This window comes from Amphiprion ocellaris, chromosome 10 (genome assembly GCF_022539595.1).
Source record: "Amphiprion ocellaris isolate individual 3 ecotype Okinawa chromosome 10, ASM2253959v1, whole genome shotgun sequence".
In the NCBI taxonomy this organism is placed as follows: domain Eukaryota; kingdom Metazoa; phylum Chordata; class Actinopteri; family Pomacentridae; genus Amphiprion; species Amphiprion ocellaris.
Genome location: NC_072775.1, coordinates 35820758 through 35964936, shown reverse-complemented (window position 1 = coordinate 35964936; position 144179 = coordinate 35820758). Strand labels below are relative to the sequence as shown.

At 40.6% G+C, this 144179-nt stretch overlaps 4 protein-coding genes across 14 annotated transcripts in view; 1 reads left to right on the top strand and 3 right to left on the bottom strand.

Moving 5' to 3' along the window:
• LOC111564482 (disco-interacting protein 2 homolog C) overlaps positions 1 to 28547 on the bottom strand; it is a 125553-nt gene extending 97006 nt beyond the window's left edge. The window contains exon 1 of the mRNA XM_055014708.1: positions 28328 to 28547. Within this exon, the coding sequence (XP_054870683.1) occupies positions 28328 to 28406 (79 nt within the window). The 5' untranslated portion in view covers positions 28407 to 28547. The remainder of the gene's footprint in view (positions 1 to 28327) is intronic.
• Positions 28548 to 34248: 5701 nt separating this feature from the next.
• LOC111567786 (La ribonucleoprotein 4B) lies at positions 34249 to 82889 on the bottom strand. 9 transcript variants are annotated; one of them, XM_035947613.2, is made up of 18 exons: positions 82346 to 82889; positions 76674 to 76743; positions 76434 to 76567; positions 62846 to 62999; positions 58750 to 58965; positions 56653 to 56734; positions 54689 to 54825; positions 53576 to 53679; positions 48041 to 48151; positions 47229 to 47282; positions 46879 to 47085; positions 46134 to 46237; positions 45163 to 45426; positions 43197 to 43242; positions 42888 to 43058; positions 42219 to 42403; positions 39878 to 39989; positions 34249 to 39263 (listed from the first exon to the last, which is right to left on the bottom strand). In XM_035947613.2, exons 3-18 carry the CDS (start codon positions 76512 to 76514, stop codon positions 38940 to 38942), a joined length of 2352 nt encoding a protein of 783 aa, XP_035803506.2. In that variant the 5' UTR covers positions 76515 to 76567; positions 76674 to 76743; positions 82346 to 82889; the 3' UTR covers positions 34249 to 38939. The 9 variants fall into 9 exon arrangements, with proteins under 9 accessions (XP_035803506.2, XP_023124857.2, XP_035803507.2 ...); XM_023269089.3 differs by having other exon boundaries at positions 56653 to 56731; XM_035947614.2 differs by lacking the exon at positions 76674 to 76743.
• A 2928-nt stretch (positions 82890 to 85817) lies between these two features.
• Positions 85818 to 103089, top strand: gtpbp4 (GTP binding protein 4). Its single transcript, XM_023269094.3, has 17 exons — positions 85818 to 85973; positions 87582 to 87752; positions 87823 to 87926; positions 89997 to 90133; positions 90202 to 90302; positions 91147 to 91239; positions 93395 to 93586; positions 94938 to 95003; positions 95079 to 95168; positions 96482 to 96592; positions 96669 to 96746; positions 96979 to 97030; positions 97109 to 97209; positions 100111 to 100308; positions 101671 to 101736; positions 101961 to 102104; positions 102592 to 103089. Exons 1-17 carry the CDS (start codon positions 85926 to 85928, stop codon positions 102742 to 102744), a joined length of 1905 nt encoding a protein of 634 aa, XP_023124862.1. The 5' UTR covers positions 85818 to 85925; the 3' UTR covers positions 102745 to 103089.
• An 8294-nt stretch (positions 103090 to 111383) lies between these two features.
• Positions 111384 to 144111, bottom strand: retreg1 (reticulophagy regulator 1). 3 transcript variants are annotated; one of them, XM_055014755.1, is made up of 9 exons: positions 143863 to 144111; positions 142813 to 142919; positions 141753 to 141783; positions 121271 to 121388; positions 119459 to 119597; positions 119067 to 119189; positions 118724 to 118794; positions 117805 to 117928; positions 111384 to 117116 (listed from the first exon to the last, which is right to left on the bottom strand). In XM_055014755.1, exons 1-9 carry the CDS (start codon positions 144057 to 144059, stop codon positions 116614 to 116616), a joined length of 1413 nt encoding a protein of 470 aa, XP_054870730.1. In that variant the 5' UTR covers positions 144060 to 144111; the 3' UTR covers positions 111384 to 116613. The 3 variants fall into 3 exon arrangements, with proteins under 3 accessions (XP_054870730.1, XP_023124863.2, XP_054870731.1); XM_023269095.3 differs by having other exon boundaries at positions 119459 to 119543; positions 143863 to 144108; XM_055014756.1 differs by lacking the exons at positions 141753 to 141783; positions 142813 to 142919; positions 143863 to 144111 and adding an exon at positions 132120 to 132291.
• Positions 144112 to 144179: the final 68 nt, after the last annotated feature.

The following is a 144179-nucleotide window of genomic DNA, read 5'->3' as shown; positions in this document are numbered from 1 at the left end:
ACAAATAACGCAAAACACAAAATGACACAAATAAGACAAAAAACACAAGCGAGACAAAAAGGAAACGCAAAACGACAAAACATGAGACAAACGACAAAAATCTGACAAAAAAAGACAAAATACTACAAAAATAAGACACAAAATGACAAAAAATGAGACAAACAACATGAAACAAAACAAAAAAGAGAAAAAAATGGACAAACAACACAGGCAAGACAAAAAACACAAAAGGACACAAACGACGATCAAAACAACAAAACAAAACACAAAATGACAAAAATGAGACAAAAAATTGCACAAATGAGACACAAAACAACAAAAGAAAAAAGAACAATCTAGTATTTTACTTTATGATCTAAACAACTTGTCATGGTCTAGAAATGATTTTAAATTTCTAGTTTTACTAATTTACAATCTGCAGTTAATGTCTTCTCTGGAATTTTTACACTTTGAGGACCAGATTGGACCCTCTGGAGGACCGCTTTTGGCCCGTGGGCCTCATGTTGGACACCCCTGGTCTAACACTAAGCCTGATCTGTTGGACCTGATCTCAGTTCGGATCTCTGGAGGAGATGTCGTTTCATTAAACACCAGAAAACGTTCTCGAAGTCGACGAGGCTGCAGCATAACAGACATAAAAAGAACAATTCCAGCTTTCATGGATTAGAACCGACATCAGAAATCCACCGTTTGGAGAAATTCAGCCAAATCTTTAAACGATGACCTCAGTGATGACCTCAGCGGCTGCTTCCTGCAGAGCAACACCTGGCCAACAGCAGAGACCAGGATGGAGCCTCGGTGTGGAAATAATCCACAGAAACGGGAGAAACTGGTGGAATAAACCGGAACACAAACATCAGAACGGTTCACAGGCACACGATGGAAGAGGAAAAACACAAGAATTAAAGGTTCTCTGGTTCTTTAGAGCTCCACCTCCCACTGAAGAACCTCCTGATTGATATTCTTCATGTTTACTGGAATCATCAGAGCTGCAGCTGGACGTTCCTCTCCTTCTGCTCCATAAAACAGGAAACAGTCCGAAAGGTTCCACTGATCCACATCCTGGAAGACGTTCTTCTGTCCGACCAGAACCCAAAATATAAAGTCCAGCTTCAACAAAGATCATCAGCGAGTCAGAAGTTTAACGCTAAAAAATGCAGGAAACCACCAGACACCTCTCAGGGCACTTTTATTTTGTAAAGTCTGATGTAAACTTCCTGTGTTACTTTATGTTTTGTTGTCTTTTTTTCCTTTTAACCTTGAAATTCTGCTGCACTTTGCTTCAACTTGTCTGGAAAGTTGTGTTTATTTATTTCGGTTGATTCATTTCATGTTATTCTGCTGGATTTATTTCTATTTTATCTTCTGCATGTTTTCATTTTCCAGCCACTTCCTGTGAAGAACTTTAAATAACGTATGGTTCTGTAGACATAAACTTTGGTGATTTTTTAGAAAGATTATTGAAAAGCAACACGAGTGCCGTCGTCCGGGAAAAACTCTGAAAACTTCAACGAGTGAAACCTTTTCTTAATTAAATTAACACTTATTAAGTATAAAACCACAAACAGCTGAAATGTTTTCACACGTCTGAGTGTAAAATCACAAAAATGAGACAAAACGACACAAAGAGACTCAAAGCAACAGAAAGGAGACAAAACTTTGCAAAACACAAATGAAAATCAAACACAAAAAAACACAAAATATGACGAAAAATGAGGCGAATGAGACAAAATAAGTCAAAAGAGAGACACAAACAAGACACAAAGCAACAAAGTAAGACTCAGAATGACATAAAAGAGACAAAAAATGGCAAAAATCTGACACAAAATGACTAAAATGAAACATAAAACAATGAAAACAAAAATCAGTTTTACATCCATTCAGGAATCAGTCTGAACATCTGGTTTAGTTTAACTCTCCTGTTGTCCTCATTTACGGGCACCAGAAAATATTGTTTCCTTGTCTGAAAAAATACAAAAATACTGGAAAAAATTCCCAAAATTTCTGAAAATTTGCAAAACCTTCAGAAAATTCCAATAATTCCTTAAAAGTTTCCCTTAAAAGTTTAATTTAAAAAAAATCCTCCAAATTTGGCAAGAAAATTCTTGTAAATATTTTCAAAAAATGAGTAAAAATCTTCCAAAAAATCCTAAAAATATCTAAAGTGATTCCATATATATCAGTAAAACTTTAATATTTTCTTTAAGAACGTTCACATAAAAATCAACCAAAATCCAGCGAAATTTGCTGGATTTTGGTTTTCTTGCCAAATTTGTGGAATTTTTTATAATAATAATTTCCTTCCTGAAGGTTTTGCAAATTTTCAGAAATTTGGGGATTTTTTTTGCTGAATTTTTGGATATTTTTCAGACAAGGAAACAGTATTTTTTGGTGCCTGTAAATGAAGACAGCAGGAGGGTTAAAGAAACACTTTTTTTTTTTAACATTTCTTTTTTCCACCAAAAAAATGTTCAAAGATTTCCCAAAAATGTGTAAAATGCGGACATCAGAAGTTTCACTCTGAAAATATATATTTTCCACATTTTCAAACTTTAATTCGGATCGATTTTGACCCACAGGATGACATGAGGGTTAACTAGAAGCAAAATCCCCACAAAAAGCTGCAAAATCCCAACAGAAAAGCACAAAAACCACCAAACAATACATCCCAAATCAGCAGACTCAGACTCAGAAGCAGACTCCAGGAGGAGTCCTCTCTGAGTGGAAGTGCTGGGTTGTGAGAGCTGATATCAGACAGGAGGAATGCCTCGGCCACGTGGACCTCAGTGTCACCCTCACACGTCTATTAATACCCCGTCTGTCCGTCCGTCCATCCATCCATCCATCCATCCATCCGTCCATCCGTCCATCCGTCCATCCATCCATCCATCCATCCATCCATCCATCCATCCATCCATCCATCCATCCATCCATCCATCCATCCAGTGGCTCTCCACACAGACCTGCTGCTGGATTCCACATCTGGACTCTCCAACCTCTGGAATCTCCAGAGCACTGAAGCCGAGTGAAGCATAAAACCTGCAGTTCCTCTGAATGAAGCAGCTGGAAACGAGCTGGATTCTTTTCCTCGTGACCGACCGACCGCTGCAAAGTCACCCTGGAGCATCGAGGCGATCCGATTCACCTCGGCTCAGACCGCAAAGTCAGACGGAGGGAAAATCTACAGCTCAGTGCAGAGATAACGGCGTAGAGACGAGAGAAAGAAGAACTAAAGCTCAGCCTCCACACGGTTACTATACAACTAGACGGAATATTAGTGGGAAATGGTGTTTTTATTAAATCTATTCAAACATAAAACCATGATTTTAACTAAACTGAACCAGAAAGTGACTCAAAACAGAAAATAAAAGACAGAAAAAGCAGTTTAGGTTCCTGGAACTCTTCTAGAAGATTTGTTTAGAAACTAGTTTAGAAACAGATTCATGTCTCCAGATGATCCTGGTTTGTTCTTCCATCGTCTCTAATAGTTGTGACCAACCACCTAACAACATTAAAGTTTGTCCACAACAACTTTTTTAGAGTTTTCTCCATATTTAGATAGAATTATTCAATAATTGTTGAAAGTTATCTAAAAACTTGTTCCAAATGACATTAAAGTTGTCCAAAATCACAAAAAAATTTCCTCAGTATTGTTCAAAATAACATTTAATCATCCAATACTACTGAAAAAATTTAAAAACAACTAAAAAAATTCAAAAGTCCTTAAAACTTCTTCAAATTATACAAAAAAAAATTTATTTTTTTTAAAAATCCAAAACTTCAGCAAAAAAATTCCCCAAATTTCTGAAAATTTGCATAACCTTCAGGAACAAAACTCCAATAATTCCCTAAAAGTTCAGCGAAATTCGCTGGATTTTGGTTGAAGTTTTTGTGAATATTCTTAAAGAAACATTTTTTAAAAAACATTTCTTTTCTTATACCAAAAAAATGTTCAAAAATGTTGAAAATGTGGACATAAAAATATATTCTTTTCCACATTTTCAAACTTTAAAACGGGTCAATTTGACCCACAGGATGACACAAGGGTTAAATAGATCTAATAAACAAACGCACTTTTATTCAAAACAACTTTAGTGACTTTATGGTCCAAATTAGACAGAGTTTAGAAACCGACGAGCTGAAACGGGGATCATTTCAGAACGATAACTCCACTCTGCTGCTGGACATTTTCCGTCCTGCCTTTTTGGACTTTTCAGACTGAAGGGAAAAGACTGTCGTTCCTCCTCGGCTTTTACGGGCTGCAGCTCCCACGCATCCCAGAATTCCTTGTGGGCCTGAAGTCGACACACAAAGAGTCTTTCTGGAGGTGTCCAGCCTCACAAACAATCGCACACAATCGCACACATTCATGCACACTCATGCACACAGATGTTGCCGGTCGCCTGCAGCATCTGTCGCCGGTCGTCACAGCAACACATTCCTGCCGCAGCAACAGAAACACACACACAGAAACACACACAAACACACACACCAAACCACACATCTGCAGCTGCGACACACATTCCTGGTCTGAGAGACGAGCTGCAGAAAATTGAAACCAGCCTGAGAGCTTTCAGCTTCAGAGGAGCAAAACAAAGAGTTTATCTTCTGCTGAGGCGAGCTTCTGACAACAGCACGAGTTCAAGACGATAAAATGAAGAAACAAACACAGATCTGAGGTTTAGTTTGTCTTAAAAACACGTTTCTAAGTCTTTAACTCGTGTTCCAGTGAGTTTCTTCTGACGTTAAAACCAGTTTGACTTCATAAACAGCAGGAGGAACATCTGAAGCAGGAACGGGAGCGTTTTGAACAACTGCAGCTTTAATTAGTGTCTTTTTTAACAGCAGCAGCTTTAATTAGCACCACAGCTAACGGATTTCTGGACATTAAAGCCAACGATAATCCAGATTCCAGCCTCGTGTTTCTTTAAAACAGCTGCTGGACTCAAACGTCGGGAGTTTCCATTTTTCCTGCTCAGAGACTGACTGACCTCCAGAGTTCAATCCTTTCTTTCTGTTTCCTCCACAGATCAGAAATGTGTGAAACTCTCTGTTCTCTTTAAACACCAACGGTTGGAACAAAAAAAGCATGTCGGTTTAGAAAGAGAAGAAAAGTTAAACAAAGAAAACTTTATTTAATCTGAAACTGAGAACTGAACGTAAAATAAAGTTTTACGAAATTATTTAAAACTGATTTTCACTTTCATGTTGGATGACAAATCTAAAAAAATTTTAATAAAGAACGATTAATTTCTGTCTTTTAAATGTTTATTGACAGGTTTATTCACCTCCTAATGAACTGTCCTCTTTGGAAAGTTTTTCTGTATTCTTTTATTTAAAATATTTTACTCTATTCTATTTCTGCATAATTTATATATATAATTTTATCATTTTAGAATTTTTATTTTAGAATTTTATATACATAATTCTAAAGATAATTCTACAATTTATATAATATTTTATCAATACGTTAATAAAGCATTTCTATTCTATTCTATTTATTTGCTTTTGTTTGTTTTCTCTGGACTCGTGTTCTTTGGTCTGATTTTATCTGCTGAGTTTGGTTTCATTTAGATTTTTGGAACATTGTTCAGTTTAATATTCTGAATATTATTATTATTATTATTATTACTGCTGAGATAAAGTCTACATGTACCTGTCAGTGAGTTTCCATTTTGAAAAAGTCCTTTAATTTAACAATAAACTCAACAAAAGTCATTTATCCAAAAATAAATTCAACAAAAGTCCTTTAACCTCACAATAAACTCAATAAAGGTCCATTTTTTTATCCTCCTTTGTTCTGATTTCTTACTTAGAATCTAGAATAAACTCAGTTAAACTGTGAAGGAAATGAAGGACAGAGGAAACGGAAAACCTCCACTCATCGACACACAGCTAAGCGAAGGTCCAGAGTTTTTATCATCTTTAAGCGTCCAGTAGCTCACTGGTCTGTTAGTGTTTCATTTAAACGTTCACATTTAAAGTTAAGGGAGAATTTTCACCAGAATTCAGTTCGAGGTTTGTCTACGACTTTTTCACTCCTTTACTGTTTTTTTCCTTTTTTAAAAGTGAAAGTTTGGTTTAAAAACCGTCCAGTTTAATGATAAAGCTCCTTTCTGTCTTCTGTAAAAAGAAGAAACAGATAAATAACAGTAAAATTAGGAAATTATGTCCAAACATTTGATTTAAATCTCATTAAAAATGAGGAATTTTACAGTCAAATGTTGTAAAAACATTTTTAAAAAGGGCTGGAGGACGAATCCGTTTAAAACCGATCAACCTTTTATAAAGTTCCTGACAAACATCACTTTATTTTTGAAATCTGAAATAAAATTAATATTTTCTGCTGATTTAGACGCAGTAAAAACGGAGTGAATTTTCAGTAAAACAGAAAAAAAAAATTTGTGAAATTAATTTCTAAACATGCTGAGGTTGAAGCAGTGAAAATAATTTACCATTTTTTGGTTCTTATTATACAGAATAGTTCTTTCAAATGACCGAAAATATCTGTTCTAATCTGTTTCTGGGATTTGATTTTATTATGAGGAACAGATTCGCGTTTTTACTGGAAGCAGACGATGAAGTTAAAAAACCGACGGAACAACGAGAACCTCCGTCCTTCTGGAGAAAATTGGACGGAACAACAGACGATCTGCTCTTCTGGTTCTAGAAGAAAGTTCAGATTCAGAAAACCTCAGAGTGGAGGAAGAAAAAGAACTGAAGGAATGTTTGAAATGAAAAAAAGAAAGAAAGAAAGAGGTGAAGAAGAGGAGACTGGAGTGGACTACAAACATGGAGGTTAAAGGACTACAGCTCCCAGATGTTCAGTTTTTCAGAAGAACCGAATCAAACTCTGACCTGAACCTGAACTGAGCAGAAAAATAGAAACGAAACAGAAAAGTTATTTAAGATTCTGAACGTTCATTTTTATTGTTATTAACAATAGTTATTTTGTAAAAACAGGATTTTTGTAAAATAAAGAAAGAAATTTAACACATTTTGAGTCATTTTGTTCAGGTTTCGATTCATTTTAATCAAGTTTTGAGTCATTTTACTTAAGTTTTACACCATTTAGGACAAATTTTGAGTTATTTTGTTCAGATTTTAGGTCATTTTATGGAAGTTTCCAGACATTTTGTTTAAGGTTGTTTAAGTTTTGATTCATTTTGGAAAAGATTCAAGTCATTTAATTCAGGTTTTGATTTATTTTAGTCAGGTTTTGAGCCACTTTGCACAAACTTCGATTCATTTTAACAGATTTTGAGTTATTTTGTTGAAGTTTTCATTCATTTTGTTTAGTTTTCAGGTCATTTTATTTAAGTTTCATGTCATTCTGTTTCAGCTTTAAACTATTTTGGACAAACTTTAAGATGTTTTGGACAAAATTTAAATAATTTTGGACAAGTTTCAAAATATTTTATTTATGTTTCCAGTTATTCTGGAAATTCTGGACAAACTTGAGTCATTTTGTTCACGTTTGAAGCTATTTTGTTAAAGTTTCCAGTCATTTCGTTTAGCTTTCAGGTCATTTTATTGAAGTTTTGTGTCATTTTGTTCAAGTTTTCATCTATTTTGGACATATTTTAAGTCGTTTTGTTCTCGTTTGTGTCTCTGGTCAGGATTCAGGAGATCTTTGTGTCTGAACACAGAAGCAGCCTGACCTCCACCTGGCTTCACCTCGGCAGGACAACAATAAGCATCTTCTCATCATCCAATCAGACGGAGCCGCCGGTTGTGTAACGGCGCTTTAATCCCTCCTGGAGATCAGCTGGTCTCTGGGCTGCAGCCAATAAGAAGCTCTAAGTGGGTTTCTGGACCAATCCCTGAGCATTATGCAACCTGTACTTCCTCCTCAGGTTGATCTAGACCAGGTTCCTCCAGCAGGTTCCTCAGCAGGTTTTTCCAGCAGGTTTTTCCAGCAGGTTTTTCCAGCAGGTTCCTCCAGCAGGTTCCTCCACGTTCTTCTGTCTTCATCAACATTTATTATTACATTTAACTCCTGGAGGTCTGAACAGTTTCTGGGTGTTTTTCTGCTCCCGCCTCAGAAAACCATCTAACTGTCCATGACTACAACCTGTAGGAGTCGTTAAAGACAAAAAGAAAACACTAAGATCTGTTCAACAAAACCCTAAATAAAGATGTTTCTGTCTCATTGTTCCTCCCTGGATCATTTTTCTCTACAACATAAAGTCCTGCACGTCTAACAGAACAACCAGCTTCGACTAACTCAACGAAAGCTGTCAAAATCACTGAGAAATTCTCCAGAATGAAAGAAAAATTAGGCAAAAATCATTCAAAGCTTGTCCAAAATAGTTTGAAATGTGTCCACAATGACTGGACAGTTGTTCAAAATGACTAAAAATCTGAATAAAATGGAACTGAAACTTGAAGAAATCTATTTTAGCGTATTTAACATCATTATTTTACAGACATATGCTTTTATTTTAATGTGTTTAATGTCATTATTTTACATAAGGCATCTTTCAGCTTCCCTCCAGGAAACTGCAAGAGAAAAACAAGACGTGATCCAGTTTTTCTGTCATGTGAATAAAATCCCCATCGGCTACAGAACAGAGCAGCTTTATTTAAACCAGCAATAAGTTTTATTTAAACCAGCAATAAGTTTTATTTTAACCAGCAATACGTTTTATTTTAACCAGCAATAAGTCTTTATTTAAACCAGCAATAAGTTTTATTTTAACCAGCAATAAGTTTTATTTTAACCAGCAATAAGTTTTATTTAAACCAGCAATAAGTTTTATTTTAACCAGCAATAAGTTTTATTTAAACCAGCAATAAGTTTTATTTAAACCAGCAATAAGTTTTATTTAAACCAGCAATAAGTTTTATTTTAACCAGCAATAAGTTTTATTTAAACCAGCAATAAGTTTTATTTAAACCAGCAATAAGTTTTATTTAAACCAGCAATAAGTTTTATTTTAACCAGCAATAAGTTTTATTTTAACCAGCAATAAGTTTTATTTTAACCAGCAATAAGTTTTATTTAAACCAGCAATAAGTCTTTATTTAAACCAGCAATAAGTTTTATTTTAACCAGCAATAAGTTTTATTTTAACCAGCAATAAGTTTTATTTTAACCAGCAATAAGTTTTATTTAAACCAGCAATAAGTTTTATTTAAACCAGCAATAAGTTTTATTTAAACCAGCAATAAGTTTTATTTAAACCAGCAATAAGTTTTATTTTAACCAGCAATAAGTTTTATTTAAACCAGCAATAAGTTTTATTTAAACCAGCAATAAGTTTTATTTAAACCAGCAATAAGTTTTATTTAAACCAGCAATAAGTTTTATTTTAACCAGCAATAAGTTTTATTTAAACCAGCAATAAGTTTTATTTAAACCAGCAATAAGTTTTATTTAAACCAGCAATAAGTTTTATTTTAACCAGCAATAAGTTTTATTTTAACCAGCAATAAGTTTTATTTTAACCAGCAATAAGTTTTATTTTAACCAGCAATAAGTTTTATTTAAACCAGCAATAAGTTTTATTTTAACCAGCAATAAGTTTTATTTTAACCAGCAATAAGTTTTATTTTAACCAGCAATACGTTTTATTTTAACCAGCAATAAGTCTTTATTTAAACCAGCAATAAGTTTTATTTTAACCAGCAATAAGTTTTATTTAAACCAGCAATAAGTTTTATTTTAACCAGCAATACGTTTTATTTTAACCAGCAATAAGTCTTTATTTAAACCAGCAATAAGTCTTTATTTAAACCAGCAATAAGTTTTATTTAAACCAGCAATAAGTTTTATTTAAACCAGCAATAAGTTTTATTTAAACCAGCAATAAGTTTTATTTTAACCAGCAATAAGTTTTATTTAAACCAGCAATAAGTTTTATTTAAACCAGCAATAAGTTTTATTTAAACCAGCAATAAGTTTTATTTTAACCAGCAATAAGTTTTATTTTAACCAGCAATAAGTTTTATTTTAACCAGCAATAAGTTTTATTTAAACCAGCAATAAGTTTTATTTTAACCAGCAATAAGTTTTATTTTAACCAGCAATAAGTTTTATTTTAACCAGCAATAAGTTTTATTTAAACCAGCAATAAGTTTTATTTTAACCAGCAATAAGTCTTTATTTAAACCAGCAATAAGTCTTTATTTAAACCAGCAATAAGTTTTATTTTAACCAGCAATAAGTTTTATTTTAACCAGCAATAAGTTTTATTTAAACCAGCAATAAGTTTTATTTTAACCAGCAATAAGTCTTTATTTAAACCAGCAATAAGTCTTTATTTAAACCAGCAATAAGTTTTATTTTAACCAGCAATAAGTCTCCAAACATTAAACACGTTTTATTTCAGATTTAACTCTCGTGTCGTCCTGCGGGTCAAATTGTTGCGTTTTAAAGTTTGATAATGTTGGAAAAAATATATTTTCACAGTGAAACTTCTGATGTCCACATTTTCAACATTTTTGGGAAATTTCTAAAAAAAATTTGGTGGAAAAAAAATGTTAAAAAGTTTCTTTAAGAACATTCACAAAAAATTTAATTTTATGTGAATGTTCTTAAAGAAACTATAAGTTTTACTGATATATATGCAATCACTGGATATTTTTAAGGTTTTTTGATAGATTTTTACTCAGTTTTTGAAAATATTTACAAGAATTTTCTTGCTACATTTGGTTGATTTGTTTAAAATAAAACTTTTCAGGGAAATTTTTAAGGAATTATTGGAACTTTCTGAAAGTTTTGCAAATTTTCAGAAATTTGGGGATTTTTTTTGCTGAATTTTAGTATTTTTTCAGACAAGGAAACAATATTTTCTGGCGCCCGTAAATGAGGACAACAGGAGAGTTAAACTAAACCGAACATTCACTGTAAGAAATATACAGCAGATACCTAAAAATACTGTAAAACAACATTTAAAATACACTGGATGAAAATGTGGAAATAAGCCTTCACATCGGGTTTCTGTCTCCTGTTGAAAAGGATAACAGCCTGAGCTCTGATCAGATGGAGGTTCTAGCATGGTGGAGGCAGCAGGAACCAGCAGGAACCAGCAGGAACCAGCAGGAACCCGCAGGAACCAGCAGGAACCAGCAGGAACCCGCAGGAACCAGCAGGAACCAGCAGGAACCAGCAGGAACCAGCAGGAACCCGCAGGAACCAGCAGGAACCCGCAGGAACCAGCAGGAACCAGCAGGAACCAGCAGGAACCAGCCAGAGGAACCATCTGCTGCTCCTGATTCAACGTCGCCTCACTGACCTCCAGCAGGAAAACAACAAATATGAAACCAAAGCGGAAGTTATGAATAATTCTAAACCTCTCAGAGAAACGTGGAGCAGAAATCTGCAGCTGCTGGTTTATAATCAGAAAAACAACAGATGAATTAAAGAGTTTAGAGGAGAAACAAGGTTTAATAATTAAAGCAGAACATGAAGGTTTATCTGTTAATGAGACTCAAACATCCAAACAGAAACTCACTGACAAGAAAATATTTGACAGTTTTACCGAAAAAATACATAAAGACACATTTTTTATAAATACTGTGAACATTTTGTGTTGTTTTCAGCTAAATTAAATCCATAAAAGTGTTATTTTACAGTTAAATGATGTAAAGGAAGACATCTATTAATAAAAATACTGATTTTTGTTGTAAATTTCTGTGATTTTATCTGAGAATAAACCAGTTCAGTTACTTGGAGTTTATTTACTTAAGCAAAGTTTTTGTTCATCAAATGGTTGAAATTACAGGAAAATGCAGAAACTTCTGGAAAATAAACTCAGACTCACTTCCTTTAATGAGTAGAAAAATATTACAGTAACATTCATCCTGAATGGATCTACAACAACGTCATAATTTAGTCATTTCACGTGACTTTGGTCATTTTTTGTCTTGTTTTTGTTGTTTTTTTTCTGACATCTCAGGTCTTTCTGGAACAGCTTCGTCTCCTTTCTGTTGTTTCACGTCTCATTTTTGTCATTCTTTGTCTCGTTTTTCTTGTTTTGAGGCAGTTTTGTTTTGTTTTTTTGTCATTCTGTGTCTCGTTTTTCTTGTTTCGAGGCGGTTTTGTTTTGTTTTTTGGCATTCTGAGTCTCGTTTGTGTCTTGTGGGTTGTTTTGTGTCTATTTTTTGTTGTTTTCTGTCTCATTTGTGTTGTTTCATCTTGTTTTATTGCATTCTGTCTCATTTTTGTTGTTTCGTGTCTATTTTTTGTTGCTTTGTGGCTAATTTGTGTTGTTTTATTTCTTGCTTCTGTCACTTTGTTGTGCTTTTTTGCCTTTTTGGGTCATTTTTTTGGTCGTTTTTGTCATTTTGTGTCGTTTCATGATGTTTTTTTGTTGTTTCATCTCATTTTTTACATTTTGTGTCTTGCTAGTGGTTGTTTTATCTCCTCATCCTGTAGATGTTCTTCTATCTCCATGTTTCCTCTCTACTCTGCTCATCATCTCTAGATGTTTCTCCATCCTGGATGGATCTCCAACTATCTGCTCCTCTGGTCTGTTTCTGCTGCATTTATTTATTCATCCAGTAGCTTCGGTTTTTCTCTGACATTGATTTTTAACAAGTTTTGGAACATTTAGAATATTTTTTTCAACCATTCTGCACAGATTTCTGACATTTTAGACAGTTTTTGAGTCATTTCTGACCATTTTTACACAGATATTGCACAAGTTTATGTCATTTTTGACAAATTTTGATCTATTTTAAATGTGACTATTTACAGCTGTAGTAGATGTTTCTCCATGCTGGATGGATCTCCAACAACTCGTTCCTCTGTTCACTGTTTCTGAGCCATGCTGACTTTATTTTATTGTGATATTTTTGCATTCTCTGACATTTTTCTTCACTTTATCGTCCTTTTCTATCTACTTGTTGATATTTAGCATCCAGTTTTTGTTGTTTTACGTCTGGTTTTTGTCCTTTTCTGTTATTTTCTGTCACATTGGTGTCATTTTGTCTTGTTTTATTTGGCGTTCTGAGTCTCGTTTGTGGCAATTTGTGTGTCTTTTGTGTCGTTTTGTGTCTATTTTTTGTCCTTTTCAGTCGTTTTCTGTCCCTTTTGTGTCGTTTTATTGTGTTCCATCTCATTTTTGTTGCGTTGTGTCCAATTTGTGTCATTTCCTAAAAAGTTTCAAGAGATTAAGAAATCATTTTTTGTAACTTTGGACAGTTTCAGACCACCAGCACTGATGTTGTGGTTTCCTGTTTGTTTCACCGTGCTGAATGGATCTCCACAACGCAACTTAGTCGTTTCACCTGATTTTTGTCGTGTTTTTGTTGCTGAATGGATCCTCCAACAGCTTCACCATCTGCTTTCTTTAATCCTCCTATTGTCCTCATTTACGGGCAGCAAAAAACATTGTTTCCCTGTCTGAAAAAAATCCAAAAATTCTGCAAAAAAATTCTACAAATTTCTGAAAATTTACAAAACCTTCAGGAAGAAAATTCCAATAATTCTTTAAAAGTTTCCCTTAAAAGTTTTATTTTTAAAAAAATCCCCCAAATTTAACAAGAAAATTCTTGTAAATATTTTCAAAAAATGAATAAAAATCTTCCAAAAAATCCTAAAAATATCTAAAGTGATTCCATATATATCAGTAAAACTTCTAATATTTTCTAAAGAACATTCACATAAAAATCCACCAAAATCCAGTGGATTTTGGTGGATTTTTATGTGAATGTTCCTAAGAAACATTTTTAACATTTCTTTTTTTCCACCAAAAAATGTTCACAGATTTCCCAAAAATGTTGAAAATGTGGACATCAGAAGTTTCACTGTGGAAATACACTGCTCAAAAAAATTAAAGGAACACTTTTTAATCTAAGTATTGCATCAAGTCAGTCAAACTTCTGGGATACTGATCTGGTCAAGTAAGTAACAGAGGTGGTTTTTAGTCAGTTTCAGCTGCTTTGGTGTTCATTAAATGAACAACAGGCGCAGTAGAGGGCTAACAATGAGACAACCCTCAAAACAGGAATGAGTTTACAGGTGAAGGCCACTGACATTTTTTCCCTCCTCGTGTTTTCTGACTGTTTTTCACTAGTTTTGCATTTGGCTAGAGTCAGTGTCACTGCTGGTAGCATGAGGTGATACCTGGACCCTACAGAGGTTGCATAGACAGTCCAACTCCTCCAGGATACCAGAAGGTTTGCTGTGTCTCCCAGCACAGTCTGAAGAACATGAAGGAGGTTCCAGGAGACAGGCAGTTAGTCTAGGAGAGCTGTACAGGACTGTAGAAGGTCCTCAACCCATCAGCAGGACAGATATCTGCTCCTTTATGCAAGGAGGAACAGGATGAGCTCTGCAGTAGCTCTAGAAAATGACCTCCAGCAGAACACTGGTGTGAATGTCTCTGACCAAACAATCAGAAAGAGATGCAATGAGGAAGGTCTGAGGACCTGATGTCCTCTAGTGGATCCTGTGTTCACTGACCAGCACCGTGGAGCTCGGTTGGTATTTGCCATAGAACACAGGAACTGGCAGGTCCATCACTGGTGCTCTGTGCTTTTCACACATGAGAGCAGGTTCATCATGAGCACATGTGACAGACATGAAAGGGTCTGGAGAAGCTGTGCAGATCGTTCTGCTGCCTGTAGTATTGTTCAGCATGACTGGTTTGTCCTTGGACCCACTGTCAGACCCTACACTGGTGCAGTGTTCCTGGATTCCTCCTGGTGCATGACAATGCCTGTCCTCATGTGGTAAGAGAATTCATGCAGTTCCTGGAGGATGAAGGAAGTGATACCATTAACTGGTCCCCACGCTCACCTGACCTGAACCCAATAGAACACCTTTGGAACATTATGTTTTGGTCCATCCAACACCACCAGGTTGCTCCTCAGACTGTCCAGGAGCTCAGTGATGCCCTGGTCCAGATCTAGGAGGAGATACCTCAAGACACCATCCATCGTCTCATTCAGAGCCCTGACATCGTCAGGCTGCATACAAGCACATGGAGGCCATACAAACTACTGGGTACCATTCTGAGTTGCTGTAGAGGAATTTCAGAAAGATGGACCAGCCTGCACCATCAGTTCTTCACTTTGAGTTTTGGGGTGTCTTGAATTCAGCAAGAAATGATCATTTTCATTTCCATCAAGCGATGTGGCATCTTTTCATTCCCAACACATTATCCAGTCCATATCAATGTAAATATCCAGTTTGTTTTGTCCTCGCATTGAAATATGATGTGTTTTCAAAGTGTTCCTTCAACTTTTTTGAGCAGTGTACATTTCTTCTCCACATTTTCAAACTTTTAAACGGGTTAATTTTGACCCGCAGCACGACACGAGGGTTAACTGAATATGTGGAACAAAACGAGGTGTCGCTTTGGGATTTTCCAGCAGACAGATGAACGAACATTTGAAGAGCTGCTCAGTTTTTACACGTTTGTTTGGATTTTGTGGCATCAGATTGCAGGTCGCTGTGATCTGATAAGAGTTCCGTCTGACAGCGGAGAGCAGAACAACCAGACTCACCGTTTTTACTGCTGCTGTTTGGTCTGGAGATAAAACCAGAAAACTAAACAACAGGTTCAGATCTGATTAGCACATCTTCAGCCGACCAATCACACGTCAGATGGACCCGTCACCGTGGAAACCCAGAAAATGGAGGAGAAGCTTCGAACACGTAGTAAATAAAAACTAAACTTTCTGACATTAAACGTCCAACAGAGCATCTAAACGGAATCAAAAAATCAAACGTAACGCTCTTAAATTCTGCTTTTATGGTTTTTGGGTTTAAAGGTAGATTTTTGGAATAATTTATTATTTCATAGATTGTTCCTGTTTTCTTAAATTATAAATAACAAGTAAAATCACAGATAAAAGGAAAAGTTTACACATTAACTGTAAAATAAAAAGAACAAACTGTGAAGAACGTCCACATTTCAATCTGGACTTCATACTAATTATTTAAAAAAACTTTTACGTGTAAAATTAGACTATTTTGTTGTATTTATTATTTTACATCAGACAAACTTGTCATTGCTTTAAAGAACAATATGTTTACTAAGGAATAAAAACTGTTAAATCACTTTAGTAACTTTACAGATTTACTCAGTTTTGTTAAATTACAGACAAAATAGAGAAAAAGTGTGAATTTAGATGTTGAATGTATAAAAAAACTGGACAAAATAATGGACATAATTTCAGTATAGTTAGTTACTATATAGTTATTTAGTCATTTAGTTTTTTACAGCATTTGACCATAAAATTTGACAATTTCAACCGTATTTAAATCAGTTAGAAGTCCAATTATTTTACACATATTTGCTGTTGTTTTAAAGAATTAGTGAAAACTGGAAAATACTTTCAGTTGTTTTACAAATTATTGGATAAACTGGATAAAGTTAGCCGTTACCCTCGGTACCTTCCGTTAGATTTATCTGTATAAAGTTAGCTGGATAAAGTTAGCCGTTCTATTTATCTGTATAAAGTTAGCTGGATAAAGTTAGCCATTCTATTTATCTGGATAAAGTTAGCTGGATAAAGTTAGCTGTTAGATTTATCTGGATAAAGTTAGCCATTATATTTATCTGTATAAAGTTAGCTGGACAAAGTTAGCCGTTAGATTTAGCTGGATAAAGTTAGCCATTATATTTATCTGTATAAAGTTAGCTGGATAAAGTTAGCCATTATATTTATCTGTATAAAGTTAGCTGGATAAAGTTAGCCGTTAGATTTAGCTGGATAAAGTTAGCCATTATATTAATCTGTATAAAGTTAGCTGGATAAAGTTAGCCATTAGATTTAGCTGGATAAAGTTAGCCGTCAGATTTAGCTGGATAAAGTTAGCTGTTAGATTTTTCTGGATAAAGTTAGCTGTTAGATTTATCTGGAAAAAGTTAGCCGTTATATTTATCTGTATAAAGTTAGCTGGATAAAGTTAGCTGTTAGATTTAGCTGGATAAAGTTAGCTGGATAAAACTAGCCATTGGATTTAGCTGGATAAAGCTATCCGTTAGATTTAGCTGGATAAAGCTAGCCGTTAGATTTAGCTGGATAAAGCTAGCCGTTAGATTTAGCTGGATAAAGTTAGCTGGATAAAGCTAGCCATTGGATTTAGCTGGATAAAGCTAGCCATTAGATTTAGCTGGATAAAGCTAGCCATTAGATTTAGCTGGATAAAGTTAGCTGGATAAAGCTAGCCGTTGGATTTAGCTGGATAAAGCTAGCCGTTAGATTTTGCTGGATAAAGCTAGCCGTTAGATTTAGCTGGATAAAGCTAGCCGTTAGATTTAGCTGGATAAAGTTAGCTGGATAAAGCTAGCCGTTAGATTTAGCTGGATAAAGTTAGCTGGATAAAGCTAGCCGTTGGATTTAGCTGGATAAAGCTAGCCGTTAGATTTAGCTGGATAAAGCTAGCCGTTAGATTTAGCTGGATAAAGCTAGCCGTTAGATTTAGCTGGATAAAGCTAGCTGTCTATTTAGCTGGATAAAGCTAGCTGTTAGATTTAGCTGGATAAAGCTAGCTGATAAAGTACTTTTAAGTACTAGTAAGGCATCCATAAAGTTTATCTGTTTTAAAGCTCGGCAGTTTGTCCTTTTTCCAGCTAACAGTCCTCCTGGTTTATTGTTGTGCTGCTTTTAGCCTGCAGCTGCTGCAGATGAAGGGCTGCAGCAGATGGATCAGCTGGATCCTCTCAGCTGACCTCATACCTCAGAGTTCATCCAAACGGGGCGGCGTTGTGTAACCGATCCACCATCTGAGCTCACATTAAACCTGGAAACGCTGCTTCCTGCTGCTGCTTCTGAGGAAACAAACCCAAACACCAAACTCTGCAAAAGCTGCAGATGATCCGAGTTTCACACAAAGAACTGAATCTGAGCTGATGGGATTTTGTCTCCTTTCTCGTTTTTTGTCTCGTTTTTGTCGTTTTGTGTTTTGTTTTTGATGATTTTGTGTTTCGTTTTTGTGAGTTTGTTTTGTTTTTGTGATTTTGTTTCTCATTTTTGTCATTTTGTGTCTTGTTTTGATGATTTTGTCTCGTTTAAGTGATTGTGTCTCGTTTTTGTGATTTTGTGTCTTGTTTTGATGATTTTGTCTAATTTTGATGATTTTGTGTTTCATTTTTATGATTTTGTGTCTCGTTTTTGTGATTTTGCGTCTCGTTTATGTGATTTTGCGTCTCGTTTTTGTAATTTTGCATCTTGTTTATGTGATTTTGTGTGAGGTCAGCTGGAGGGATAACGGAGAAACTTTTAGTTTTAGCCTGAAAGGAACATCTGAATACATCGACTCTGAAGGTTCCTCTTCCTTCATTTCAGGGTCAGAATCTAGATCTGGTCTCATCTAACAGCAGAACTGAGTCGGTGGGAGAGCAGCAGGAACCAGGAGGAGGTTTTTCTACTTTTCTATTAAATGTCTCGTTTAAAAATGTTTCAAAAATAAACCGTTAACTTCAACCAGATTCTGTAAAAAATAAAAAATTCTGGACTTCTTCGTACAACCGTGAAGCGAAGATCGACTCAGCTGCAGCCAACGTTCTGGTAAATAAAATTCAGGATGTTTGTGGATGCAGGCAGCATTTCCTCAGAGCAGAGAGATGACGACTCATTTAAGATTTAGAAGAAGAAAAACATCAGAAAGTCGCGTTTTTAACACGTGTTGATCTGACGAGGCTTCGTTCCTCTGGTTATCCTGCAGATCAGTTTCAAACCAGGACACAATAATTAATCTGTAGCCTAAAAACACAAGAAATAATAATAAAAACCTTCATGAGATGCTCTCTGTTGACTAAACAGTCAGATATTTTATGCTCAAAAATCACCAAAAATTAACCGTTGGCTGGAACCAGATTCTACAAAAAAATAAAACGTCCGGGACTTTTGGTCTGGATTCATTTTCCCACCTTGAACTAGTCGTTTGATGTTTGGATCACCTTCAACCTCTGCTGTTCTTCTAGACCAGCAGTTTTTCCACACGAGTCGTTTCCATCCACATTCTGCTGCTCTTTGTTCATTAGTCCTCCTCCTGGTCCTGGAGTTCAGCAGCAGCTCAGACCTTCAGACCTTCACACCTCCAGACCTCCAGACATTCAGACCTTCAGAACTTCACACCTCCAGACCTTCAGACCTCCAGACCTCCAGACATTCAGACCTTCAGACCTTCAGACCTCCAGACCTCCAGACATTCAGACCTTCAGACCTTCAGACCTCCAGACCTTCAGACCTTCAGACCTCCACACCTCCAGACCTTCAGACCTCCAGACCTTCAGACCTTCAGACCTCCAGACCTTCAGACCTTCAGACCTCCAGACCTTCACACCTCCAGACCTCCAGACCTTCACACCTTCAGACCTCCAGACCTTCAGACCTCCAGACCTTCAGACCTTCAGACCTCCAGACCTCCAGACCTTCACACCTTCAGACCTCCAGACCTCCAGACCTTCAGACCTCCAGACCTTCAGACCTTCACACCTCCAGACCTCCAGACCTTCAGACCTTCACACCTCCAGACCTCCAGACCTTCACACCTTCAGACCTCCAGACCTCCAGACCTTCAGACCTTCACACCTCCAGACCTCCAGACCTTCACACCTCCAGACCTCCAGACATTCAGACCTTCAGAACTTCACACCTCCAGACCTTCAGACCTCCAGACCTTCAGCTTCACCCTCCAACGCTCAGAGCTTCTCTGACCAGAAGGTCACACCGAGGAGGAAGAGCCGAGACAGACGTCATTAACCAGAATTATAACGATCGTCTCAGACTCAGCCCTCCAATCATCAGGGTTCAGATCACAGCAAAGATCAGAATCTTCAAACAAACTCAGGAACTTGAAGCTGAGAAAGCCAAAGTCCTTTTAGCTCCAGTTTGGTCTCCTCCACCAATAATAGCCAATAAATTACAGATGTGGTTTCATTTAATAGCAGAAATGAGTAAAAACCCAGATAACAGGCTGCAGACGCCCAATAAAGACCTGAAACAGCTTCATGAAGGTCTTCATGAGGAAGATTTCCACCACTGGAGCTGAAAATCTGAGTTTAAAATCATATTTCTCTTCATTCCACATCTCAGTTAAAATTATCCAAAAATAAAGTGTTAGCTTTAAAGAGATTCAGTAGAAACTAAACATTCTGAATGTCTTGATGAAACCGTGACTCCTGGACCAACAGAAACATTACAAAAACATATGAGGTTGAACTGCAGGCAGTGTTTCAGGGAAAACCACAGCTACTGGATGAGTAAATCAATAAATCAGCAGAAACAGAGAACAGACGAGCAGGTAGTTGGAGATCCATCCAGCATGGAGAAACATCTACAGATGATGAGCAGAGGAGAGAGGAAACGTCTGGAGATAGAACAACATCTACAGGATGAGGAGACAACACAACCACAAACACAAAACAACAAAAAAACGTCATGAAACGAATCAAATGACACAAAATGACAAAAATGAGACCAAAAAATGACACAAAAGGGCAAAAAAACAAGACAAGGTGACAGAAGCAAGACATAAAACGAAACAAATTAGACAGAAAATTACAAAAATGAGACAGAACGCTGTAAAACAAGATGAAACGACACAAACGGGACACAAAACAACAAAAAACAAGACAAAACGACACAAAAGTGACAAACGAGACACAAAACTGGACAGAAAACAACAAAAAATGACAGAAACAAGACACTGAATGCCAAAAAAACAACACAAAATGACACAAAACAAGACAAACGAGACACAAAATGACAAAACAAGACAGAAAACAACAGAAAGGAGACAATAAAAACGAAAGATGAGACACGAAACGACAAAATAAAACCCCAAAACAACACAAAATAAGAAAAGACGTAAAATGACAAAAATGTGACATGAAACAAGAAACGAGTCACAAAATGAAAGACAGGAGACAACTGTAGAAAAAGACGACAGAAAACGACTGAAAGGAAACAAAACCACAGAGTTTGTAGAGGATCCATGGAGATTAATATCTGAGGGAGACAGAAGCTCCAGAAAGAGACAAAAAAACACCAAAAACGAGCACAAAACAAGAAAAACAACACAAACTGACAAAAACGGCGTTAAACTACAGAAAACTGATTATATAGAGTCTGAAAAATACTAATAATTAAATATCTAGAATGAGTGGAGCCGTTTTAGTAAAATATTATCAATAGTTTTATTTTTACCGACGAGACGTTCAAGGTCCAGCTGAAAGTAGGAAATCTGGAGATGTTTTCTGTTTTTACTGTTTATAAATGAGGTCATTTTGGGGATTTTTTTTGATGATTGTTTTCTTTTAATAATAAATCTGAGTGTGTAGAGGTTTGCAGAGGTTTGTAGCAGAAACCCTCCTGCCTGTTTGTCGTTTCTGATCTCCGGCTGCAGGACTTTGTGTTGCAGTGAAACCTGAGAAGCTGCAGCTCTGAGCTTCGTTTAATGTTTCAGGAATAAAACCCTCAGCAGGAGAACGGTTCACGATAAAAGCAGCTCAGAATGTTTCTGCAGCAGCTGCATTAAAGCATGCGACGGCTGAAAGCGCGTCTGAGCGGCTTAATGATGCAATCTGCCAGAACCCCCCCCCCCCCCCCCCCCCCCCAGCGATGACATCACCAGCAGCAGTTGCAGAGCTGCATGCGGTCGCAGGAAATTCTTCAGAACCGCCTTAATAATACCGCCTTAAGAAAACCACCTTAAGAAAACCACCTTAAGAAAACCGCCGAAAAAACATTTATTTACATGTTGACTAAAAATACTATAAATAATGTGTTTTTATAAATATTTTGTTCTTTTACCATTTTTCTTGCTTTATTTTAATCAACTAAAAAATATTATTTTACAGATATTTTCCACTATTTGAAATAAAACATTATGTATATTAAACAGTGAAAAATGTTTAAAAAAATAAAATAAATAGAGGCCAAAATTATAAACAATGTCTGCATCAAAAATCTGTATTTTTTATCAAAATTAATTATTAATTAGTTATTTTGTAATTTTTTTTACTTTATGACAATCAGCTAAAAAATTTTATTTTACAGATATTTTCCACTATTTGAAATAAAAAAATATGTATATTAAGGAGTGAAAAAATGGTAATAAATAAATAAAATATTAAAGAGTGAAAAATGTAACTGTTATTTTAATAAATGTTCTGGTTTGTAAAAATATAAATAATATATAATAAACACAGAAAATCAAATTAAATGTTGACTGTAAAAAAAATCATTTTAAAAGAGGCTAAAACTGTAAATTAGTTCACATGAAATATACACTTTTACTGTATTTAAATCAGTAAAAATACTGTTATTTTACAGATATTTGGTGTTATTTTAATTAAAAACTAGAATGAGGATGTCAGACTGTAAATGATTCTTTAAATGTTGTTTTATAGATTGTCTGTTTTGTTAAATTATAGATGAAAAAAATGTAAAATCACAGAAAAAAAATGATTAAATTCTGTGTATAGACCAAAACTTTAATAGCTCCACATCAATAATCAACATTTTTATTAAATTATTATTATTAATTATAAATTATTAATTCAATTATACAAATATTTGCTGAAAAATTCTGCATAATAAGGATTAAAAAATGGGGAAATCATTTTATTTACTGTTATTTTACAGTTAATGTCTAAAAAGATTACAGAAAAAATATTAATCAACACTTTAATCATGGAAAAAAAATGGACAAAACTGTAGGTTATATATAAGTTGTCATTTTGGACAATCTGCAAGCAAATTTATACAAGTATTCAGTAATTTTAAACAAAGTTTAAGATGTTTTGGACACATTTTTCTCATTATGGACCATTTCTGAATCATTTTGGACAATTTTGATTAGTATTTTGGACCATTTATTAGTAATTTTATCTAAGTTTTGAGTCATTAAGCACCACTTTTGAGTAATTTTGATCAAGTTTAAGATGTTTTGGACTCATTTTTCTCAATCTGGATAATTTCTGAATCATTTTTTAACCATTTTTAAGTCTTTTTGGACAATTTTTGAGTCATTTTGGATCATTTTAAGTAATTTTAGAAAAGTTTTGCGTCATTAAATACCATTTTTCAGAAGGTTTAAGATGTTTTGGATAGGTTTTTGTCATTGTGGACATCTTTCGTCCCATTGGAACATTTCTGAATAATTTTGATTGGCATTTTGGACCTCAGACTACAGTTCACGTTAAAGCAGAGAGCATTGTGGGAGTTTAGCAGCAACGGGCACCATGACAAAGACTCAACCAGAGCTCATGTTGAAGATGAACTGGATTTGACTAAACCAGTGTTTATAAATCTGAGCAGCTTCATGTGTGGACGTGTGATCAGACATCAGTAAATAATCCAGTAATAATAATCAATCAGCTCCATGTCTCCAGTCAGACTCTTCACTGAGATAAACAAAGACTGCTGGAGGACAGATGGACAGTTTAAGTCCACCATCGCATCCCAGACTGAACTCTGATTAAAACCATCTTAACGTCGGATTATTGCAGATTCAGACTCCAATGGACCAGGAAGTGCAGAAGGTTTGAAGACCTGAAGCCTTTTATTGAACTTTCATCTCTTCCAATCATTGATCAGATCCAATCAGCTGTTCTAAGTGCTCCTGTCTTTAATTATTGATCACTGATAGCTGGAACCTCCCAGCAGGTTCAATAATGTCTTTTATTCTTCTGGTATCTGAGAACCAGCTGGAGGCTCCGTGAAGTAAAATAATCCTGAAGTTCATTTTAAAAAAATCTAAATCTTAGTCAGAAACGTAGTTTATTGACTTTTTAAACCATAAATCTTCCATCTAGGACTGATCTTACTGTTTCTTTTCTAGTGAAGGCGACAGAAATAAATCTTAAACTTTCTGAATAATGGTGTTTAATAATGCATTCTAAAATGAATTGAAATTTGTCCCCAGTGATTCCAACATGATTCGAAATGAGTCTAAAGTGACATTAAACATCTAAAAATGACTTTAAAAAAGCCCAGAATTACTAAAGCATGTCTTAAACGATTTTATAAACTTGAAATGATTCAAACGTCTAAAATGACTTTAAAAATGACAAAGAAATGTCCTAAATGATTGAAGACGTGTCCAGAGAGACGAATGAAGGAGTCCAACCAGGTTTATCTGAGGAAAGTTCAGGTTCTGCTGATTCTCCTGCAGCTGGAGTTGAGTTTCCATCCAGCTGTGACGCAGCAGAGGAAACAGTGTCTCCATGGCGACGGTGTGAAGGTGAGGCCGTTATTCGGATCAATACAAAAAGTGATTTCAGCTCTGGGAGGCTTCATCATAACTCATCTGCTTCCTGAGTCCACAGCTCTACTGCTCAACTCCATCGCAAAGACCTTCAACAACATCCAGATCTACAGGTACTATAAAACATCTAAAACCACCAAACGGGCCCCGAAGGACTTCAGATTCCTACAGAATGGCAACAATTATGGAACAAATAACTCAAAAATGGTTCAACATTTTTCAAATGTGGTTAAAAATAATTCAGTATAAAAATGGAAACTGAGTCGGTGTTACGGAACTTCAATTAATTAATTTTAAAAAGATAAAGACACCTACTGACACCTAGAGACACCTAGAGACGCCTACAGACACCTAGAGACGCCTACAGATGCCTACAGACGCCTACAGACACCTAGAGACGCCTACAGATGCCTACAGACGCCTACAAACACCTAGAGACGCCTACAGACACCTACAGATGCCTACTGACACCTAGAGACACCTAGAGACGCCTACAGACACCTACAGACGCCTACAGATGCCTACTGACACCTAGAGACACCTAGAGACGTCTACAGACACATACAGACACCTACAGATGCCTACTGACACCTAGAGACACCTAGAGACGTCTACAGACACATACAGACACCTACAGATGCCTACTGACACCTAGAGACACCTAGAGACGCCTACAGACACCTACAGACGCCTACAGATGCCTACAGATGCCTACTGACACCTAGAGACACCTAGAGACGTCTACAGACACATACAGACACCTAGAGACGCCTACAGACACATGCAGACACCTAGAGACGCCTACAGACACCTACAGACGCCTACAGACACCTAGAGACACCTAGAGACGCCTACTGACACCTAGAGACACCTAGAGACGTCTACAGACACATACAGACACCTAGAGACGCCTACAGACATCTACAGACGCCTACAGACACCGAGAGACACCTAGAGACACCTACAGACACCTAGAGACACCTACAGACGCCTACAGACGCCTACAGACATCTACAGACGCCTAGAGACACCTACAGACACCTAGAGACGCCTACAGACACCTAGAGACACCTAGAGACGCCTACAGACACCTAGGGAGGCCTACAGACACCTACAGATGCCTACAGACACCTACAGACACCTACAGATGCCTACAGACACCTACAGACGCCTACAGACACCTAGAGACACCTAGAGACGCCTACAGACATCTACAGATGCCTACAGACACCTACAGATGCCTACAGACATCTGCAGACACCTACAGACGCCTACAGACACCTAGAGATGCCTACAGATGCCTACAGACACCTACAGACGTCTACAGACACCTAGAGACGCCTACAGACACCTACAGACATCTACAGACGCCTACAGATGCCTACAGACGCCTACAGACATCTACAGACACCTACAGACGCTACAGACATCTACAGATGCCTACAGATGCCTACAGACACCTACAGACGCCTACAGGCGCCTACAGACGCCTACAGACAGCTACAGATGCCTACAGACGCCTACAGACAGCTACAGATGCCTACAGACATTTCCAGATGCCTACAGACAGCTACAGATGCCTACAGACATCTCCAGACGCCTACAGACATCTCCAGATGCCTACAGACGCCTACAGACATCTCCAGATGCCTACAGACAGCTACAGACGCCTACAGACATCTACAGAATAAAAGCCGTAACATAAACTCAGGTTTGCAGCTCTGTGAAGCCGTTGGCTTGTTGTCAATCCTTGGAGGTGAACGACTCATTATCTGAGATCAACTGCAGATTAATATTCAGCAGCAGCCAGATTATCTGAAGACAGACGGACGGAGGGAGAGATGGACAGAGGGACAGATGGACGGAGGGATGGAGGGACAGATGGACAGAGGGACAGACGGACACCTATATTCTTGACTCCAACGTTTGGATAAAAGTCTCAGAAATCAGAGAAACTCTGAGTTTGTTCAAAACTTTGAACAATGATCTAAAATAATCTGATAATCGTCAACAAAGACTCAAAATGTTCAAACATGTTGAAAATGACTCAAATCTAAAACGACTTTAAGTAGAAAAATAACATGAAATATTCTAAAATAAGCCCAGACTTGGTGCAGTCACAGACTAAATGATGTAAATTCACCTAAAATGATTTTAACTAAATAACTGATGAGTCAACAGCAGTCCAAATTCCAGAACCTTCTAAAACCAAAATTAATCAAAATGTCTTCAAAATTACTCGAAATTCGTCCAAAATAAACCAGAAACTCTGGAAATGACTCAGACTCTGTCCCTGATTGGTCAGTTTCTCCACAAAAACACTAAAAAAAAAAACTCCAAAAAGAACTGAAAGCATCTAAAAGACCTCAGAGACTAAAAGAAGCTCCAGAACCCAAGTTAGTTGTTTCACTAACTTCCTGTTAGAGAAACAAAACCACAGACCAACCAGAAAGCAGCTGGATGGGATCTTCATCATCATCATCACCATCACCTTTATCACCCTCATCATCATCACCTTCATCATCACCTTTATGACCCTCATCATCATCATCATCATCATCATCACCTTCATCATCATCATCTTCATCATCACCTTCGTCATCACCATCATCACCAACTTCATCATCACCTTCATCATCATCATCATCACCATCATCATCATCGCCTTCAACATCATCATCACCATCATCACCTCATCATCACCTTCATCATCACCTTCATCATCATCATCTTCATCATCACCTTCGTCATCATCATCATCATCACCAACTTCATCATCACCTTCATCATCATCATCTTCATCATCACCTTCGTCATCATCATCATCACCAACTTCATCATCACCTTCATCATCATCATCACCTTCATCATCATCATCACCATCATCATCATCACCTTCAACATCATCATCACCATCATCATCATCACCTCATCATCACCTTCATCATCATCATCACCACCTTCATCATCATCACCTTCATCATCATCACCAATTTCATCATCACCTTCATCATCATCACCAACTTCATCATCACCTTCATCATCATCATCATCATCATCATCACCTTCATCATCACCTTCATCATCATCATCATCACCACCACCATCTTCATCATCAAACTGCAGCAGAAATTTATTTTTTCTCCAAAACAGAAAACGATCAAATCTGAGACGTCTGATGAGAAAATCCATCCATCATCTACACACCTGGACAGCTAACAGTCTATCACAGGTTCACCTGGACAGGTAACAGTCTATCACAGGTTCACCTGGACAGGTAACAGTCTATCACAGGTTCACCTGGACAGGTAACAGTCTATCACAGGTTCACCTGGACAGGTAACAGTCTATCACAGGTTCACCTGGACAGGTAACAGTCTATCACAGAGCTACACATAGAGACTCACATTCACACCTACAGATAATTTAGAATCACTGATGAACCTCAGCATGATGTTGAACTGTGGGAGAACCTGGAGAACCCAGCAGGGAGAACATGGAGACTCCATTCAGAAAGATCCCAGAACCAGAACCAAAACCAAAACCAGAACTGGGGATCTTCCAGCTGTGAGTTGACGTTCTAACCACTGATCCACTCCATGTTCTGACTAGTTTCTGATGAACCTAAAACTAGAGCAAAAACTGGAGGATTCACAGCTCAGATAAAATCAGAAGAACATCTGAAGAACTTTTCTTTTTCTTTAAACCAGAACTGTTGAACAGCTGATCTGATTATTGATCTGATTATTGATCAGGAACATCTGATCGCTTCAGTCTGTCAGGAACCTGAACATCTGGACCAGAACTAAACTCTGAACCCTGGAGGACCTTCATCTGCTGGAGGACCTTCATCTGCTGGAGGGCCTTCATCTGCTGGAGGGCCTTCATCAGAGTTCATCAGATTGATCAGAATCACTGGAAACTGAACATCTGGACACTTTATGGATCAGTAATCAAGAAATTCAGAGAAGATGATCAATAATGAAACAATAAAGATCTGCAGATCTACAAGTTTCTACCAGATTAGAAAACATCAGCTGAGTGTAAGTGTGTGTTAATATCAGGACTTGAACTTGTGACTTTCCAAACTCTACCCTCCAGCAGCAGCAGCGACCTGCCGCTGAAGCTCCACCGCGGATCGAGACTCACCCTCGGACAACTCGAGCTCCAGCTCGGCCAGTTTGGCCCGAACCTCCGCAGGCAGCGGCCCCGGGTCGCGGTCCGCCATTCCGCCGATCCAAGCCGCCCGAGAGCTCGGCTGTCCGGCTCCTCCTGCCGCGGATCTCCTCTAAACCCCAAAAATCCAAAGTGAGACACTGAGTCCGAGTCGCTCCGTGAAGCAGCAGCTGCGCCGCTCCGCAGACCGTCAAGCTGCCGCCGACGGGGCTTCCGCTTCCTGCCGCTGCGCCTTCACAATAAGAGCCTAACAGCCGCTAATGGTTAAGAAATGTGACTTTAACTTGAAACGAAGACTTTTAAACCTGAGTCTAAATAATAATAATATTTACTTTGAAAACCTACATCTTAAGACATTTAGACTAATTACATATCGATGTTATTTTGTCATTGTAACTTTAATATTTTTAATAAACTTGACTCCAAAACAGGGCTGCACAGTGGTGTAGTGGTTAGCACTTTCACCTTGCAGCTAGAAGATCCCTGGTTCACGTCCCGGCTTTCCCGGGATCTTTCTGCATGGAGTTTGCATGTTCTCCCTGTGCATGCGTGGGTTTTCTCCGGGTACTCCGGCTTCCTCCCACAGTCCAAAAATATGCTGAGGTTAATTGATTACTCTAAATTGCCCGTAGGTGTGAATGTGAGAGTGATTGTTTGTCTCTGTATGTAGCCCTGTGACAGACTGGTGACCTGTCTAGGGTGTCCCCTGCCTTCACCTGAGTCAGCTGGGATAGACTCCACCCCCCCATGACCCTAGTGAGGATTAAGTGGTGTATAGATAATGGATGGATGGATGGATGGATGGATGGATGGATGGATGGATGACTCCAAATCGGATTTATTTAAAATGACAAAATTCACTTTACACATTTTCATATTTAGCTTTATTTATCCAGCATTTTTGCCATAAGTCAATTTTTATACCTTTAGCTTCAAACAATCTGAGCAACATTAATACCCTCAGTTTTTCTGTTCCACAAAAAATCTGTGCAATGATGTTTTGGTTTTTAGAACTTGTGTATATTTTTGATTTATTCTTCTTTTTATACTACATATCTTAAATGTTTTCACCAGCTTTGCCACTTTAACGCTAAAAATGTCCCACTGAGAGATTATAAAGGCTCATCTTACAATTTTTTATGTAAATAAATGTAAAATATGAGTAAACATAATGTTGTGAAAGTTATGATTAAATATAACTTCAGCTGAGAATTATAACGTTTCTATTTATACATATAAAAGCAATAATATCAGATTTTTTTTACATTTAAACTTTAGGATATTATGACTTATTATTTTTAGATATTTCTGCCTTAGATATTCTGCTTTGGTTGTATTTTTAATGAATGTTTTCATGTATCTAGATTTAGATTTTTCTATAAAATCTGTGTGGATTTCATTTAATTTGTCTGTATTGTTTGTTTTTATGATTAAATTTGACTCGGCTGGATTTAGTCATTTTCCTCTTTTGCCTCCAAAACATTCATTTTGTTCCAGACTCTTATTCCGGAGATCTGATGTATTTCTGTGTTGTACAGAACATTAAATATTATATTTTAGGGTTTCAAACAGAAACAAAGACATTTAGAGGCACATCTGGCATTAAACCGACATTTATCACTATTTTCTACATTTTTTCTAAAAAAATGTCTCCTCAAGGGAATAGTTAAAGAACAAACATTAATGAAAATCCTCTTCAGCTGCAGCTCTGTTCAGGTTTTCATGCAGAATCTAGAAGTGACACGAGAAATAGATCCATAGTCCTAGAAAGGATTTTACGTTTCACTGAAGAAAATGTTGTTTTAAAGATGATCCTTTAAAAAATGTATATATTTTCTGGTCTGCATTTTAGATTCCTTTCCACACGCCAGTCACTTGAATGAAAAATAATGAATCAGATTTAAATTTTAAAAAGAAAAAAAAGTGCTGTAAAAAAAAAAAAAAAAATCCCACCAGATTTTATTTTGAAAGTCAGACGTTGCGTGTTCCTGTGTGTGTGTCTGTCTAATTGCTGCTGACTTCACGAAGCTCGCAGCTAAAAACAGACTGCAGGAAATTAAAAGATCCAGAAATGAAGTCAGAGACTGAAAAGCTGTCAGAGTCATCGAGAGAATAAAGTTTCACCTTTTAGAGAGAAAATTAGAAGAAAACAAACAGAAATGAGACAGAATTTAATAAACTGACAAACAAACCAACAGAGGGCGCCAGATAGCAGAATAATTATCTATCTATCTATCTATCTATCTATCTATCTATCTATCTATCTATCTATCTATCTATCTATCTATCTATCTATCTGCAGTTAAGAATAAAAGAAAACAGAGATCAATAAATAAATAATCAATACAAAAGGAGGAAATTAATCCATCATTCTGGTGTTTTGTGTTTTTTTTTTAAAATAAACTTTCGTGTTTTAAAAATAAAATATTTAAGATAAAAACTCTGCAGAACTAGCTAGCCTCTGAGCAAACTAACCAATAGGGATCCAGCTCTGTGTAGCCCCGCCCCCTCCATGCCTCCAGGTGAGCCAATCAGAATGAATCTCTCTGTCTTCCAGGTTTATTTACTTCTGGCAGCTAAACTCTGAAATATCGGAACCACAAATAAACTCACCAAATGTTCTGCTGTTAGAGTGAACATAAGAGTCTCCATACACTGATAACACCCAGATTACTGCTGGGACAGTCCTTAGTGTTAGCATGCTATGTGGCTAATGTGGTTAATATGGCTAACATTAGCATTAGCCACAGCAAAAGGAGAATCTTTAGTAGTAGCATGTTGTGTGGCTAATAAGGCTAACATTAGCATTTGACACAACAATAGGGGAATCCTTAGTGTTAACATGCTATGCAGCTAATGTTGCTAATGTGGCTAACATTAGCATTAGCCACAACAATAGGAGAATCCTTAGTGTTAGCATGCTATATGGCTAATGTGGCTAGCATTAGCATTTGACACAACAATAGGGGAATCCTTAGTGTTAGCATGTTGTGCAGATAATGTGGCTAATGTTCGCTTTGATGGTACTAGTAGGGACGCTAACATCAGCTTTGATGGTGGTTGTTGGTCCTTCAAAATAAAAAAAAGAAATTCAAACTTTAGTGGTCTAGTGTCTCCATAAATACAATAACTTTATTAATCCCCGAAGGGAAATTCAATACTACTAATATTAAATATAATAATAATAATAATAATAATAATAATAATAATAATAATAATAATAACAGTAATAATAATAATAATAATAATAATAATAATAATAATAATAATAATAAAGGTCCTGTTAGTGTCTATATCTATGGATGGATCCATATTTCTACTAAAATCCAGTCTTTGGTCCACATTTCTCCAACTGTTGAGGCTCTAATATCAGTAGAATCTGATGTGTTAAAGTTTGACCAGACAAGGTTCCAGTTTTTAGATATTTAGACTTTAAATGTTGACATGGACTCATTGGTAGGAACCAGAACCTGGAGTTCATAGAGGTCTAGATGTTCATAGAGGTCTAGGTGTTCATGGGGGTCTAGGTGTTCATAGAGGTCTAGATGATCATAGAGGTCTAGATGTTCGAGGTAGATGAGCAGGGTTGTAGGTTTGTGGTTCTACATGTGTTTGTGTGATGTTCGTCTTCCTCGTCTCTTGTCTCTGGTTTTTTAGTTTAGTGTTGGTTTGTATGCTTTTCGTTGTTTCTGGTCTCTTTGGGATGGTTTCGTGAAACAGGAGATTAGTGCTGCTCTAAAAGATCATCGATGGATTCACATTTCATTCATAAAGTAAATTCTCTAAATCTGTTGGTCTGAATGTCCAGTTTGTTTCTTCTTCTTCTGGACGGAAACATCAGGAACTTTATAATCTGCCATGACCTGGATGACTGAGAACCTTGATGTTTGACCAGAAACAGCCGTTTAGAAAATATAATCCCGTTTCTTATATTAAATATTGTGTTCAACGTCCTCGTCATGTGAACACGCTGCCCTCTGGTGGCCACAGCAGGTCGGTTTTATGTTTAAACTCCATTAAATGAAGACTTTTACTTTAAAAACAGTTTGAATGTTGTTGTTAGAGGACATCAGGAACAAACTTTCATTTTAGATCAATTCCAGGAAAAAACAGTTCCTCAGAACATCTGGTTCTTCATCTCCAGTAACTTTGTCAATGATCAGAGTTCTACCTTCATCCTGGGAATATTTTCAGAGTTCCAGGTCCTTGAAGTCCATAGAGGAGAACGTCCCCTGTAGAAAGTTCTAAAGTAGACCTACCGACAACTTGAGAAAGTACAACTTTCTCCAGGGGACGTTCTCCTTTCCTGCTTCCAGTCTTTCAGTTTAGTCTCACTTAGAACATTCCAGGTCCTTGAACTCCATAGAGGTGGATCCAGATTTATCACTTTTTAATGGACTTTTTCCATCATTTCTGATCCTCAGAACTTCATCAGTCCAGCAGATAGAACCATGACATTTAGGAGGAGAAACACATCTGAGTTCTGGGAAAAACTGACACCAGATCAGTTTAAATCCATCCAGGTGTCACAGTCATGATGTAATAACCCTAACCCTCATTTTGGACAATTTCTGAGTTATTTTAAACTATTATGAAGTGATTTTGTGTCATTTTTGTATAGTTTTTAGGTAATTTGGGGCGATTTTGTTAATTTTACATCCATCCAGGCATCACAATCTAAATCTGTTTTCTGTTCAGTATTTTCTCTATAATTAATGACTGTATTAGAAGCAGAGTGAACAGTGTCTCCAGATGATCCTGGTTTCTTCTTCCATCATCTCTGATAGTTGTGATCAACCACCTACCAAGATTAAAGTTCACCCACAATCACCTTTTAAAGTTTTCTCTGGTGGATTATCAGAAACCAGAAACACATCCAGGAACCAATGATTGTTTCTAGGACTCTGAACTGTTCACACTAGGATACATCCCATAATACTGATGATCACTAGGATACATCCCATAATACTGATGATCACTAGGATACATCCCATAATACTGATGATCACAGCTGGTTCTAACATGGACTGGAAAGGTTTGGAGACATTTTGAACCATTTTATTGTAACTTCAGTAAATGTTTAACTGATCTAAGGCAGGTTTGGAATCATCTGGACACATTAGGAGTCATTCTGGGAAGGATCTGGTGCAGTTTGAAGAAGATTCAACCATTTTAGTAACTTTGGACAAACTGAAACAGATTCCTACGTCATAGATATTAAACTGTTCACACTAGGATACATCCCATAATACTGATGACCACAGCTGGTTATAGAGGAAATGAACAGAAACCAGATTCAGTGTTCAGACTGTGACACCTGGATGGATGTAAAAAAAAGATTATATTTACTGGAGGTTTTTCTCATTTTTATGTCCAGCTTTTATCGCTTTGTGTCTCATTTTTTTGTCTCATGTCTTAGACATTTCTCCTTTCTGTTGTTTTGAGTCTCTTTTGTCTCATTTTAGAACAGAAACCAGATTTATTCTTCAGACTGTGACTCCTGATGGATGTAAAACTGATCTGGTGTCAGTTTTTTACCAGAAATTAACAACAAAGAGACAGAAACAAAGACAGACTTGGTTGCCATGTTATCACTTCTCTTTGAAACACCTTCAACTCTCCCATCATCCTTTGCTCTACTGCTAGCTCACTACTGTTAGCATGCTAACAGGCTCAGCTGGTAATTAATACTAAACACGCTAACATTAGCATGAAGATGTTAGCATTAGCTCCAAACTGCTGGACTTTAGATAAAACCAGAAGTTAGATCAACATCATTCCTGCTTTTAATCGTTCTGAGCAGCTAATGTTCAGATCAACATCGACTCCACTCCTTCCAGTCTGCAAATGGAGAAAAGCTTCAAAAACAGAACAAATAAAGACAGCAGCGCCTCAACAGTGCCTAAATCTTTATTTTTCAGTAAGCTACATTTTTTCTCCAAATTAGACAGTTTTACATCATGACACGAGAGTAACTTAAATTATCTATAGCTGACATGTACGCTTGATTCCAGTCTCCATGGAAGAAAAAATACCCAAAAATAACAAAAAAACAGTCAAAAACAAAAAGAGAAGAGAAGCCCTCTTGATCGAACCTCCGTCCCGCATCTGTTAAAGGAGTCGTTAGGCAAAGAAATCCGTCCGGTCGACACGACGGACTCACCGATTGTCCACAGCTGTTAGCGTGTTAATGAGTTAAACCACAGTCAGTCGGATCTCTGAACAACACAACAAACATGACGGACGAGATGGAACCTGGAGGGAGAACCGAAGAACGATGGCACTGAAACAGCAGACTAAGGCTGATATGAAGCTCCAGCAGCATTAGGATCAGTCTGAAGGTCCGACTCCAGCGTCATCCGTCTGCTCTGGTGGTTCCGTATTTATTCCACACATGCAAACATTCACAGTTCACGGATGCTCCAGTTCGACCTCGGTGTGAAAACGCTGCTGCAGAGTTTCTCCACGACTTCCTGTCATCAGAGGAAGTGAAGCTGGGTATGTACAGGTCCAAGCGCCAGATCACGGCATAGTTCTGGACTCTCCGTCGGGTAACAGACGTCAACCTGCCCAATGTGCCGGAAACCCAAACCACCGAAAACTGGGATTCCAGTTGCATCCGTCCTCAAAACAAACCAGGAACAGTAACCCAAGAGAAACGCATTTGTACATTTAAGATAAATCAGAGGGAAGTAGAAGTGGTTTTTGGCTGATCTTTATCTCGCTGACCCTCTGCTGTCGTCTCCACTGTGCTTTTTTTTTTGATGCGTTTAAAGTCGACGACCGAACCGAGTCCATCAGCGTCGCTCTTTTAAAGTCCTGCTTTTCTGTTCCAACTTCTTTGTTTTGTAAGGTTCGTCTCTGAAAAGCTACGTTTTCTGTCCATATTCTCACAGAAACTAAATGGACAGAAACCTTCACCAAACAGAAGCAGATCAATCCAACTCTACTGTTCAGGACAGTAAAATACGAACCTCTGATTCACTAGAACTCTCACCTGAAAACACAACTTCTAACCTGTTCAGTAAAATCTGGATCCACAGTTTGATTCTGGTAAAGTTCTGGTGCTGAAGATCTGCTCTTCTTCTAAAACAGAACTTTCAGTTTATTCCCTAAAAACTTTAGATTTCTGGTTTAAAGAACATCATTTATCTTCCACCTTCAGCTCAGAAACACTCAAGGAGCTTCACCGATTCTTGACTCCATCCTTAAAGAAGAAACGTGAAAACAACGAGTAGGTCTCCGGTTCAAACACCAAAGAGTCATTTCTGCCTGCAGGTTAGTTTCCTGTGTTTATTGATGAGCTGCAGAGGAGCTGATAGACTCATTTTTACATTTAAAACTGAGTCTGGCCAACAGTTTCCACCCACTTCCAGTCTTTGTGCTAAGCTAACAGCTCCGCTAGTCCAGTGACTAAACCGTCAGATTTTAGCATTAGCTCTGAAAATATGGACAGAAAACAGCAGATTTGAGCTTTTCTGATAAAACAAACCTTTTTTGAAACGGTCTGAAGCTGGAGGACGTCTGGAGACTTTCTGCTGTCAGAAACCGATCAAGTTTTAATGGAAACTGATTCCTGACAAAACTAATCAAAGCGCTGCTCTGTGACCTCACAGCTCTGATGTCACGACTAACAGCCAATCAGAGCTGAGGGATGAATGATGTTAAATTTCAAATTAAAGCTCCAAATACCAGTTATTGATCTCCTTGAATAATAATATTAATAATCAGCTCCTGTCTGTCAGCATTAGTCTGATTAGAAATGACGAGTATTAGTGTTGAGATCCACCTGAAGTTATTTCAGCTGTGATGCCTTTTCTGAGTCTGTAAATGATTTAAAAAGACAAACACACCTGGATCACCGCCTCACAGCGATGCTAAATAAATGTAGTGCTTCAGTTTGGACTGGATGAGCTTCAGGACATTTTTCTGCTCAAAAAAAAGCAGAAATACTGGCAAAAGCAGCAGAAGAAGCAGCAAAGAGGACGCTGGCGGACACTCGGCTCTGTCACCTCCACAGGATGTTTCCAAATATGGGCACAGCGAGAAGAGGAGGGTGGGACCACGGTCGCACCTGAGCAGCCAGGTGAGCGAGCACAAGTGGAATGAAAGACGACAAACAGAAAACGTACAATCAGACAAGCTCCAAGTCCGCACACCCCAAGGAAAATAAAAAAATTAAAGAAAAGGATTTCCAAAAAGCACAACAACGACTTTATATCCTACATCCAGCTCCATAGCGACATTATAGTTAACAAGATCAATATATTTTATAATCATTTTAAGGTACCTCTTATAGTTTTCTGAGTATTTACAACTGTACAAGCAAAGCACACACTTCAAAGTGCACAGATTTAATACAGTATCGACTAGTTTTGCATTTACACGGTTTATATTTTTCCCCAAAAAGAAAAAAAAAAAAAAACCCTGAAACTATCGAACAAGAACCCAAAAAAAGAACAACCAAATGATTCTTCTTCGTACATTTTACAAAAACCAAAAGTAAACCGAGGGAAGAAAACGCTGCAGGTCTGAATCTCACTAAATATTTCCACGCGTCACGCTTCGTTAACGATTTGGGGAGGTTTTTTTTGAAAAGAAATAAACTCTACGCTCGTCTCGTATAAAAGTTAAGGCAAAGTCATTTTTCAAGTTTAAATAAAATTCAAGTTTCTCAAACACTGGATGGACATTTTTTTTGTACATTTTGACCTCGATGCTTCAAGTCGATTTTTTTTCTTCTCCCAAAAAAGAAAAGTGAAGATATCTGATGGAGTGAAACAGCGACGGGTTCTAAAGAGGCAGATATGCTGCGTCTTCGTCTCTTCTACCGATGAGAAAAACAAAACTGAAGAATTATCCAACCATCCAAGTGCATCTCAGTCCTTCAAAATAAAAGAAACTCAACTCCAAAGCAAAGAGCAGTTCCCTTCCTGTTTCCTCTTAGTGGGATTACCCAGAATGCTTTACTGCAGGAAGACTTGAGCGAAGGTTCCCCAAACTGATATTCTGGAGAGTTCAGCGGTTTCTTTTAGGGTGTTTTGCATCTTAAAAGATTAACTGAAGCATGCGGCTAATCTGACTCCCTTCTTCTTCTTTGGTTGGTTTCTGCCAGAGTGGCTGCTACAGTAGACAGAACCCCCAACCTCAACACTAAATCCTTCCCCACGCTCGCCTTCTTCTTGCTACTTTCCTCCGACGCAGCAAATGTCGCTCGATTCCGTCCCGAAAAACCCAAACGCTAAAATCTGCTCCGTAAATCTTCCAAGTCTCTTGTCCGAATCTGTGCTTTGAACTGAATTTATCTCAGGAAAGCGGAGTGAAGTAGCAAGAGGAAGTCTGCTGTCACGCTTTTCCAACTTTCTCAAGAAACAGGAGAAACCAAAAGAGTGCAAACGAACGAGAAGAACTGAGACGACAGCAGGCGACAGGAAAACGTCTCTAGTGGTAAAGACTTGAGGAACCCGTCCCTTAGTCCGACTCTCCACAACAACCTCCTTCACAGTCCCACAATCCACCTGTCCACAAAAACACACTCATCATTCACCTTCATCCTATCATAAAAACATCTGAGGTCTTTTCAGCCATCTCACTTCCTGTTTCCATCGCTTCTATTCACACTTTTCAGGCCAAACTACAAACCACCCCAACAGAGGAGTCGATAGGAGCAGAAGCAGCTTCACGTCGGTGAACATCGACACGGAGAACACCGACTGAAGGTTTCATCGACTCCCGTTTTACTTTCAGGGTCGATTCCCTTGTTCTCTCCTGACAGAATCCTCTAATAAATCCCATAAAACAAACATCTGCGGATGTGAATCAAGTATTAGTCGGTGCAGTTTAAGGTGAGCTTCCAGGGTGGGACGTCTAGCACCAGAAGAAACTGAACGGTGTCAACATGAAGCTACAGAGCTGTAAACGGTAGCTAGTGTTAGCGCTCTATGTAAATTCATTAACCTGCATCTTCTGTCTTCCACAGTTTGATGGAAAACCTTGCAGCTTTCCCCGAAAAACTAAAACACATCGAGCTTTCCCACAAGTCTTCACCCTCGTCGTCCACAAACACATTCCTTGTTGCCGCCTCAGTGAAACTACTGAACAGAAGGAAGCGACTCTTCACTGAGGATTAGCGGTTAGCGCTAACTCTACCAGCGACATTCTGCAAACAAAGCCGTGAAAAAGAGCGACACGCTACAGTAGTGTAAATAAATCTGCACAACGTGAATCACCGAGTCTCTCTGTGATGAGATTTTCACTGTTGAGTTGCACATAGATGCAATGAGCTGATGAAGAAGCTCCATGAAGCTGCCACTGGACACGCAGACCAAGCCTCAGTCTGCTCTAGCATCTGGATACACTCAGTGTTGTCTGTTTACAGGCCGACGCAACTGATGCAAAAACAGAAAAGGAAAAATAAAAGAGGAAATTAAAAGAAAGCAAATAAATAGAGTAAAAGGATGAACGGTGCTCTACATGCACAGTAAAGTGCTTTTTGTCTGCAGCCCTGATCCAGAGAGAAGGCGTCCTCGATGCTCTAGTGATGGTGGTTCTGCTAGCCCTGACTGTATTTCCTTTTTAACTCTCCCTACTGGGGGGATTTGGGTGGGGTGTGGTGGGGATCCTTGCTGGGGGGTTTCCCTGGATGTGGAGGAGGAGACGCCCACCGCCCGGCCGGCCTCCGGGCCTCCTTAGGGGGCCTGGCCGGGGCTGCGGGGCCGGCTTTGGAGGAGGGGTAGTATGTCTCTCTGGCCTTGGCTTCCCCTGGGGGGGTGGAGGTGTCGGCGCACTTCCTCTCCTCGCCTGCAGAGGCGCTGCAGGCTGGCTTGGCTTCCTTGGGGGTCGGCGGCTGTGATGTCGGAGCGTCTTTGACCCGCTGGCAGATCTCAGCGTAGGAAGGTTTCCTCAGCTCCTACAGAAAAGAGTTCATGTTCAGCTGCTGGATCATTTTAACTCACTGTAGGTTCATTTTTATTCATCGTAGGTTCATTTTTACTCATTCTTTGCTAATTTTTCCTCCTCGTTTTCTAATCTGTACTCACTGTGGGCTCAGTGCATAAGTACATTCAGTTTATTTAGTCGGTAAAATAATGATCATGGCTGTTACTATTTCCTGCCGTCATTTTAGCATAAAGAGGCTGAACCAGGAAGCAGTGAGACTCTCATTAAACCCACATTAGTAGATTAATTATTGTCCTGTTCTGTGTGTTTGTCCCACCAGGTTTTAACCAGAAGTTGTTTTTCCTCTAGATGTTTTCATCTGGACCCCTCCTAACCTGAGGGACAGCACTAAGTGGTTTGCTCTATAAAATCCTGCCTGCAGGTTGTTCCCAGTAAATCTTTTCTAAAAACCTTCTCCTGCAGGAGCTGTGAGGAATGTGTTCAGTGAAAATCACTATGAGACGCTGCAGAATTAAGGTGGAAATAATTTACCCTCCTTTGTTCCCAATTAGATGGATTGGTCGGAGATTGAGGGCAGCTGAACGTTAGAGCAGAAAAACAATCAAAGCAGGAATCGATACTGACTGTGGCGGCTCCGTTGACTTGCACTGATTTGCTCGCAGTGGACAAAGTGCCAGGAACTCGCTCCACGGAGAGCTGCACCTCCTTCGGCTTCACCTCCGTCACCTTCACCTCCCTGAAAGCAACAGCAGCCATTAGAACGGCAGAGGAACAGCAGCAGAGGAACAGCAGGGGAACAGCAGAGGAACAGCAGGGGAACAGCAGGGAAACAGCAGAGGAACAGCAGGGAAACAGCAGAGGAACAGCAGGGGAACAGCAGGGAAACAGCAGAGGAACAGCAACAGGGGAACAGCAGGGAAACAGCAGAGGAACAGCAGGGGAACAGCAGGGAAACAGCAGAGGAACAGCAGGGGAACAGCAGGGAAACAGCAGAGGAACAGCAGCAGGGGAACAGCAGGGAAACAGCAGAGGAACAGCAGGGAAACAGCAGAGGAACAGCAGGGGAACAGCAGGGAAACAGCAGAGGAACAGCAGCAGGGGAACAGCAGGGAAACAGCAGAGGAACAGCAGGGGAACAGCAGGGAAACAGCAGAGGAACAGCAGGGGAACAGCAGGGAAACAGCAGAGGAACAGCAGCAGGGGAACAGCAGGGAAACAGCAGAGGAACAGCAGGGGAACAGCAGGGAAACAGCAGGGGAACAGCAGCAGGGGAACAGCAGAGGAACAGCAGGGGAACAGCAGCAGGGGAACAGCAGAGGAACAGCAGCAGGGGAACAGCAGAGGAACAGCAGGGGAACAGCAGGGGAACAGCAGCAGGGGAACAGCAGAGGAACAGCAGCAGGGGAACAGCAGAGGAACAGCAGAGGAACAGCAGGGAAACAGCAGAGGAACAGCAACAGGGGAACAGCAGGGAAACAGCAGAGGAACAGCAGGGGAACAGCAGGGAAACAGCAGGGAAACAGCAGCAGGGGAACAGCAGAGGAACAGCAGGGGAACAGCAGCAGGGGAACAGCAGCAGGGGAACAGCACCAGGGGAACAGCAGAGGAACAGCAGCAGGGGAACAGCAGAGGAACAGCAGGGGAACAGCAGGGGAACAGCAGCAGGGGAACAGCAGAGGAACAGCAGCAGGGGAACAGCAGAGGAACAGCAGAGGAACAGCAGGGAAACAGCAGCAGGGGAACAGCAGGGGAACAGCAGGGAAACAGCAGAGGAACAGCAGCAGGGGAACAGCAGAGGAACAGCAGCAGGAGAACAGCAGAGGAACAGCAGGGGAACAGCAGGGGAACAGCAGAGGAACAGCAGGGAAACAGCAGCAGGGGAACAGCAGGGGAACAGCAGCAGGGGAACAGCAGCAGGGGAACAGCAGAGGAACAGCAGCAGGGGAACAGCAGAGGAACAGCAGGGGAACAGCAGGGGAACAGCAGAGGAACAGCAGCAGGGGAACAGCAGAGGAACAGCAGGGGAACAGCAGGGGAACAGCAGAGGAACAGCAGCAGGAGAACAGCAGGGGAACAGCAGAGGAACAGCAGGGAAACAGCAGCAGGGGAACAGCAGCAGGGGAACAGCAGAGGAACAGCAGGGGAACAGCAGGGGAACAGCAGAGGAACAGCAGCAGGGGAACAGCAGAGGAACAGCAGGAGAACAGCAGGGGAACAGCAGAGGAACAGCAGGGAAACAGCAGCAGGGGAACAGCAGAGGAACAGCAGGGGAACAGCAGCTTCACCATCAGGACCACAAGATTACTGATGACTCAATCGACCTCAATAACAATCAAAAGGAGACAAATGACTAAAATGAATGAAACAGTCAAAGTTTGACCATAAAAACATTTCTAACCACTGAAATCTTGTTTTATCTCATCTCGTCTTAACCGATCTTCTCTATCTCATTATATCTCAACTTGTCTTATCTCGTTTTGTCTTATTTAGATCAGATGAGTTAAGATCTGACGAGATAAGAGAAGTTGAGATAAAACAAGACGAGATGAGTTCAGATCAGACGAGATGAGACTAGATGAGATCAGAATAGATGTTAATCGACCTAGAGGAAGTTCTTGTGCCAGATATCACTCAGAACAAACATATGTCAGAACATAAACACAGAGCCTAAAAGTAAAAAGCAATGAGATCTACGTACGACACTGTTCTGAATAAAATAACTGAGCTAGAAGACAACAGTGTGACATAATGCTGGTTATGATATTTCACCAGGTTTCCAGTTGACTACAGTTTTGCACACTGACACACGGTTTGTCAGAATAAAATAACTTAAATAGGAGGTTCATTTAGCTTTGTTCAGATGAATGTGTGGATATCTGATAGATGAACAGCTGTTAGTTTCAGCTCTACTTCCACAGAAAACAACCATCAGAGGCCTGTAAAGGTGCAGGTGTTCAGGTCTTACGTTGCAGGGGTGGAGGGGGCGGGGCTCTGTGGCGTGGCGGTGGCGGGGCTCAGCGTCGGGGTGGGGGTGGTGGCAGTGGGCGAGGGCTGGAAGCTGGCGGGCATCGGGGAGGTGGAGCACCGGAGAGGCTCCTTAGGGCCGGCCGGAGAAAGAACTCCTCCACTGCTGGAGTCAGCGCTGACATTCTGCAGGTAGAGAGAAGATCCATGGCTGCTTTAGTTTTCATTTTAGAAATCATCATCTTTACTACTCATTTACTCTATATTCTACAGGAAGAAGACGTCCTCATGAACCTACAGTACTGGAGCTACAGTTTATAACCACTGTCTGCTAATTTTTACTCACCGTCTGCTAATTTTTCCACACCAAAACAAACCCCTGCCAATCCCAGCTTTAACTCTGAATGATGCAGATGTTTTAACTAAAGTGTACAGATTAAAAATAATACATTGAGAAATTTAAATCATTTTTCAATGAAGGTGCTTCTCGTTCCAGTTGATGTTTTACTGAAAAGCAGAAACTGAACCTAGAAGGTGACAGCATGAGTTTGTATTTTAAATCTGAGTCTGTGGTTTAATAATGACTTTGTGTTTTTAATCTGAGTCTGTGGTTGAAACATGACTTTGTGTTTAATCTGCTGGGACGGCTGGCGTTGGAGGCGTTTCTGACCCGTTCCTTGCTGGTTCCGACCACCACGCTGCTGGCCAGCCGACTGTCGAACACGTCGTCGGTCTTCAGCTGGCCGGCGGCTCCAGGCAGAGGAGGGAAGCTGGACAGGCCCAGCTCGAAGCTCGGAGACGGAGGTTTGGGAGGCGGCGGCGGCGACGGAGGCGTCACTCTCTGGAGGAGGCGACAAGCACAGAGTCAAAAACACAGTAACAGCAGAAACAGCTGACACGTATTAAAGCCAAATTCACCAGATAAGGCAGACTGAAATACAGCTGAAGAGGAATGACAAGAAAAACAAAAGGTACTCACTGTAAACTTTTCATCCCTCTTTTTCCTAGAAGCAGAAACATTTTTCCTTTAAGAAAGAGAACATCTCCATTTACAACCATCCATTCTGTCTGAAACAGTGACTTCAACTCACACACCGAGGATCATCCCAGGACTGGAGGACATTTTACATCCAATAATCCATGTTTTAAATGCTAAAACATGGAGTAGTGTGTAAATGTTCTTGTCCTGAGACCAAATCTATAAAAACTAGGAGAAAAGAATGTTTGAAATATTTTAAATACCCAATAAGTCAGTTAGAATGTAATTCAAATCTCCCTTTTTTGTTTTTTTTTTCATTCATGTCTCTTGTAATTGTGGAAACATTTTTTTAGTCAACATATTTTAAATAATATTTATTATTCATGGAACGTGTCCCACAATATGTTAGCAGAACCTGTTGATGTTTCTCTTATTTTATGTCTCATTTTTGTCGTTTTGTCTTGTTTTTGTCGTTTCCATCATCCAACAGTTTTCCTATAGAATGTGTACAGCAAAGCTATGTCCTCTCTTCTATTTTTCATCTTTTCATCCCATTGTCAGCCTTGATTGAATGTCTCCCTCCAGCTCATATTATCAGGATCAGACTAATTCTTTGGACTGTTTTCCATCAGTCAGTTTGTCCTCTTGGTCAGCAGTAACAGCAGCTAAATATCTAGCTTCTACTGCTGAGAAAAAGATCACATTAGCATGGATTAGAGTAGAGTTAGCAAACAGCACAGAAAACATGGAAGAAGAAGCTGAGCCCATCAATACCTATTATTGATCAATATGGAGCAGAAAATGGAGAAGAGAAGGTTGATTTTTCAGACATTTAGAAGCCCAGATGTCCTCCAGTTCTGGAACGACTCCTTTCAGAAACATCAGTTCAACACCTCATCGACCACGTTAGCTTCAGATCCATCAGCTGCATGTTCACAGGTCTAGAATTAGATTCTAGGGGCCTCCTATAGTTAGTTTTTGATGCTTTAATGTTTCAAAAACATTGTTTTTATCTTTCCAGGAGGCTGCTTATCCTTTGTTAGCCTCTAGAGGGCGCTATGCAAAGGAGCAACACCAGATAAATAAGTGAAGAAAAGCTGCAGTGTTTAAATGGGACTTTATAAGTCTGCAGATCTTTTATCTGCATAAAAAGCAGCTTTATAACAGTGAAGTAGAGGAAAACCCAAAACAGAACACAAGCTGTTTTATGTAAATAAGCAGTAAAACACTGTGGAGGTTATTTCCATGTAGAACGACTGACAGAGGGATTTTCGCATGTTTTTTCTCTCTAATAGAAGCTGTGAGACATAAAACACGTCATGTCAGAGCTGTTTTACTGAACATGGAGCATCTGATGATAGACCAACTGTTAATTCATAATCAATTCATCAGTTTGAGGGATTTTTTTAAAGGGAAAACTGTAAATTCTGTGATTACAGCTTCTTAAACGTGAACATTTTCTGGGTTCTTGTCTCCTCTGTAACAGTAATCTGAATATTTTAGGTTGTGGACAAAACAAGAGATTTGGACACCATGTTATTGATCACAGCTTTTAATCCTGAACATCTACTTACTAACAGATAAATAAATGTTGGACTGTTACTGAACTGGAGGAGTTTAATAGTTTTACTAGTTTTGTTGAAATGTGTCTTCAGCTTTGCTTTGACCAGTAAATTTGGTTTAAACTTTGGAAACAGTTTGTTGAGAAGTGAAAAGCTGGTGTGGATTTTGTGTTTTACATAAAGTTTTTAGTCAGTAAATCTAGATTTAAGATTGAGCTGCTTAACATGAGCTGTTTCAGTACCTGAACTACTGTTAAATCCTGAATAATGACAGCACATAAACAGAGAGAACAGTGAACGATTTCTCATCTGTTGGAGTGTATTTTCCCTGATGTGAACAGACTCTTTGTAACCCAGATTCATGGCCCCTCACTAAGCTACAGCAGGTCTGTGGAGCTCCATACCTTCCTCGGCCGAGGCCCAGGGAGTAGTCGGTGCTGCTGGGCTCCGTCACCCGGCCGGTGCCCACCGTGTCTCTGCGGGGGAAGGCCGTGGCGGGGGGCAGCCGGGTCCTGGCCTGGCCGCCGGGGAGTCGGGTCGGCGGGCTGCTGCGAACACCGTTCAGCCTCTCGCTGGGGAAGCTGGGAAACAGAGTCGGGTTGTCCAGGAGGCCGGCGCTGCGATCCGCTGTAGGGAGGGTCGGCCTCAGGTGAGGTTTACTGTGATTCCTGCAGGAAACACAAAGACGTGGTGAGAAGAGTAAAAAGGACCAGATGAGATGTAACAGATGAGATGTGATGAGACATGAGATGAGATATGATATATGATGAGATATGATATAGATGAGATTTGAGATGAGTTTTAGATTTTTAGAAAACACTTATATGACACATATTCTTCTTAATGTAGAAAATACTGATAATAAACAGGTTTGAATGCAGTGATGTTGAGTTTGTTGGGTTTTCTATGTGTGTTCTGCTGTCAGCTTGTTGCCAGTTATTTTATTTCTACATGTTTTCACTTGAGACCAGACACTTCTCATGTTTTTGGGTGGTAATGTTGGAATCATGATAACGCTGAGTGAAGAAGATGAGCATCATTAGTTGACTCTGATATAAAAGACCGACGCTAATCATCAGCAGGTCCAATGGAGACAAATCATCACCAGTTTAAAGAGTCAGACTGAACACAGGAAGCTGAGATTTCTGAGATTTGAACCAAAGTGACTCTTTGGATTCAGTCACAACTAATCATGTGATCACATGAGTCCAATTACATCTGAGGGACAATTATAATAACTCAGATCATGTTTCTGGCCTGAAGCATCGTCACGTGATCCTCTGAGGAGATTCCAAACTTCAAATGCTCTGACAGGTTGTATTCTCCTCAGCAGGGTTTCATGATGTTTTCCTGAACAGAAATCTGAGCTACAAACCTGTTTCTGGGTGAGAAGTGTCTGACGGTGAGCGGCGACGCTGGTTTGAAACTGTGTGACGTCGTGAATCCGTTGATGAACTGGTTGTTGTGAAATGGAGCAACCTGGAAAAAAAACAGGAAACAGATTCATCAACAAGAATCCAGAGAGCTGGAAACTAGACACACCTTCAGAATAAAAGCTTCTATCTGGTGCTTGATTGTTATTGTTCATTATGAAAATGTGACTAACAAACTGGATCCTAATCTGTTTGAATTCAACATCAAGTTAAACCAATATTAGTTTTTTTTTAAATATGTGATCATGAAAGGTTTGTAAAACTACAAACACACAGTTTAAAAAGGTCAATGTATTAATGTGAATACATTTAATATTTTATAAACCAGATACCATGAAACTAAAGGGGGTCTAGATGTTGGTGTTCATAGAGGTCTAGATGTTCATAGAGGTCTAGATGTTCATAGAGGTCTAGATGTTCATAGAGGTCTAGATGTTCATAGAGGTCTAGATGTTCATAGAGGTCTAGATGTTCATAGAGGTCTAGATGTTCATAGAGGTCTAGATGTTCATAGAGGTCTAGATGTTCATAGAGGTCTAGATGTTCATAGAGGTCTAGATGTTGGTGTCCATAGAGGTCTAGATGTTGAAGATAGATAAGTAATAAATTTGCCTTTCGGACAATCAATGGACCACGTCCTTGACGTCACATTTCTGATTCCAAACCTCCACATCTTGTGGTTCTTACCAGCGTGGGGTCAATGAAGCTGTGAGTGGCCGACCAGGCCTGCGGTGTGATGAGGCTGTACAGAGGGAACTGCTGCTGAGGGCTGTAAACTGGAGGGATGTAGTAGGACGTGTAGCGCTGCTGGGCGTACGGGTTCACCTCCACCGGCCGGTAACCGTTCTTTGGCATGAAAGTGTTGATAGCGATTGCCTTCGCCTTTATCCTGGCCTGGTCCAAAGAGCCAGAACAGAGCCAGAAATCAGCACCAAACACCCACGTAGCTAAAACAGGAGCAGCATTACTCCCAAAATCTAATCAGAAAAACTAGAAAAACTACACCCAAGGTGATCAGTAACAACCAGAAAGTTTACCTTAATGGGCTTCCCTTGGAAGGTCTTCACTTCCTCACGGAGATACTGATATGCCTTCAACGGGAGAGATGACAGAACAACGTTAGCTTAGACTTTAATGTCATCAGAAACAGGATTCACAGCCTGGGGCTTCCTCTGAAAGTGTTGAACATCCCTAAGTTTGAGAAAAGTGCCTCCAATAGTCATCCAGCTGAGCCTGTGTAGCTCCGCCCCCTTCACCTTTGCCAGGTGAACATTTACTTCCTATGGCAGCTTCTACTAAACTCTAAAATATCTGAAGCACAAATAAACTCACCAAATGTTCTGCTGTTAGAGTGAACACAAGAGTCTCCATGCACTGATAACACCCAGACTACTGCTGGGACAGTCCTTAGTGTTAGCATGCTATGCGGCTAATACGGCTAATGTGGTTAGCATTAGTCACAACAATAGGAGAATCCTTAGTGTTAGCATGCTATGCGGCTAATGCAGCTAATGTGGCTAACATTAGCATTAGTCACAACACTAGGAGAATCCTTAGTGTTAGCACATTATGTGGCTAACGTTGCTAACATTAGCATTAGCCACAACAATAGAAAAATCCTTAATGAGAGCTTGACTTCAACAGACACATGTGCCGCCTATTTCAAGCATTAAATCTGGGCTAAAAAAAAAAAAAAATACATGAATAAAAACATGACTTAGTCTGGTTAGTGAACTTCCACCAAACTTCTGATTCTGGTGTCATTCCGACCAAACACCTGATGACTCCTCCAACATGCAGCTTGTTGTTAAACGAAGAGATAAAAGATCAGAATGATTAAATATTCTACCTGCTGTGCATCTGCTTCTGATTCGAAGGTGATGAACCAGTTGTCGTTGTAGGCAAATTCACAGTTGATGAACTTGGGTAGGTTGTCCCCTTTAAACAGAGCCTCCACCTCCTGAAAAACAAAGCAGGTTACTGCGTTATTTACCAGCTATCGGTCACAGTGGAAACGCTTCTGAGTTATTACTTTAACCATAAACAAACCCGTCTGAAATCATTCCTCCCCACAGAAACCTAAATCCTCTCAATGCTGAACACTGAAGCAGGTTTTAGATCTGAGGGATTCTGACACAGGAACCAGATTTTAGACTTTTATCATTCCGACTCTACAACCATCTGTGCACAGAAAACACTGAACCACTGCTGCTGCTGTTAAAACACCAATAAATGCTGCACATCAACACCTAAAAACTAAACACAATAACCCACGACGGGTCCGGGAACAGCAGCATGTGGCTAAACGGAGGCGTCTTTAACAGCGATGAGAAGATTCATTATGGAGGAAATAACTCAGGAGGCTCTGAACAGAAACAGAAAAATTACTGAAAACCAAAGCCTTCTTCAGCATGTGTGAAATATAAGATAATACATCATCATCCAGATTTGACCAATTTTGGACATAATTTTAGGTCCTGTTGAACAATTTTTGAATAATTTTAGGAAATCCTGAGTCATTTTGGGAGGTTTCTGTCATTTTTGGACAAATTTTAATAATTTTGGGACAATTTTGTGTAATTTTGGACATGTTTTGTAATTTTCAATAACTTTCTGAGCCATTTTTGACAAATATTGAGAAATTTGGGGTGTCTTTTGGGGTAATTATAGACTTTGATGTAATTTTACCAATTTTTAACGAAGAAGACATTTGACTTCTGATAAAAACTAACACCAGATCAGTTTTCATGTCATTTTTTAGGCTTTTTACGCAGGTTTTTCACAGTTTGGACAAATATGAGTCATTTAAAATCATTTTTTTCTTCTTTTCTTAAACATTTTTGACCATTTCAAACTAATTTTCAACAATTATTGAGCATTTCTTTATGATTTTTGTATAACTTCAGGATACTTTTGTGTCACTTTGAACGATTTTTGGATAATTTCCAACATTTATTAAGTCATACTGGGTCATTTTGGACACAGTTTGAGTAATTTTGGACAATTTCTGTGTTCTTTTGGACACTGTTGTCATTTTATCATGTCACTGTGAACATTCAGGTACCACAGATTTTGACTATTTTCAGAGTTCCAGACCCTTAAAATACATAGAGGAGCTTTCTTGAACTGTCATAACTCTGAGTTCTGGTAAAAACTGACACCAGATCAGTTTTACATCCATCCAGGTGTCACAGTCTGAAGAATAAACCTGGTTTCAGTTGATTTCCTCTAGAACCAGCTGTGATCCTCAGTACTTTGCTACGATGACGTCACTAACCTCCATATCAGTCTTTGTCATGGTGGGAACACGACCTACTCATGGACCTACAGTTTCAAAACATTTTTAGCCGGCGGTGCTAATTAATCATTTGTTAAAATAAATTAACTACAGTCAACTTTATTTATAATATCAGTTATTTTAACCTTTAAACATTTGACCTCCAACCTTACTTTACACACTCGGGTATATAAAAGCTCTCCTAGTGAACTGTGAGTCAATTGAAACATCTGAGTTGTGATTGGAGGTCATTAACCTCCTCAGAAGTCTTTGTCATGGTGCCCGTTGCTGCTAAACTCCCACAAGGCTCTCTGCTTTAACTGTAGTCAGAGTGACACCTCCTCTGGTCTCTACAGGATTAAACGGGAAAAGGCTCCACCTGGTGGAACAACCAGGAACTACAGCTGATCTATGTTTACCATTCAGGAAACATCAGTCTGATGTTTCTGCTACTCCTCTGTAGAAGTTAGAAAGAACCTGGTAGAGGGTGGAGATGACTATTACAGCGCCTCTGTGACATTAAATAAAGACTAAACCAAACAAATCAAAGAAAACTATCTGAACTATTATGTTATCGTTGAAGCAGATAAATATCTCAATTATTTTAATCACTGAAGCTACATGTACATTATAGAACTGAGGGATTCTGTGACACTGAAACCATAGTTTTTAAATTAAAAAAAACTCTAATCTACAGTTTTTATTGCTGTTCTAACACTCCTGGTCCCTCACCACATCCAGCAATCACTGGACATAGACATCTAATAACTAAATGATATTACCCACATTCATCTCCTGAACCTGCTTCACCTCAGCCTTAACTCTGTTCTACAGATTTCCTTTTTTATTTTCAGAGTTGGAAATGTTGGAAGACGCTATGAACTGAATTTTATTTTTTTTGCAGATTCACTATAAATGGACCTGAAGACGACAAACGCCAACAAACATGTCACACTGCTGCTGTCAGAGTGAACAGACCATCAGGAATCCTGGAATTGGTCCTGGAGCAGCAGGAAAACTGGAATAACGTGATAATACTGTTTGATGTGAACGTTCTGCTGTGATAAAAGTCTTCAGCTCCCAGTCAGCAGATCTCTAAGTGTTCCATCATCCTGAGGCAGAATTCACTGATATAATCCTGAAAATACTCCACATCCACAGTCAGCTGTCTGGGTTCTCAGCAGCAGGAGGAGGTCTGGAGGTTCATGAAATGGTCTGGGAGCAGAAACAGGTGAACCAGGTGGAACATGAATGTTTTAAGGATATTAATTCCACCAATAATTCATCTGCATTCATCATGTCAGTGATTGTAAATAAAACTCACACTGAGGAGCTTATAAAACACAACAGACCATTTCTGCACTTCATCTTCTGACTACAAGCAAAGTGGAAGTTCAGCAAATAAAAGATCAAGAAATGTGAACCAACAGACCATCAACACATCCAGACAGGTTTCCATTATTCTGGGATGTGCAGCCATCCTACAGCAGGTCTTTGTTGACTCACATTGGGAGAATCAAACAGCTGACAAATGCCTCTGATTGGCTGATAACTTCAAGGAACATCCTGAACCCTTGACTCCTACGGTGAGGAGACTAAAGGGTTAACAGGTATTTAGAGTCTGAAGGCAGAGCTTTCAGGAACACCAAGGTTCTTCTCTTGTTACCTGGTTATATCTCCACGGCAACTGATGCTGCACAGCTAGATCTCCATGGTAACTGATGCTGTGGAACTAGATCTCCATGGTAACTGATACTGTGGACCTAGATCTCCATGGTAACTGATACTGTAGAGCAAGATCTCCATGGTAACTGATGCTGTGGAGCCAGATCTCCATGGTAACTGATGCTGTGGAGCTAGATCTCCATGGTAACTGATGCTGTGGAGCCAGATCTCCATGGTAACTGATACTGTAGAGCTAGATCTCCATGGTAACTGATACTGTGGAGCCAGATCTCCATGGTAACTGATGCTGTGGAGCCAGATCTAAATGGTAACTGATACTATGGAGCTAGATCTCCATGGTAACTGATGCTGTGGAGCTAGATCTCCATGGTAACTGATGCTGTGGAGCCAGATCTCCATGGTAACTGATACTGTAGAGCTAGATCTCCATGGTAACTGATACTGTGGAGCCAGATCTCCATGGTAACTGATGCTGTGGAGCTAGATCTCCATGGTAACTGATGCTGTGGAGCCAGATCTCCATGGTAACTGATACTGTAGAGCTAGATCTCCATGGTAACTGATACTGTGGAGCCAGATCTCCATGGTAACTGATGCTGTGGAGCTAGATCTCCATGGTAACTGATGCTGTGGAGCCAGATCTCCATGGTAACTGATACTATGGAGCTAGATCTCCATGGTAACTGATACTGTAGAGCTAGATCTCCATGGTAACTGATGCTGTGGAGCCAGATCTCCATGGTAACTGATGCTGTGGAGCTAGATCTCCATGGTAACTGATGCTGTGGAGCCAGATCTCCATGGTAACTGATACTGTAGAGCTAGATCTCCATGGTAACTGATACTGTGGAGCCAGATCTCCATGGTAACTGATGCTGTGGAGCTAGATCTCCATGGTAACTGATGCTGTGGAGCCAGATCTCCATGGTAACTGATACTGTAGAGCTAGATCTCCATGGTAACTGATACTGTGGAGCCAGATCTCCATGGTAACTGATGCTGTGGAGCTAGATCTCCATGGTAACTGATGCTGTGGAGCCAGATCTCCATGGTAACTGATACTATGGAGCCAGATCTCCATGGTAACTGATGCTGTGGAGCCAGATCTAAATGGTAACTGATACTATGGAGCTAGATCTCCATGGTAACTGATGCTGTGGAGCTAGATCTCCATGGTAACTGATGCTGTGGAGCCAGATCTCCATGGTAACTGATACTGTAGAGCTAGATCTCCATGGTAACTGATACTGTGGAGCCAGATCTCCATGGTAACTGATACTATGGAGCTAGATCTCCATGGTAACTGATGCTGTGGAGCCAGATCTCCATGGTAACTGATGCTGTGGAGCTAGATCTCCATGGTAACTGATACTGTGGAGCCAGATCTCCATGGTAACTGATGCTGTGGAGCTAGATCTCCATGGTAACTGATGCTGTGGAGCCAGATCTCCATGGTAACTGATACTATGGAGCTAGATCTCCATGGTAACTGATGCTGAGGAGCTAGATCTCCATGGTAACTGATGCTGTGGAGCCAGATGTCCATGGTAACTGATACTGTAGAGCTAGATCTCCATGGTAACTGATACTGTGGAGCCAGATCTCCATGGTAACTGATACTATGGAGCTAGATCTCCATGGTAACTGATGCTGTGGAGCCAGATCTCCATGGTAACTGATACTGTGGAGCTAGATCTCCATGGTAACTGATACTGTGGAGTTAGATCTCCATGGTAACTGATACTGTGAGGCTAACCTGGTTCAGGTTCTGTTCAGAGTTTGTGATTTAAATCAGCCGTAAGAAGCGTCTCCCAGAAACATAAAGAGACACCATCACTGCTGTTATCATTTCATCTAGCTGTGTTCCTGCCGCTAACATTTACCAGTTTTAGTTTCACACGTCAAGAATGCAGGCAGACGCCATAGTGAGATCACACAAACAGATAAAGTGAACACAGGAACATGATCTTTAACTTCACATAAAGCCACTGAAGACTGCAGCTGTGTGTTTCCACTGTTAGAAACATTTTATAGAATTATTAAGTGTCGGGCAGCGTTGGGACTCAGATCCCAGACGTGAAATACGTGCACTAAAAACGGTACTTAAAGTTAAAATGCTCACTGTAGTGTATTTATCCCTATATTATTAATATTATTATTACTCGTGTGTTCATGTAAAAGCAGGGTTTTACTGCTATAGTAACTCTTTATAGAACTATGTAAATACAGTCGACACCAGCTCCACCTCTGGGCTGATGTGAGCTTCTTCCTCCACCATCAGAACACAGAACCAAGGAAACCCGTTTGTAAAATGTGTCTGTTTGAGAGACTCTGAGAACCTTCCATTGTGGACTGAAGCTGTTCTGGCAGCACACGAGACACCGTATGTTGGTTTTCCTTTAATGTGTCCACACCACTCACCTCTATAGGCGTGCTCTCTGGAACCTCTCTGAGGATCACGATGCAGCGGTTCTGATTGGGTCGCACCTTCTCCCCCTTCTCATCCACCTGGACCAACGGCAGAGCTGCAGGACGCCAGGAGGAGCACAATTATTAACGACTAATCAGAGATCCAATGATGACAGATTTCAGTTCAGCTTCAACAACTCCTGCATCTGACCAGCATCTGTCTTCTGCTAAAGCTGCTTAACACTCACACACAAAAACAAGACACAGAACGACAAAAATAAGACAAAAAACACAAACAAGAAAAAAGGAAACACAAAATGACAAAAAACGAGAAACAAAATGACAAAAACATGAGACAAACGATGCAAAACAAAACAAAAAAAGAGACAAGAAAGTGACAAAAAAATGGACAGACGACAAAAATTTGACAAAAAAATTACAGAAGCGAGAAACAAAATGGCAAAAAACAGACTAACGACATAAGCAGGACAAAAAAACACAAAACGACAAACGACACAAAACAACGAATAAAGGAAAACACAAAATGACGACAAAAAACACAAACCAGAAAAAAGGAAACACAAAATGACAAAAAGGAGAAACAAAATGACAAAAACACGAGACAAGCGACACACAACAAAACAAAAAAAGAAACAAAAAAGTGACAAAGTGACAAAAAAAATTTGCAAATGACAAAAGTGTGACGAAAAATGACAAAAATCAACAAAAACAGAAAATATTACAAAAACAAGACACAAATGAACAATCTAGTATTTTACTTTCTGATCCAAACAACTTGTCATGATCTAGAAATTATTTTAAATTTATAGTTTTACTAATTTACAATCTGCAGTTAATGTCTTCTCTGGAATTTTTACACTTTGAGGACCGGATTGGACCCTCTGGAGGACCGCTTTTAGACCCTCTGGAGGGCCGGATTAGGACCGCGGGCTGCATGTTGGACACCCCTGGTTTACAGTTACTCATCCAGGTATGAAGGTAAAATGTTTGCAGGTCATTAAGCCCTAAAATAAAGGAAGAGCTGAGAGCCAGACAGGACTCATCTGAGCAGTAAATGAAGCGTTTCGGTCGGACTCTCCTGGGAATCAGTCGTCTTCTACTCACATCGCAAAATGTCCACGATCAGCTCCACGTCGGTGCTGAGCTTCTTGACGTGGTCCAGGTTGGCCACCGTCACGATTGGCACATATTGGTCGCTGTCCATCTGGGAGATGAGGTACATGTCACTGGCCAGGTTCTCCCTGGAGACAGACGAGGAGGACAGTCAACAACACGGACGTTCACACAGCTGGAGGTTTCTGTCTTCTTCATGGACACATTTAATACTTCTGGGACAATTTCTGTGTAATTTTGGACACTTTGTCAGTTTGAACAGCTTTCTCAGCCATTTCTAAGTAATTTCAGCATTTCATAATAATTTTTGTATAACTTTAGGATATTTTTATGTCACTTTGGACAATTGTGCAGATTTTTGAGTAATTTTCAACATTTATCAAGTCATTTTGGGCACAGTTTGAATAATTTTGGACATCTTATGTCAGTTTGAACAGCTTTCTCAGCCTTTTTTTTTTACAAATATTGAGAAAATCTGGGACAATTTTTGTGTAATTTTAGACAACCTTCATGTAATTTGACCAATTTTTAATGAAGAACACATCTGAGTTCTGGTCAAAACTGACATCAAATCAGTTTTTGAGTCATTTTTGAGTTATTTTACAGAGGTATTTGAAAGTTTGAACAGATCTGAGTCATTTCGAATAACTTTTGTGTCTTTTCTTTGTCATTTTTGACATTTTCTAAGTAATTTTCAACAATTTCTGAGTAATGTTTAGTGATTTTTGCATAATTTTAGAATACTTTCATGTCGCTGAAAAATTTTAGGCTAATTTTGCACATTTTGGAGTAACTGTCAACATTTATCAAGTCATTTTGGGTCATTCTGGACACAGTTTCAGTAATTTTGGGACAATTTCTGTGTTTATTTGGATGCTGTCATTTTGAACAGTTTTCTGAGCCATTTTTTACAAATATTGAGAAAACTTGGGATCATTTTTGTGTAATTTTACACAGCTTTCATGTAATTTGACCAATTTTTAATAAAAAATACATTTGAGTGCTGATAAAAACTGACAACAGATCAGTTTTCAAGTGATTTTGGGCCATTTTGTGTAATTTTGGAGACTCTTTTCATTTTGAAAAATTTTCTGAACCATTTTTAAAAAAATATTGAGAAAATTTTAGACAATATTCATGTAATTTGTAGGGCTGGACCCAAATATCCAAAAATTACGGTGGTATGAGAATATTTATTTTGAGAGTTTTCGGATTCCAACCCAACCAATTTTGCACCTTTTAGGGGGGACTTTGGATCTTTTCGTGGTAATTTTATATCTTTTAGTGGTAAAGTACACCTTTTAGTAGCAATTTTGCATCTTTTTGTGGCAATTTTACACCATTTAATGGCAAATTTGTATCTTTTAGTGGCAATTTTGCTTTTCCGTGATAATTTTGCACCTTTTAGTGGTAATTTTGCATCTTTCTGTGGTGATTATGCATCTTTTTGTGATAATTTTGCAATTTTTAGTGGTGATTTTGCACCTTTTAGTGGTAATTTTACATCTGTGACACTTTTGCATCTTTTCGTGGTGATTTTACATTTTTTTGTGGTAATTTGTATGTAGTTTGTATAATAAATAATAATAATAAATATAAGTGTATGGTCTAAATCTTAAAATGTATTACCTAAATTAGACCAATAAGTTTGTATAATAAATAATAACTATAACTGTGGGGTCTTAATCTTTATTACTCAGGTTATTTGGTGTTGTATATAATATTATAGGGGCAGACATATCTGTAATAAATGTCACTGCAGGGCCTTAACCTGAATATTTTAGCACATCTGGAACATTAATCAGATTTTTCTCCTAAATCTGCTGTATTAATACCTGAACTCATACAAACGTGATGTTTAATCATTTCCTGTGTTGGCTTTCTGAAGGCGCTCTGTGAACCAGGACGACCCCGGTAGAGAAGCTCGGTCTGAATGAGTGCTGACATGAGCTCACCTGGACAGACAGAACTCCAGGGTCTTCTTCAGGTGCTCCCTCAGGCCCTCCTGGGGGTTTTCAGGCTGGGAGTCACCGCCTGCTGACAGAGGAAAGGTTTGGTCAAACAAACATCCAGAGTTCTGTTCAGACCAGCGTCGTATGGAGGGCAGTGACCAGAAGTGATCCATGGATTTATGAGATTTATTTGAAAACTCTCCCTGTAGCTCTGCTGCTGTTCCGTTCAGGTGGAGGACGCTGAGAGATAAATGTCTGCTACAAACCCCATAAAATCTTAATGCTGCTGATGAATAAAACACAAAACAACAAGCAGCTCTTCAGCGGTGGCTGTATCCTCCAGAAGATAAACTTGCTGCTGGAGGATGAGCTCAGACATAGTTTCATTCCAGGCAGACGAACCAGGTAGAAGAAAGAGACGCCATCAGTAACCGATGACCGATAACTAGAACAACCAGCTAAAACCAGTCTCTGTTGACCAACCACACAACTCCTCCATTCAGCTGCGTGTTTAAATCACATATTTTAACTTTAATGATTTAACTCTGATTCTAATGTCCTGCAACAGGATGAGCAGAGTTTTCTTTGTGTCAGCTGGTTCTAAAAACCCATCAGAGCTACGAGGACGTCAGCTAACGTCTTGTTCAGATCATTACCTCTGAGATTAACATCAACATACTCAGACTTTATCTGTGCTTTAAACAGAGCTGGAGGTAAATTAGGACCAAGCAGGAGAACGCATTCAGACATTTTTTGCTTTACAAACTGAATGATGACAGGTTTTCTACAGTTGATGCTGCTGTAACCGAACAGCTTCATTCAGTCACTCAACAGGATGCAGATAAAACATCAACACTCAGAACATCTGGAGAAGCACTGGAGAGACACTGGAGCTTCATCCAGAGGATTTAAATCTAAAACCTGTACAGATCCTTCTACGGAGCATCAGTTACCATGGAGATCTAGCTTCACAGCAACGGTTACCATGGAGATCTAGCTCCACAGCATCAGTTACCATAGAGATCTAGCTCCTCAGCATCAGTTACCATAGAGATCTAGCTCCTCAGCATCAGTTACCATAGAGATCTAGCTCCTCAGCATCAGTTACCATAGAGATCTAGCTCCACAGCATCAGTTACCATAGAGATCTAGCTCCTCAGCATCAGTTACCATAGAGATCTAGCTCCACAGCATCAGTTACCATAGAGATCTAGCTCCTCAGCATCAGTTACCATAGAGATCTAGCTCCTCAGCATCAGTTACCATGGAGATCTAGCTCCACAGCATCAGTTACCATGGAGATCTAGCTCCACAGCATCAGTTACCATGGAGATCTAGCTCCACAGCATCAGTTACCATAGAGATCTAGCTCCTCAGCATCAGTTACCATAGAGATCTAGCTCCTCAGCATCAGTTACCATGGAGATCTAGCTCCACAGCATCAGTTACCATGGAGATCTAGCTCCACAGCATCAGTTACCATAGAGATCTAGCTCCTCAGCATCAGTTACCATAGAGATCTAGCTCCACAGCATCAGTTACCATAGAGATCTAGCTCCTCAGCATCAGTTACCATAGAGATCTAGCTCCACAGCATCAGTTACCATAGAGATCTAGCTCCACAGCATCAGTTACCATGGAGATCTAGCTCCACAGCATCAGTTACCATAGAGATCTAGCTCCTCAGCATCAGTTACCATAGAGATCTAGCTCCTCAGCATCAGTTACCATAGAGATCTAGCTCCTCAGCATCAGTTACCATGGAGATCTAGCTCCACAGCATCAGTTACCATAGAGATCTAGCTCCACAGCATCAGTTACCATAGAGATCTAGCTCCTCAGCATCAGTTACCATGGAGATCTAGCTCCACAGCATCAGTTACCATGGTAACACAGCAGCGTTCTAATTTAGAGCGTTCTCTCTCCAACCTTTTGTTTGTTGGGCCCTCAGGTGTGAATTCAGACGGATCACTGGTCCTGGTTGAGTCCTGCAGGTTGTTGGTGTCTGTGGTCTGTTTAAAGCCTCCAGACCTCGTAGACGGACAGTTAACCTCCAACCAGTTAGCCTCCACTAACTAACTAGCTAACTAACCAGCCCACCTGTGTGCCCTGGCTGCCCGGCTTCGGGGTATTCTGTGTAGGCGGACTCGGGCCTCTCCAGGGTGACGGGGGCCACGGGGGCCACGGGGGCCACGGGGGCCACGGGGGCCACGGGGGCCACGGGGGCCACAGGGGCCGGCTCGGCCAGCATTACTGGGACCGGTGGAGGCTCATCTGGGTGGGTTAGTGGGGGCTTGTCCTCACTGGCTTCATAGCCTGTCAGTCAACAAGGGGAGGGATGATAGACGTTACAGGCAGCAGAGCAGGAACTCATCTAGTGACTAAAACCGACAGCTGGATGATACAAGACGGACACAATTTAATAAAAACTAATTATTACTGTTTTCAATCAGAAATCATTACTCATCATCTAGAACCATTTCTGCTCAACCGTCTCTGATTTGCCTGAATTTTTTACAGCATGAAATATGGATATTGATAAAGATATTTGTGTATATTTAGCTTGATTTATCAAATACTTCTGGAGCTCTGTACCTACTTAATGAATATTTTAGTTTCTGTGGAACAACTCGTCAAACCTGCTTAATCAGTTGTGAAAGTTCAACTAAATTTAATTTTAATTAATTTCTGTGAGCCAGTATTTCATATTAAATTGAAATAAATAAATACATTTTTGTGTTTAGTTGTGTATTATTGTGACCTGCAGCTACACCTGGATCAGAAAATATCCCTAGTTTACTTCCAATTATCAGTTTTATGTTGATATGAGCTCAAAGAGTTCAAATATAATTTAACTCACTAACAATCAGAGATCATTTGATCTATTTGTCCAACATTACAGACTCTGAATCAGTAAAATGATGAGAAATAACAGCGAAAATGCCAGGTTTTTATCTTTAATAGTTCCTCAGACGTTGTTGATCAAACAGACTCACATTTAAATGTGAGAAAAAAAATGACGGAATTTTTTTTTTTAAATATCCAAAAATATTTTAATACCTAAATATCATAGATATGATTTTAAATATCCAGAGTTTATGATAATAAGTGAAGCAGAGACGGCTGAGCAGGACGCTCTGAGATGAACTGAAGATAAATTCAGAAAAACCTCAAACTAAAAATCTACAAACAACTGATGAAGGCAGCACAAACAAACAAATGTTGGATTAAAAACAAGTACATTTAACAGAGATGATGTTTCCACAGCACTAATTCAATCAAAAAAACTCACCAATTTGTTGCTCTGAATCAGCAGAAAGCTAAGAAGTTAACTTATAATTATTAGTTTTTCTTACATTAAACTAACTTATTCAACTTTCTGGAAATGTTTCTCATCAGAAGGGAATCATGTTGCTATGAGTGGAATAATTCTCTAAAGAAGCAATAAAACCTGATAATTAGTGCTGTAGAAGAAGATTACAGATTTAAACTAAGACTAAAGGACCACATGGAGGAAACGTTAACAGCAAACTAAAAAGGGAACGGACCAGAAAGAAAAGGATGAAACATGGTAAAAAAATAGTGAAACAAGAAACACAAACCCCCAATCACATGATAATTTATGAAAACACTAAAAGTTAAGCTTGAATATCCAAACTGCTCCGTGACTGAACGGTTTAATTCTATAATTTAATGTTCTCTATCTGCTCTCTGACACACAGGAACTGAATCACATCAACGTCTACCAAACGCTGCCGTCATGAACTGCGACTGTCACCCCAGAAGAAGAAGAGGAAGACCTGTTGCTGCTTCTTCACCAGGACGTCACAGTGACAACTGTACTGATAGGTAATCCATCAAACCTCCAGCCAAAGCAACTACCTGGACTCCAGACTCTGCTGCTCTACATCTAAACATCTTCAACACACCGACCACCACATGGACACACTGAGCTTCATCATTTAAAGAATGTTTACCAGACAGATTCAGCTGAAGCCTCATTTCAAGGAAAAACCACAAAGTTTGCCCTGAACGTCAGCGTGGGTTCAGTCACACAGAAACGTTGCTTTTTATGAGACCTGAGGGCGAGAATACGGCAAGAACGATGAATGTCCAATCTAAAGCCAGAGCTTTCAGTGGCATTAGATGGTTTTAAATTGCTAGATCTCCATAGTAACTGATGCTGTTGAGCTAGATCTCCATGGTAACTGATGCTGTGGAGCTAGATCTCCATGGTAACTGATGCTCCGCAGCCTGATCTCCATGGTAACTGATGCTGTTGAGCTACATCTCCATGGTAACTGATGCTGTTGAGCTACATCTCCATGGTAACTGATGCTCCACAGCCTGATCTCTATGGTAACTGATGTTGCACAGCCTGATCTCCATGGTAACTGATGCTCCGCAGCTTGATCTCTATGGTAACTGATGTTGCACAGCTAACCTGCTCTGAAGGTTCTGTCAGAGTTCTGGATGTGAACAGACTCTAAACAGCGTCTCTCTGTAACCAGATCTTCTCTCTGAGTGGTTCAGACTCTCAGCTGGAGTTTCATCTCCAGACCTGCTGCTCTGTACATTAGTAATACAGTAATTATCATTTAATCCCACTGGATGAAGCTGTACAGTTACAGAGGGATGAAGCTGTACAGTTACAGAGGGATTCAACATGTTGCCATGATGACCTACATGCATTTACCTGCTGATGCAGAAAATACATAAATCAGTTTTTAAGATCTTTATCATACAGAAAGTCCTTAAAGTCCTGGTGGAGCTACAGTGGAACCAGGCGAGGCTAAAGCTTCCCTCTCTGGCATCAGTCTGAGGTGAGAAACAGCGCTACAGGAACAACCAGACTAGAGTCAGTCTGCTGCTGTAAGTTCTCCAGAACCGTCCTGATGGAGGCAGGAGATGAAGCAGACGTCAGTCAGAGCCCCGGCTAATCAATCATTTCTGTTTCTGCACCACATCCTGGTTACCATGTGCTGCTATACTTGGCCGGGACATTAAAGAGACTGATTAGGCTCATCTGAGGTGGGAATATTCATAGCTCCCACTAAATAGAGTATGAATGATTAAAGACGTGACCTGGCGTGACAAAGACGGGAAATAAACTCACAGTCTGAGAGCACCCGGCAGGATTCTGCATTATTTAGTCTGGATTATTTCATACTGATGTAAACCATCAGATTTACTCTCACTGTTTATTTGGTACGTTTCTCTAAACCATCTTTTTACAGTTCTGTAATTTGGAATTGAAACTTTCGTTTATACTCTTGGACACTATTTGCACTAAAAACTTTAACTTCTGTACATCCTGTATATGGGACATTTTGCTTTTTATGTTATTCTTATTGTTTATTTCTTTTATTTATCTACTGTAGCAAACAAATTTCCCCTCTGAGATTGATAAAGTACTTCTATTCTACTGTACTCTGAACACACCATATATTTTGCAAACTACATATTACCTCATTCTGAGTTTTTAGAAAGTTCTATTCCTTCTGTGAAAAGACTTTTAGAGATTTCCGAGTCATTTTTGACCCCCGTGTATTTTTCACCCTACATATTCTCTATATTTTTGCACATTGTGTTTTTTACATTACATATTAGAAATATTTTATTACATCATTCTAAGTTTTGTAAACTTTAATCTGTCACTGAATAGATTTTAAATTCAGATTTTTACACATTAGTCAGTTATTTTTGCATATTATTTCTTATTTACTGTATATTTGATAAATTACATATATCTTTTAAACATTTTTGTACACTATAATCTTTGCATTATGTTTTTTTATAGTTTGAAAACTATATTTTGTGTACTGAATATTTTTTACATTATATAATTCTTCTGTGTTATCCTGTGTATATTTTACATCACAGATAAAGAAATATGATACGTCATTCTTATTTGTTATTCTGAGAATAGAATTATAATATATTTAGATTTAAAGTCGTGAGGAGGAGAGTCCGTCTGCCTCATCGTGTTTTCTGAGCAGTAAAGTTGAACTAGTGACGTCCACCAAGCATCGACACTCAGATGTCATGAATAGAAGCGTCCCTGTGGACTGGGAGCTTCCTGTCCTCCTCTGAATGTGTGCTTGCTACAGCTAGTGTGTAGAGGGGGTGAGGTGGCTGGCTGGCTGGCTGGCTGTTTGGCTGGCTGGCTGGCTGGCTGGCTGGCTGGCTGACTGACCTTCAGGGCCGGGGTCGGCCGAACTATCGCAGCCTTCCTTCCATGGCTGCAGGGCAGCGGGTGTGGTGTCGGGAGTCCCACTGGGGTCCAGGCTAAACATGTGGTTGGCCCATGCTTTGGCATTGGGGTTCAGGTCTGAAACCTTGGCGGATTCCTGCAAACACAAACACAGTCTGGTCAGATTCAGCACATCCATGTAACGTCTCCCATTTCAGAAGCACCAGGAAGCTTTTTAATGCTTCCACAACGTCACATTTCACATTTTAGATCTCATGCTGGTCACAAGCTGACAGAACAACCCTGTAGAATCCAGCATAGTGCTACGATTACATATTCATTTTGATTGGTGGTAAAAACAGGACAAAAAAGGACAAAAATAAAACATAAAATGACAAAAATGAGATACAAAATTACAAAAATGAGACACAAAACAATAAAAATGAGACACAAAACAATAAAAACGAGACACAAAATGAGACACAAAATGGCAAAATTAGACACAAAACAACCAAAACAAGACAGAAAACAACAAAAATGAGACACAAAATGACAAAAACGAGAGAAAATGACAAAAATGAGACACAAAACAACAACCTCCTAGTTCTAATGTGACAGATCAAACCCGTCTTTAGGCTCTAACGGGTTAAAGTGGAGCCTCCAGTGACATAGAACTCATGGAAACATGTTTAATGAACTGAATATTCAGACACACGCTCAAAGAAAACATGTATGTTGCTTGTCTTGTTTTTGCTTTCACTTTTCACACCGGTTTAATAAATGCAAATCACCATGCTGCTAAGTCAGATTTGTTTATTCCTCATCATGTAAAACAGGCCGACATGGAGAAAAGAGTTCAGCCACCTCATGGACCTCCTGCAGGGAAAACCTCAACGTTTGCCTCATTAAAGAAAACTCCCAAACCTCCGAAAACAAATCAGAAGGTCTGAACCATCCTCTCACACCCTGTATATACCCTACATCACATATTAGTAACATTTTACCACAACATTATTGGCTGTAATACTTCTGAGAGCAGATTTTATACGGAGATGTTTACATCTACAAGTCATTCAGGTTTCTGTTCTACACTACATTTATTCACATTTTTCCAAACTGTACATCTTGCATCTACTTGAACTGAATCGTTGCTCAAACAAATAAACTTCTGTTTATGATCAGAGTTTTAGTCTCTTTACACATAACACAGACACAAACAAGTCTATTAAACACAGGAAAATGTCCAGAGCTGTTCTGAGACACAGAAACGCTGTAGAACAGTTTCCTCATCAGGAACAGGACCGTGAAGCCTCCAGACATACTCACAGGATCAAGGCAGCAGACTAGCAGGCTGTAACCCAGAGCCAGCGCTTCATTCAGCTCCTCAGAGCTCCAGGAGCCGATCCGAGGCTCCACTGCATCCAGTCCATGACCAGCCAGCAGCATGGTGAAGCCTCCTCGCCTCTCTGAGTCTGCCGGGTCGGTCCACGGGTCCACAGGTCCACGGGTCCACGGGTCCACGGGTCCACAGGTCCGTCCCGCTGGACTCGGCTGACGTGGCAGAAGCTGACTGGCTGCTGTTTGTTTTGTCGCCGCTGCTCTGAGTCATTCTCCGGCACACCTCAGCCCGAGTGAAGCCAATCCACACGCATGACGGAGCCTGAAGCGTCGCTAAAATTAAACCGACCTCCTGAGTCCCGCTTTTAATAGATTACCGTGCTAACGAGCCCAGAAACGGAGGCTGAGAGACAGTTCAAGAAGCGGCAAGTTCAGAGAAGGAAGACTGGGAGCTGATCCTGCCAGAGACAAAGACCAGGGTCACATTTCACCGACCATATCATCCTAACAGCTAATAATCCAACCCTGCGCCGACGTAAAACTCCCACTCCGCTGCCATGGAAACGGCTGCTGACATCACACGTGGCCCGGGCATCGCTTGACCTTTCTACAGTTTAAAATGTTCCCCTTCTTGGCAGAGGAGGAAAAGGTTAGCAGCTTCCCTGATGGAGGGTGTGTTTGGGGAGGAAACGAGAGGACGTGATTCAACAGGAGACGAGTTATTGTCGGTGTCACGGCGGGGCGGCCGGCGTGGAGCTGGCTTTATTACTCTGTCTCTGAGATGGAGGTGAGCAGTCCTAAAACAGCTCAACGAGGACGGATGTGTCTGTCTGACAGACCTGGAGGACACCGAGGACGGACGAGCATCAAAACAAGGTTCAAGATAAAGTTTTCATTCAGCCTTTACAGCTGCAGAAACAACAATCTGTAGAAATGATAGAAAAATCTGGCAGCGAGAGCACCAGAAACACTGTTCAACTGTAGAAACTGCAAATATCTGATTTAAATATGTTGAAATTTTGCCTTTTTTTCCTCCATGTAACCATTTCTCTATGACTGACAAAAAAAAAAAATCTGTTTTAGGCTGAACTGCAGGCAGTGTTTCCTCAGAGAGACTGAGAGGAAAACCAGTAAAATAAATGCAGCAGAAACATAGACCAGAGGAGCAGGTTGTTGGAGATCCATCCAGCATGGAGGAACATCTACAGATGATGAGCAGAGGAGAGAGGAAACCTCTACAGGATGAGGAGGGAAAATGACCACAAAGAGACACAAAACAACAAAAATGAGACACAAACATCAAAAACGACACACAAAACAAAAATGAGACAAAATGAAAAAAAACGAGACATAAAATGTCAAAAACGAGACACAAATCAACAGAAATGACTCAAAACAACAAAAATATACAAAAATAAGACACAAAAGTGAGACACAGAACAACAAAAACGAGACATAACATGAGAAAATGAGACACAAAGTGGAGACAACAGAGACTGAATAAAATCAAAGCTGCTGGATGAATAAAATAAAACATCTTCAGGATGCACCATGTAGACACTTGGAAAAATGTCAGACTTGCTGATTTTAGGTTTGTTTTTTGGATTTTATGTACAATAATTAGAAAGACTCCACTTGTTTTTGTCCTGTTGTTGTTTAGTTTATGGCGATAACCTGAATCACGCTGATCAGAAGACAGTCTTCTCCTTCTAGTCATGGTGTTGTTCCATTAGAGCTACAGGACTTTATATCAGGGTGAAAAATGAGCCACAGAGAGGAAAAACACCCAGAAACCTGCTGAGGTTCAGAGAGGTAAAGTCCTGATTCCAGACAAACACATGCAGATGAAAAGGACATGGAAGATTTGTTGTATCCTTAAAAATAAAATAAAAAACAAAGCAATGGACAAACAGACATGGATGGATCTGTTGTCCAGTTAACGTCTTCTAGCTGATTAAACTTCTGTGTTGAGTGAAAAGGACAAACACCACAAGTGTCACTTCCTAGTTCAGTAAGTCTAGTGAAAATGTAAACAAAGCCGTTCCGTGCATCACGATATCAATCAGTTCTTCATGGAAGTAATGAATATGAACAACTTTCATGCATGTATGAATCATTTTACAGGAAGACAACAGAATATGATGCACTGTTTTTACTACTTCATCTAATAATGCTGATGTTCGCCCTGTTCCAAGTGTTTTAGTCCATCTAATTTCACTTTCCTTTTCTTCCAAGCATCAGAAGAGTCTGACTGATGCTTGGAGCCATAATAAAGGACAAAAAGTTAGTGAATGTAGCACAATCCAAGGTGGAGTACAACCAGAGAATGGAAACAAAGCCGTCTGATAGTTCAACGTAACGACAAAACTCCGTACATTAAACCGAGGACCTCCTCCATCAGGCTACCACACATTCAAACTAAGAAAATGGAAATATTTACCAACACTTCTGAGCTGCACCTCACTGAACCTGAACCTCTCAGGATGTTATTGAAAGCGTTTCAAAGATGCTCGTACAGTAGAAAGATGGATAAACTGCAGTTAAAGGCTTAACCTGGTAACACGGTGCAGTATTTAACCTTGTAAACTTACTAAATATCAACCTAAAATCAGCTGTGTCATGGGGAGAGGTGTGTTTATCTTATTACCCGACATCTTTACAACATTTGAGCTTCACCACTGAGACTCAAATACCCTTCTGATTAATATTCTGGATTAATTCTGCATATCCGTACATGAACAGAGCATTTTTATACCACTGACCAATCAGCTGCTCGGCTCCCTCAAATGATCCGATCCCGTCCAGAGTCCTCCGTTCTTTCGTGTTCATAACCGACTAGCCTGAACAGCTATAAATAGGTCATGTTGAGTTTGTGGTGTGTTTCTAACACATATGTGCGAGGCATATGGTGCATCTGAGTGTGAATAAGGAATGAGCTGGAAGCCACATGGCTGGTGTTACTATGGCAGGATCTGAGGAGGAACTAGACCGCACAAACAAACTTACAGATAACTGGCTCTCCAAAATGTTCCACGTTACCATTAAACACGCTTAGTTCAGTTACATATTTCTGTATTTCACAGTTAAATGCTCCATAATGAATAACTTAATCATGTTCTACAGTCAGAAATGAGCCGTCTCAGTATTCGACCTTTCCATCCACATTTGGAGGACATAACACATGACCTGGGTGTGCGTTAAAGACTCTTCTACAGCCTCCACACATTTAGAAAATCCTCCACAAATCATAAACTACAAACTGACCTGAACTGTAACATCTGTGCAGGATTGTTGTGTATTTTATGACTTATTTGAATCAGAAAACGAGGATGAAAGGTTTGCTATCATGTTTTAGTTTCCCAGCACAGATCCAGGCCTTAATGAGACCTACAGCCTGCAGCTTTAACCCCCTATCGCCTGTCCAATCTCCAGAGTGTGTGAACGACAACGGAAAAAGACTGCAGCTTCTTTCCATTTCCTCATTCTGGAGCTCTCAGGAAAAACAGCCGTTTCTCCGCCTGAAGGCCGTCCGCTTCCTCGGCATTCCTTCCTGTTAGAAGAGGCTGACTGAAAGCCGTCAGGAAACATGAAGACACGACCCGGTGCCGGTTCAGAGACGGACCTCATCACTTCAGTCCCCAGAAACATGAAGACACGACCCGGTGAAGGTTCAGAGACGGACCTCATCACTTCAGTCCCCAGAAACAGAATCTACGCCTCACCGTGATGATGAGATCCACACCTCCACCAGAGGAAGAGTAGAGCAGTAGGGCTGCAGCTATCCAGTGGTTTAGTAATAGAATATTCTGTTGATTATTTTAATAATCCAGTATTCTACCGACTATTCTGGTGATTAATCCAGTAATCAGATTCTCTGCTTGGCATTAGAGCATCAAAACAGGAAGTGAGCGCTGTGCAATAGAGGAATGCAGTAAAACAAGACGAAACGGTACAAATGGGACACAAAACAACAAAAAACATGACAAAATGAAACAAAGTTGACAAACAAGACACAAAACAAGACAGAAAACAACAAAAAAATGAAACAAAACGACCCAAAAGAAATACAAAATGACACAAACACAGAATGCCAAAATAAGCAAGACAAGACAGCAACAAAACAAGAAAACAAGACTAAAAGGACAAAAAATGAGACGCAAAACAACAGAAAGGAGACAAAACTGTCCCAAAAAGACCCAAAATGTCACAGAAAACAATAAGAAATGACACAAAAGGGCAAAAAAACAGGACAAAATGACACAAATGTGACACAAAACAACGAGACAAGATGACGAGAGAGACTGAGTAGAAAACCAAAGCAACTAGATGAATAAATAAATGCAGCAGAAACCGTGAACAGAGGAGCACGTTGATGGAGATCCATCCAGCATGGAGAAACATCTACAGATGATGAGCAGAGTAGAGAGGAAAAGTCTGGAAACATGGAGAGAGAAAAACATCTACAGGATGAGGAGATAAAACTGAGACAAAACAAGACACAAAATGTAAAAAATGAGACAAGACACAGAATGTAAAAAAAAGACGTGAATCGACAAAAAAAACATCATGAAACGGCCCAAATGACAAAAACGAGTCTACAAAAATGACACTAAAGAGCCAAAAACAAGACAAGGTGACAGAAGCAAGACATAAAACAACACAAATTAGACACAAAATTACAAAAATGAGACAGAATGCAGTAAAACAAGATGAAACGACACAAATAGGATGCAAAACAACAAAACACGACAAAATGACACAAAGTTGACAGACAAAACAAGACAGAAAACAACAAAAGATGACACAAAATGACCTAAAAGACACAAATAATGACACAAACAAGACTCAGAATGCCAAAAAAAACAAGACAAGACTGCCACAAAACAAGAAAAATGAGACACAAAGTGACAAAAACAAGACGCAAAACAACAGAAAGGAAACAAAACTGCCCCAAAAAGACCCAAAATGTCACAGAAAACAACAAATTCAAGACAAAAAACAACCACAAAGAGTAAAAACTGTCCCAAAGTCACATAAGACGACAAAGTTGGCAAGTAGTTGGAGATCCATTCAGCATGGTGGAACATCTGGAGAGGAAACGTGGAGATAGAAAAACATCTACAGGGTGAGGAGACTTGGAAATATGTTGGACTTGTTAGTTCCAGGTTTTCATATTTTTGTAAAATAAATAATCAAACAAATCAATTTTTTCCTTAATTAGGATTCAGATCATTTTTTCTGGGTTCCTCCTGCTTCTACAGAGGAGCAGGACCTTCATACTACAGTGAAAAATGAGCCTCCAGTGAGTTAAAATGTAAAAGGAGCAAAGAAAATCACCCAGAAACTACATGGAGCTCAGAGTTGAAGCACTGGAAGCAGCACAGCAGTTAGGACGACCAGAACCCTGAACATGTTCTGGTCAAACCAACCAACCAGACATCTCTGAAATCTGAACGTCAGCCGGTCAGTGGACGCCGCAGACTCAGCCAGAATCTACCAGGATCTGCTGTAACATCCACCCTGGTGACCACATTTAGCCCCGACCGGCTTCTAGAAGCCATGCACGTGCTTCCATCAATCAGACCTGCAGGGGAACCGGAAACCCAACAGGCCGAGGAGCTGACCGGAGGCATTGTCACCTCAGCATGAGCTCTGTGGATGTTTCTGCTGCATTTTTACTGCCTGAATTTATAGAGGTGGTCCAGACTTATCACTTTTTAATGGACTTTTTCCATCATTTCTGAGCATCAGAACTTCATCAGTCCAGCAGATAGAACCACGACATTTAGGAGGAAAAACACATCTGAGTTCTGATAAAAACTGCAACTAAAATAACTTTTAAAAAAGCTGGGAAATTACCACAAAAACAGCCAAAACTACAGTGAAAGGTTTAAATTTGCGAGGAAAAACACCCAAAATCACCACAAAAAGTACCAAAATTACCACAAAACGTGAAATTGCAACAAAAATTTAAATTCAGCACAAAAAACTTGTAAAATTACACCAAAAAGAGCCCAAATTACCCTGTAATGTTAAAATATGTCAGCAAAAACATGGAAAATCGCCACAAAAATGACCAAAACTACCACAAAACAGGTGAAATTGCAACAAAAACTCAAATTTGGCTCAAAAAAACATGCAAAACAACCCTCAAAATTACCACAAAGACACAAAATAATTCCAAAAAAAGCCAAACTACCTTGAAAGGTTCAAATATGCCAGCATAATCACCACAAAAAGGAACAAAATCACCACAAAACACGAGATTACAACAAAAAATCAAATTCAGCACAAAAAAAATCAATCAAATAGGACTAAAATTCCTTCCTGACTTCCTCAGAACATCTGGTTCTTCATCTCCAGTAACTTTATTAATGATCAGAGTTCTACCTTCATACTGAGAATATTTCCAGAGTTCCAGGTCCTTCAAGTCCATAGAGGAGAACGTCCCCTGGAGAAAGTTCTAGAGTAGACCTACCGACAACTGCAGAAAGTACAACCTTCTCCAGGAGACGTTCTCCTTTCCTGCTTCCAGTCTTTCAGTTTAGTCTCACTGAGAACATTCCAGGTCCTTGAAGTCCATAGAGGTGGGTCCAGATTTATCACTTTTTAATGGACTTTTTCATCAGAACTTCATCAGTCCAGCAGATAGAACCATGACATTTAGGAGGAACAATACATCTGAGTTCTGGGAAAAACTGCAACTAAAATAACCAAAAAAGCTGGAAAATTACCACAAAAACAGCCAAAACTACAAAAAAAAGACAAAAAAAAAACACCCCAAACAGAGTCAAAACTACACTGAAAGGTTCAAATATGCCAGGAAAGACACCAAAAATCACCACAAAACAGGTGAAATTTTGACAAAAATTTAAATTCAGCACAAAAAACTTGTGAAATTACCCCAAAAAGAGCCCAAATTAGCCAGCAAAAACGTGGGAAACCATCACAAAAACGGTCAAATTTACCACAAAAAGGACCAAAACTACCAGTTCTAACTACCAGCTTGCTAAACCGCCGTAGTTGGAGGTGTCGTCTCTGCTGCTCAGATAAATTTTGGGTTAACGGTAAATGTTTGTGCTGCCCCCATCGCAGACAGAAGATGGATTAAAGAGGCTTCAGCGCTCTATATCCTGTCGCTGGATAATTCAATATGTGCACAAGAATTCAGGACTTTCACACAAAACAACTACAAACTGTCCTTTAGTCCACATCCAGTTCAGTTCTCATGATATTTCTACAAACGTTAAAGTCAACTCATCATGTTCAGAACATTTAAAACTACTGAGCCAGACTGTTGTCAAACAGAGAAATAAGATAATAAATGTAGGGACAAGTTTAAATATGAAGCAACAGCATAACTCAGATTCACCGGATGAATTTAAACAACACATAAACCAGAAACATTCATTTTAACACACCGGTCTGGAAACTGGAGCCAAACCTTCCCTCACATCCATCCGTAAAACACTCTGACCGACAGGTTAAACCAGCTAACTACCAGCTAACTAGCTAGCCGCTAACTAGCTAACCTGGTAGCATGGTTGGTAAAACTAGTCCTGGTTAGAGACGCAGATAGTTACTGGAAGAACATCAGGAAGTCACTCTAACAGCGACTCAACTTCAAACACACCCGTCAGACGGTAACACGTCCGTCCGACGGTAACACGCCCGTCTAACGGTAACACGCCCGTCAGACGGTAACACGCCCGTCAGACGGTATCACGCCCGTCAGACGGTATCACGCCCGTCAGACGGTAACACGCCCGTCAGACGGTATCACGCCCGTCAGACGGTAACACGCCCGTCAGACGGTATCACGCCCGTCAGACGGTATCACGCCCGTCAGACGGTAACACGCCCGTCAGACGGTATCACGCCCGTCTAACGGTAACACGCCCGTCAGACGGTATCACACCCGTCAGACGGTATCACACCCGTCAGACGGTATTACGACCGTCAGACAGTAACACGCCCGTCTAACGGTAACACGCCCGTCAGACGGTATCACGCCCGTCAGACGGTATCACGCCCGTCAGACGGTATCACGCCCGTCAGACCGTAACACGCCCGTCAGACCGTAACACACCTGTCTGTGTTACCTGCCTCAGACTACATCAGAACTCGTCCTGTTTTACGTGTTTCTATTCAGATGTGGGTCTGAGCTCCGATAAGTTCGTCTCATCGATGGAAGCCTCTTTCTGTTATTCAGGTTCCAGGAGGCAGAAATAAAAACAGGTCACGGTTCTTCAGTTACACAAACTCTTCTCTGGAACACAATCAGTGTGGGAAATCAGCCGGGCTCAAAGGCAGCGCTCCATCAGGACCATAGTTTGGGAGGAAACGCATTCAGAACGTTAGAATAATGGAAGAAATACCACATGTTAGAGCCACGCTAACATCCCGCTACATGCACACGTTACTAAATCTGTCCAGAGTTTTACACGACAAAGATGAGTTTAACAAGAGAGAAAAACATCTGATTCATCTGTTAAACCCTTTAAGATGTTAACAGCAATCTGAAGAATTTAATGTAGTTTAACCTGATTTAAAACTAAATTCAACTAAATGAAAATGCTTTGACAACTTTCTCCGGCTTGGAATGAAAACTTCAATAAACTCAGACATTTAAGTATTCATTTTTATTTGACCTTTATTTAACGATTGTGTCTTTAGGCTGAATAAAAAAAGACATTTAATAGCGATAAAGAAAATCTAGTTGATGCAACTAAATATTTAAAATATTTGTCAATGTAAAAGCTTCAGAATTATGATAATTAAGCAAAACATTTTAAAATCATTTCAAAAACTAGATGGAAGAGCTGAATTTTTATGAGCAATCGCTTTATAAACTTGCGTTTTTGCTGCCATACAATAAATCAACGGTAATTAAAACACATTTCAGGGTAAAGATTAGTTCCTCCAACTAAATCTAGTTAGTTCAATGAAATTAATTTCAGTAGAAGTTGTTTAAACTAAAGAAAATCATTCAAACTGTTAATAGTTAACAGAGGCTCTAAATCCGGTCCTCAAAGTGTAAAAATTCCAGAGAAGACATTAACTGCAGATTGTAAATTAGTAAAACTATAAATTTGAAATCATTTCTAGACCATGACAAGTTATTTTGATCATAAAGTAAAATACTAGATTGTTCATTGTTTTTTTGTCTCATTCTTGTAATATTTTGTCTGTTTTTGTTGGTTTTTTTTGTCTTTTTTTGTCTGACTTTTGCCGTTTCTCATTTTTTGTCGTTTTGTTTCTCACTTTTGATGTTTTATGTCTTGCTTTTGTCATTTATCCATTTTTTTGTCGTTTTGTAACTTTTTTGTCCAATGTTTTTTGTTTGTGTCATTTGTCCCATTTTTTGTCACTTTGTGTCTCGTTTTTGTCATATTTTGTCTTGTTTTTGTTGTTTTTTGTCGGACTTTTGTTTTGTGTTTCCTTTTTGTCTTGTGTTTCTTGTCTTATTTTTTTCATTTTGTGTTTTGCTTTATTTGTCGTTTTGTGTATTGTTTTTGCCGTTTTGTTGTTTTTGTATAACTTGCATTTGTCTCATTTGTCCCTTTTCTATGTAATTTATTGTCTTTTTTGTTTTGTTTCATGTTGTTTTTCTCATTTTTTGTCATTTTGTTTCGTGCTTTTGTAATATTTTGTCTTGTTTCTGTTTTTTGTGTTTTTTCTCTGACTTGTCATTTTGTGTCATATTTTTGTCGTTTTATGTCGTTTTTGTTGTTTGTCCATTTTTTTGTGGCTTTAGTAACTTTGTCTAATTTTTTTGTTTCTTTTTGTTTTGTTTCGTGACATTTGTCTAACTTTTTGTCATTTTGTGTCTCATTTTTGTAATACTTTCTTGTTTTTTTGTCTTGTTTGTCTGTAATCCTCCGGTAAGTCCTCTCTGGTTCAGCTCCAGATGACTAAATGTTGTGTTTCTTTGTCGACACTCTGATCTGTAGGTTTTAATGTGGAATTGATAAACTTGAATTTATTTTTCTGCAAAAATTTCAGGATGTTCATGATGTTCTGTAAAAAGATAATTCCTGAAAGGTGAACATTTTTGCACTAAAACAAAGGAACCACTAGGAGTTATTTATGGTTATTGTGATGTGGTTTTACTGGAGATCAGACTGAACTGAATGTAGAACTAACTTGGACTAGAATGAGTTGAATGTAGAACTAACCTGGACTAGAATGAGTTGAATGTAGAACTAACTTGGACTAGAACGAGTTGAATGTAGAACTATCCTGGACTAGAATGAGTTGAATGTAGAACTAACCTGGACTAGAATGAGTTGAATGTAGAACTAACTTGGACTAGAATGAGTTGAATGTAGAACTATCCTGGACTAGAATGAGTTGAATGTAGAACTATCCTGGACTAGAATGAGTTGAATGTAGAACTATCCTGGACTAGAATGAGTTGAATGTAGAACTATCCTGGACTAGAATGAGTTGAATGTAGAAATGTCCTGGACTAGAATGAGTTGAATGTAGAAATATCCTGGACTAGAATGAGTTGAATGTAGAACTAACCTGGACTAGAATGAGTTGAATGTAGAACTAACTTGGACTAGAATGAGTTGAATGTAGAACTATCCTGGACTAGAATCAGTTGAATGTAGAACTAACCTGGACTAGAATGAGTTGAATGTAGAACTATCCTGGACTAGAATGAGTTGAATGTAGAACTAACTTGGACTAGAATGAGTTGAATGTAGAACTAACTTGGACTAGAATGAGTTGAATGTAGAACTAACCTGGACTAGAATGAGTTGAATGTAGAACTAACCTGGACTAGAATGAGTTGAATGTAGAACTAACCTGGACTAGAATGAGTTGAATGTAGAACTATCCTGGACTAGAATGAGTTGAATGTAGAACTATCCTGGACTAGAATGAGTTGAATGTAGAACTAACCTGGACTAGAATGAGTTGAATGTAGAACTATCCTGGACTAGAATGAGTTGAATGTAGAACTAACCTGGACTAGAATGAGTTGAATGTAGAACTAACCTGGACTAGAATGAGTTGAATGTAGAACTAACCTGGACTAGAATGAGTTGAATGTAGAACTAACCTGGACTAGAATGAGTTGAATGTAGAACTATCCTGGACTAGAATGAGTTGAATGTAGAACTATCCTGGACTAGAATGAGTTGAATGTAGAACTATCCTGGACTAGAATGAGTTGAATGTAGAACTATCCTGGACTAGAATGAGTTGAATGTAGAACTATCCTGGACTAGAATGAGTTGAATGTAGAACTATCCTGGACTAGAATGAGTTGAATGTAGAAATGTCCTGGACTAGAATGAGTTGAATGTAGAAATATCCTGGACTAGAATGAGTTGAATGTAGAACTAACCTGGACTAGAATGAGTTGAATGTAGAACTAACTTGGACTAGAATGAGTTGAATGTAGAACTATCCTGGACTAGAATCAGTTGAATGTAGAACTAACCTGGACTAGAATGAGTTGAATGTAGAACTATCCTGGACTAGAATGAGTTGAATGTAGAACTAACTTGGACTAGAATGAGTTGAATGTAGAACTAACTTGGACTAGAATGAGTTGAATGTAGAACTAACCTGGACTAGAATGAGTTGAATGTAGAACTAACCTGGACTAGAATGAGTTGAATGTAGAACTAACCTGGACTAGAATGAGTTGAATGTAGAACTATCCTGGACTAGAATGAGTTGAATGTAGAACTATCCTGGACTAGAATGAGTTGAATGTAGAACTAACCTGGACTAGAATGAGTTGAATGTAGAACTATCCTGGACTAGAATGAGTTGAATGTAGAACTAACCTGGACTAGAATGAGTTGAATGTAGAACTAACCTGGACTAGAATGAGTTGAATGTAGAACTAACCTGGACTAGAATGAGTTGAATGTAGAACTAACCTGGACTAGAATGAGTTGAATGTAGAACTATCCTGGACTAGAATGAGTTGAATGTAGAACTATCCTGGACTAGAATGAGTTGAATGTAGAACTATCCTGGACTAGAATGAGTTGAATGTAGAACTATCCTGGACTAGAATGAGTTGAATGTAGAACTATCCTGGACTAGAATGAGTTGAATGTAGAACTATCCTGGACTAGAATGAGTTGAATGTAGAACTAACCTGGACTAGAATGAGTTTACCTCTGATCTGCAGCGTCCACCGTGGATCCTGACCGCATCTCTTCAGGACTTTAATGGGAGGAGAAAGAAGTAAAAACCACAGATGTCTGTGTGTGAAACTCACCAAATGAGAGTTCTCTTTTGCCTCTTGAACTTGCTGCACCTGTGGTTCAGCTACAACTTTCGTGTCCTGGTCAGAAGTCATGAGCCGTCTGCTTCTTGGCTCCTCAGGGAGAAGTCGCTGTGTCACCAAGGAAGCTACAGGGGGCCGGAAGGGACAAACAAGTCAGCTTCAAGAACACGCCACCGTCAAACAACATCAGCTGTGACACGAGTGGGACGGAGGCCAGCGTCCGATGGTTACCTTCAGAACAGAGTCTGAGCGTCGCCGCAGGAACTTCACTAGATCCAGATCTCACACTGGTTTGTAAAGCCTGAATGGTGCACGAGTAGAAACAGGTACTTAGTCAAAACCTGCTGTTTATCATCAGATCATTTAACAGATCCCTGCTGTTTATCATCAGATCATTTAAGACAGATCCCTGCTGTTTATCATCAGATCATTTAAGACAGATCCCTGCTGTTTATCATCAGATCATTTAACAGATCTCTGCTGTTTATCATCAGATCATTTAACAGATCCCTGCTGTTTATCATCAGATCATTTAAGACAGATCCCTGCTGTTTATCATCAGATCATTTAACAGATCTCTGCTGTTTATCATCAGATCATTTAACAGATCCCTGCTGTTTATCATCAGATCATTTAACAGATCTCTGCTGTTTATCATCAGATCATTTAACAGATCTCTGCTGTTTATCATCAGATCATTTAACAGATCCCTGCTGTTTATCATCAGATCATTTAACAGATCTCTGCTGTTTATCATCAGATCATTTAACAGATCTCTGCTGTTTATCATCAGATCATTTAACAGATCCCTGCTGTTTATCATCAGATCATTTAACAGATCTCTGCTGTTTATCATCAGATCATTTAACGGACAGATCTCTGCTGTTTATCATCAGATCATTTAAGACAGATCTCTGCTGTTTATCATCAGATCATTTAACAGATCTCTGCTGTTTATCATAAGATCATTTAACAGATCCCTGCTGTTTATCGTCAGATCATTTAACAGATCTCTGCTGTTTATCATCAGATCATTTAACGGACAGATCTCTGCTGTTTATCATCAGATCATTTAACGGACAGATCTCTGCTGTTTATCATCAGATCATTTAACGGACAGATCTCTGCTGTTTATCATCAGATCATTTAACGGACAGATCTGTGCTGTTTATCATCAGATCATTTAACAGATCTCTGCTGTTTATCATCAGATCATTTAACAGACAGATCTGTGCTGTTTATCATCAGATCATTTAACGGACAGATCTCTGCTGTTTATCATCAGATCATTTAACGGACAGATCTCTGCTGTTTATCATCAGATCATTTAACAGATCCCTGCTGTTTATTATCAGATCATTTAACAGATCTCTGCTGTTTATCATCAGATCATTTAACAGATCTCTGCTGTTTATCATCAGATCATTTAACAGATCCCTGCTGTTTATCATCAGATCATTTAACAGATCTCTGCTGTTTATCATCAGATCATTTAACAGATCTCTGCTGTTTATCATCAGATCATTTAACAGATCCCTGCTGTTTATCATCAGATCATTTAACAGATCTCTGCTGTTTATCATCAGATCATTTAACGGACAGATCTCTGCTGTTTATCATCAGATCATTTAACGGACAGATCTCTGCTGTTTATCATCAGATCATTTAACGGACAGATCTCTGCTGTTTATCATCAGATCATTTAACGGACAGATCTGTGCTGTTTATCATCAGATCATTTAACAGATCTCTGCTGTTTATCATCAGATCATTTAACAGACAGATCGCTGCTGTTTATCATCAGATCATTTAACGGACAGATCTCTGCTGTTTATCATCAGATCATTTAACGGACAGATCTCTGCTGTTTATCATCAGATCATTTAACAGATCCCTGCTGTTTATTATCAGATCATTTAACAGATCTCTGCTGTTTATCATCAGATCATTTAACAGATCTCTGCTGTTTATCATCAGATCATTTAACAGATCCCTGCTGTTTATCATCAGATCATTTAACAGATCTCTGCTGTTTATCATCAGATCATTTAACGGACAGATCTCTGCTGTTTATCATCAGATCATTTAACAGACAAATCGCTGCTGTTTATCATCAGATCATTAACAGATCGCTGCTGTTTATCATCAGATCATTAACAGATCTCTGCTGTTTATCATCAGATCATTTAACAGATCGCTGCTGTTTATCATCAGATCATTTAACAGATCGCTGCTGTTTATCATCAGATCATTAACAGATCTCTGCTGTTTATCATCAGATCATTTAACAGATCTCTGCTGTTTATCATCAGATCATTTAACAGATCTCTGCTGTTTATCATCAGATCATTAACAGATCGCTGCTGTTTATCATCAGATCATCTCTTAAAGCTAACTCCCACGCTGACCTCCAGCCTGAGGACTGAGTTAAATACCACCAGGTAAAAGTGAGAAATGTTTTTTAAAAGCCACAAACAGCTGCAGTGTTCCTGCTTCAACACTTCTAAAATAAGAAAGTGAAAAATCAGCTGAGAACCTGGGTTTGGTTGGACCAGCCAGCTACGGCAACAGCAGAGGGACAGATTTAAACAGGTTCAATAACAGGAACAACCGACCCTTCTGCTTTTATTATTGGAGATAAATATTAATTATTCCTTTATTTAGTTGTTCATCTTTCAGCAAAAAAGAAAAAAGTACAAATTTAGGTGCAACGATGACGAAGGTTTTAAATTCTAAATAGATCAGATTGTTTTTCATTGAATTTCTTTGAAAAACAAACTTAAAAAACTGAAATTTAAAATCCCATTTTAGATCCCTCTGAGTCAGAAATCTGTTTTATTTCCTGCTTTCCTGAGAGTTTGACCATAAACAGAGCTCTGCTAACGGTGACTTTAAAGGAAACCCACATTCATAGAAAGTGAGATTACAAGTCGACTGCAGTAATTGTGAAGAATATTCAATTATTTTTTTTTACTGTTTCATCATCAACACAAACACTGACAAATAGGTAAGAACAGGATTTTCTGTTTCAGGCTGCTGAGCTTCTGTTCAACCGATCAATAAATCAATAACTCCATGGAATGCTAAATGTTGATCAGACATGTCCCAGCAGAGTTTAAATGATTTAATGAGTCACGTCTGATACTAAATCCTTCATTTAAAAGCATTTCTAAGAAAATAAACACCATAAACTAACTGTTCAGTTGACTCTGGAGGCTTCAGGACCAGCAGTCCATCACCACTTCTGTCATTCTGTGTCCCTTTTCTAATATTTTCTCATGTTTTTGCCATTTGTCCATTTTTTGGCGCTTTCTAACTTTTTTGGTCTCATTTTTTGTAATTTTGTTTCTTGTTTCTGTAATATTTCGTCTCATTTTTGTTGTTTTTTGTCTTTTTTGTCTGACGTTTGTCGTTTTGTAACTTTTGTCTAATATTTTGTCCCTTTTCTTTTGTGTCGTTTGTCTCATTTTCCGTCATTTTTGCAATATTTTGTCTTGTTTTTTTGTCTGTTTTTTTGTTTGTCTCATGTTTTTGTCATTTTGTTTCTCGCTTTTGTCGTTTTGTAACTTAGTTGTCTAATTTTTTGTCTTTTCTTTTGTCTTTTTTTTATTTTGTATATTGCACTGTATGGTCTGCACCTTACCTTTCGTTGCACTTGTTGCAATGACAATAAAGTGAATCTGAATCTGTTTTGTTTTGTGTCATTTTTGTAATATTTTTTCTTGATTATTTCTATTTTGTTCAGAAGGGAGGATAAAATAAACGGGGAGTTTTGGAAACTTGTGGATGAAACTTTTCACCTTTTCTGACAGTTTATTCACTAAACGAGGAGCCGAGAAAACAACACGAGGTCCTAGGAAGAAGCAACAAGTGTCTCTGCAGAGAAACAGTTTAGCTGGAAAACTAAACGTTCAACCAGCTGAACGCCTTCATTAACTCTGTCTGCAGGTGATAAACGTGCTTCCAGGTTTCAGCATCGTTCTGCAGCTTCAGGACCAGCAGTTTAAACCCCAACCAGCCGATAATCCGGCCAACAATCGGCGCCTGTCTCTGTGTTTGCATACAAAGCAGAAAAAAGAAAGGCTCGGCTGTAGAGCTGCGACCTCTGATCCACATTCTGACACTCGGCCATGAATGGAGCTAAACACGAATCTCTGCCCGTTCTGGTCCAACAGCTGCCATGTTCAACATCCACGACAAACCCACCAGTAAAACCCCTGGAGCTCTGGGAATTCCTGAGAGATTCATGTTTCTGATCGTTCCACAGCAGAGAGGTCAGCAGGATGCTACTTTATGAGTTTCCACGGAATAATTCTGCTCCGTAATCCTAATCTGATGGTTTACGAGGGCAACAGTCAAAGACAGAAGGTCAGAATTTAGCTAGAATTAAGATTTCTGCACCCAAACACTGTTCCTGCACTCATCTGAGGAGTGTTAAATTAATTAAAACAAGCAAGATAATAACCTGAGGGGTGTTAAATACGGCGATTATCTCATCATTTCATAGATTTACACTGACAGATTGATCCCATTGTAGAAACTCAAGGCATCTAGTAGCTCCCATATGCTGCTTCTGAGAAAAATTAGGAAACTGATGTGTAAAATAACATGCAAATTCACTGTTTTGTTTTTAATGTTAAAGTCTAAATCTGGACAGCAACTCGTAGTTAAAAATGTCAAATCTACCAAGAAAGTCCAGCTCATGATGAGGCCGAATACAGTAATAAGCACCTAAGTTCAGAATTCACACATTTATTCACTAAGATATCTTTAAACCTGTGAACCAGCTTCAACATTTGACTACTGGCGTGAAAACAGAATAAAACGCATGAATTCAGGCTGCGGTGATTTATTTCTGTGGTGGAATCTTTAATTAAAACACTGGAGCAAAGACTCGTATAAAGTTGGAGTTCACTGCAAACTTTAACCTAAAACAAGCCGAACCTCCGCTTTAACCTCAGATCAATGACTTTAACTGGACAGCAGGACCATCTGACGTTAACGCTGCACAATACTGGACATAACCAAACACTGGGATGTTTTATTTCACCAATATAGTTATTTACATGTAATAAAATACTGGGATTTTCTCTGTATATCTTCAATAACTCACAATCTGCAGGGAAAATGGAAAATATTTTTTGAAACAAGCTGCAAAACGTGTTGAGATAATTTGTCTGATTTTACGCCAGTGTTGTGCTGCAGCAGATCTGTATTAAAGCTCACAGGATTTTAGACTGAGTCTACACCTTCCACAAACACTCAATCTGCCTCATATATGATGTAAATATGGAGGATATAACTGTAGGAAGAGACCAGGTCCTGGTCCACACTCCTGACCTGAAACATCCCATAAAAACACTGAACATAGTGAGTCAACAGCAGGTCTGGAGGAGGCCTGAACCCAAACACAGCAGCTGATTTACGGTCCGGTTCTATAGTCTCCAGGCCTCCAGCAGGTCCCTGTAGGAGGACCGACCCGCTGGTTACCGCCATCCCACCCCTGGACCAACTTCTCCGGTCTGTTCCGCTCCAGACGCAGTGCAGGAGCTCTGGAGCTCTTACAGCCGGCAGCACCGCACCGAGGGCCGGACTCACACGGAGCCTCGGCGGGCTGACAGCGGTCAGTCAGCGGACAGACAGCGGCCGAACAGCCGCAGTCATCGTCCGGTAGTCTGAAAGTTGAGCCCCACAGCAGCAACCATGTCCGGCTAGCTGCTGGCAGCATCCAATGAAAGATGGCGACCTCCGGCGTGATTTCGCGGATTCCCCAACCCCCAACGGCCGCTAATGTGGAGCTAGCACTGAGCTAGCTGCACCTGAGCGACACGGCAGCGCAGTGACAACACCTGGCGGCTGCTTCCAGGTAACCTGGGACCGGCCGGTAAACAGCAGGGACTCACCTGTCAGCTCTCACTGCACGGCGAAGCCAACACTGAGGGGGAAGAGGCGGCTGGAGGTGTCGGCTGGAGGCTGAGGCCTTCCGTTGGCTTCCAGGCTAAATGCGCAGGGTGTTAGCTGGTTAGCTCACAGGCTGTGACGAGCTACGGACGAGCAGCTCCCGCTTCAAACTTCACCGTGAATCAGATTAGAAGGAAACAGCCGCAGAGACAGAAAACGCCCCAACGTGTCTCCAAAATAAAACCAACGTCTCCCGACCAGCACCGCAAGCTAGTTAGCATGGAGCTAGCTAGGAGGTAGCTAGGGGGCTAACTAGCTAGCTTGCTATCAGTCGGGTTCGATAAATCTGGCGCCTGAATTCACACGAAGCAGATTCCTCCCGGTGAGCGGCGGGCTGTGCGGCGGGGAGCCAGAGACCGACCGAGAAACCCTGGAACCGTGCAGTGGACGCCTCGAAGCTTCCGATCGATGGGACGGTGCTGCTAGAGACGGGATGAGGGCTTCGGAATGGAGAAGTCGGTCGGCTTCCTTTCCCTTTCGAGTGCAGCTCAAAGATCGTCTCCAGTCAGAGATGAATCACTACAGAGAGGACCCATAGCCTCACCGATGCTCCTGTAGGACTACAAACCTCCAGCCGAAGGGTTTCCAACAGAGAAATAAAACTGGTTTTATGAGTTTAACTGACAGCTTAAAACCTTCCAAATTTAAATATCAAATATTGAGGTTAGGACCCACAATACCACATACAGACTGGTTTGACTATTATGGTGCATTTATGTGAATAATTTAAATATTAGCCTTTAAAAAAGATAAAACACTCATTTACCTGACTAATTTAAGATATTAACATTAGGATCCTACAATATTATATAATATTCAACTGTAACTTACTAATCTAAATATAAAGCATTTATTATCATGTACATTCAATTAAATTGCACAAATAAAACACTTTTTTTAACAACACTGAATAAACTTCTAATTTATTTGGTGCAGATTGGTGACTTCTGACGGTTAATAAAACAGTTTTTCCTGACTCTACAGGAAAAGTACGGTATGTGTAATCAGTGGAACCACCTGAGATGAGAATCACCATAAATTAAATTCAAAAAACAGCTTTAACTTTAGAGTAAAACAATCATGAAGAGCAGGGCAGCAGAAAGTTTAGTAGTTTAGCATACATGCTAAACTACTAAACTCTAAAAGACAACAATGAACCAGTTTTAAAGTTATTCAGGATCCACCATCTACAACTACGTTTATCCTCTAATACTACATTTACCCACATATCTGCAAATATAATAATATTTTTACCTGGTTTTAATACAGTAACTTGTAATTTTTCTGTAAATCCTTGTTAAAGCAGGAAGAACTGTTGGTAAAAACAAACAAAATACAAATTTTTAATGTGGACCTTATTTATGATTTTGCCCAGTTAATGATTGGACTTATTTAATTAATTTATTTTTTCATCCAAAAATATCAAAAATCTGTTTAAAGATAGACTTTCACTGATTTAAAACAAACCGTGAACAAACTCTGTCCTGTAAATACAGTTCTTCATAAACTCTGTTGGAGTTAATTTCTTCAGACGTCAACATGGAAAAAACGTTCTCTGTAGAACATTTTCCTCACAGGTTAAAGAAACACAAAATTCTTCACTGACGACTGGAGCTGAAAGTCAGAAAATGAAGCAGTTTAATGGAATTAATGTCAAGGAAACATCAGTGTTTAGAACAAATGTTCCACCAAATAAAATCATGAAACCGTTACTCAGAACGTTCACACAGCGTTGGAGAACTTCACCTGCAAGTTCTAATAATGTTTGAAAAAAAAAAAAAATTCTGCGTCTTAAGTTCAAAGAAAGTTTAAGGAAATGTTTCTTTAAGTAACGTTCCTTTAAAGTTCTTACAACATTCAGAGAACGTTGTCGGTACACAGATGATGTTCTGTGACAACAAAGGAGGAACGTTCTCAAAGCAACATTCAGAAAATGTTTTCCAGATGTTCCAGATGTTCTCTGTGCCTCAGAGGATTTCTAATAAAAAGTTCCTGTCATGGTTTATAATAGCAGGTGAAACGTTCTTTCCGCAATCTTCTGAGGATGTTTTAGGGATGTTGTTGACAGAGCCCATCACAGAACGTTCTCTACTAAATGTTCTTACAACGTTACATGATAGTGAAGGAAGAATGTTCTCAAACCAATATTAAAATGTTTTCCAGATGTTCTCCAGGCCTCAGATGACAGAACGTTTTATAACGTTCCTGAAATTTTATATATTAAAGGTGGAACATTTTGACTGGTTGTTGAGGGAACACATTCTGGAATGTTCTACCAGAGCAAGAATGTTCTCAGTGGAACGTTCAGAAAACGTTTTAAAGATGCTGTCAGACAATATTTAACTTTCATTCAGAATGTCGATGGTAACAATAATAATAATAATAATAATAATAATAACAATAATAATAATAATGCTATAATAATAATAATTTCCTTGTCTGATCTGAACCAGTTGTTGGATAAATCAGCCCTTGGTGCGGGTTTATTTTCCAGGCGGAGTGAGACCTCGTCGTGTTTCTGCCCTCTGTGGTGCAGCAGTGAACCGCAGCTGTCACGCTCAGCTCCAGGCCCCGCCCCTCCCCCCTCGCTCTCTGCTGATTGGTCCGCACGGCCAGTGGGCGCACGCGGACCCACTCGTGATCAGAGGGAGTGGGCGGGGTCTGGGGGACACTGGCGCCCTCTGATTGGCTGCTTCTTCATCATAACAAATATGATTTTTTTTAGCTCCAACAGTCAAAATATCAGCAAATATTCAGAAAACACTAAAAGTAATAAAACAAGGAGAAATTATAAAGTGTTAAAAAACTAAAAATATAAAACTACAACTAAATATAATAAAATATTAAAAATATAAAACTACAACTAAATATTATAAAATGAGAAAACACTAAAAATACAAAACTACAACTAAATATCATAAAATGCTAAAAAGAAAAAAAAACTAACAATATAAAACTACAACTAAATATTTTAAAATGATAAAACACTAAAAATACAACTCAAATTAAAAGTACAGCAAAGATACATTATCAAATGATAAAACACCAAAAATATAACTGAGATTCTTACAAGTTAGAAAAATTATCAGCTTTTAAAGTAAAAAAAAACAACAAAAACATTATGCAAATACATCAAGCTTCAGTCAAAGTGAATCCTGAATTATTATTACTATTAATTTCTTAACGAGCTTTTCTTTTTTTATTAACCAAATCAGACTAATATTAATGTTAGAACCAAATAATATGTGTGTGTGTATGTCCGTGTTCATATATATATATATGTGTGTGTGTGTGTGTGTGTGTGTGTGTGTGTGTGTGTGTGTGTGTGTGTGTGTGTGTGTGTGTGTGTGTGTGTGTGTGTGTGTGTGTGTGTGTGTGTTTATGTGTGTTTCAGTCTCCGGCCACCAGGGGGCGCCGCTCAGAGATTCCCTCCGTCTCCGCCCCCCGGGTCTCTTCCGTCAGCAGCGGAACACCGGAGCTCTTCTCTCGGTGCCGTCGGTGGACAACAACGTGTCCGACATCATGGCGCTTTATAACTTCAAGAAGATCATGGTGGTTCCCACCGCGAAGGTGAGTTTCTCCGGCCGGTTACCGGATTTTAACGGCGGCCGTTCGAGCTGCCGGTTCGGGCGCTGAGACAGTAGGAGGTAGAAGAAGAACCGACACGGAGGAAACACGTGTAGCTGCTAGGGTTAGCATTCAGAAGTCCTGTTAGCGTCTAGAGGTCCTGTTAGCGTCTGGAAGTCCTGTTAACATCCAGAAGTCCTGTTAGCATCCAGAAGTCCTGTTAGCATCCAGAAGTCCTGTTAGCATCCAGAAGTCCATTTAACATCCAGAAGTCCTGTTAGCATCCAGAAGTCCTGTTAGCATCCAGAAGTCCCGTTAGCATCCAGAAGTCCTGTTAGCATCCAGAAGTCCATTTAACATCCAGAAGTCCTGTTAGCATCCAGAAGTCCTGTTAACATCCAGAAGTCCTATTAACATCCAGAAGTCCTATTAGCATCCAGAAGTCCTGTTAACATCCAGAAGTCCATTTAACATCCAGAAGTCCTGTTAACATCTAGAAGTCCTGTTAGCATCCAGAAGTCCTGTTAACATCCAGAAGTCCATTTAACATCCAGAAGTCCTGTTAGCATCCAGAAGTCCTATTAACATCCAGAAGTCCTGTTAGCATTCAGAAGTCCTGTTAGCATCCAGAAGTCTTGTTAGCATCCAGAAGTCTTGTTAGCATCCAGAAGTCTTGTTAGCATCCAGAAGTCCTGTTAGCATCCAGAAGTCCTGTTAGCATCCAGAAGTCCTGTTAGCATTCAGAAGTCCTGTTAGCATCCAGAAGTCTTGTTAGCATCCAGAAGTCTTGTTAGCATCCAGAAGTCCTGTTAGCATCCAGAAGTCCTGTTAGCATCCAGAAGTCCTGTTAGCATCCAGAACTCCTGTTAGCATTCAGAAGTCCTGTTAACATCCAGAAGTCCATTTAACATCCAGGAGTGCTGTTAGCATCCAGAAGTCGTGTTAGCATCCAGAAGTCCTGTTAGCATCCAGAAGTCCATTTAGCATCCAGAAGTCCATTTAACATCCAGAAGTCCTGCTAGTATCCAGAAGTTCAGACATCTGGACGTTTAGGACTCGTGTTATTGTGTTTATTCTGAGTCCTTTAAGCTGCTGCGGCCTCATGAGAGTCTAAAAGTTGTGGTTTGTGGAGAAGAACTGCTGCTGTTTGAGATTCTTGGGCGCTGAATTGTTCAGAAGACACAGATTGTCTGCTGTAGTAAAAATAAAACGGTTTCTAAACTGTCTTCATCTGTCACAAAGCGGTTTTGTCTTAAATAGTTTCTGAATGACGTTTGGTTGGATTCCCGGAAAACAGTTTGATTTAGATTCATCTGGGAGGGATTACAGGAAATGACACGTTTTTGTGAATAAATGGCAGCAGTTGCAGAGCATGTTGCAGTATTAGTTATTATTAATAGTAGTAGTACATACCAATGGTAGAAAATGTAAAGTTTATATAGAAGTAGAACAGTTAATACAGTTAAAGCTAAACATAGAAACGGTGGCCTTCAGGTTAATCAAACGTGTTTATTTGCTCGTTGAGCAGCTTTAACTTCAGGTGGATAAATAGATGAAACAGTCTGGTTGTGGCTGATGGATGTCTGACCCTCTTCCTGTTTCTCTCTGCAGGATTTCATCGACATCACTTTATCCAAAACCCAAAGAAAAACTCCCACAGTGATCCACAAGCATTATCAGATCCACCGCATCCGACACTTCTACATGCGGAAGGTGAAGTTCACGCAGCAGAACTACCACGACCGGCTCACGCAGATCCTCACCGACTTCCCCAAACTGGACGTAAGTTTCCGCTGAGCAGATGCTTCGACTGGACGAGCGATCAGGTCTGAGCTGTGGTTGTTTGTTTCAGGACATCCATCCGTTCTACGCCGATCTGATGAACGTTCTGTACGACAAAGACCATTACAAGCTGGCGCTGGGGCAGCTCAACATCGCCAAGAATCTAATCGACAAGTGAGTTTGTCTAAAATCTTATCTGAAGCATTTTAAAAATGTATTTAACCTTTGTTTGTCCAGGTACGTTCATTGAGTTTCAACAAACTCGATCTCAGAGCATCCAAGGAGGAGGTTTTGACTCTCAGCCATTTCTGTTGAAAACCAAGTACAGCTGCATGTAGAATTAAAAATCAAGATTTATATTCATAATCCATCCAAAAAGCAGGTTACAAAATGATTCAGCCCCCTATAAACAATGCTGCTGAATCCAGATAACTGCAGTCCAACTCTAATCATCCACCTGTATGTACACAATTTTAGGTGAATTCAGTGGGGACTCATGCTAAACATTGAGTGATACTCATGTCTGTAAAATAAGGACACTTTGGGTCAATACTCCCCATACGCCTCTAGCAGCAGCATGGTTCAGACCAGAGAGACGTCCTGAAGATTAGAGAGGAGATAGTTGCTTTGAACAAGAAAGGAAATGGGTCCAAGAAGATCTCCAAGCTCTAGAATGTTCCCAGAGACTCTGTTGGAAGCATCATTGGTAAGTTCAAAGCCACCGGTACTTTGGCAACGCTACATGGTCCTGGTGGAAAAAAGAAGCTGTTGGCAAGAACATCAAAATTCCTGATGGAGAAAGATGGACCAGAACCCTTGGCTTACTGCCAAGGACCTGCAGGAAGATCTGGCTGGAAAAGGAACTGATGTTTCTGTGGACACAATCCATGCCGAAGGGCTTCATGCCAGATCCCCTAGACGGACATCACTTCTGAAGACACACTACAAGAACAATGGTCTCCAGTCTGCTAGAAGCAACCTATCAAAGCCACAGAAGTTCTGGGAGATGGTTCTATGGACTGATGAGACCAAACTAGAGCTCTTTGGTCCTATGGATCAGAGGAATGTCTGGGAGGAAGAACGAGGAGAAGAACATCCTGCTAACTGTGGAGCATGATGGTGGATCTGGGATGTTCTGCTTCTAATGGAACCAGGAATCTCCTATGTATTGAAGGTACCATGGATTCAGGAAGTACCAGGATATTCTGGACAAGAACGTCCCTCAGTCCATGAAGAAGTTGAAGCTAATTGGACATTCCAGCAAGACAACGACCCCAAACACACATCAGAACCAACAAAGGCTGGTTAGAGAAGAAAGTCTGGAAGGTTCTAGAGTGGAAATCACAATCTCCAGACTGAAACCCAGTGGAGAACCTGTGGTGGATCTGAAGAAAGCTGCGGCAGCACGTAGATCTGAGAACATCGCTGAGCTGGAGAGCATGGCGTACGAGGAATGGGCTAAAATTCCCAAGGAGCTGCCAGAGGTTTGTTGCAGACGATACCTCCGTCTACTGCAGGTCATTGGAGCTAAAGACTGCTGAAGATACAGCCTCATAGGAGCTGAAGATACAGCCTCATAGGAGCTGAAGATACAGCCTCATAGAGCTGAAGATACAGCCTCATAGGAGCTGAAGATACAGCCTCATAGGAGCTGAAGATACAGCCTCATAGAGCTGAAGATACAGCCTCATAGAGCTGAAGATACAGCCTCATAGGAGCTGAAGATCCAGCTTCATAGGAGCTGAAGATACAGCTTCATAAGGGGATGAATAATTTTGCAAAATGCTTTTTTGTAAAATAGTTGAGATTTTGGATGGATTATGAATTAAATCTTGATTTTTGCTTTGGTATTATATATCAATAAACTAACTGTTCAGGGTTGAATAATTGTGCATGCAACTGTATTTAGTTTTATTTGTCTTTAAAACTAAATATTATACTAGAGAAAGGACGTTGGATGCTCGTGAAACTCTCCTGCAGTGCAGATAGAGCAGTAGTCAGGGAGGAACTAGATGTGTAAATAACGGTGTCATCAGCATACAGATGTACATTAGAATCCCTGCAGTAAGGCCGGTGTTATTGAGGAAAACACTGGATAGTGAAGGACCCAGAATGTATCCTTATGGGACACCGTCCAACTCTCAGCTCTGGTTCTGTTGTTGTTTGAACAGATTAGAACCTAGAACATTATGTAATTAGCTGACTCTGATAAAGGTTAATAAAGTTGTTTTCCTTTGACTCCAGTGTTGCTAAGGACTATGTGCGTCTGATGAAGTACGGAGATTCGCTGTATCGCTGTAAGCAGCTGAAGAGAGCAGCTCTGGGTCGGATGTGCACCATCCTGAAGCGACAGAAGTCCAGTCTGGAGTATCTGGAACAAGGTGAGGCTGCTTTTAACGCTCTGTCGTCTTTTCTGTGTCGATCTGAGACTCAACTCGCCTCCTTTCAGTCCGCCAGCATCTGTCCCGTCTGCCGAGCATCGACCCCAACACCAGGACACTGCTGCTGTGTGGATACCCCAACGTGGGCAAGTCCAGCTTCATCAACAAGGTAGACGTCACAGTTTGGTTCATTTACATCATTCTGCTTCTCTTTCTGGTTGTTTTGTGTCGTACTTTGGTCATTTTATGTCTTTAGGAGTTCTCATTTTGGTTGTTTTATGTCCTTTAGTTGTAGTTTAACATCTCAGTTTGGTTGTTTTATATCCTTTAGTTGTAGTTTAAAATCTTATTTTGGTTGTTTTATGTCATTTTGTGTCACGTTTTAGTCATTTTCGTCATTTTGCATCCCAGTTTGATCGTTCTTCATCATTCTGTGGTTGTTTTCTGTCCTTTAGTTGTAGTTTAATGTCTCATTTTTGTTGTTTCATATCTTTTAGTGGTGGTTTAGCATCTCATTTTGGTTGTTTTATGTATTTTAGTTGTAGTTTAACATCTCAGTTTGGTTGTTTTATGTCATTTTGTGTCAGGTTTTAGTCGTTTTTCATCATTTTCCATCCCAGTTTGGTCGTTTTTCATCATTCTGGGGTTGTTTTGTGTCATATTACTGCAGATATGATTCGTTCACAGACCAGATAAATTTTCATCCACTCCAGGTGTCACAACCTGAAGATTAAATCTGTTTTTTGTTCAGTATTTATAGCCAACCTTGAGTACCTCTGTGTTTTGTATTAATTCTTGTATGAAGGTCAAACTTTGCTTAAGTAAATAAAGAATCAGCTGATCTAGATTTGATTCATGTGGACTGAACCTCCTAAAACCTCTTTGGACAGCTCTAAAATAAAACCTTGGCAGCTTGAATGTCTGGTTTTACAGCTGCTTTAATTTGAACCTGAAGTCTGCTGGAGGTTTTCACCTGCTGCTGATCTCACCTGGTGGCCTTCTCTTCCTGTCAGGTGACCAGAGCTGACGTGGACGTGCAGCCATACGCCTTCACCACCAAGTCTCTGTTTGTGGGTCACATGGACTACAGGTATCTCCGCTGGCAGGTGAGATGATGCAACAAATACAACACAAAGATGCTGTAAATACGCAGTTTTTTCTATTTTTCTTTAACTGTAATCTGCTTCTTTATTATCTACTGAATATTTCTGTGTGTAAAGTCTTAAACACAACCATCATTTTATAAATATCGTAGCTAAATAGAACTTTTAAACATGACAGAAGTCCAGATTTTAGACCTGGTGAAATGTTAATGATGGATTTTGTTCAGGATATTCTCAAACCTGATAAAACCTTCAACCAGAACCTCCTCAGAACATCTGGTTCTTCATCTCCAGTAACTTTATCTATGATCTACCTTCATACTGGGAATATTTCCAGAGTTCCAGGTCCTTGAAGTCCATAGAGGAGAACGTCCCCTGGAGAAAGTTCTAGAGTAGATCTACTGACAACTGGACAGTTGTCAGTAGGTCTACTCTAGAACTTTCTCCAGTTGTCAGTAGGTCTACTCTAGAACTTTCTCCAGTTGTCGGTAGGTCTACTCTAGAACTTTCTCCAGTTGTGGGTAGGTCTACTCTAGAACTTTCTCCAGTTGTCGGTAGGTCTACTCTAGAACTTTCTCCAGTTCTCAGTAGGTCTACTCTAGAACTTTCTACAGTTGTCAGTAGGTCTACTCTTGAACTTTCTCCAGTTGTCAGTAGGTCTACTCTAGAACTTTCTCCAGTTGTCGGTAGGTCTACTCTAGAACTTTCTCCAGTTGGGGTAGGTCTACTCTAGAACTTTCTCCAGTTGTCGGTAGGTCTACTCTAGAACTTTCTCCAGCTGATGGTAGGTCTACTCTAGAACTTTCTCCAGTTGTCGGTAGGTCTACTCTAGAACTTTCTCCAGTTGTGGGTAGGTCTACTCTAGAACTTTCTCCAGTTGTCGGTAGGTCTACTCTAGAACTTTCTCCAGTTGTGGGTAGGTCTACTCTAGAACTTTCTGCAGTTGTCGGTAGGTCTACTCTAGAACTTTCTCCAGCTGATGGTAGGTCTACTCTAGAACCTTCTACAGTTGTCAGTGGGTCTACTCTAGAACTTTCTCCAGTTCTCAGTAGGTCTACTCTAGAACTTTCTACAGTTGTCAGTAGGTCTACTCTTGAACTTTCTCCAGTTGTCAGTAGGTCTACTCTAGAACTTTCTCCAGAGGACGTTCTCCTTTCCTGCTTCCAGTCTTTCAGTTTAGTCTCACTTAGAATATTCCAGGTCCTTGAAGTCCATAGAGGTGGGTCCAGATTTATCACTTTTTAATGGACTTTTTCCATCATTTCTGATCCTCAGAACTTCATCAGTCCAGCAGATAGAACCATGACATTTAGGAGGAGAAACACATCTGAGTTCTGGGAAAAACTGACACTGAATCAGTTTAAATCCATCCAGGTGTCTCAGTCAGTTCAGTGAACACTGAATCTGGTTTCTGTTCTTTTCCTCTATAACCAGCTGTGATCATCAGTATTATGGGATGTATCCTAGTGTGAACAGTTTAATATCTATGACGTAGGAATCTGTTTCAGTTTGTCCAAAGTTACTAAAATGGTTGAATCTTCTTCAAACTGCATCAAATCCTTCCCAGAATGACTCCTAATGTGTCCAGAGTTCCTAACATCTGTCCAAAATGCCTCAAAGCTTTTCCAGAGTGACTTGAACCTTGGCCAGAATGACAACAACTTGTTAAAAATGTCTCAAAAATGATCTGAAAATACTCAATTTGGTCCATAGTCTCTCAAAAATTGTTCAAAATGTGTCCAGATGATTCCAAACCTGTCTTAGATCAGTTAAACATTTACTGAAGTTACAATAAAATGGTTCAAAATGTCTCCAAACCTTTCCAGTCCATGTTAGAACCAGCTGTGATTATCAGTATTATGGGATGTATCCTAGTGATCATCAGTATTATGGGATGTATCCTAGTGATCATCAGTATTATGGGATGTATCCTAGTGTGAACAGTTCAGAGTCCTAGAAACAATCATTGGTTCCTGGATGTGTTTCAGGTTTCTGATAATCCACCAGAGAAAACTTAAAAAGGTGATTGTGGGTGAACTTTAATGTTGGTAGGTGGTTGATCACAACTATCAGAGATGATGGACGAAGAAACCATCTAATCGTATAACTGAAGGTTCTATTGGTCCTCTGGTATCAAGCTTTTGCTGGCTGACTGCAGGTGGTGGACACTCCTGGAATCCTGGACCATCCTCTGGAGGACAGGAACACCATTGAGATGCAGGCCATCACGGCTCTGGCTCACCTGCGAGCGGCGGTTCTTTACGTCATGGACGCCTCTGAGCAGTGTGGCCACACCCTGCAGGAACAGCTGGAGCTGTTCAGCAACATCCGGCCGCTGTTCGCCAACAAGGTGGGTTCGGCTGCACCACCTGGTTCTACTCATGTTCTCGTCTTTATTTATTGGAGTTCAGGAACACTGACTGAGTTCACAGCTTTTTAGGAGGTTTGTTCACGATGCTCAGTCAATAATTAGTCTGGTATTTCTGTAGCAGCACTTTCTGTCTCATCAATACTCACTGTAAACTCATTTTTATTCACTGTTGCTTCATTTTCCTCATTATAAACTATTTTTCCTCACTATAAACTCATTTTTCCTCACTATAAACTGAGTTTTACTCACTGTAGATTAATTTTTCCTCACCGTGAACTAATTTTTTTCTCACTATGGTTAATTTTTCTCCACTGTAAACTAATTTTTTCTAACTATAAACTCATTTTTTCTCACTGTAAACTCATTTTTCTTCACTGTAAACTCATTTTTCCTCATTATAAGCTATTTTTTCCTCACTATAAACTAATTTTTCCTCACTATAAACTCATTTTTCCTCACTATAAACTCATTTTTCCTCACTATAAACTCATTTTTCCTCACTGTAAACTCATTTTTATTCACAGTAAACTCATTTTTTCTCACTACTCATTTTTCTTCACTATAAACTCATTTTTCTTCACTGTAAACTAATATTTCTTCACTGTAAACTAATATTTCTTCACTGTAAACTCATTTTTCCTCACTGTAAACTAATTTTTCCTCACTGTAAACTCATTTTTCTTCACTATAAACTCATTTTTCCTCACTATAAACTCATTTTACTCACTGTAAACTTGTTTTTATTTACTGTAAACTCACTTTTCCTCACTATAAACTCATTTTTCTTCACTGTAAACTCATTTTTCCTCACTGTAAACTAATTTTTCCTCACTGTAAACTCATTTTTCCTCACTGTTGCTTTATTTTGTAAACTATTTTTTTCACTATAGACTCATTTCTACTCACTATAAACTGAATTTTGCTCACTGTAGATTAATTTTCCTCGCTGTGAACTAATTTTTCTCTCACTATGGTTAATTTTTCTTCACTGTAAACTCATTTTTTCTCACTATAAACTCATTTTGCTCACTGTAAACTTATTTTTATGCACTGTAAACTCATTTTTCTTCACTGTTGGTTCATGTTTCAGTCTAAAGTCCTGCAGCTCTGGAATCAGAGCATCATGAAGGAGAGAACTCAGAGAACTCTTGGTTTGCTTGTGTTTCTAGAAGAGTTTGTGGTCTGAGTGTCTGAACAGGACGACTTTTCATTTGTTTCCATCTGAGGCCTTTCAGGGAATCGATGGGATGATTTCCTTCTTTCTGTTGATCAACAGTCTGTCTGTGAATTTCCATCTGTAGTCTGTCAGTGATTAAATGTGTTTCTGCAGCCGCTCATCATCGTGGCCAACAAATGTGACGTGAAGAAGCTCAGTGAGCTGTCGGAGGAGAAGCAGGTGAGCCTCAGAGGATCAGGAATGATCTGGTCATCAGCTCCATGCAGGCTTCGTCTAAGTGTGTGTGTCTCTTAGAAAATCTTTGCAGATCTTTCTGCCGAGGGGATCCAAGTGATCGAGACGAGCACCCTGACGGAGGAGGGAGTCATGCAGGTCAAAGCTGAGGTGAGCGAAGGATTCAGTCCATTTAGAAACATCTCTGCTCAAAGTTTGACACGTTTCTAACAGTTTAGAAGAATTTGATGTCATTTATTGTGTAGTTTGGACTATTTTTCACTAATTCTGAACACATTTTTAGTCATTTTGAAATATTTTAAGGTATCTGGGACAATTTTTGAGTAATTCTGGACAGATTTAGAAAAATATTAAAGTTAATTTGGCAAATTTTAATAATTCTGAATGCATTTTAAGGCTTTTGGGGCAAATTTTAAGTCATTTGGGACAATTTTTGAGTTGTTTTGGACGTCTTAAAATATCTCTGGTCAAAGTTTGAGTAAATATGGAGAACTTTGTGGTTATTTTGGACATTTTTTTAAATCATTATAGACATTTTTTGAGTAATTCGGACAAATTTTTGTCATTTTGGAGAGTTTCTGTCATTTTAGATAATTTTTTTGAAGAATTTGAAGTCATTTATTGTGTTTTTTTATAACTATTTTTCACTAATTATGGACAGATTTTTTTGTCATTTTGAACAAGTTTTTGGTATTTCAGGACAATTTTTGAGAATTCTGGACAGGTTTAGAAAAATATTGAAGTTATTTTTGTAATTTTTAATAATTCTGGATGCATTTTAAGTCTTTTTGGCCAAATGTTAAGTCATTTGGGACAATTTTTGAGGAATGCTAGACATGTTTTTAAACATTCTATGAATTTTAAATCATTTTGGGCATTTTAAAAATATCTGTGGTCAAAATTAAGCGTTTTTTGGGTAATTCTGAGCAAATTTGTTGTCATTTTGGTGAGTTTCTGCCATTTTTGACAATTTTTGGAAGAATTTGAAGTCATTTTCTGTGTTTTAAGATTACTTCTCAGTAATTCTGGACACATTTTTAGTCAATTTGAAATATTTTAAGGCATTTGGGACAATTTTCAAGTAATTCTGGACAGATTTAGAAAAATATTGAAGTCGTTTTGGTAATTTTTAATAATTCTGTATGCATTTTAAAACTTTTTGTACAAATTTTAACTCATCTGGGACAATTTTTGAGTAAGGCTCGACATGTTTTTGAACATTTCAGAAGAATTTTAAGTCTTTCTGAGCATTTTTTGTGGTTTTCAACAATATCTGGGTAATTGTGGGAACATTTCTCTGTCATTTTGGACACTTCTTTAGTCAGAGGTGAAGAGTGCAGTGAAAGTGTGTGTTCTTCTTTCTGGTTCCTCTTTCCTTCCAGTTTGTTAAATAGCTGCTTTTCAGTGCATGTTAAAAGTTCCAAAGGCTGATCTTCAGCTCCAGATAACTGTGATGTTTGCAGGCCTGCGACCAGCTGCTCGCTCATCGCGTCAACACCAAGATGAAGGGCAAGAAGGTCCACGACGTCCTGAACCGGCTGCACCTGGCCATGCCGGCCAAGAGGGACGAGAAGGTAGATGATCATCTGTTTGTCACACTCCTGCTGTTCTTGGGTCTCTGCTGCTTCCTCATGTTCTCATGTTGACCAGGAAAGGCCTCCGTTCATCCCAGAGGGAGCCGCCATGCGAAGGAAAGCCATGGAGGTGGACGCACCCAAACGCAAACTGGTACCGTTCCCCTTCAGTAATCAGAGTAGTTTTACTGCTGTACTCGAATACAATCTTCCTGATTTTAATTTGACAACCTGAAGATAAATGTGGAACTTTCTACACTTAGTTTCTGAGTCACAGTTCTGCAGACAAAACTTCAAGAAGCCAAAGTTTTCTAAGTGTTTAACAGTTTCTCAGTGATCTGTTTGGTTGCTCTGTGTGGTTAAAGCCTGAATGTTTGTGGCTGCAGGAGAGAGATCTGGAGGTGGAGCTGGGTGACGACTACGTTCTGGATCTGCAGAGTAAGAAATGTTTCCATTCAGTCAGGTTGTAGAAGCTAGCGGCTCGTCTGCGGTGCTCATACTGCTGTTGGTTTTCAGAATACTGGGACCTGATGAACGAGGACGAGAAGCATGATAAGATCCCTGAAGTGTGGGAAGGTCACAACATCGCAGATTACATCGACCCCGACATCATGAAGGTGGGCGGAGCTCAGCTACTGTCAGAACCAATCAGCAACAGCAGAGTAGCGCTGGAGCTGGATTCCTGCTTTTCTTAATGACATCTCTGAGGCTCCAGAGGTTTTTCTTTGTGATGAAGCTTCATCAGGACAACATGGCTGACGGTCAGATTCAGCTCTCACCTCCACAAACAACACAAATACTCAGAGACCAAAATGTTCTTCATTCAACTGATCTTTCAACTGTTTCCACAGTTGCTGGTTTGGTCTAAAAATATCTGTCAAATGAACGTCAGTGTTTACTGAGACCCGGCATGGTGGTTTAGAGCTGCCCTGGTTTAGCTTCACTCAGGTTACATTAGCTTAAAGGTAAACTACATTAGGTCAGGTTAGCTTAGAGCTAACCTGTGTTAGCTGAAAACTGAAGTGCTTTAGCTTAGAGCTAACTCATGTTAGCATTAAACTAAAATTTTTTAGCTTAGAGCTAATTTCTCTTAGCTGAAACTTAGCTTGTGTTAGCTTAGTGTTAGCTTGCACCAGCTATAGGGTTACTTGTGTTTTATAATTAACGTGTGTTAGCTTATTACTGACATAGTGAGTTTTGTTAGCTTAGAGGCCAGATTTGTTAGATCAACAGTTCAAGACCTTTATTAGTCACAAACACGATTATAGATAGATAGATAGACATAGACTATAGATAGATAGATAGATAGATAGATAGACTATAGATAGACTATAGATAGATAGATAGACTATAGATAGATAGATAGATAGATAGATAGATAGATAGATAGATAGACTATAGATAGATAGATAGACTATAGATAGACATAGATAGATAGGTAGACTATAGATAGATAGATAGACTATAGATAGACATAGATAGATAGGTAGACTATAGATAGATAGATAGACTATAGATAGACGATAGATAGACTATAGATAGATAGATAGACTATAGATAGATAGATAGATAGATAGACTATAGATAGATAGACTATAGATAGATAGACTACAGATAGATAGACTATAGATAGATCGATAGACTATAGATAGATAGATAAACTATAGATGACGATAGATAAACTGTAGACGATAGATAGACTATAGATAGACAGATAGATAGATAGATAGACTATAGATAGATAGATAGACTATAGATAGATAGATAGATAGATAGATAGATAGATAGATAGATAGATAGATAGATAGATAGACTATAGATAGACTATAGATAGACAGATTGATAAATAGATAGACTATAGATAGACTATAGATAGATAGATAGATAGATAGATAGATAGACTATAGATAGATAGACTATAGATAGATAGATAGATAGACTATAGATAGATAGATAAATAGACTATAGATAGACTATAGATAGATAGATAGACTATAGATAGACAGATAGATAGATAGACTATAGATAGATAGGCTATAGATAGATAGGCTATAGATAGATAGATAGATAGATAGATAGATAGATAGATAGATAGATAGATAGATAGATGCAAAATAAATCAAAATGCTAAGGTGAAAAGTAAACAGCAGCTTAGAGGACATTTGTGCTTCCTTAACAACTAAACTGTTAGCTCAGAGCTAACTTGTGTTGCCTTTTAAAGTAATTTCCTGTTGTTCAAAACCAACTTTTCTTAGCTTACAGCTAATTTATGCTAGCTTAGACCAAACTTGTGTTAGCTCAGCGCTAACTTTACTTAGCTTAGAGCTAACTTGTCTTAGCTCAGAGCTAACGTGTGTTAGCTTTAAATTAAAGTGTGTTGGCTTAGAACTAATTTCTCTTAGCTTAGACTTAGCTTGTGTTAGTTTGGAGTTAGCTTGTGTTAGCTTAGGGCTAGCTTGTGTTAGCTTAGGGCTAGATTGTGTTAGCTATAAGCTTACTTGTCTTATTTTATACTTAACTTGTATTAGCTTAATACTGACTTAGAGCTAGCTTGTGTTAGCTCAGAGCTAACTTTTCTTCGTTCAGAGCTTACTTGTATTAGCTTAAATATAATTTGCTGTTTCTTTAAACTAACTTGTTGATGTTCCACCAACGCTGGATAAATTCCTCTGCTAGGTTCTGATAATGTTCTGTGTGATTTTTTTTTAGGGATATTTATCGTTTTAATAATGTTTCATGAAGGTTAAAGTTGCTAAACATCTCAAACACAACAAAGTTCTTTAAACAGCGTTAAAATGTTTTCTAGATGTTTTTGAGGCTGATGATGAATTCTTATAGAACGTTCCTGTAATGTGATGAAGTGACTTTCTGACAATGTTTTAAATGTGTTTTTACAGGAACACATTCTGAAACATTCCCACAATGTTGGTCAGTGTTAAATGACAACAAAGGAAGGACGTTCTTAATGCAAAACACGGAAAATGTTTCAGAACTTTACGAGACGACAAGTCCAACCATGTTTTTAACTGTATTTTAATCCTCGTCCTTCAGAGGATCGTTCTGGAGACTCAACAACATCCTGATTGAAACTGAGCAGAACTTTCTCAGAACGTTTTAGAATCAGCTGTAGCTGTTTCCTGAGTCACATTTTCCTGAAGCTTTTAGATGAGAACATGTTAATCTGAGGAGAGTATTTACTGTGAAATGAAACGATAGAAGAAGTGAACTCTGATGTAACTAACCTGATCTGTTTAACGTCTGCAGAACAACAAGTGTTCCTCTGATGGCAGCTTTTAGTTCATGTCCATCTGGTCCACTTTAGATCTTAGCTGGTCTTTAAGTTCAGGTTTATCTGAGGTTTCAGCTACTTTAAATAGAACCGTATATTTAATAGTGTTTGTTCTGAGCTGTTAGAGACACATGAAGGACTCCGTCTGTGGATCTGTTAGACCAGCTAAGAGGAGAGGTGATTGGTTCTGGTGTCTTCTGAAGTCTTGTGGTTTCTGTCTTTCCCTCAGAAACTGGAGGAACTGGAGAAGGAGGAGGAGCTGAAGGAGCGAGCTGGCGAGTACGACTCTGATGACGAGAGCGAAGACGAGGAGATGCAGGAGATCCGAGTTCTGGCCAAACAGATCCGCGAGAAGAAGCAGCTCCTGGTGATGGAGTCGAAGGAGAAGGACGTTCACGGACCTCGTATGCCCAGGACGGCCACCAAGGTGAGGGAAGCTGAGGTTCTTCCAGGTCAGAGGACGTTACTGAGATAATAAGAGGATAAAAAGCAGATATTCAGCTCAAATAAACTACATTTACGGTGAAAAACAACCAGGATGTTCTTCTGTGGTCCAACTGATGTTTCAGCTACTTTCTAAGTTACTGGTTTGCTCTTAAAATATCTGAAAATAGTGAAAAAATGTTCAAAACATTTGAGACCCAGCTGGTGGTTCAGACCTGCCCTGGTTCAGCTTTAGTTCAGTCAGAGGAGGTTAGTTACAATCCAGCTTTAACTTCATCACATCAGACTGTTAGCTTAGAGCTAATCTGTGTTAGCTTAAAATTAAGTTGTTTTAGCTTTAGAGTACCATGTGCTAACTTAGAGCTAACCTGTGCTAACTTATAGCTAACTTGTGCTAACTTAGAGCTGACTTATGGCTAACCCAAGGTAACTTAGAGCTAACCTGTGCTAACTTAGAGCTGACTTATAGCTAACCCATGGTAACTTAGAGCTAACCTGTGCTAACTTAGAGCTAACCTGTGATAACTTAGAGCTAACCCGTATTAACTTAGAGCTAGCTCCTCTCAGCTTAGCCTTAATTCGTGTTAGCTTAGAACTAACTCATGCTAACTTGTAGCTAACTCATAATAATTTAGAGCTTATCCATGTTAGCTTAGAGCTAACTTGTATTAAGTCAGGTAAACCCAGCTCTAGCTTATGTTAGCTTACAACTAACTCATGCTAACTTGTAGCTAACTCGTGTTTACTTAGAGTTAACTAGTTTTAGCTTAGAGCTAACTTGTGTTAACTTAGACTTAACTCATCTTAGCTTAAAGCTAATTCGTGTTAGCTTAGAGCTAGTTCATGTTAGGTTAGAGTCAATCTGCACTAAGAGCTAATTCATGTTAGCTTAGAGCTACCTTCTGTCAGCTTAGCCCTAACTTGTGGTAATTTAGAGCTGACTAGTTTTAGCTTAGAGCTAATCTGTGCTAACTAAGAGATAATTCATATTAGCTTAGGGCTAACTCGTGTTAGCTTAGAGCTAGCTCATAATAGCTTAAAACTATCTGTGATAAAGGTTCAGATTGTGCCTTTAAAAACCACGTTTAGTTTAACAGTTTATTTTAGTAAAATCAGTGATGTTTTTTTCTGCAGCAGAGAAATAATTTTATTGCCACAATCTTTCTCTCAATCTCTTTGTTTAAATTTTAAGGTTTTTCTTCTTTTAAAGGTCGACTAGCAGAGACTTGGACCTGAGTTTATCCCACAGAGCTTCAACTTGGTGTCTCCGTGTACATTCAGCGTCTCCTTGGAGATGCTTTAGTGACTTTTTAAATGCTGAGATGTTTGTCTTTCATGTGTTCAGGTTGAAAGGAAGCAGCTGGAGAAGGAGATGGGGAACCTCGGCCTGGACATGAGCGACAAGGACGACGTGAGTTCTTCCTCTAGGATTCATGCAGGGTTCTGTGATGGAACGGAGGAACCAGTTTGGACCTGGTTCTGTTCCATAGCTTCATGTGGAAATGTGACATTAATGATAAGTTAAAGCGTGCAGTAGTGAAGGTTGTTCTGCTTCCAGGCTGCTAGTCAGCGTTCCTGAACAACTGAGGAGTTGAGCTTTTCAACGTGTCAGGATGAACATGTGTGTTCTTTCAGAGCCACTACGCTCAGCAGGCCAGACGCTCTCGCAGCGTCGCTGTCAAACGGAAACGGGAATCTTCAGCTCCTCCCACCTCCAGAACTCGCAGCCAGAGCGCCTCCCGTCCACCGCGAGACCAGTTGGGTCTACGAGATCCAAAGGTTAGTGCCAGAACCTTACTGGAACCTGCTGCAGGTACAGATGATGTCAACACGCTCTAGAAAGTAGTGATTCCCACAGATTAATTCATGCAGGGTTCTAGAAAAACCTGTAATCTCGTGATTCACATCAACTTGTGGAGGAACAAACATTATTTCTGGTGAGTCGTGTTCATATAATAATGCTGGTAGCTGCATCTACCTGATGCTGGGAGCAGTTTAAACTCAAATATGTCCATTTATGGTTCTAATTTATGGTATTCTGATGATTAAATCAGACCCTTTACAAGTCCTTCAAATAACGTAGAAAGCAATAAACTTGTAAAACGGGTGTATTTATTAAACCTTTGAAGACCAAACACTGATTCCTCCGACTCAGTGGAGTTTGTAGGTTGAACGTGATTTCGGCAGAAGTTGTCTCAACTAAAAAAGACCGTTGTTAAAAACTATCTAAAGCTGGAGCTCACTGCTGGTTCTGTTGGTTCCTCAGATGGCGAAGAAGGCAAAGAAGATGATGAAGAACTCCCAGAAAGGCATGAACCGCCAGGGCAGGAAGGGAGAATCCGACCGACACGTGTTCGACCTCAAACCCAAACACCTGCTGGCTGGAAAGAGGAAGTCCGGCACCACAGATCGCAGATGAACCTGATTTCTGGGACTCTTCATATGAAACGTTCCCCAAACCATCTAAACGCTCAGTAATGATGAGAATATTTGGTCTTTTATGGAATTAACTCAAGTTTTCCTGGTTAACGTCTTCTTGTGTTTCCATCCTGAGTCTTTCTGTCCCACTTCATGCAGTCACTGATCTGTAGAACATCTCATGAGTTTTATTCTTGGCAGCAGCACTGAAGTGAACTTTTCTGTCTCACATCCTGTTTGTGGCTCCAGAAACGTTGAGTTTATTCTGGATAAAATGGTGACGATGATGCTTCTTTTCTAAAAGTCTCCTCTGAAGAAAGAGGAGGTGAATAAATCTATAACTGAACTGAAGCTTGTCTGACTCAGTAAAACCAGCTGGAATTTACAGTTTTACTTCATCCTGTTCCAGGTCCTTGAAGTCCACAGAGGAGGCTCCAGATTTATCACTTTTTATGGACTTTTTCAGAACTTCATCAGTCCAACAGATAGAACCATGACATTTAGGAGGAGAAACATCTGACTTCTGATCATAGAAATTGCTATTTTGAACCATTTTAGGTCATTTTTTGGCAGGTTTTTGTCATTTTATCAATTACTGAGTCACTTTGTTGTTTTAAGCCATTTTTTGATTAATTTTACAATTTGTGATTATTTTTAACAATAATTTAGTAATTTTGGGTCATTTTCATGTAATATTGGACTTTTGTGTAATTTTGCATGTTTTCTGAGTGATTTTCAAGAATCACTGAGTAGCATTTGCAATTTTTCCATCATTTTGAAAAATTTTTTAAGCAGTTTTTGTCAAATATTGAATAATTTGGAGCAATATTGTCATTTTGAGCATGCAGCACCGATGCTTTTGAATGTTTTACTAAATTCTGAGCCTCAGAACTTCATCAATCCAGCAGAAAACTCTTCTGAGTTCTGCTAAAAACTGACTCCAGATCAGTTTTCCTTCCATCCAGAGTTATTGACCATGAAGCAGGTCGTTAACTTCAGGTTTTACAGAGTTTTCAGGATGATGACGGAGGTTCACTTCTTACCGGGTGCGTCGCCATGGTAACTGATGCTGATGTTCCAGAAAACGGATCAATAAAACTCCTCAGACTTCTTAGAAGATGGAGTCACCGTCTGAAGATCCTGGGAGCAGATTCTACAGTCTGAGGGTCTTCAGAGACGCAGCAGTTTGTAGAGTTCCAGTTTGACTTCATGGTTCTGGAAACATCAGAGCATCGATGTCATCCTAAACCAGGATGAAGCACTAAAGCCTTGAGCTTGTTGACTCTTAGATCTGCGGTACTCATCAGGTTAAATGACGTCTTTAGAGTTGTTCTCTATTTGCTCCCAAAACCTGAAGGAGGAAAACTGTTTGACTCACGAAGGAAATCTCAGTGAATTCATCCTCATCACAACCAGAACACTTTTATTTCACTACTGGATGGTGAATTCTTCCTTTTGTCCTGTTATTGACCCAACAGTTTTATACATGAAGACATTTCACCCATTATAAACATTAAGACCCAACAGCATCTGAATACTTCAGAGAGAAACTTCTGACCTTTAAGGTTCTGCGTTGATAATAATTCTGCTGTTTGGCCTCATGTGTCGCCTCTGTCTGCTCCACTGAAGATACTTGGAGAAGAAGAGGAAGTTCTGAACATTTGGAGCTTTTTTGTTGTATTAATATATTTAGAGGCGTTTTGGACTCCTGCTTCTGAGACAGGTGGGTTGTTTCCAGCATCTTGGAGAACTTGCCACAGTAGTTGTGTGGATTGAGTGTGTCTCAGTGTCTCAGTGTGTTGCAGCAGCAGCAGTAGAAGGCTGGGTGCAGTGTGTGCTTGCAGCCACTAGAGGGCAGCAGTGTAACTGATAATTCTGATGCAGCAGCAGCAGTAGAAGGCTGGGTGCAGTGTGTGCTTGCAGCCACTAGAGGGCAGCAGTGTAACTGATAATCCTGATGCAGCAGCAGTAGTAGAAGGCTGGGTGCAGTGTGTGTTTGCAGCCACTAGAGGGCAGCAGTGTAACTGATAATCCTGATGCAGCAGCAGCAGTAGAAGGCTGGGTGCAGTGTGTGTTTGCAGCCACTAGAGGGCAGCAGTGTAACTGATAATCCTGATGCAGCAGCAGCATCACATGCAGACACTTCTTTATGGACACATGTTGACATGTGACGGCAGGAAAACCACAGCTGGAATTAAACACATTAAGAACACATCAGGAAACTCACACATTGTGGAACTGCAGCAGGAGATTCAGATCAAAGTTATTCCAACTAAAATCATCAGAGTTCTTCTGCTCGACTGTCTTTGATTTGCTTTCAACTTATTGTGATCAGAAACTTGATATAATATAATATAATATAATATAATATAATATAATATAATATAATATAATATAATATAATATAATACAATATAACACAATATAATCTCTGGATATTTAAAATAGTATCTCTGAAATTTCAAAACTACAACCATCAACCTTTTTTCAACAGGTTTTTTCTCACATTTAAATTTGTCTGTCTGAACAACAATATCTGAGGAAGTATTAATGATAAAAGCCTTAAATGTTCATTCTTATTTCTCATCATGTCACTGATTCAGATTCTGTAATATTGTACAAGTAGATCAAATGTTCTCTGATTATGAGTGAGTTGGAATGTGAATAAAGCAAAGTTGTAATGAAAAGTTCCATCTTTGAGCTCATTAACAGAAAGTCTGATAAAGCAGAAGTCAACTAGTGATATTTTCTGAACCACATGTAGCTGCAGGTCACAAAAATACAAAACTAAACATGTAGAATCATTTAGTATGAAATATTTGGTCACATATTACAGTTATTTTCAGTGACATTTAATAACTGACTGAGCAGGTTTAAAAAGTTGTACCATAAAATCTAAAATATTGGTAGATAATCTGATCCAAGTAGAGCAGAGTTCTGGACTTTAAAATGAATCACAAATATCACTCAGATAATATTCTTTATAATTTTGACACGTTTTTTTATTTTCTCTTTTTTATTCGCGTCTTTATTTCATTTGTAGTGAGACAAACTAACATACAGGCAGTAGAAAAATCAAATATGGTAGAGAGTCATGCAAGTAAAACAGCATAAAACAATAATAAGTACAATCTATCCTGTACCTAGAGGACATTCTCACAGTCTAATTTCCATTTATAATTACGTCTCAGATTGTTCATTCTCCTTTCAGTAAATAGAAAGAGGAGGAAGGAACAGAACTATAACCATCCAGAGAGAGGATCATCTACTAAAACCTGCAGCAAAGTAGTGTCACACATCAGTGAGTTTAAAGTGTTCAGACCTTAAAGGGAGGAAGTGAGGAAGGTCATTAAAGTGGTTCTGTAAACGTTCCTTCAGTTCAATACCTCAACAACATCTGCTCAAAGTGTTTTGACATATTAGGCCCAGTTTTCCTGATGTCGTGTAAAAACGTCCATCTTTAGATTTAAAGAAAAACTGATCTTTTCCATCCTGTAAATCTCTAATCAAGTTATTTATTGTGGGTTTAGTTGAAATCCAGCACCTTTTAGTCGGAGCCTTTATTCCCCTGCTGCCAATAAAACACTCATTAAATATCTGTCAGTACCTTTTGGTTCTGGAGGGATCTGACCAAAACACATAACTTTAAAATCTAGTGATATTTGGATCTTCAGAGTGGTCTGAAGTACTTCATGTATTTCCCTCCGGTAGTTCTGTATTTATATTTTTAATTTTCAGACCTTCTTTGTGTTCTGCAGAAACAGTGAACTGTTACCTTTAAAACCTGAATTCATAAACTTATTGAAGAGATGCTTGAAGGTAAAGTCTTCAGAACTTCCTGAAGTTTTATTAGTTGAATTCTGCATGATTAGATTGTTTTTTGTTAATGAGCTCAAAGATGAAACTTTTCATGATGTCTTCACTGTTTATCACAAATCATGATCTCAGACGGAACGATTCCTGATCAAATATAAAACATTAAGTGAATGATTGTCTTAGTTGTGTTTCTAGAAGCATTTTAAAGTCCAGAACTCTGCTCTACTTGGATCAGACTATCTACAATATTTGTGTTTTTGTGCTCCAACTTGTGTAGAGCAGCAGATATGAATGTGTTGTGGTGTTTTCTGGCTGCTGACAGCCAATCAGAGCTCCTTTCCTGCAGCAGACGGCTGTGTGGGTTTGTGCTCTGCAGCCTCCACACCGTTAGCTGTGGCTTCTCACTTTAATAACACAGTGACAGTTACAAGCTTCCACTCTGCTCAGACAATCATTCCAGGAAGCACCTGTGTTCTTCATGTGTGAGAGAAACATCTCAAAGCCTCAACTCACAGCTGCTGGAAAGACAGCAGAAGAGCTGATAAAGCTGCTGCACACCATCTGCTGGTGAGCGTTAACAATCAATAAGTGATAGAAAAGACTGATTGAAGAAGCACTAAAACAGTACAATTCCATGGGATTCAGCCGGGACTCATCAAACTGCTGCTGTGGATGATTTTTAGAGCAGTTGGAGCTTGAAAGCTGCTTTTTATCATCAGTGGAGAATTGAGGAGAAACATCTAAATTCATGTAGAAGCTCCAGGATTTGCTCTCCTTTGTGCTGTTGTTTAGCTGTGTGCTGATATTTGTGCTGTCCTCTACATTTGTTTGGCTCATTATGTAAAAGTGTATTAAGAGACACTTCCAATCAGGAATCAGCACATTTGCTGGATATACTTTCATTAGTTTCTCATCATTTGCTGTCAAGTCCATAAAAAGCCGTTTATTAAAGACAGATGCTGGAATTGTTGAGTGGATTGTGTTTATTGATGAAGCTGCTGTACTCTACATGATATTTGATAAAGAAACACAAGAGCAGAAGATGAAAACAACAGTGTCAGTCCAAAGCTGCAAATCTCTGTGTGAAGATGTGGATTTCCACTTGTAGGAGGACCATCCAACGTGTGCAGAAAGAGAAGAATTTTACAGCCAGAACAACACGTCACAGCAGACATTTGTGATGAGCCATGAGATGTGACGATGAGAAAAGTCCAGCAGCAAACAGTCAGTCAGCATGTGTGCAGTTGGTGGACGGTCCCTTGTTTGTGAGGATCATCATCAGAGAGATTCCACAGCAGAACACCAGACTCTTCACTATCAGCACTGTGGACAGCAGACAGAGCAGCTTCACCTGAGACAGGAAGGAGACGGACAGATGGACAGACAGACGGACGGACGGATGTTAAAGGTGTAGATGCAGCAGCTCAGAGGGACATGTAACAGCCACATTCATGGAAAAGTAGCAATTTGAAATCAACGCTACAGCTGTTAGCATGTTAGAGTTGTTAGCATGATGGTTTGTTTGTTTGTTCATTGTGTCAGTTTGTGTAGCAGCTACTGGGAAAGCTCCCAGTTCTCCCACAGACAGTCCACCCTTCTGTTAGGCTCTCAGCCTCAGGGTCAAGACAGTGGCAGGGCTCTTCCTTCCCCTCCTTTCCCTCTCTTCCTGGTTGGACATGTGACACTGGAGGTGGCAGGTGCCTGAGCAGGTGGGACTGATCAACTCATCTACCTCATCAACCATATCCTCTGCCGTCCGTTGCCACTACGGAGTTCTGGATTTACAGCCGTTTTCCCCATCATTATCAGATTCCCTCCTGACCAACCTGGTTCCGACCACCACACCACTGCCTCCACCTTCATCCAACTCCTCTGCCTCAGCTAAGTTCCCATTAGCTCTGAGGCAACTGGTAGCACCTTCAGTATCCAGCAGCTTCTATAGCTTGCCTCCGGTACTGAGTATTTTCCCTCCTGTGTAGTTTATCTCTGTTTAATTCTTTGTAGCTTCCCTGCGGAGGTATTACCTATCATGGGTCAGTCAGTCTTTTGTATATCTGTTCACTCCAGTATTACTCCACCTGCCCACTAGGGGGCTCCCATTCCTAGTCCCGTTTACAGTAACTGCAAGTTGTGAGTGTTCATCACTCCCGCTTGTAGTCCGTTAGCGACTATTGTAGTTCTCCTACCTTGTATGTCTTGTTTGTGAAATAAAAGCCTTATTTCATGTCATGTTGTGTTGCGTCTCGTACCTGCACTGGAGCCTCAGAAGGGATTCAGAACACCTTCATTACAGTAAGCCTTTTTTTAGAAGTTGTTTATTCTTGCAGACACAGCACACAGTTAAATCTAATAACATTAACAGAGTTAGCTCACAGCTAATTTACATCTGTTGTTCCTGGACAGGTAGAGAAACAGGAAACAGCCACAGAACAAGAAACACAGAAAACAATGCAAAGCTAAAAGTCCATCAGTGTGAGATCATCAATAAAATCAGTCAGTTCAGGAAATGAAAGTCATCTTTAGTGCTGACAGAAATGAAGTTTCAGCAGCTTAGAAAGTCAAATGTCCTGATTAACTGAGTCTAATGTCTTCTTTAATCTAAAAACTGGACTCCAACAGCAGCTCCTTTATCAAGGTAACATCTGATTAGTTCCAGCAGAAAACAGTTTGCTGTTTGTGTCATGTTGCTTTCTGAAAGCAAACTGGCTGTGGCGTTTGTTCCTGATTGGCTGGAAACACTCACCTGAACACAGACAGCACAGAGCAGCAGCTGGGAGGAGAAGCATCTTGTGCAGTGGTGTTTCCTCTGGAGAAGCTGAGCACAAGTGGAGCTCTGATGCAGCTGAGGCCAAACCAGGACGAGCTGTGAGAGCAGACCGGGCCACGTGCTTTCTATCAGGTCCTCAAAGCTCCCATCAGCCCCTGTTAGCGGCCCACAGATAAGCTGCTGCTGCTGCTGACTGACAGCTCAGCTCAAGCTGCTGTGTGCTTTCATGCTCTGGATTTAAAGCTGACGGCAGATCCACTAAATCTGCTTCACATCATGCAGAAAGACTGAAAACATTCATGTTCCCACAAACACATTCAGGTTGGTGGAGAATTTAGAGACACAGACTGTTATCTGTTGTTGGGACCAGAATAGAAAACTACAAATCCTCACAGCTCCTCAACTCTGCTTGAATTTCATTTCATACTTTCACTTTTAGAACACGTCAAACCCTTTTCTACAATTCTACACATTCATCATCAATATTCACTTTGATTTATTCACGCTGCAGAATTAGAGAAACATTTCTCAACATTCAGTCGCACAGATTTGGTGTTTTTAGAAACTTGGAATCAGAAATTAAATAAAGTAAGAAGGTGAGTTTAAATATATGAAATCCATCCTTTTCTGTTTCTCTACTTAAAGAAATGAGGAGGTCTGGTTACTTAGAAATAACAACATTTGGATTTTTAGAAACTTTTCTGCACTAGAAATAAAATAAAGCAAGAAGGTTTGTTTGAATATATGAAATCATTTGAACTAAAAGAAAGTTTTTCTTGACAATGTTGGAAATGTTAATAATTGCATTATTATTATTATTATTATTATTATTATTATTATTATTATTATTATTATTATTATTATTGTTGTTGTTGTTGTTGTTGTTGTTGTTGTTGTTGTTGTTGTTGTTGTTGTTTTAAAGGAGAATTGGAATTTTTATTAAATATCTGAAGAATTTCCTGGTCAAACTTTTTTGTCTGTTTGATTTGTTTTTTCTCAGATGTATTTATTTCTGGTAAATCTGTTGAAATATATTTTATTAAAATGTAAACTGTAATAAATCCAGCAATAATCCTGCCTCCTCTTTCAGTACATTTTAACTGTAATTTACATTTGCACTAAATAAACATGTTTTATTTATGGTCTACATTTGACATGCTTTTTATTCTTCATTTATTTCCTCCATCTGAATCTCCTGCTGCAGTTCCACAATGTGTGAGTTTCCTGATGTGTTCTTAATGTGTTTAATTCCAGCTGTGGTTTTCCTGCCGTCACATGTCAACATGTGTCCATAAAGAAGTGTCTGCATGTGATGCTGCTGCTGCATCAGGATTATCAGTGTTCCACTGCTGCCCTCTAGTGGCTGCAAGCACACACTGCACCCAGCCTTCTACTGCTGCTGCTGCATCAGGATTATCAGTTACACTGCTGCCCTCTAGTGGCTGCAAGCACACACTGCATCCAGCCTTCTACTGCTGCTGCTACTATGACCAGACACTAATGCTGCTGCTGAGGCTGCTGCTTCTTCTGCTGCTGCTAATGCAGCTACTTGTGCCTTCATCATTCATTCATGTGTTGCTGAGCAAAGTGCATGTTTAATCCGACCAGCAATCACAAACTAAATGATATCCAGCACTGTGCAAAGCTTCCAGGCTCTTTCCATGTTTGGATTGTTCTCCATCAGCATCAGGAGGCGTCTGATGGTCCCAGATTCCTTGTGCAGCAGGACAAGCAGCCCAAACATCCAGCCAGACTCATGAAGAACCAAAAACTGACAGCACAAATCCAGAAGATCCAAATACCTCAGTTTGCTATAAACAACTCCAGGATGATTCTGAACCACAGAGACAATCAGGAGACTCCACACCAGCAGAAGCTCCAGACAGGTGGCTGAAAACCTGTCAGAGAGGAAACCAAGCTTCTTTGGAGATGTAAGATTTGGTCACTTTCACTCGTCACATTCCCAGATCATCAACATGATTCATTTCATCTACGAGCGATCATCATGTTTGGTGCATTTTCTCAACAGCTGAGGTCAAATCAAAGAAACTCCACACTGCCTTACAACATTTTATTGACACTGTTGATACAGAAAAGTACATTTTGATAATAATGCATTTTGGTTCTGACCCACAACCGTCACTTTGAACCAACTGTCCAAAGGATTGTATGGAAGCTTCCATTGTTTACCAGCAAGTAGAATGAAACCAAATAAACAGATGTTTGATATTAAAAAAATTTAGTGAAGCCTAAAAGTGCCTCATTCAGAGGCTGGAACATTACATGTGAGCTAAAAATGAACTGCAGCTGCTGCAATGTCCTCTTAGCAGCGTTCAACGAGTATATTTGAATCATGGTACGCTAATACAAGGCATTACATGACTAACTCAGTGCTGAGTGTCTGGTCTAGAAAAACCACACCTCTTAATGTACAGGACATGTTAAAGAAACACTTCCATCCTTCTTCATGTACATTCAGTGAATCCACACTTTCTGATGTCGTGCTGCATCAATAAATCATCATTCAGGTCTAAATGGAAACGTGTCATCGCAAACCGTTTGACTTCCAGTGAACTAAAGCAGCTTTCTGCTTTGTTCTGAGTCTAGTTTCAGATCAGGATAAAGGTGAGCAGCAGAGGTGATAGAAGGTCTCAGAAGGTTTCCACTGCAGATGGCTTTGCTGTGTTTCTGAGCAGGTGCAGCTCAGCGAGTTTCTTCAGTTACCAGCAGACTCTGCCAGCGCTGCAAACACTTGGTACCCTTCAACGCCCAAACACATGGACGGCTGACGACCTGAACCGGTTCTTTGAGTCTCAACGGTCCAAGAAGAGGCTCTGGAGCAGGAAAACCAAGAACATCTGCAGACGGACGAGATCAGTTCAGAGACCTCAGAAGAGAGACGCCTGAGCAATCCTGAGGAGAAATCTATGGAAGAACTCCAGAACACCACAGACGGAGCTTATAAAGGTGGTTTTCCACTGCAGGAACTCCAGGCAGCACAAGGTGGCGCAAATATTTCCATGTTTCTGTTGCAGTGAAGGATCCACCACTGTGAGCTGAAGTCCAAATGCAGCAAGAAGAAGCGTAGCTACTGGAAACCACTCAGTTCTGTGTAGGAAATAGGAGCATGAAGGTTTGTCATGTTCAGACTGTTTGGTGAATCTGACATTGAAGCTGATATTTGAGAGTAGAAGACGTGGAAAAATGCTGTTTGTTGTCTTCTCTGAGTTCAACAAATCAGCATCTAGCCCCACACAGCAGTTTTTCAGAGCCGCTCAGCTGCTTTGTTCTCCGTTAAAAACACCCCTAAAGAGGTTCTACAGGGTCGGTTCTGCAGTCAGAACACTCAGGAAGCTTCACGTCTCCATAAAACAGCCTCGAAGTTCCTGCAGTGGAAGAAGAGCCTGTTGACCCGTCAGCAGATGTAGCGTTCTCCAGCTCTAAGGTCCACCGCTCACTTGTCACCTCCACTTTCTAAACACCAAGATGGCAACGGCCAAACTCCAAACTGCAGCTTTCAGGTCGTCCACAAACCAGCAGGCGACGTCCATCTTTTCATACTCTATGATTCCAACCTGTCAGAAAACTCAGCTGCTGCTAATCAAAGCTACATTTAGGATCTAGAATCTCTAATAGCTTTAAGCAGCTGTTTTACTGTTTAACAGGCAGCAGATACATGGTCCAGTTCTCTCTGGTCAAAACCAACATTTCAAACATCCACAGTGATGTTTTCTGCTTCCAGTTTAGGATGTTTGACTTTCAGTTTCAGATTTCCAGTTTTATTGATGAAAGATTTCTGATTCTGAGCCCAAACAGCTCAAACTGCTGCTTTGTAACATCCAGCTGTTCGTGTTGCTGCTGATTCAAACCTGCTGTCATCAAACTGACAATAAATGTTTTTTAAACCTTATTCTGGGGAAAAGTCACCAAACTTTACAAGTGTTTTGTTTTAATGGGATTTAACCGATGATTCATTTTTAAAAACCCAAAGAAGAAGAAACCCCAGAGCCTCAGTACGGACATGAATCAAAGCAGCACCGTTGATGATTTATTGGATTCACTGGGACCTTATCCACCCACATCATTCCCTCCACCTTCTAACAGGCTCAGTATCACCCAGTCTGATCACTGATGAACCAAAGTTAGCCTCCAGAACGTCTGCAGAGCTTTGGAAGGTACAGCACTCCAAACCATGATCCCTTTCTAACCCTAACCAGGACGTTTTGGAGCTTCAACTCAACCAAACACCGACTGAGAAGCTGAGAGAAAGTGGAGTTAAAAAGAACGTGAAGTCCAGAGATACTGTGTAAACCCTGAAGTCCTGTGAGGTCTCTGCTGGTTCATACGTACGAGTGTTTAACAGGCTGCTAGCATCTGAAGCCAACAGCTGGTGTTTCAGAGATGCTGTCAGCACACAGAGCAGCGTTCACAGCTCTGACCGAGGTTTACCATGTTGTTTCTGAACTGACTGATGATATTAAAACATCCATCGACAGGAAAGACACACCAACCACAACCTGATCATGTTTTCAGCAGCAGCTTGAAGGAGAAACAAACTGTCTCTCTGCACTGTGAAGCTCCGAATAAACGGATAATAATGGAACACAGTGAAAGCAAAGCGGTTCCTAAAGGGTTTGTGTTGGTGTAAAAGGGTTGAAGTGTGTCAGACCTGCAGCTGGACCTGTTAGCTCACAGCTCAGAACACTCCTTCAATCAGTCAGACAGAAAAACGTCTCTAAGAGGAGGCCACAGTTCACACATGTTGGCTCATTCCTCACTTTACTTTGGGATCTTTCTGCTCTCTGGTGACACAAGCTGAGCTTTAAATAGACCATTCATCAGCTCCCTCAGTGATGAAGTCATACAATAATGAAGTGAATGTGGAGATTGGGGGCTGTGAGTTTGGTGTGGAGGCGCTTCAGGAATGGAACTGTAATGTTCTTCCAGGAGGGAGGTGATCTGGAAACTGAGAACAGACGCATGCAAACCATGAGAGTTTACATTCTGACTGTAGTGACCGTATGTCACATCTGACGCATGAACACTAAACTTTAGACTTTACATCTGAAGATATTTACATCTCAGAATGAGATTTCCATGCAGAGTTTTCAGAGACCTGCTGCATGTTGGAATAAAATCAAATCCCTCAACTACTGAAACGCTTCATGAAAAAATCAACACTGTTCATATCAAAATCAAGAAAAAGAAATAATAAAACGAAAATATTTCCTTCTTTTCATAGTTCAGAATCCAACCATAAACATTCCTGGTGAGTGTGGTTCAGTTTGGTGTCTGTGGAATTCTGGGTAATGTAGGACCAACCAGCTGATCAGTTGGTATCAGATAGAGAATGTGTGACGGGGAGTTTCCTCTAAAATCAAATGTAGAAATGTGTGCTGAAATGTGGATTTTGCTGCAGTAATACTGACCTCTAAGAAGCAGCTTCACCTTCAGGCTGACATTAAAATCAGCTGCTTTTTCACAGCTCTGATTTCCAGTCACTGTTTAGGAAAAACACTTTGAGAAATCATTTTTAGTTTCCTGCTTCCTCTCTGTGAGCATTAATAAGCAACATACAGAGACTAAATGGTTGATTACACGTTTTCATTTAGTTGTCAGCAGATATGAAGACATTTTAAGTGTTCAATAAATGATGGATAATTAATGAAACAAATACATTAATTTAAAATATTTAATAATTTTATTAAAAACCTAAAATCTCACATCTATCTTTTATATTTTATGCATTACAAATATTACAATGCTATATTAACTGCAGGTAAACCTTGAGATGAATTCACTTTAAACTCTGTGTAATTAATAATTTAGGATTTTTCTTGGGATAAAAGTTGATCAGAGATTTATTAAAACCCTTAAATGTCTTCATCTGCTCACAGCTCAGTAATACTGTGATAAATCATATCCTGAGTATTTACATGATGCTAATAAATGCTAAACTGATCTCATTACATGATCAGATTAAAAATGAAGAGCAGGAAGCTGTTCTGCTGCGATCAGACCACAAACTAAAAATGCTGCTTTTCTTTAAGGAATAACACTGATCATTTCTGGATGGAAATAAATGCAGCTCTCAGTGAGCTACATATGAGGAGATATTTTCCCATCTTTGATCAAAAACCACTTCTGTGAATCTCAGAGCATTTTTTTCTTCATTTTACTCTCAGATTTAGTCAGACTTTCCTCCACATTTAACAGTTTTAGCAGATTGCTGCCAAATCAAAGACTTCAGTAAATATTGGGTTTTATTAGAGCATCACTGTTGTGACAGATCTGAGACCCAAATCCATCTGAACCAAAACTCTTTAGGTATCGGCTGAACGAATGCAGCTGCTGCACGTGTGCAACTTTTTCTTGTGTCCAGAACTGTTCAGAAGCAGTTTCTCAGTGAACCTCAGATGAAGGGAAGCTGCACGGCGATATGTTGAACCGCCGCCATTAAACCCAATGAGAACTTTACTTTTACAAGCAAATCAGTGATTGTGGAGCAAACTCAGCTTGTTCTGACATTTCAAAGCAATAAAAACCATCTGTTGTTCCCCAGCAGCAGCATGTGGAGATGCAGTTTAAACAGCTGATGGTCTAAATGCTGCATCTAAATGGAGATTTGACAGAAGATTTATCTACTTTTGTTGCAGCAGTTGCTCCAGATGTGTTTTCATAGAAAGATAAAGTCATAGTTTGTACATTAAACTAGTATTTAACTTAAAAACTGTGATTTTTGTCTATCATTCAATCCCTACTTTCAGTTCTCATGCAGCAAGATTTGACCAAAGAGAGGAAAAAACTCGATTTCCATGTAGTTAAAAGACCGTATTAAAAACAACTTTGTGCTGCACTCGTCCAGTTTCTAAAATCAGTCGTCTGTCTGCAAACCAACCTCCAATCACACCAGAATCAGTTCCAGACAAACCACCGGCCGACTCCCTAACAGAAGGTCCATTAACTGACTGTCAGACTGATCAAACTGGAGATGAGAGCAGAAACTGTTGGGAGGCGTCATTAGATGACTGTCGGTGTCGTCAGCAAAGAAAGGAACGTGGTGCTGCTGTTGAGGTTGGTTGTGGCTCCGTGTCTTCAGGCTGATGTGGTAAAGTCTGATCTCAGCAACAAGCGACGCTGCTCCACATCAAAGCGTCTCCACCTACAACTGCTCAGCTTTGAATGGAGATGTTAGCAGGAAAAACACAAATGGAAACGTTCCTTTCTCACCAGCGTCCAGAGTTATCTTTGAGCAGAAGGCCTTCTGTGACCTGAACTCTTCATCCATCAGTGGCGCCGGAGGAGTTTGGATAGGAAGCCAGAGGAGGCCGGCTTGTGGCTCTGGGCCTCCTGGTTGCTCTTCTCCTCTTTCAGCCCCAGCTCGCCCTCCAGTTGCTCCAACTCTGACTGGTCCAGCAGCTCAAAGTCCTCCACCTCGCTGTCCGACTCCTCGGCCAGCTCCAGCATCCCGCTGGGTTCCTGCAGCCTCGACTTCCCGCCGTCTCCGCTGGACGCCACCAAGCCGACCGCCGCCTCTATTCTCTCCTGGATGGCGGCCGTGACGGCGGCGGTGATGACGTCACCGGCCACCTGGCTGACCAATCCCAGGGCTTCGTCGGCGGGAAGGTCTTTGTGAGGAGGAGCAGTTTGCTGGGATCTGATTGGCTGCTGTGGTGGAGGTGAGGGGAGGCCGAGGCTCAGGTCGTCGTCGTCGCCGTTGGTCGCTGCGCCGTTGTCAAGCGAAGGGAATTCTGGGAGGCCGCCTGTGAACGCTTCCTCTCTGTCGAGGTCTGTGAGGTTGAAGGAACAAAGACTGATTAGGAAACAGCCACTGGAAGCTCCAACTTTTCTCCTAGAACATGCAGGTGGTTCCACGAAAACAGTGTTCAGTTGTTCTGTCAGTTCCATCTGTCGGCCTGTTTGTGAACAAACTGATGATGAGGAATGTTAGAATCAACTCTGGTCTTTTCTACGGGGCTCAAAATGATGTTGCAGAAGTTATCAGGGTTATTCCTTCACAAAACACAATCTCACATTTTACATTTCTATCGTCTCTAATAGTTGTGACCAACCACCTACCAACATTAAAGTTCACCCACAATCACCTTTAAAGTTTTCTCTGGTGGATTATCAGAAACCTGAAACACATCCAGGAACCAATGATTGTTTCTAGAACTCTAAACTGTTCACACTAGGATACATCCCATAATACTGATGATCACTAGGATACATCCCATAATACTGATGATCACTAGGATACATCCCATAATACTGATGATCACAGCTGGTTGTAGAGATAATGAACAGAAACCAGATCCAGTGTTCAGACTGTGACACCTGGATGGATTTAAACTGATCTGGGGTCAGTTTTTCCCAGAACTCAGATGTGTTTCTCCTCCTAAATGTCATGGTTCTATCTGCTGGACTGATGAAGTTCTGAGGATCAGAAATGATGGAAAAAGTCCATTAGAAACGTACCCTCTGAGTTCTCCGTCTGTGGCGTGTTTCCTTCTGACAGGTTGAAAGTACCGTTGTCCGTCCACGTCACGTCCGACACCTCTGTGTCCGATACTGACATTTCTTTACACACCGCAGAGTCGAGCTGCAGGATGGAAACACATGGAGACGAGAGCTGATTATTAAATGATGGATTAGCTGGCAGCTGTTCAATCAATCACCAACTGTTCTGGTAATCAGTCGAGGTCATTTAGGATAAAAACTGTCTGATTTCTGACTGCAGCGTCTTAGAGGTGAATATGTTCTGCTTTGTTGTTCCTCCTCTGTGACGGTAAACTGAATATCTTAGATCTTATCCCCTGTAGTAGAACTACAATGAGGTGTGGTCAGACCATTCTGCACAGCGCTGGTCACAACTAGAGACTGGTCTGACTATGTGAGACTAATCCTGGCCTGATGCAACAATCCATTCATCTGTTAGCCACAGACGAAGCATTTTAAGGCAGATTATTTTAAAAACTAAATGAGGAGAGAGAAGTCCGACTCAGATACTCCTGATGATGAAAGTGGAGGTTACCAGTGATCCAGTGAGGAGGAAACAGTCCTTCAAACAACCACTACAGCTAACTCAGTGCTGGGGCTGCAAAATTAATCACAATCATGACTTTAGGTTCTGACAAATTAATAATCGACTGGTTTGACATTTAAAATGAGCTTCACTCATAGAAAACTTTCCAACTAATGGTGCTGCAGCCGCCTAACTAGTGTTTACTGCAGAATGCATGAGGAACGTTTAGGGAACATCAGGAAATTGTAGTATTATGTAGGAAATTTCGACTCAAAAGCAACATGTAAAAGACATTTCTGTGGTGAACAGATGCTGATGTGGATCATGTGAATTTTATCAGTCAACAGAGGCCTGATCAGAGTGTTGGCCGACCTTGGGAAACATGGAGGAAAGGTCCGACTCGATGCCTTCTTTCTCAGTCTGAGCCTGCAGGAGTCTCTTCTCTGGAAGGAAGAAAACATGGAGGAGACTCACTTCATTTTCTGTTCACATTAAAGAGTGAAGCAGAAGCTGTAGGTTTGAACATAAACACATTTAAGACATTACAGATCCATCAATGTGGTTCATAAAGGAGGACATATTTAAAATGGTTTCTACTGTAAAGACTGCATGGTTAAACCCAAAGTGGACTTTGATGGGTTTCAGGATCTTATTTAGCCATTCAAATACAGATATTAACAAACCGATATAGTGTCATATACTGAATAATATTTACCGTGGTTGTCTTTGATTTTCTGGAAAAACTTGCCAATGCCAAAGTCCAGCTTCTGCAGAACTGGCTCCAGCCACAAACCAACCTCATGAGATGAAACCAGAGGCCACAGGAAGACGCCCAGCACTTCAGACAGACACCAACACAGAAAACAAGCTCTGGGTTCAGTGAATCCATCAACACAGCAGCCACACTACAAGTCATCTCAGCTTCATGTACAGAAACCAGGTTCATGTTGAGGTCCAGTCTGTGATATCTGAGGTTCTAGACGGTCTTCACTACCTTCATTAATCCTTCATGCTGATGATAAACTCACTTCTCTTGAAGTGGATGATTATCATGTTCTTCCACTCATTAAAATGTCATTTTCACATGCAAAACTTGAGTTGACTCACCGAGAACATATGAGATAACAATCCCTGGAATGTAGCGTCCTAAGACGGCGAAGAAGGTGCACAAACTGCAAACCAGCAGGCAGAACTGGAAGGAGAGTTTTCCACTGTCAGTTACAGCATAAAGCAGGACTGCATGGCACTGGCAAAAAGAAGACGCTGTGGTTTTATTTTTTTTCTCTGACGTGAAAAAATATTGCAGTTTTCAGCTCTTGTTGATGTAAAAAAAAACTCTACAGAAGGTCCTCGGTTTACGACGTCCTCGACCTACAGCGTATCATCATGAAGTCAGAACTGGTTACGTGGAACTAGTTGATGAGCAGAGCGGATGAATACGTCGTCGCACGGTGCTATCAGATGGCTTTGTTTCCGTTCTCCGGTTGGACGCCACCTTGGATTGTGCTACATTCACTGACTTTTTACCCTTCATTATGGCTTCTAAGCCATTCTAAGCCTTCTGTTCAAGGCTTTATGCTAAGCTAAGCTAAGCTAAGCTAAGCGCCTCCGGCTGAATGGCAGAGTGACCACTTACTGCATCATCTTACAGCTGACCCCGATTGTCAAATGACACAAACATATTTTAAGTCTCAGTTAATTAAATAGCACATTTAAATCAACAGAAATAAGATTCCAAAAATAACATTACAAAATTATCAAACCGAAGAATTCCTGTTGCTTTCTGTATTTTCGTGTTAAAAGCTATTAAACTGCTGAACACCAAGCAGCAGTTTTGGGGCATTTATTTGTTCTTGTCAGCTTTTCAACGGAACAACCTTCCAAAAACTGGGGGCTCAACATCTTATTGATTTTTTTTGTTTGTTTCCTCATTTTCTTCTCATCTGTTTGAGTAAACACAGCCTGCAGTTCAGCCCAGTTCAGACCAAAAATCACTGAATTTCTGTCACCAGACTGTTGGTCACAGCTGAATCTCTAATGGCTCCATGATTACAACGAGGAGCGCAGACTTTTGGTTATTTACAGAATCTAGTTCAGGCAAACGCTTTACATTTCATGATTTTTTCAAATTAGCCACGAAGAATAAAGTGATTTTGACGAAATATCACAATTTCTAAGCTTGGATTTGGTTAATTTTTCCAACAAAACTGCGTCTCACATAGTTCAAAGACCATTAAAAAAGTTGAAAATCTGAAAATTCTTTGCTTTTGAAATTTTTTTTTTGGCCTCTGATACATTTCATTTTGCCTTTCAGACCCACTGCTGTGTTTTGGAGTTCAAAAGGATCTAGGGCTCATATTTCATGACATGAACCTGCTCCACCAGCAAAGGACGAAATCTGACAGAAATACCTCCAGAAAACCGGAAAAATACGAGTCTAACTCAGGTTATGGTACGTGTCCACAGGATCCGCCAATTTCTTGCATGTTGGTTGCGTTGTATTTCAGGCTACGTTGCAGCATGTTGCGTTGGAGCTCATTTGCATAAAGTAGACTCGACTTCTACCTGATGTAAATTCGGTGCGGGAAGCAGAGGTTCGATGTATCGTGAAACTTTCGTCAAATGTCTAAACCAGCCATCGAGCGAAAAACTAGGACAGAATCAGCAGCTTCTTTCTGGAAATGCTTTCAGAAATACTTTTGCTGAATTGTTTTCATAATAAAAGAGAAAGTTTGCGACTGAGCCGCCATGTTGGCCCAATGCTTCTACTGGGCTGAAGTTCTGAAGGCTGTCATGTGACCACCTAGAGGCCACTAGTGCCATGCCCACCAAGCAGTGATATTCAGATGCGCTAAGTTTCCATGTGATAAAGAAACGCCCCTGTAGACACACAGCTTTAGTCTGGAGTCGCTGCCTCACCTTGCCGGGGTTTTGCTGTTTGAAAGCTGACGTCTCCTGGAGAAAGAGTTTGAGGGAGTCGCTGAGCTGAAGTTCAGTCCCAGAACGTCCATCCGGGCCTGAATCGATGATCTCCCAGCTACAGAGACACCAAGACAGAAGCAGAGTTAGTTAGACCTAAGGACAGCCTTAAATTCTTCATGTAATAACCAACAAGTAACATGACAACCTATTACATCATTGGCAGGTATTATGTTACTGGTTGCTACAGGCCTCCAGGAGTCTAGAACATCTGGCGTGAAGCACTTTGTTCAACCTGCCGTCTTTGTACCAGTGAGGAGACTTGACTGGCCGTACATGTAGATGTTCACCTTGGAACCGATGACACAACATAACAGTGCACTAAAAATAGGACCAGCACATGACCTGCATTGTTTATGCGTTCTTGGGTCATTGAGGGTCACTGATAAAACCAGTAAAAAGCCGGTCCAATGCAAAACGTCATCATCTAAATTAAGAAGCCTCCAGTCACCAGATGGCTGGACGGACAGGTGTGAGATGGGAATAGGGATGTTAAAGTGTTTTCCATGCGGTGCCACTGCTGGGAATTGTGGACCTGGTGAGGTATGAAAGTTTCCCCTCCAGCCAGGGGGGTTCCCAAACATCACCTCCTATTTAAGCTGCGATCCGCCGTCGCTTCAGCTAAACCAGCTGAGACGTGATGAATAGATCAGATAAACAGAGTGTGAGGCCTGTTCTTCTCTGGGACTCTTTCTGTTCCTTCATCAGGTCTTTCTGTGAAGCTGAAACACCGTTTTATGATTTTAAGCTGAAATTTCAGGACCGAAAAGCTCATCGGCAACGATTAGATCAAGAACCATCGGAAAGTTGAAAATCAGATTCTGCTTTTACAGTTTCCAGCTCTAATAAAAGTTCTCATGTTGGTGATATTTTAAAGACAAAGTATCTTCCAAACCTGCAGGCGGGTTTTTACTCCACATTCACTTCTTTTTCCTCACAGTCTGACAAGCAGCTGAGCTAAACATGTTTAACCTCCGAGACACAAACTGCAAGAAGTCTGTGAAAAACCTCAGTCATCCAGGTCACGGTAATCATAGGAGCTTCAACAGAAATCAGCTGGACTTCTCTGGTAGGTTCTTGTACACGTTTCACCTGGTAGAAATCAACTGGACTTCTCTGGTAGGTGCCTGTAGACGTTTCACCTGGAGAAACGTCTACAAGAACCTACCAGAGAAGTCCAGTTGATTTCTGCTGAATCTCTTACGAGTATTAATGGAGGGTTTTAGGTATTTGTAGAGGGTCTCACCTGGTGAAACATCTTCAGGAACCTACCAGAGAAGTTCAGGTGATTTCTACTGAAGCTCCTTACGAAACTGCAATAAGCTTTAAAGGTAAAAACAGTTCTTGATGGTTTAACTCTGACATGTGGAGAGTCAAAATGAAATCCAGAATCAGCTTCAGTCTGAGTCGACTGTCGGATGGTGGAGCCACAAATTAAAGTAGCCAAAGTCTTCCTCCTGAACCCAAACCTTCCTTCCCCCGTAGTCATGTACCGACGAGCACGAGAGGCCACGAGCATCTCCAGTATCTCAAATACACCCACCTGACCCGAGCACACGACCCCGGCGATGAAAGGTCAGGGCGCTGCTCCACTTCCAGCCACATGCCCCGGCAGAGAACATGATGGGCCCGACATGTGACAGCGATACCGCGAAGCATTAATAGCAGTAAGGATGGAGAAACGTTTATCTGTTCCACGAAAGACACACGTCTCCCTGGAAAGAGATGAGAACCTTCCTGGGTGATGCAAACGTTCATCGAATTCATGTTTTAGAGTTTGCTGCTCAGTAATTTCCTTTGCAGAAGAGATGAGCAAAAACTAGGCCTCTATAATATAACTCCATGAGTGATTTATTAACCATTAACTCCATTTATTACACTGTATGCCACATTTTTATTTCTCTTACATCAACGCATATTTTACACTTTATGCTTATATTTTTTCTACCTATGTCCATATTTTTAGGACACATTTTTCTACTTATGTCTATATTTTAGGACACATTTTCTACTTACATTAATCTGTGTATTTTTTGTTCTGCATAAATTGTACTTTAATTGTGAACCTGTAGATGGGTTTGAAAGGCATTTTATCTTTAAAAAAATGCAAAAATGACAGCATTTATCATCGCAAGAAACAGTAAAAACAAAAACAACTTTCATTTTGCTGTGTCGTCCATTGAAAAACTGCACCTAATCAATGCTGAAAATCATATTATTTCATCAAAATCACACTTTTCTGCATCTAAAGTCTGCAGCTCTGAAGAACTAGAGCAACATGAAGAAGGAGAAAGAACTCAGAGATGTCTTCTGTCAGTAGGACTCAGTTAAATGACACGATGTGTCTTAAATGAAGTGAAAGTTGTTTAGAATTTACAGAAATTCATCCAAAAATTACTCAAAATGTGCTTGAAATGACAAAATATCAGCTTAAGTCACTTTTTCCTGGAATTACCCAATAAAAATTTGTTTAAAATGACTTGAAATTTCTCTGAAATTCCAAAAATCCATCCAGAACTACTTGAGAATTATCAAAAATTCATTGAAAACTACTTTAAAATGGCATCATTTGTCCAAAAACTCTGCCGGCAGTTCAGCTGAAAAGTTCCTGAACGTTCCCATCGGTCGCAGCTGAGTCAGTTTTAGCTTCTCAGTTACGACAAGGAGGGCAGAATTTTTAGTTTTTCAAAGAATCTGATTAGAGCAAAGAGATTATTTTTGGTGAAGTTTTAAATGAAGCTTCGATAATCTCCCAGTGGAAAAGCAGATGAGTAGTTTGAAAAGTCAACAGTTCTCCTGGGTTCTTGCTATGATAAATGTGTAATTTTGGCTTTTTTTCTTGCCTTTCAAACCCACTGGTGGGTTTTGTGGGTCTGAGGGTTGGAGAATTATTCTATAAAATAGTGTGATTTACTGTGAAAGTAACCCCTGATTCAAAACTGAGGCTAATGATGGTATTTTTTAATATTTCTCCTCTCTGGTTGGACTGCTGCTCAGCATCTGTCTGCAGAGATCCTCATTAGTTTCTGCTTTTAAGCATTTTTCCACAGCTTTAGCAGAGCAACAGTCATCGTGTAGAAACCCTGATGTGTTTCCTCCTTCCTGTCACGCTGCACAAACACAAAATATCACGTTTCGTCACTACATCGTGTCATCGTCGTGTGCAGACTGACGTCAACAGAAAACCACATTTCAACAGAGAACCTGACAAGAAGTCTGAGGGGTGGAGGTGAGGAGTGAGCAGCTGGAGATCACTTTTAACCAACCAGGAAGTCTGAGACAACACAGTCTGAGCCTTGAACAAGCTTTAAAAATAGCGCCAGACGAACAACGTGAGGAATGGCGGCAAAAACACCCCGACTCTTGTGATTAGGACGGAGGCAGCTGTAAATATGTTTACCGCAGAAACACAACTAATACCGGTTTATGTTCCACGTACAGCAGAGAGAAATAAAACCTTCACAAGAGGACGATCTGCACCAAAAACCTAAAGCTCAGAGGAACACAAGACACCAACAAACGACGTCTGTTCTGCTCACGACAGTCAAAAAACAAGAATTTCTGGTGTAAACTTTCCAAGTTATGAGTTCAGATCGTAAAGTTCTAAGAATAAAACTCAGATTTCACGGTCAAAACACAGTAACTGTTACGCGGGGGGAGCTGGGGAACCCAAGCGCAGACTCACAGAAACTGACAGACAAAATGAATAACTGAAAGAGATTTATTTTTACAAAACAACTAATCAATACGGGAACACAGAACTGAACTGGGGGGGGGGGAGAACCAAACCAAAACTAATAAACTCTAACAACTAACTCCATGAATAAAAACGGAAATCTACAAACTGAACCGACTTAACAAAACTAAGCTAACCCCACAAGCTAACCCCACAAAATGGGGAAACTGATAACCGAGGGGAAAACAGACTAAACCAAACTACGAACAAACACTATGAATTTGAGAACTGAAGATCACTAAACTAGAACAAACAAAACTAAGCAAAGGAGGGGTACTTACAACATGGGGGAACTGAATAGAAGGGGTAGGGAAGCTGGCTCAAGAAATCTGGGGTGAAACGGAGACGAGACTAAAGCTGCTGGCTGGGGATCAAAACAGGGATAGCGGGAATCCTAAAAGAGGAACTGAGTCCAGGGTGAGGGAAATCCAATGGTGGTGAAAACAGAGTCCAAAAGTCGAGTGCAAAAACAGAGTCCAAAAACAGAGGGCATGTGGGTCGATGATCCGGCAGGGAGTGAATGAACGGGCAGAGCTTAAATAGGTGGAGGTGAGGTGGAGAACAGGTGAATGGTGTGAACTGATTGCTGCAGCTGGAACTCATTGAAGCAATCAGCAAGACAGAATGCAGGCAGGTGAAGCAGGTGAAGCAGGAGGGTGAGAGACAGGGAGAGAGAGAGACACATGAGGGAGAAGTGACAGACAGACAGAGGGAGCCAAAGAGAGACAGGTCAACACAGAAACAAATCATGACGGGAGAAAGGAGGAAAAAGAGGAAAAAGGGAAAGAAGGGCAGGGGCTAGAGCCGGATCCTAACAGTACCCCCCCCTCTACGTGCGCCTCCTGGCGCACGAAAAACCGAACAAGGAGCTGGTCACTGAAGAGGAGGGGGTCCAGAAACAAAATCCAAGAAGCACAGGGCGGGCGGAGGGGGTCTGGACGGAGGGACAGAAACAAAAATCCAAGAGGAGTCGGGTGGGTGGAGGGGGAACAGGACGGAGGGACAGAGACGGAAGTCCAAGAGGAGTTGGGTGGGCGGAGGGGGTCAGGACGGAGGGACAAAACAAAGTGTCCAGATCAGTCTGGGGCAGCACTGAGGCTGCAAAACAAAGTTCAAAAACAAAAACAGACCAGAGAATAGTTCAAAGGCTGGTCAAACACAAAACAAAAAATTCAAAGGCTGAAGGACGGCCCGGGTGCTGGACGGGCAGACGAGGCCGTTCTGGAGGACGGCCCGGGTGCTGGACGGGCAGACGAGGCCGTTCTGGAGGACGGCCCGGGTGCTGGGCGGGCAGACGAGGCCGTTCCGGAGGACGGCCCGGGTGCCACTCTGGAGGCCGGCGACGAAGGCGGCGAAGCCACTCGGGAGGCCGGCGACGGAGGAGGCGAAGCCACTCGGGAGGCCAGCGACGGAGCCACTCGGGAGGCCGGCGACAGAGGCGACGGAGCCACTCTGGAGGCCGGCAACGGAGCCACTCTGGAGGCCAGCGACGGAGGCGACGGAGCCACTCTGGAGGCCGGCGGCGGAGCCACTCTGGAGGCCGGCGGCGGAGCCACTCTGGAGGCCGGCGGCGGAGCCACTCTGGAGGCCGGCGGCGGAGCCACTCTGGAGGCCGGCGGCGGAGCCACTCTGGAGGCCGGCGGCGGAGCCACTCTGGAGGCCGACGGCGGAGCCACTCTGGAGGCCGACGGCGGAGCCACTCTGGAGGCCGACGGCGGAGCCACTCTGGAGGCCGACGGCGGAGCCACTCTGGAGGCCGACGGCGGAGCCACTCTGGAGGCCGGCGACGGCGCCACTCTGGAGGCCGGCGACGGAGGACATGGAACCAATCTGGAGGCCGGCGACGGAGGACATGGAACCAATCTGGAGGCCGGCGACGGAGGACACGGAACCACTCTGGAGGCCGGCGACGGAGGACACGGAACCACTCTGGAGGCCGGCGACGGAGGACACGGAACCACTCTGGAGGCCGGCGACGGAGGACACGGAACCACTCTGGAGGCCGGCGACGGAGGACACGGAACCACTCTGGAGGCCGGCGACGGAGGACACGGAACCACTCTGGAGGCCGGCGATGAAACCACTCTGTAATCCGGCGACAGAGGAGGCGAAACCAGTCTGGAGGCCGGCGACGAAGGACACGGAACCACTCTGGAGGCCGGCAACGAAACCACTCTGGAGGCCGACGACGGAGGAGGCGGAACCCCTCGGGAGGCCAGCGGCGGACGAGACGGGGACCCTCGGGAGGCTGGCAGCGGCGGACGAGACGGGGACCCTCGGGAGGCCGGCAGCGGCGGACGAGACGGGGACCCTCGGGAGGCCGGCAGCGGCGGACGAGACGGGGACCCTCGGGAGGCCGGCAGCGGCGGACAAGACGGGGACCCTCGGGAGGCCGGCAGCGGCGGACAAGACGGGGACCCTCGGGAGGCCGGCAGCGGCGGGGACCCTTGGGAGGCCGGCAGCGGCGGACGAGACGGGGACCCTCGGGAGGCCGGCAGCGGCGGACGAGACGGGGACCCTCGGGAGGCCGGCAGCGGCGGACAAGACGGGGACCCTCGGGAGGCCGGCAGCGGCGGGGACCCTTGGGAGGCCGGCAGCGGCGGACGAGACGGGGACCCTCGGGAGGCCGGCAGCGGCGGACGAGACCGGGACCCTCGGGAGGCCGGCAGCGGCGGACAAGACGGGAACCCTCGGGAGGCCGGCAGCGGCGGGGACCCTTGGGAGGCCGGCAGCGGCGGACGAGATGGGGACCCTCGGGAGGCCGGCAGCGGCGGACGAGACGAAGGCGGAACCCCTCTGGAGGCCGGGCTGGGGACCGACGAAGGCGGGACCCCTCTGGAGGCCGGGCTGGGGACCGACGAAGGCAGGACCCCTCCGGAGGCTCGGGAGCAGGGGTGGCCACTGCAGACGGAGACTCGGGAGCAGGGGTGGCCACTGCAGACGGAGACTCGGGAGCGGGGGTGGCCACTGCTGACGGAGACTCAGGAACAGGGGTGGCCACTGCAGATGAAGACTCAGAAGCAGGGGGTTTATCAATGGACACTGGCACAGACTTTTGGCCGGAGGGTTGGTCAGCAGACTGAGGCTGAACAGTCTCTTGACTGGAGGATCCGTTGGCTGACATGGGCTCAACAGTCTCTGGGCCGGGGATGCTGTCAGCTGACACGGGCTCAACAGTCTCTCGGCCCGGGGATTGGTCAGCTGACCCTGGCTCAACAGTCTCTCGGCCAGGGGATTGGTCAGCTGACCCGGGCTCTACAGTCTCTCGGCCAGGGGATTGGTCAGCTGACCCGGGCTCAACAATCTCTCGGCCAGGGGATTGGTCAGCTGACCCGGGCTGTTTTGAGACGGAGTCGACAGCGTCGACCCGCTCGGGAACTGAGGCGGAGTCGACAGCGTCGACCCACTCGGGAACTGAGGCGGCGTCGACAGCGTCGACCCGCTCGAGAACTGAGGCGGCGTCGACAGCGTCGACCCGCTCGGGAACTGAGACGGCGTCGACAGCGTCGACCCGCTCGGGAACTGAGGCGGCGTCGACAGCGTCGACCCGCTCGGGAACTGAGGCGGCGTCGACAGCGTCGACCCGCTCGGGAACTGAGGCGGAGGCGGCGTCGACAGCGTCGACCCGCTCGGGAACTGAGGCGGAGGCGGCGTCGACAGCGTCGACCCGCTCGGGAACTGAGGCGGAGTCGACAGCGTCGACCCGCTCGGGAACTGGGGCGGAGGCGGCGTCGACAGCGTCGACCCGCTCGGGAACTGAGGCGGCGTCGACCCGCTCGGGAACTGAGGCGGAGGCGGCGTCGACAGCGTCGACCCGCTCGGAGACGGAGGCGAGTGAGGCGGCGTCGACAGCGTCGACCCCCTCGGAGACGGAGGCGAGTGAGGCGGCGTCGACAGCGTCGACCCCCTCGGAGACGGAGGCGAGTGAGGCGGCGTCGACAGCGTCGACCCCCTCGGAGACGGAGGCGAGTGAGGCGGCGTCGACAGCGTCGACCCCCTCGGAGACGGAGGCGAGTGAGGCGGCGTCGACAGCGTCGACCCCCTCGGAAACTGAGGCGAGTGAGGCGGCGTCGACAGCGTCGACCCCCTCGGAGACGGAGGCGAGTGAGGCGGCGTCGACAGCGTCGACCCCCTCGGAGACGGAGGCGAGTGAGGCGGCGTCGACAGCGTCGACCCCCTCGGAGACGGAGGCGAGTGAGGCGGCGTCGACAGCGTCGACCCCCTCGGAGACGGAGGCGAGTGAGGCGGCATCGACGTCGTCGACCCCCTCGGAGACGGGTGAGGCGGCGTCGTCGACCCCCTCGGAGACGGGTGAGGCGGCGTCGTCGACCCCCTCGGAGACGGGTGAGGCGGCGTCGTCGACCCCCTCGGAGACGGGTGAGGCGGCGTCGTCGACCCCCTCGGAGACGGAAATGGGTGAGGCGGCGTCGTCGACCCCCTCGGAGACGGAGACGGGTGAGGCGGCGTCGTCGACCCCCTCGGAGACGGAGACGGGTGAGGCGGCGTCGTCGACCCCCTCGGAGACGGAGACGGGTGAGGCGGCGTCGTCGACCCCCTCGGAAACGGCCAGAATGAAGCTCGGCGGAGGGACCTCAGCGACGCTCGGCGGCGGGACCTCAGCGACGCTTGGGAGCGGCGAGGTCGGTGCACCGGGGAGCGGCGAGGTCTGGCGTCCTCTAGAGCCACGCTTCCTGCGGCGAGGCTTCCTCACAGGTGGCTCAACTGACGGCTGGGGGGCAGGATCTGGGAGCTTGCTGGGTGGTGAGGAAGATGTGCTAACTGGCGGACTAGCTGACAGACTGGCAGACTGAATGCAGGTAGGGTGTGTGACTAAGGTAGGAAGGGTTACGAAAGGCAAGGGAGTGTTCAGAAACTCAAGAACATAGTCCGGCAGATGGCTCATTAACCATGGCATCTGGCAGGCCGCCCTACGACCCAAAGATACCAATTCCTGCTTGAATTCCTGACATTGAGCCTTCCTCCACTCCCCCCACAACTCGAGCAGGAGGTCGAAATACACACTGTATTCCTTACAAGTAAAGAAAATGTCTAGGGGGGAGCTCAAGCACCAGGACCGAACAGGACTGAGCGACTCACCCTGGCCGGTTACAGCCACCCTGCTCAGCGGGGAGGTAGGTGACGGGTCAGAGCCAGTCTGTGAGTCTGCTGGGTTCATTTCTGGCCGGATCATACTGTTACGCGGGGGGAGCTGGGGAACCCAAGCGCAGACTCACAGAAACTGACAGACAAAATGAATAACTGAAAGAGATTTATTTTTACAAAACAACTAATCAATACGGGAACACAGAACTGAACTGGGGGGGGGGGAGAACCAAACCAAAACTAATAAACTCTAACAACTAACTCCATGAATAAAAACGGAAATCTACAAACTGAACCGACTTAACAAAACTAAGCTAAAGAGGGATACTCACAAAATGGGGAAACTGATAACCGAGGGGAAAACAGACTAAACCAAACTACGAACAAACACTATGAATTTGAGAACTGAAGATCACTAAACTAGAACAAACAAAACTAAGCAAAGGAGGGGTACTTACAACATGGGGGAACTGAATAGAAGGGGTAGGGAAGCTGGCTCAAGAAATCTGGGGTGAAACGGAGACGAGACTAAAGCTGCTGGCTGGGGATCAAAACAGGGATAGCGGGAATCCTAAAAGAGGAACTGAGTCCAGGGTGAGGGAAATCCAATGGTGGTGAAAACAGAGTCCAAAAGTCGAGTGCAAAAACAGAGTCCAAAAACAGAGGGCATGTGGGTCGATGATCCGGCAGGGAGTGAATGAACGGGCAGAGCTTAAATAGGTGGAGGTGAGGTGGAGAACAGGTGAATGGTGTGAACTGATTGCTGCAGCTGGAACTCATTGAAGCAATCAGCAAGACAGAATGCAGGCAGGTGAAGCAGGTGAAGCAGGAGGGTGAGAGACAGGGAGAGAGAGAGACACATGAGGGAGAAGTGACAGACAGACAGAGGGAGCCAAAGAGAGACAGGTCAACACAGAAACAAATCATGACAGGGGAGAAAGGAGGAAAAAGAGGAAAAAGGGAAAGAAGGGCAGGGGCTAGAGCCGGATCCTAACAGTAAGAGACTCATGCATGGAGGCTTAAAGGCTCAAAACGAAACAAAAGAAAAGATGTTTTCTTCTTTATAGTTTTTCTTTAAAGAATTTTCATCCACCTGCATTATCCAAAAACAATAACAGGACAAACACTGTAAAAAAATAAGAATAATAAATAAAGAAACACGGAAAAATACTGTAAATAATGGAAGATCATAAAATAAAATAATCAATACAGTTTCTAGCCTTAATTTGACATAGATTGTGTCTATTTTATATTTATGTGAAATATTTCTGACCTAATAAACAAATCTATATAAAATTATAGAATGAATACTTCTATGTTCAGGTGTTATTAATTTTAGACTAATTTAAGAAATATTTTTACAGCATTAAATTTGTGCAGTTTCTCTTTTTATTTAAAATTAAATACATTTTGCATTTTAAAAAATGATACTTCCTGGCTAAAAATATAGTTTACTATTAGACGTGAATTTAGTCTATTTTTCTAAATTTAAATATATATTTTCCTGTATCTAAAAAAAAAACACAAAACAAGACATAAGAAAAATAAAAAAAGAAAAAACAGGTAAAAGAAGGAAAGGGGGAAAAATTCTAAAATTACAGAAGCAACATTTATTTTTCAGTAAATTCTCTTTAATTTTACCTAATTTTAGAAATATTTTTACAGCATTAAAAGTGTACTTATCAGTTTCTCTTTTTATTTAAAAATAAATGAAAAATTTTCATTAAAAAATGATATTTCATGACTTGTAATATAATTTTACATTAGACATGTAAATTAGGTCAGTTTTTCTACATTTTTCTAAATATATTTTTATGTATCTTTTAAAAATACAGAAAAAATAAAAGTTAAATATAAAGTGAAATTTGTTTTGTTTTTTCCCTTTTTTCCCCAGTGTGTGCTAATTTGAAGCAGGCATGAAGTTGGGTGAGTTCTTCCTCTCAGTCGTACCTCAGTCCTGCCCCACGATCTTCAGGAGACATCTCCAGAGCTTCAGGTTCCTTCACAGCTGATCAAGGTGATGCTGTCTGCAGGTAGGAAAGTAGCCGACGGCTACAACTGGTCTTCAACAGCAGCGAGAACCAAACAGGTTTTACGTGACGCACCGACCGACAGCAGCTTGTGTTTATCCTCAATGAAGCCCCGCTCGGAGTATTTCAAGCGGCCGGTCTAAAAATAACCGGGTCACACTACATTCCAGCAGCAGCAGCCACCAGGAGAACAGCCTCCACCCAACAACAACACCAAACACACCTCCTCATGTGTCAGTGGCATGAACCCACCCACCGGGAACATGTTGGCGTGTCCATCAAAACGAGGACAACAGATCCAGACCACTTAGCGTAGCATAAAGATTGGGAAAGACAGCTGACGAACTCCTCAGTCCTTCAACCTGGTCAAACAAACATACTAAAAATGTAGCGACTCTTCATTTCTAGCCTCAGATCATCTCAGCTGACACCCGGCAAGAACGCAGACTGAAGCATCTGAGTCATTTAAAGAGAAATCAAACAGTTCCTCCTCAGAACCATCTGGTTCTTCATGTCCAATAACTTCATCAATGATCAGAGTTCTACCTTCATACTGGGAAGATTTCCAGAGTTCCAGGTTCTTGAAGTCCATAGAGGTGGGTCCAGATTCATCACTTTTTAATGGACTTTTTGCATCAAAAATGAACAAAAACCAGATTTAGCCTTCAGATTGTGACACCTGGAGTTGATGAAGAATTAATCTGGTCTGTGAACTAATCATATCTGCTGTAATGTGACACAAAACAACCTCAAAATGATGAAAAATGACCAAAATGTGACACCAAACTACCACTAAAGGATATAGAACAGCCTAACTGTGACGCTACATGAACTCAAAGACATAAAATGGCCAAAGCACGGCACAAAACAACCACAAAAAGAAGAAAAACAACCAACCTGGGATGTATGAAGACGTGAAACAACCAAAGTGTTTCACAAAACCTCAACATAAAGGCATAAAATGACCAAAATGTGATGTAATGCACCTACAGTAGGATGCAAAACAAGGAAAATGTCACTCAGAGACCACAAAATGACAACAAATGACCAAAATGTGATGCAAAATGAACTCATCAAGACATAAATTGACCAAGATTTGGCACAAAGCAACCACAGAAAGAAGTAAAACGATGTAAATGAACCAAACTGCAATGTAGAAGGAAGTTCTACCTTCATACTTTGAATACTTCCAGAGTTCCAGGTCCTTGAAGTCCATAGAGGTGGATCCAGATTTATCACTTTTTAATGGACTTTTTCCATCATTTCTGATCCTCAGAACTTCATCAGTCCAGCAGATAGAACCATGACATTTAGGAGGAGAAACACATCTGAGTTCTGGTCGAAACTGACACCAGATCAGTTTAAATCCATCCAGGTGTCTCAGTCTGAACACTGGATCTGGTTTCTGTTCGAAAATTAGACAAAATGACACAAAGGAGACTCAAAACAACAGAAAGGAGACAAAGCTGTCCAAAAGACACGAAACAACATGAATGAGACACAAAGTCAAAAAAGCCAGACATAAAAATGAGAAAAACTCAAACAAAAGTCAGTTTAAATCCATCCAGGTGTCTCAGTCTGAACACTGGATCTGGTTTCTGTTCATTTCCTCTATAACCAGCTGTGATCATCAGTATTATGGGATGTATCCTAGTGAGCATCAGTATTATGGGATGTATCCTAGTGTGAACAGTTTAATATCTATGACGTAGGAATCTGTTTCAGTTTGTCCAAAGTTACTAAAATGGTTGAATCTTCTTCAAACTGCATCAAATCCTTCTCAGAATGACTCCTAATGTGTCCAGAGTTCCTAACATCTGTCCAAAATGCCTCAAAGCTTTTCCAGAGTGACTTGAACCTTGGCCAGAATGACAACAACTTGTTAAAAATGTCTCAGAAATGATCTGAAAAGATTCAGTTTGGTCCAAAGTCTCTCAAAAATTGTTCAAAATGTGTCCAGATGATTCCAAACCTGTCTTAGATCAGTTAAACATTTACTGAAGTTACAATAAAATGGTTCAAAATGGCTTCAAACCTTTCCAGTCCTTGTTAGAACCAGCTGTGATCATCAATATTATGGGATGTAATTTTAATTAATTATAGAATATTTTACAGCATGAAACGTTACTTACCAGTTTCTCTTTTTATTTAAAAATAAATACAATTTTCATTTACAAAATGATCGTTCATTGTATCCTAATTTTATATTATACATGTAAATTTAGTCTATATTTCTATATTTTTATAACATTTATATGTATTAAAAAACACAAAACAAGAAATATAAGACAAATAAAAAGGAAAAAAGTTTTTAAAAAAGTAAATGGAAAAACCTTACACTTATTTTTCAGTAAATTCTTAATTTTAACTAATTTTAGAAATATATTTACAGCAAAAAGAGAAAAATGGAGTGGGAAAAAATGATAATGCTACTTTTACTGATAGTTCCTGGCTTGTAATACAGTTTTATATCAGAGGTGTCAATTCAGTCTGTTTTTCTACACTTTTTAAAACATAATTTCATGTTGTTTTTCGTCCAATCAGAGGCGCCGCTACGAAGCACGCCCCGTTTGCCGAGTCATCTGATCAGCTGGAGTCTGAATCAGTTCCTGTAGAAACAGCTGAGTCACACACACACACACACACACACACACACACACACACACACACACACACACACACACACACACACACACACACACACCAGGATCATGCGCACACTGCTCTCATGTTTCACAACTCTTAAGACACTTTGTGTTTGTTGTGGGAAACAGCAACGGACGGTTTTTCCTCGAAGCCGTGGACTTAAAAACACACCTCAGCCGGAGTCTCGTGACGTCTGTCCACGTTCGCACACGTCATCAAAACACACAAACACACATGAAGAAACACACATGATCAGAGCGTGTTGGACCGACAGCTGCACCTGTCAGCTTGGGGAAATGATCACTGCTTTTATTTCACTAAAGTCCTCTTCAGACACACTGCTGCTCCTAAGAGACGCCATTTCATCATCCAGACAAGATTAGTCATCCACTGATGGATAATAATTAATATCGGCAATTAAGCACCTTTAATTATTAGTAATACTAGTTACTAATACAGATTAAACAAGCTTTATCTGACCATTTCTGGTTTCCTAAAGTCTGAAAAAAACTACTGCTTTACTAACAGTAAAACAAAAAACCTCCGTAATAAATTATGCCTGTTTCTGGAGCTATAATTTTTGATAGTTTCACTCTATTTAATGATTATTAAATTACCTTTCATTCATTGTTAACTATATTTACTATATTTCTGATGAGTTTCCAGCTCTAATAAACCCACTGAAACTACCAACAGTACTGAGTTCCTCTATTAATAAACTACATTCTCAGTTAATTTTTGAGGTAAAGCATATTTCTGTCGTATTGAGTTCGTTTGTGACAGCGTTTGTTAATGATTCAACAATTACTGGTTGTTAATATTTCAACTGATAAAAAAATATAACAAGAAAAGCCCTCAGCGAGAGCAGTCCTCCTCCAAGGCTGCTCAGTCGTATCATTTCCAACAGATGAAATCTTGAAAAAATTAGTGGCAGAAATCACAGCACCATAGAATGTGGTTATTTAATGTAGATGAACCCACAAACTAAAAGACATGCGCTGAGCAGAGGCGTGTTCTGCATGTGTACGTTATGTACAGATACCGAATCACGTGACCTAAATACGTAGCGGGTGGCAGGAACTGATGTGACTCAGAAACACCCCCACAATTTAATCAGTTGTTCCTTGGATCATTTCTGATGGATAAGTCCTGATAAGTCCTCAGTGGTAGATTTATAGTAGGATCACAATCATGTGATCATCAGCAGGAAGTGACATAGTGTTCACTTGTTGTCATGGTTATAGCGATGCCGTGCCGCTACCTGGCAATGATACAGAAATCTTTAACAGATCTATGGGGACCAGACTATAACGACAAAAACAAGACATAGGATGACAAAAACAAGACACAAAATGACAAATACAAGATATAAAATGACACAAAACACGACATGAAATGACAAAAACAAGACATAAAACGACAAAAACAAGACACAAAATGACAAAAACAAGACAGAAATCTTTTAAAAATCCGTGGATCCAGACTATACGCCGCATCACTGCTAAAATCTAATCATTTGGTCCGTGTGTGATTTCTGACCTTCCCTGGAAATTGCATCCAAATCCATTTGTCCATTTTTGAGTAATGTTGCTGACAGACAGACAGACAGACAGACAGACGACAATCGTATGGCGATCGTTACATAACTCCTTGGCGAAGAACCAAGCTTCGTCAGAAAGTGGAAAAATGTCCACTGTACTCATTTTAACCATTAACTTATTCTTGACTGACAACGCTGATTTAAATATCTGTGACATCTTTTAATTATCTTGATTTTATTGTTTTGCTGTCGCTAAGTTTTGGCCAACCAATCATTTATTAGATGAGACGGGAGTTATAAACCCAGAGGATGGAGGTGAAGACAACACAAACCCTCGTCTTTTTTCTTTAAAAGCATCATGTTAGCTTCAAAGAAGCATTACTTTTCTCTCAGAATCCATTTTCGAAGACATCATTGTGGTTAAAATCGAGCTGATCCAGAGCAAACGATCAAACACTCCGTTAAAACAGCAACTATGCAGCCTGCGATATGTCGCTTTCACACAAACCCTCCAGCTGTCAGAGGATAATCTCCTGATGTACAATTACCCACAAGACCCCTCTGACCGACAGCAGCAGGTGGAAAAACACAATCCATCCTGCCGGCCGAACGTCACCGAGACCGAGGGAGTCTGAGGGAAGCTAGAGGAGCTGGACATGCAACCTGGAATGACTTCAAGAGTTTTACAGAGTTTGCTGCTAAATAACCAAAATATGTTTCTATGTTTCTGTGATGGTTAATTAGCCAGTATGTCCAAGTTCTTTAGTCAAAATGACATCTTCAGTACTAAAATATAATTATTGCTGTTGTCCATGAATCTTAAAATGTACTGTTTTATAAAAAAGCAGAAGGAAGTTTTGGATTGAAACACCAAATTACCGTTATTTGTTTGTATTCCTGAACAGAAAAATGTGTTTCAGTGGTTTTTTGTTATTCTGGATTATTTTTTACTTTTCACATACAAAATATTAAGATTTTTGGTCAATATGTGTGAATAAGGACTATTTAGTCATTCCAGTTTGTTCTGTGCCAAATAAGTAACGTGTCTGACAGATTTCTAAAATATTACTGTTTCTTGTTTCTGTGACAGGTGGTCTCATGAATTTGTTGAGTATAAAGCAAATAAACCACAACGAACTACAGCTTTGTTATACTAAAATTAAATCTCAAATCTTCTCCCCGAATCTTGGAGAAGACACCCCCTAGAACAGGAAGATGCCCCCCTAGAACTGGAAGATGCCTCCCTTGAGCTGGAAGATGCCCCTCTAGAGCTGGAAGATGCCCCCTTAGAACAGGAAGATCCCCCCCTAGAACTGGAAGATGCCCCCCTACAGCTGGAAGATGCCTCCTAGAACTGGAAGATGCCCCCCTAGAGCTGGAAGATGTCCCCCTAGAGCTGGAAGACGTCACCTAGAGCTGGAAGATGCCCCCCTAGAGCTGGAAGATGCCTACCCTAGAGCTGTAAGATGCCCCCGAGAGCTGGAAGATGCCTCCTAGAACTGGAAGATGCCCCTCTAGAGCTGGAAGATGCCTACTCTAGAGCTGTAAGATGCCCCCTAGAACTGGAAGATGCCTCCTAGAACTGGAAGATGCCCCCCTAGAGCTGTAAGATGCCCCCTAGAGCTGAAAGATGCCTCCTAGAACTGGAAGATGCCCCCGAGGAGTAATCTAAGTCATTTTGATCAGTATTTACTTGTTTCTTTAAGCCTGAGATTAACTTTAATTCCTAAATTAGATGTTGCTCTAACTTTAACTGTGACATAGATGTTAGATAAGATTATTTTCAGAATGTTTAAATGATTTAATTATCTGCAGTTAAATTAGAACTAATTGGTCAAGAACAAACGTTATAACTTCAATAAAATTATAACCTCATCACTGATAAATACGAATTCGAGCTAGCTAGCTGGTGTGACACCATGCTAATATTACATAATGTTATTTGTTTAACATAAGATCAGCTAGCTAGCTATTGCCACAGCAAGCTAGTATAGCATAACATTGTTAGTTTAACAGTTACTTAGCTAGTTAGCTAGTGCTAGCTCTAGCTAATACAGCATAATACTATTATTTTCACATAGAGACAGCTGGTTAGCTAGTTAGCTAGTGCCACAGCAAGCTAATATAGCACAACATTATTAGTTTAATATATGAACATATAGTCAGCTAATTATTTAGTGCTAGCCCCAGCTAATACGGCATAATGTTATCAGATCAACATAGAGCCAGCTACTTAGCTAGTTTGCTAATGCCATAGCAAGGTAATATAGCATAAAATTATTAATTTAACATGCAGTCAGCTATTTAGCTAGTTAGCTAGTGCTACAAAAAGTTATTATAGTACAGCATTATTAGTTTAACATAGAGCCAGCTACTTAGCTAGTTAGCTAGTGATACAACAAAATAGCATAAGTCTATTAGTTTAACTTACAGTCAGCTAGCTAGCTAGTGCTATCACAAGGTAATAGCTACAGTTAATTAGCCTTTCAGACAGATAACTACACATTTTTGCTGCTGTTTAATTTTTATGTTACTGTATCGGATGACAGTGAACATAATTTATTACAAATCTAACATTAGCAGGGCTGGAACGCTGAACACCATCAGGGGTGTCCCTTTCATATGTTACAGGAAACATTTTGGTTATGTTTTGTTTAAACTACATGACTGTCCTATGAAGACAGCTGATGTCTGTTCTTACAGAAAAACGAGAGGCTGATCTACACACATCAAACCACTTGTACTAAATTTGCTCTGACCAGTAAAATGATTTCAGTACTGTTTAAAGATTACAAAAGAAAAGAGCTGAAATGAAAACTGACTGTATCTCACGGTCAGGAGGGGAACTATGGTGGTGGATTTAACCCAGGGTTACTTTCATTTAAAACCAAATGTGCACCAAAACCGCTAAATCTGCTGCTGATGAGTTGGATTAGGAGCCATTTAATGTCTGCTGATGATAAAAACTTCCAATTGAATGTTCTGCAGCTGGAATAAAAACCACCACGAGCCTGTTTCCTGTGAAAGTTTAATTCACACCAACGAGCTTCACTCTAGGTTTCCTTCATGAGAGTAGAAGTCGGCTGAATCGTCCCTGACCCGGACTCACCCGACCGTCGGTTATATAACTCAGATGTGTTGCATCCCGCCTGGCGCCCACAAATCCCTGACACCTCCGCTGAATCCTTCAGAGCCGCCAGCGGCATCAAGTAACGGACGACGCCGAGCGCTCGGCCGGCTTCAAAAGCAGGGCAGGAGTGTGAACCAGCTCACCAATGTGACTCCCAGAACACCACAAAGCAGACTGAGTGGGCCAAGTGGGTCAGAACTCAGCAACATCACGACGAACAGGAGTGTTGTAGAGCAGAGGCCAGAGGTCTCTCAGGTCCCCGAAAGAAAGAAAGAAATAATCGAAAATTTTGCACTTTTTCCATCATTTCTGATCCTCAGAACTTCATCAGTCCAGCAGATAGAACCATGACATTTAGGAGGAGAAACACATCTGAGTTCTGGTAAAAACTGACACCAGATCAGTTTAAATCCATCCCGATGATCAGTCTCAGATGGAATCATGTTTATGTTAAAATGATCCTTCCATCGTCTCTAATAGTTGTGATCAACCACCTACCAACATTAAAGTTTACCCACAATCACCTTTAAAGTTTTCTCTGGTGGATTATCAGGAACCAGAAACACATCCAGGAACCAATGATTGTTTCTGGGACTCTGAACTGTTCACACTAGGATACATCCCATAATACTGATGATCACTAGGATACATCCCATAATACTGATGATCACACTAGGATACATCCCATAATACTGATGATCACAGCTGGTTCTAACATGGACTGGAAAGGTTTGGAGACATTTTGAACCATTTTATTGTAATTTTAGTAAATGTTTAACTGATCTAAGATAAGTTTTGATTCACCTGGACACATTTTTGAACAATTTTTGAGAGACTTTGGACAAAGTTGAGTCTTTTCAGATCATTTCTGAGACATTTTTAACAAGTTGTTGTCATTCTGGCCAAGGTTCAAGTCACTCTGGAAAAGCTTTCAGCCATTTTGGACAGATTTTAGGAACTCTGGACACATCAGGAGTCATTCTGGGAAGGATTTGATGCAGTTTGAAGAAGATTCAACCATTTTAGACTATTAATATATGACAGATAAATATGTCAGATATTAAACTGCTGCAGTTTTACTGTTCAAACTAGGATACATCCCATAATACCGATGATCACAGTTGGTTTCATCGAAAATGAACAGAAACTAGATCCAATTTCAGACTGAGACACCTGGATGGATGTAAAACTGATTCAGTGTCAGTTTTTCCCAGAACTCAGATGTGTTTCTCCTCCTAAATGTCATGGTTCTATCTGCTGGACTGATGAAGTTCTGAGGATCAGAAATGATGGAAAAAGTCCATTAAAAAGTGATAAATCTGGACCCACCTCTATGGACTTCAAGGACCTGGAATGTTCTCAGTGAGACTAAACTGAAAGACTGGAAGCAGGAAAGGAGAACGTCTCCTGGAGAAAGTTCTAGAGTAGACCTACTGACAACTGGAGAAAGTTCTAGAGTAGACCTACTGACACCTGTAGAAAGTTCTAGAGTAGACCTACGGACAACTGGAGAAAGTTCTAGAGTAGACCTACCGACAACTGTAGAAAGTTCTAGAGTAGACCTACGGACAACTGGAGAAAGTTCTACAGTAGACCTACCGACAACTGGAGAAAGTTCTACAGTAGACCTACCGACAACTGGAGAAAGTTCTACAGTAGACCTACCGACAACTGGGCAGTTGTCGGTAGGTCTACCGTAGAACTTTCTCCAGGAGACGTTCTCCTCTATGGATTTGATGGACCTGGAATTCTGGAAATATTCCCAGTCTGAAGGTAGAACTCTGTTGTATTGAAATGTAAAAGTGGAATAAAACTATTTCCTGATAATGTGATGTCTACATGTAACACTAAAACATTCTAACCTCCTGCTGATCATCTACCCTCTCACACAGTATCAGCCTCAGATCATTCAGGAGTTTCTTCTCTCCAGCTGATCCCGTTACATCAGTTTCACTTTCATCCAGTTAAACTCTCCTTCATGTGACATCAGCAGATAAATCAGCTTCTGGATCAGGATTTCACTGCTTCAGTGTGTCAGATGCACTTTAAACCAACATTTATTATCACATTTCATATTTACAGACTTGTACAGCGAAAGACTTGGATCTGAACATTATTTTTTTAATACTAGTGTGTTTGTGTGTCTATAATCTTGTTTTTTCAACCTTAGACTTGGATGATTTTAGCCTTTCAGATATGTCAAACACACAACAAACACATGTAGCTCAGAGTCCTACCTGGCCGTGATGCTGCGCCACAAGTGAGCTTCTGTGGAAAAATAACACAGATTTTTATTATTAATCATCACTGACGGCATCACACCAGCAGAAACATCCACAATACTGACAGTAAAACAGACAGTGAGGGTTCTTTTGTCAGACATTTGTTGTTTTTCTAAATTGGCTCCTGAGTCGGACATCTGGAATATTTATCTAGAAACAGTTTAATAAGCGGTTCTACTGATAAATGGGCTAACTGTTTATTATCAGCTTCCTTCTAGATGAGTCAGATCACCAGAGTTCTGTCCGACTTTCTGTCCAGGGCATGATGGGAAACCTCTGATCTGGCAGCTGATTGGTTTAAACGGTGGCTCAACAATATGGTAGAAACAGATTTTAATTCTATTTCTCTGATTTCGAAGGTTTATTCTCCATGTGTGGTCGACATGACGTTTATCAGTCATTAGTTATTTAACGTTGGACTGATTTAACTGTTGAACTTCTGCTAAACGATGTGAAGATTCTCTACATAACATCAGAACAGATGTGAAATCTTCTCATCTGCTTTTATCAATACAGCAGTGAGCCCATATATTAGTAAATAACTCGGTGAATACATTTACTGAAAGAAAGAACAGATAAAACTACAAACAATAATCCATTAGGCTGTTTCTGCACTTGACAAATACTGTTATTGTCTTCATTAATATCTGTGGATATTTTAGAACTGTAGTCAACAGTAGTTAGAACTTGTAAGTTAAAGGATTTGTGTTAGAATTTAGTAACTTAGTTTGATTTACTAATTATTTAAACAGTTATTCATTTGGTCTTTAAAGTGGAGAAAACTTTGTACAGGTCAAGGTGACGTCCTCAAGCTCCTTTTGTTGATTTTCACAAAGAATAAAGACAGGAAGCAAACATTAATAATTAAGAGGCTGAAACTAGATAAAGTTGCTTTGTTTGCTGTACAAATGGACCTAAAGCATAACTGATCATTAGTTTATTTCCTGAATAAACTGTGTCATGAAAACTAATAACTAGCAGCAGGTTTCACTCATCTTAAAGGTGTTCATGTTACCTGTGGATCTGGACCGAATGATGTCTCTGACGGTCACCGTGACGACCAGCAAAGCCAACAGGACGGCCAGGAGGCTGTAGGCTTGAAAAGAGCCGAAGGCCACAAACCTGCACAGAAACACACGTTTAGCTGAAAACTGTGTGTTAGTTAGCATTTTTCGCTAACAGTGTGGCTAACATTTTTAGCTAAAAATGTGGTAAACATTTGAAATCGTTAGTTAAATGTGTGGCTTAGAATTAAAATCGTATGCTAAAAGTATAGCTAAGAATTGAAACTGTTGTCTCTAAGTGTGCCTAACATCTGAAATTGTTAGCTTAACATGTGACTAACATTTGAACTTGTTAGCTAAAAGGGTGGCTAACATTTGACATTTTTAGCTAAAAGTGTAGCTATCGATTGAAATGATTAACTAATTGTATAAATTAACAATAAGAACACATTTAAACGTGAAGCTGCTGATGAATGTCAAAAGGACTGTAAGGGAACAAATAAAATACCACAATAGTGTAATCGTGTATTTTCAGATTGTGAAGCAGGAAGACTGGTCATTTAAAATAATAAACTATTAGGAGAACGTATTTCAAAGGCTGCTTTGTGTGTTTTAAAAACTTTAATACCTGCAAAGATTAAATAAAGTAAAACATATTTCAACACAGTGCTTTTTTCAATACAAATGAAAACCAAAGTCCAAATAATTCTGACATTTTACACAATATACTATTTGATTTTTAGTATATTTGTGTATTATTGGGGACTTTAGATTGATAATGATGGTCATATATGTAGTTTGTATCCATTACTGTGATTGTGAATAATTAATATTTAAAACATCAGTTCTTTATTAAACCTGACTATGACTGAGTCACCAGGGTGTAAATATCACATCTAGTCCTGACTGCTGCAGAAAGTACTAAGAACCAGTAAAGAACAGGATTTAGAGGTAAACACAACAATGTGAAGTCATTCAGATGTCAGCTGTTCTCACTGCTTTAATCCATAATTAATTTCCCGTTAATTAGCTGCCAGATTTCCCTGCGTCATGGAGCCTACCACAGCACGGTGTTGGCTGCAGCCAGCAGGGCTGAGGTCCTCCACGGTCTCCGCCTCCAGCTCACCAGGCCGGCCAGGAGACACCCAGCCCGGCCGGGAGGCGTCTCCTCCCCGCGGTGTGTCCGGCTCAGCGGCCCCCGCGGCCCCGCAGCATCCTCCCCGCCACCGGCAGGTCCTGCTTCCCGGCTTCCCAGCATCGGAAAACGCCCGGAGTCAGTCCGCTCCTCCAGCAGAGATCAGCGTCAAGCTAACCGGAGCATCACCGGAGGATCACCGGAAGAGTCCCGGTGCTGGTTTCCACAATAAATGCACCGTCA

What these genes read in the sequence shown, in the direction of transcription:
- LOC111567786 (XM_035947609.2), bottom strand. Translation starts at nt 64,288, where the DNA reads ATGCTGCTGGCTGGTCATGGACTGGATGCAGTGGAGCCTCGGATCGGC. An exon ending in CAGAAGCAGATGCACAGCAG is followed by an intron (nt 47,283 to 48,040) that starts GTAGAATATTTA and finishes CTCCCGTTGAAG; the next exon opens with GCATATCAGTATCTCCGTGA. An exon ending in CACTTCTCACCCAGAAACAG is followed by an intron (nt 45,427 to 46,133) that starts GTTTGTAGCTCA and finishes TGTTTCCTGCAG; the next exon opens with GAATCACAGTAAACCTCACC.
- gtpbp4 (XM_023269094.3), top strand. Translation starts at nt 85,926, where the DNA reads ATGGCGCTTTATAACTTCAAGAAGATCATGGTGGTTCCCACCGCGAAG. An exon ending in GCCAAGAATCTAATCGACAA is followed by an intron (nt 87,927 to 89,996) that starts GTGAGTTTGTCT and finishes CTTTGACTCCAG; the next exon opens with TGTTGCTAAGGACTATGTGC. An exon ending in ACATGAGCGACAAGGACGAC is followed by an intron (nt 101,737 to 101,960) that starts GTGAGTTCTTCC and finishes GTGTTCTTTCAG; the next exon opens with AGCCACTACGCTCAGCAGGC.
- retreg1 (XM_055014755.1), bottom strand. Translation starts at nt 144,059, where the DNA reads ATGCTGGGAAGCCGGGAAGCAGGACCTGCCGGTGGCGGGGAGGATGCT. An exon ending in TGGCGCAGCATCACGGCCAG is followed by an intron (nt 121,389 to 141,752) that starts GTAGGACTCTGA and finishes GTGTCTCTGTAG; the next exon opens with CTGGGAGATCATCGATTCAG. An exon ending in TTTCCTCCATGTTTCCCAAG is followed by an intron (nt 117,929 to 118,723) that starts GTCGGCCAACAC and finishes TCCATCCTGCAG; the next exon opens with CTCGACTCTGCGGTGTGTAA.